The 108,547-nt window shown below is 56.9% G+C and overlaps 5 protein-coding genes and 1 long non-coding RNA gene across 20 annotated transcripts; 2 read left to right on the top strand and 4 right to left on the bottom strand.

Moving 5' to 3' along the window:
• The first annotated feature begins 16,619 nt into the window (after positions 1 to 16,619).
• Positions 16,620 to 42,866, top strand: MAP3K14 (mitogen-activated protein kinase kinase kinase 14). Of its 5 annotated transcripts, XM_075171213.1 has the most exons (19): positions 16,620 to 16,709; positions 17,126 to 17,228; positions 22,179 to 22,362; positions 23,365 to 23,528; positions 24,191 to 24,463; positions 25,030 to 25,099; positions 26,937 to 27,147; positions 27,275 to 27,883; positions 28,940 to 29,077; positions 31,269 to 31,398; positions 32,130 to 32,261; positions 32,699 to 32,803; positions 33,508 to 33,671; positions 34,041 to 34,191; positions 34,821 to 35,171; positions 36,341 to 36,447; positions 37,836 to 37,980; positions 38,553 to 38,653; positions 39,552 to 42,866. In XM_075171213.1, the coding sequence occupies exons 5-19, from the start codon at positions 24,211 to 24,213 to the stop codon at positions 39,714 to 39,716; spliced, it is 2,832 nt and encodes a 943-aa protein (XP_075027314.1). In that variant the 5' UTR covers positions 16,620 to 16,709; positions 17,126 to 17,228; positions 22,179 to 22,362; positions 23,365 to 23,528; positions 24,191 to 24,210; the 3' UTR covers positions 39,717 to 42,866. The 5 variants fall into 5 exon arrangements, with proteins under 5 accessions (XP_075027314.1, XP_075027313.1, XP_075027315.1 ...); XM_075171212.1 differs by lacking the exons at positions 22,179 to 22,362; positions 23,365 to 23,528; XM_075171214.1 differs by lacking the exons at positions 22,179 to 22,362; positions 23,365 to 23,528 and having other exon boundaries at positions 16,697 to 16,713.
• Positions 42,867 to 44,155: 1,289 nt separating this feature from the next.
• Positions 44,156 to 66,695, bottom strand: FMNL1 (formin like 1). The gene is made up of 25 exons (XM_075171142.1): positions 65,793 to 66,695; positions 59,675 to 59,758; positions 59,177 to 59,415; positions 58,495 to 58,578; positions 57,229 to 57,369; positions 55,868 to 55,976; positions 55,532 to 55,608; positions 55,353 to 55,446; positions 54,939 to 55,013; positions 53,432 to 53,542; positions 53,191 to 53,340; positions 52,997 to 53,098; positions 52,651 to 52,882; positions 52,122 to 52,427; positions 51,878 to 51,999; positions 51,226 to 51,428; positions 50,064 to 50,298; positions 49,896 to 49,964; positions 49,660 to 49,740; positions 47,791 to 47,920; positions 47,520 to 47,683; positions 47,156 to 47,257; positions 46,777 to 46,869; positions 46,528 to 46,651; positions 44,156 to 45,746 (listed from the first exon to the last, which is right to left on the bottom strand). The coding sequence occupies exons 1-25, from the start codon at positions 66,195 to 66,197 to the stop codon at positions 45,643 to 45,645; spliced, it is 3,636 nt and encodes a 1,211-aa protein (XP_075027243.1). The 5' UTR covers positions 66,198 to 66,695; the 3' UTR covers positions 44,156 to 45,642.
• A 6,109-nt stretch (positions 66,696 to 72,804) lies between these two features.
• On the bottom strand, positions 72,805 to 77,063 carry LOC142091822 (myosin light chain kinase, smooth muscle-like). Of its 2 annotated transcripts, XM_075171199.1 has the most exons (10): positions 76,866 to 77,063; positions 76,337 to 76,511; positions 75,877 to 75,967; positions 75,542 to 75,745; positions 74,860 to 75,077; positions 74,328 to 74,451; positions 74,097 to 74,249; positions 73,805 to 73,925; positions 73,638 to 73,728; positions 72,805 to 73,232 (listed from the first exon to the last, which is right to left on the bottom strand). In XM_075171199.1, exons 2-10 carry the CDS (start codon positions 76,350 to 76,352, stop codon positions 73,057 to 73,059), a joined length of 1,194 nt encoding a protein of 397 aa, XP_075027300.1. In that variant the 5' UTR covers positions 76,353 to 76,511; positions 76,866 to 77,063; the 3' UTR covers positions 72,805 to 73,056. The 2 variants fall into 2 exon arrangements, with proteins under 2 accessions (XP_075027300.1, XP_075027301.1); XM_075171200.1 differs by lacking the exon at positions 76,866 to 77,063 and having other exon boundaries at positions 73,100 to 73,232; positions 73,638 to 73,696; positions 76,337 to 76,440.
• An 8,803-nt stretch (positions 77,064 to 85,866) lies between these two features.
• On the top strand, positions 85,867 to 90,955 carry LOC142091821 (uncharacterized). 8 transcript variants are annotated; one of them, XR_012676888.1, is made up of 4 exons: positions 85,867 to 86,015; positions 86,471 to 86,566; positions 86,700 to 86,866; positions 87,691 to 90,955. It is a non-coding gene; the product is annotated as an uncharacterized LOC142091821 (long non-coding RNA). The 8 variants fall into 8 exon arrangements; XR_012676884.1 differs by having other exon boundaries at positions 86,468 to 86,566; XR_012676885.1 differs by lacking the exon at positions 85,867 to 86,015 and having other exon boundaries at positions 86,036 to 86,566; positions 87,691 to 88,283; positions 89,507 to 90,955.
• A 287-nt stretch (positions 90,956 to 91,242) lies between these two features.
• HEXIM1 (HEXIM P-TEFb complex subunit 1) lies at positions 91,243 to 92,350 on the bottom strand. Its single transcript, XM_075171197.1, has one exon. It carries the CDS (start codon positions 92,180 to 92,182, stop codon positions 91,271 to 91,273), a length of 912 nt encoding a protein of 303 aa, XP_075027298.1. The 5' UTR covers positions 92,183 to 92,350; the 3' UTR covers positions 91,243 to 91,270.
• Positions 92,351 to 94,139: 1,789 nt separating this feature from the next.
• On the bottom strand, positions 94,140 to 102,909 carry ACBD4 (acyl-CoA binding domain containing 4). Of its 3 annotated transcripts, XM_075171196.1 has the most exons (10): positions 102,731 to 102,909; positions 102,502 to 102,622; positions 102,328 to 102,412; positions 102,140 to 102,260; positions 99,416 to 99,529; positions 98,115 to 98,221; positions 97,195 to 97,345; positions 95,550 to 95,719; positions 95,045 to 95,089; positions 94,140 to 94,722 (listed from the first exon to the last, which is right to left on the bottom strand). In XM_075171196.1, the coding sequence occupies exons 1-10, from the start codon at positions 102,798 to 102,800 to the stop codon at positions 94,612 to 94,614; spliced, it is 1,095 nt and encodes a 364-aa protein (XP_075027297.1). In that variant the 5' UTR covers positions 102,801 to 102,909; the 3' UTR covers positions 94,140 to 94,611. The 3 variants fall into 3 exon arrangements, with proteins under 3 accessions (XP_075027297.1, XP_075027295.1, XP_075027296.1); XM_075171194.1 differs by lacking the exon at positions 99,416 to 99,529 and having other exon boundaries at positions 102,731 to 102,895; XM_075171195.1 differs by lacking the exons at positions 97,195 to 97,345; positions 98,115 to 98,221 and having other exon boundaries at positions 102,731 to 102,892.
• Between the last annotated feature and the right edge of the window lie 5,638 nt (positions 102,910 to 108,547).

Here is a 108,547-nt window from a genome sequence, read left to right as displayed (position 1 = left end):
GCAACCTCCTTGGAGAGCGGATAAAGCCTTTCCTCCTGAATCCCAGCTGGCTCTTGCACAGCTTCTCTCCCTCTCCTGGAGAGAGGTTCCTTTCAGTTTCAGGGCTGGGAAATCACATGCTTGATGGCTTCAACATGACGTAATTGTTTTTGGAAGAGACCTGAGCTTTGGTTGGGTTTGCTTGTTTTCCAGGCACACACCGACGCTGGGAAGGGGCAGGCGGCGTGACCGTGACCAGCCTGGCCTCCCCTCCTGGCACTGCCGGGTGACCCTGCTGCACCGTTGAAAACACGCAAGTGCCCATTTTCAGCATTAATAATTCCTGCAGAGAAGAAACCGCCGAGAGCGGTTGGTGCGTGCAGTGACACTGGAGAACGCCTCGGTGTGGGTCACGGGGACCTTTCAGTCTCCTCCTGTGCGCTTGTCTCCAAAAGTGGGAGCTACCACAGGGGCTGATAAGCACCAGTCCAGAGACAACATCCAGTTCAGAAAGTCCCGAAGCTGCAGATTGCTGGAAACCAGGAGGGTTTGCTGGGAAAGGACCTGTCCTTGGGCTCCTTCCCATGTGCCCTGTTCGCTGCTTAGGGTTTTCCCCCAGCACGGCAGCACCAGAGGTTACACGGCTCTACCAGAGGTAGAGCGGCTGTAGCAAACCCATCCTTCAACTCCAGAAGGCACTGCTGGAGAGTCCTCCAGTTGGTGACAAGGTGCTTTGCCAGATGGATCTTCGAAGTGCCTCATTAATGGAACATTTTCTTTTTAACGGCCAAGAACATGAACTGAGGCGCAATGTCCCATCCATCTCTGCCCGCAGTTCCCCGGGGGTATTGCATGGGTTGCAATGTAAAGTGTCCTGGCCATCATCTGCCATCGTTCACCCCCTCTCTGCCCCAGCCTGGAACCATTGCAGTGTCCAGAAACTCAATATCCAGGCCACAAAATGAACCCTGCGACAGTTGAATTAACCCTGCGTGCTCCAGCAGACCTGTGGTTGAGAGCTGGAGTGAGCACAGCTCAGAAGCTCGTCCGACTTTCCAGCACCATCCTGCCCAAATCTTCCTTATGCTTTCTCTGAAAGGTAAATCCTCTACAGTTCTCCGAGAAAAACTCAAGGCAACCTTGGAACAAAGTCCTTGTGCCATGTGCTTGCAGGCTGGGACAGACACAGGCTACGCAATTCAAGCGTCAGGCTCCCAGACCGGCTCGTGGACTGAATGAACCCAGGTGAGCGATGCTGCATTTGTGATGGGTAAGAGGATACATCCCGCCGGCTGTCGCTCGTTTGCACGTGCGTGGTGGGCTCCGCACTCCTAACTGGATACATACAGAGCAGAAAACAGAGATGCTGTTCCCAAAGCCCAGGAGCAGAGGGAACAGTCCTAAAAAGGGGATCACTGGCAAAAGTGATCTTTGGATTTTTTAAAATAGCCTTTGGTGAAACAGGCAGAGAAACGCTGCTTTCTGCTCGAGGAATGGGGGAGCATATGGGTGGTTCCAGGGGATGCAGCCCAGTCCTGGCTGGCAGCACAGGTTCCTTTACCCAGAAGTCTGAGAATGCACGTGGCAGTGGGGGAGAATGAGTGTCCTGTGGGTAGGAGGGGATGAAAGATGCTTTATATTCTCAGACCTGTTTTTCTTAAGACAGACATTGGTTTCTTTTTTTTTTTTTTAGAAGTGATTTTTTAAAGTTATCTTCACAGGGTAGAAGCTGCTTTCTATCTAATACGAGAGTTGTTGCTCTTATCTATAATAATTCTTTGATCGGTTAAGACATGTCTAAGCCTGCGTATATGGAGAAGAGAATTGGGCTCCCATCTAAACTTGGCAATGCGACAACTTTTCCCCGTGATGTCTGTTGCAAGAGCACCTTGGGATCCTGCCGATGAATAGGGCCCTTTTCGCAGCTGGTATTACATGAGCCAAAACAAAGGGTTTGTCTCTGAGTCAAATCATCGACAGTGTAACGTGACGCAAGACAGGGATGGGGTATAACGATCAGTTTATCTTTTGCTGCAATTCCATGTTGTGGCAAGACCCATTTATTTTAATGCAGGAATTACTGCGGGAGATGGTCAAGCCTGCAGCTTAGAGAGACACGATTTGATTTCAGGACTTCGCTGATGGAGAACTGTTACAGTGGTTCCAACGAGCCTTTCCTGCTCTTCATGCCGGCCTGAATTCGCCTCCTTTCTCCTCCTGGCTGTTGGCACTCGTTATTCTTTCATTTGTTAAAATTAATATCCTCTAACATCAGAATCTTCATTGGAGACGCTGAGCGAGTCGCTCCGTAACCTCTCCAACTCAATATAGCGTTGCTTTAGTCTGTTAGGTGGGTTCGTCCCACCTCCAATCATTCTTGTAAGTCTTTTTGGACCCTTCCCAATGTGTCTGTTGCAGTGGCAGCACGAGACCTGCACCCTCATCCCAAAAACCCTGCGACCAGCTCTGGATAGGTCCCTTCTGACTGTGTCCAAGGGCGAGGCTCAAGCCGTTTTAAGCATCTGGTGGTAACAGAAGTTCATTACCGAATATACCCTGGCCTCTTTCTTGGTCTTGAGTCCACCTGCAAGAACAACCTCCCCTTCTATACCCAAACAGTGTAGGGACAGCAAGACGAGGAGGGAGCTCGGGCCACGTGCATGCCGCTGTCCGGAAAGCCCTTGTTGACTCCATTTCCTTTTCCTCCAAAACTTCCTTCTGATTTGATCAACAGAAAAATATACATCCGGCAGGAAAGGACCAGCTCTACCAGCCAGACCCCAGCAGGAGTTTCTGCTCCCCTCCTTGCCTGCATAGAAGGATTTTGCACCCAGTAAATTCGTTGCACCAAACACTGCAAATGGAAAATTTGAAGTTATGGTGACCTCCAGAGAGGTTCCCTAAAGCTCAGCTTGAATCTTCGTAAGTCCAGCTTATCACAGGAATGAATCAAATACAAATGCTGCTCCCAGACTTTGCCTGGAGAATCGCATGGATAAATCCTGGGCGCTTTCACTGAGATTGAGGGAATTTAATCTAGCAGTACCACTTCACTTCTCCACGCTACGGACCAGCAATGTTTGCTGGGAGGGCTTCACCCTCTTTTCAAATATTGGTCTTGGAAAAAGGACTCCCAAAGAAAACTGTGTGGCAATAACAAGTGACTAGGACTACTCGAAGGCTTCTGATTTGTAACAGTCTGAGCTGACTCATTTCTCAATTTATTAAGTGACCGACAAATTCTGACAGCCTCCAGATGACAGATGGCCCTATGGGGAACCATGTTTATGACAAAAGAACCCCCTGGGGAGGAGAGGTTAGTCTAATCAGAAGCACATGGGTTTAGGACAACAGAAACAGTTGTGGGGATGGGTTGGTTTAGCCCTAGAGCTAATACTATGTCCTCTGAAGAGTGTGAATTTGTTTGTCTGGAGATCCAGCAGACTCACCACAGGGTTTCTTGTTGTGTTTTTCAAACCCGTTACTGTTTTGTTGCTCTTGCTACTGGATTCCTCGAGTGACCAGCGCGCCCTGTGAACACGAGCACCTCGGCTTTGCAAAACCCAGCGACAGACAGTAACCTGCGACTTCATGTGCGCTGTGGGAAGCCAACAACTGCTCCTTTGGTTAAAGTCTAGAGGCCGGGTGTTTGGTGTGGGCTGGAATATGGTAGGTTTAACCCTTGAGGCTGTTCTTTGCAGGCATGACCAGCCCTGAGCTTCCTCTGGAAAAAACAGGTCATGGAACCACCTCTGTGCAATCCTGCAGCCAGCACATTTTGGTCTCACCACCAACTCCAACCTGCACTATTAACATCAACGAAAGAACGGTTAGGCACGTGTTGAGCAGTGCTCCAAAGAGCAAGTGGAGGAACGTAAAAGGGTTGCAAAGGCTGAGACACTGCACCCACCTCGCAGGTATTGATTGTGCTGAAACGTGCCCGGGCAATATCATAGAATCATGGAATCATGGAATAGTTTGGGTTGGAAGGGACCTTTAAAGGTCATTGTATTGGGTTTGCATGGCAAGATTTTGGTAGTGGGGGGGCTACAGGGGTGGCTTCTGTGAGAAGCTGCTGGAGGATTCCCCATGTCCCATAGAGCCAACGCCAGCCGGCTCCAAGACGGACACGCCGCTGGCCAAGGCCAAGCCCATCAGTGATGGTGGTAGCGCCTCTGGGATAACATATTTAAGAAAGGGAGAAGAAAAACCCTGCGGAACAACAGCCAGAGAGAATGTGTGAGAGAAACAACTCTGCAGACACCAAGGTCAGTGGAGAAGGAGGGGGAAGAGGTGCTCCAGGTGCCGGAGCAGAGATTCCGCTGCAGCCCCTGGTGAAGACCATGGTGGGGCAGGCTGTCCCCCTGCAGCCCATGGAGGTCCATGGTGGAGCAGATACCCACCTGCAGCCCGTGGAGGTCCATGGTGGAGCAGATATCCACCTGCAGCCCATGGAGGTCCACGGTGGAACAGATATCCACCTGCAGCCCGTGGAGGTCCACGGTGGAGCAGATATCCACCTGCAGCCCGTGGAGGTCCATGGTGGAGCAGATATCCACCTGCAGCCCGTGGAGGTCCATGGTGGAGCAGATATCCACCTGCAGCCCGTGGAGGTCCATGGTGGAGCAGATATCCACCTGCAGCCCGTGGAGGACCCCATGCCAGAGCAGGGGCATGTACCCGAAGGAGGCTGTGACCCCGTGGGAAGCCCGCGCTGGAGCAGGCTCCTGGCAGGACCCGTAGCCCCGTAGAGAGAGGAGCCCACGCTGGAGAAGGTTTGCTGGAGGGACTTGTGACCCCGTGGGGCACCCACGCTGGAGCAGTCTGTTCCTGAAGGACCACGCCCCATGGAAGGAGCCCACGCTGGAGCAGTTCATGAAAAAGTGTAGCCCATGGGGAGGACTCATGCTGGAGAAGTTCGTGGAGAACTGTCTCCCATGGGAGGGACCCCACGCTGGAGCAGGGAAGAGTGTGAGGAGTCCTCCCCCTGAGGAGGAAGGAGCAGCAGAGACAAGGCGTGATGAACTGACTGCAACCCCCATTCCCCTGCGCCGGTCAGGGGGAAGAGGTAGAGAATTTGGGAGTAAAGTTGAGCCCAGGAAGAAGGGAGGGGTGGGGGGAAGGTGTTTTAAGATTTAGTTTTTTATTTCTCATTATCCTACTCTGATTTGATTGGTAATAAATTAAACTAAATTCCCCAAGTTGAGTCTGTTTTGCCCGTGACGGTAATTGCTGAGTGATCTCCCTGTCCTTATCTCGACCCACGAGCCTTTCGTCGTATTTTCTCTCCCCTGTCCAGCTGAGGAGGGCAGTGATGGAGCAGCTTGGGTGGGCACCCAGCGTCCAGGGTCAACCCACCACAGTCATCCAACCCCTTGCAACGAGCAGGGACATCTCCATCTAGATCAGGTTGCTCAGAGCCCTGTCCGACCTGACCTTGAACGTTTCCCGGGAGATATATGGGATATATGGGAGACAGTCACTCGCGGAGGGAGAAGCTCTGGCTCCTGCCGAAGCTGGGAGCATGCGAGGTGGCAAATTGCCTGGCTCCAGCACAGCAGAGCTACCTCTGCTGCTCTGGGACTCACGGTCCCAGGCGAAAGGGTGCTGGACAGCCTGATCCTCAGTTTTGGGGCCGGTCTCGTTCAATATCTTTATCAACGACCTGGATGAGGGGATCGAGTGCTCCCTCAGTCAGTTTGCAGATGACACCAAGCTGGGCGGGAGTGTTGATCTGCTGGAGGGTAGGAAGGCTCTGCAGAGGGACCTGGGCAGGCTGGATTGATGGGCTGAGGCCAACTGTATGAGGTTCAACAAGGCCAAGTGCTGGGTCCTGCACTTCGGCCACAACAACCCCAGGCAACGCTGCAGGCTTGGGGAAGAGTGGCTGGAAAGTGCCCAGAGGAAAAGGACCTGGGGTGCTGGTTGACAGCCGGCTGAACATGAGCCGGCAGTGTGCCCAGGTGGCCAAGAAGGCCAATGGCATCCTGGCCTGTATCAGGAATGGTGTGGCCAGCAGGAGCAGGGAGGTGATCGTGGATTTAAAGAATCCACAGGCTGCCCAGGGAAGTGGTGGAGTCCCCATCCCTGGAGGTATTTAAAAGACGTGTAGATGAGGCGCTTAGGGACATGGTGTAGTGGGCATGGGGGTGTTGGGTTGACGGTTGGACTCGATGATCTTAGAGGTCTTTTCCAACCTTAATGATTCTATGATCCTACGATTCTATCCGCAGGGGACGAGCGAGCCAGACCACAGCCCGCGGTCTCCCTCCCCGGGCAGAGGCAGCGAGGCTGCGCTGCAGAAGTTTGCGGGACCGGCCTCAGCGCAGGAGCAGGAGGCGTGGGGGTGTCACGGCTCGCTCCGTGCTCTGCTGCTGCCCCACGCGCGGCTGAAAGGCTGCGGGATCGCAGCTGTGGGGCGGGCAGTCCTGGGGGAGGAAGCTCGGGGGAGGTGGCTTGATGTTGCCTTTGCCATTTAGCTGGTATGAATTCTCTTTTTGTCTAGAGGATGGATCATACCTGAAGACAAAATGTCTGTCCTACAGCATGCTTTAAGGGCTTTTGTTATTTTGCAACAGATTAATACATAATTAACTTTAAAGCATTGCATGCATTTTTCTGTAAGATTAATACCAAATGTCTGATTGGATTTTTAACCCATTTCCATTTATAGTTTTTTTTTACAGTCTGATTTAATTTGATTAGAAATTCCAGTCCCTGACGCTTTTGATTTATCATAATTAATTTCACAAAGACTGAGCCAGCTGCTTTTGCTGGAGCACGATTGCTTTAAGGAAGAAAGTGGGGGATCTGTGTAAAGACCTGCTTTGTGTTGTGGCCCCGCTCCATCCTGTGGTCTGTCTAACGAGGATTCTGCCTAGTTATTGCTACCAGAATTCCCAAGGCTGGAGCAACGAGCAGAGGCAAGAGGCAAAACTGCCTGTTTCCTCCTGCGGGTACGTGAAGAAGTCCCATTTAGTGGCACAGAAGCTAAAGGATCCTCACAGAGAGCAAAACCGCGGGCCCTGCATTTATCAGCACAGATAAATGGTGCCTGTATGCTCTCAGTTGATTTTGTAAGGGGCACTTTCTGCGTTAGGAAAGCAAAGATACTCTGGGTGTTGTTTTTTGCATGTTTTGCCAGGTCCTAATATTAGCTGCGGTTTGCCTGCCTACAATAAACCCTGATTGATCTGTCTGTAAATATTTAGCTAGTGACCCCCCCCCTCATCTAGCTGTCAAGCCTGGTGAAAGAAATCTTTCTCCTTTTTAGGTATTTTGTTTCAGGAGGAGGAATGTCGTCTTCTTGTACGGTCTTGTAGATGAGATGACTTTGGCCATGCCTGTACCTTGTTTCATGCCCAGCTCTGGGCCCCCGTTGTTCACCCTGCAGTTGTGCCTGCTCACCTCCGGGGACAAGCCATGCAGAAGGAACCCCGTACCTGTTTCTCTCCAGCTCTCCTCACGCATGACAGTAGGGACGAGGACCATGCCAAGCTCGGCTCCCTCCAGCAAGACCATCCTTCTCCTGGAAAGTTAAAAAAGAGAGGCATCACAAAGAGGGAGGCAAAGCTCTGAGGTTTGTGAGTTTATCTTACCTTACGGGCAGGGTTTTCACTGGGAAATAAAGGGCTGAATGGATGGGGGGATGGATGGAAGTCAGACTTTGAAAGTAGGAGATCAGCAGAGTTGTGAGGGAGAGCACGGATGCCAATGGAGGTGGCACTGGACTGAGGAGCTGGGTGGGAGGCTGGGGACATCAGGAGAGGGAGAGGATACCCGGAGTAAAAACTGAACTAAGCACTGGAGACGAGATGTCTGTAGCTGGGCTCTGGTTGACTGCCTTTGCTTTTCTGTTTTTCTGTTTCTCGGTAGCCCTTCCCACCACGTATGAGAAATAGAAGAAAATATGTGAATATTTCCAACATTTTATCATATTTCCAATGTAAGAAAATTAGTAACTCGCATCAGAATTGCACATAGTCGCTTTGTTAATTTGTGCTAGAGCAGCGCTGGAGCAGCCCGTGGAGTTCCCGGGATGGGTGGCAGAGGTGTTTGGGCAGGACGGCAGCCTGGAGCTGGGCAAGAACCCGGGTGGGGGACCGGGACGTAGCAGCCGAGTAAAGAAATCTGCGTGGCAGCTCCCCGCCGCTGCTGCAGCTCCTGGGAGGAGGTGTGAACGTGGAGCTATGCCGACCTTCTCGCAAGGCAGGGGGACGGCCACTTTGCAGAAACGAGGTGGAAGTGCAACACAGCAGGCAGCAGCTGCTGGTTTTTAATTCAGACCATCTGAATGCCTGTAAGAGGAGAGAACTTATCGACTGCTCGGGATTTCTGAAGGTTCAAGCGGAGGACAGGGGCTGGGATGAAAGGGGACATTCCAGAAAGGAGGCTGCACAAGAGCAGCTGCCGACGGCCAAGTCTCCTCGAGGGCTCCCTGTCCCGACGCTCTCAGGATTTCCTCTCCGCTCTCCTACCACATCGCTGGATCTGTGCCTGTCGCAGGCAGCGTCTCCACGCTACCCACTGTTAGTGGCTGTGATGGCTCTGAACGTTTCAGCCTCGCAGGAAGCTGGAGCACGTCTTCCCGACATGGTAAGAGACTGTGCAGAGGCAGGGGGAATCCTGACTGCCTCGCAGACACAGACCTCAGGATGTTTCGTAACAAGATTCCAAATTATGGCATTCAACAGCGATTGCGGAGTTGAAATGCCTCAAGTTCGGGGTCAGGCCCACGCTATTTGTCCATTTGAGGGTTTGTTCCAAAGCCTACATCTGTGGTGTTGGGAGCAGAAGTGCTTCCAAGCCCCTGGACCCAGAGCGAGCCCTTCGCCTTCACCGAGGCAAGACCTGGGGGTGATGGCTGTGTTCAGCCTGCCAGGGAAATAAATATCGCACACGCACCGCCCTGCCTGCTAGAGACGGCCTGGGTCTGATGCCCGATTCACCTGACCGTGCTGCCCACCTCTGCCTCCCTCAGTCCCCCATTTGCCTTCATCGCCCAGCAGAGATCAGTCCCAGTATGCTGACAAAATCTCGTCCGAGATGTAGGAGTGCAATGCGACGTTGTGCACCCTCCTACCCTCCCCAGGTACTGAGGGGAGAGGGCGATGCACACAAAAATGATCGTTTATAGACTTGCAACGTGGGGAGGAGGAAACTTTGAAGCCCGAGTAAGCCAATCAGTTTTCGTCCACATCCTATGGACTTTCAAAATTGCTAACTAGATTAATTCTTGTAAATGAATGCGCTGTTACCCAGACTGCCCTGCGTCTACACGCGTTCTGCCGTGGAAAGAGCAAGCCAGCAGATATACTGGAATAAAACCAACGCTTTCAAATGTGAGGAGCACTGCGAAGAAGCGCTGCAACGCTGCAGTGAAAGGTAAGCCACAGGGTCGCTTGGCTGAAACGTAAAGCCAAATTCTTTTTGCCAGGCGTCACGCTTGCAACAAGCCGCGTATTATTTTGGAATGACCTGCACACCACAGCTTGGAAACCCAGCAAGTCACCGTGGCTTTTGGACTCTGGCTGCCACTTCTTAGCTTGGGAGCGTATAACATTAACTGCCAGGGATCTAATAATAATTACTAACAATTTATCAGCATTGTGTCATATAGTGAAATGACAGTGGGATGTGACAAGACCGGCTATCTAAGAACAAAGTCCTCTTTATACACAAAGCAAAACCTGCAGAGCGAGTACCAGCTCTGGCTCCTCCTTCTGCTGAAATACTTCACTCCTGATCCGTGTTAGCTGCTGGGGACAGGCGTCTCCACTGACTTCTCGGTTACTGATCTCTTCACATCAGTGAAGACAAAGTCCCTCTAGAAGCTAATCTGAAAATCCAGCACAACTTTTCCCCTAGAAAAGTACTGGATATGTAGATCTAAGTGCTAAGGAATAAAAGTGGTAGCTGGGATGTATTTTTGACAAATGGCTACAATGAGTTGAATTACAGCCAGCTCCCTCGGAGGAAGTTGTTACTCATTTTGGGTTAAGGAGTTACCGATTAAAGCAAGGAGTATTCAATCAAAGCAGTACTGTCAACCTCTCAACTTCTTAGAATTCATGAGCTTGATCTCTCCAACCTATATATAAAGAATTCCTTCTAAAAAAAGCCACATTTGAAATTTTCATTTACTGCTTAACTCTCAGAGCTGGGGCTTAAAAAAAAAACCCTCATGGATATTGTAATATTCTGAAAAAGGTTTTGTGCTTATTTTCTAGTATGTCCTTTAGTATCTGAGATGCTGTAAAGTTTATGTGAGTGGCATCTCTGCTTCCGATGCAATCGGTGACTCTCAGAAAAGTGATTTTTAGGGAGCTGAGTTTGGAAACCCTTTAAGCCTCCTCCCAAAAAGGAGTCATCACTACAAGAGCAGTCCTGTGATCTACAAGAAAAAGAACACTCAAATCTCCTTGAACTGAGCAGCCAAGACCCAAAATCAGAGGCTGCTTTTAATAATCTTGGCTTTATCTGTCCAGTGCTCATTTCCTCTTTCTATACGCTAGCGCCGGTGCCTCTGCAGAAGAATCTGATGTAGATTCAGCTTCACGAAAGCTGGTTGGTGAAGTGCTGAAATCCTCAGATGACCTCCACTCAGAGAGGCAAAATCAATGTTTACTCGATACTCCTAACCATAAATGAGCAAACGATAGCTAGCCCTAGCCCTGCTCCGTACGCACCCAGCTCAGACCTAGAGCTCGTTCCGAACAGGACACACAGCTGTTAAAACGCTGACATGTGTTTCCTGATGATAGACCAGAGCCAAAAGCAGAACTTGCTCAGAAAGACAAGCAATTTGATCATATTTTGGCAAAGATAAGAGGAAGCTGTACAGAAGCGTATTCCCTGCAGGGGCCAAACTCCGATTAATTGGAACTGCTTGGTATTCAAAAGAGCTGATGAAAAACTTTTGCAAGCCATTGAAGCTGTTTCTTATTTTTCACTGGCACAAGCCATGAATATGCCATTCCGTTGAAAGGAATTGCATCAGCGTTGTGTAACCAAGATCAGAATCAGACCCGTTCTACAAAGGCCTAAATTTGTTTGTTTTCATATCTCCCACCCTAGTGAGGTAACAAAACCAGACTATATCCAACGGTAGGATTAATTTCTGTGGACCTCTTCTGCAGAGTCTTTTAACACCAGCGGAACAGCCATGCGCCAACATCATACAAGTAAGGGCTCCTAAAATCTTGGGCTCCCTTCCCCTCAGAGGTACGGCTGCAGCGCTAGACTGCTTTGCTAACCTTGCCCAGTTCCAGTCTGGCTGTGATACACGGCTTGCTTGAAGTTATGTTATGCAAGAGGATGAGATGAGATGACCCATTCATTTTTAAATCTACCAATCTAGGTGTCTTCCTCTCTTTCTCAATAAGAAAGGGATATTACAAACCTACTCCCACTAAGATATATATACATAGAGAAAGGATATTTATATATTTATATAGGATATTTGTAAAACATTAGCACCTGAGCACTTCGGTGCACCCCACAAAGGACAGAGCCTACCATTTAAGTTTCTGGTATATATACACAACGTACACAACTTGTAAGTAACGAGAGAAAAGCAGTATCATCTGTTTTACATGGGACTGGAACTAAGGCGCTAAGAAATTTGTCAAGGATCATAAATCAGTAAGCAGAATAGGAAACTAAAGCGAACTACCTTAAGTACTTCTTTTGCTTTGGGCAGGAAAGTGCTCTGAGATCTGTCGATAAGTGCTTATAAAGCACTGTTATTCCTAAGGCAACGTCTTTAGCTACGTGATATCCAAAGAGCTTGAAGAAGTGAGTTTCTCCATACTAAGTGCAATAATTCGGGGTGCAATTCTACTCCCACTTACTCCGCAGCAACCCGCACCAGCCGCAGGCTGCAACGTGAGGCTATCCCGCAGAAGAGATGGGTTCCCTGCCTTGCGTTTACTCAAAGACAGCTCAAGGGTTAAGGCCCGGAGTACGCGAGTTACAAAGCATGCTGTGTCTCATGTGTGGGAGTAAATGTCATATCCCACTGCACAGGGTATTTATAGAACAGCACTATTTGGGAAGTGAAACTTTTTAATGGTGAAGTTTTCAAGCAGTTGCTTCAGGTTTAAGTTCTGAAGAAAGAAACAGCCGAGAACCCCGTTTTACACTTTCTGGCTCTAGTTGGCTCTGAATGTTACAGCGAAACAAGCGGGGTCTGAGTCCGGTCACCTCGAGTTTAAAAGCTCCGGTCTCCACACTGAAGGAGTGTTTCTGCAGCGGACACGTCAATCCCGTGTCCCCGCCGGAGGACAGAGCGCTGCTTTGTCATCGTGACCCACGCTACCTGGTGGAGGAGCTCTTCCCATGCATGAGGTACACCGCAGTCCCCGTAAGGGTCACCCTCAGACAGGCGGGCAGCTCCTGGGGATGCCGTTCTTCTGGTCGAGCACCCCCAGACCCCCGAGTTCCTCCACACAGGTTCTCCAGTGCAGCTCCCCATGGCCAGACACCAAACTTCAACGCGAACTGAAGCAGGTGACCCTCTTTTCAAGGGGAGACCTTGAGCCAAGAACAGCGACTCTGGGAAAGGCAGCAGTAACAACCAGTGACTCCCACACCTCCGGTGCCGCAAGCTCCGCAGCGCACACGAGGGCTGGACCTCGGCTTCTAGAACAGGGATCAGGATGAGAGAGCACGGGCTGTAGCCGCATAAAGTCAGGGGTAAAACGGTCAGAATTCTCCTTCGTGAAGATGGTGATGAGCCACAGGGGCTGAAGCTGGGTTGGTGGGATGAGGCTGAAGATCAGCCAAGGAGGTACGAGCTGTCCCCATCTCTAGATCCGGACTGAAGTTTACACGGCCAAAGGCCCGCCTGGTTCAAATTCTTATACAACTCCCTATTTGTAAGACGCTGCTCTTGGCTCACACACACGCAGCGAGCACCAAACATGGAATAACAGATTGAAAACTCCAAATTGAAAGCTTTTTTTGATCAGTGGTCCCAGAGTAGATCACCGTAATCACGCCAGGCAGGAACAAAAGGCCTTTTGTGAAACTAACTGTGCTCTCTGAGCTGTAACTATAATCACAGCACATATTCTGAGAAGTCGGTCTTGACATTATTGGGTCACCCAAAGGAAGGGCTATGCATATTTTGCACTAATTATTAATGCAGCTATTTGTGTGAACTCTCCAAATTGAGTAACTGATACACCCTGTGCAATTTACATAAATAGGAACACATTTATATTTGCATTCGCTCCATTTGTACTCGCGTTGATAACTACTTGTGGGTTTTATTGCCGCAATAGAAACCGGAGCTTGGCTGTACGTGCGCCTGTAACTACAACGAAGGGGCAGAGCAGAGGTCGGGCAGCCGGTGCCCGTCCCAGCCCTGCCTTCACCAGCCGGGCGGCTTCTGCCTCGGTGGGTCGGACACGCTGTGTTCGCACCCTCCTCCAAACACGCTTTTTCTGCTGGAGAGGGGTCAGAAGCGCTCTGACAGATCAGTACATGCTCCTGTTATTTCCGAGAAGGCTCTGGGGAGACCTTGGTGTGGCCTTTCAGTACTTAAAGGGGGCTTATAAGAAAGATGGGGACAAACTTTTTAGCAGCGCCTGTTGTGACAGGACAAGGGGGAATGGTTTTAAACTAAAAGAGGGTAGATTTAGACCCTAAAAGAGGGTAGATTTAGATCTAGACTAGGTAGATTTCTCCCTAGACTAGGATGAAATTTTTTACAATGAGGGTGGTGAGACACTGGCACAGGTTGCCCAGAGAGGTGGTAGATGTCCCATCCCTGGGAACATTCCAGGTCAGGTTGGACGGGGCTCTGAGCAACCTGATCTAGTTGAAGATGTCCCTGCCCACGGCAGGGGGTTGGACAGATGACCTTTAAAGGTCCCTTCCAACCCAAACCATTCCATGATAATGGCCTCTTCGCATCTTTGAGCTATAACTGTACACCATGAACACTGCCTGCTTATGGAGCAGTCGTTATTACATTACTTACACTTTGTGATTTCAAGACATTCTTTACAGCTTCAAGAGTGACAAACTTCTCTACCGGTAAGCTGATGGAGACCATCGATTCATTTCACATAACTTAACCACGGAAGAAGAGCAGAGTTTTCTGGACTTCAGTATTGAACCTGGGCTTGTAACAAGTTCCACACATGCTTCTCAAACTCTCAGTCCTGTACACCTCCCGTCCGCCCTCTTCAGACAATTACAGAACGTGGCTTCAATGGAAAGTGTGGCTTGTTCAAAACCCACAAAATGAGTATTAAGGTCCATTGTGTTTTGTCAAAAGCTTTGTTTGATCTTCTTTCCACTGTGATAAAAATGTCAAGGTCATAAATACCTCTAAATGCGATCACCTCAACTACTCTGGCAAAAAATAACCCAACAAAGACTCCCTCAGATTTTTAAAGGCAGAGCTGTTGTCAAATTATTGCAACTTCTGAAAAGCATTGCCTTGTAAAAATTTCTCTAATTGTTCTTTATCTTGACCAGCAGACATCCCACATTCTTTAAGCGAGCATAAGATAGCAAGAAAGGTTGAAAAAGATGTGCCCGGTCATTAGCACAACTCTTTGCAACTCCTTCCTCACTTGAGGTTTTCCTACTCTTGAATCCAAGGATGATTCTTCACTCGGGGGACGTTAGAGATCAGGTGGATCTCAGGTTCTGTGACCGTAACACGTGCTGCCTAAGCGTAGGAGCACGAGGAACATGACCCCATCCTAAAGCTCAGCTCTCTTCACACACCCCGCGCAGAGCTGACCACAGCTCAGTTCCTCCGGGAAGGAGTGAAAACCACCTGTAATTACTGGCTACCTCCTCGTGAGAGCTGTCCTGATGAGAGCAACCCCACGCCCAACATTTTCTATTTCCACTTTAATAATTTCCAAAAGTATTGGAGTAACCTGCAGAATAGCCTGTTGACCGTAACATACCACGTATGATAGTGACCTACTGTGACAGGTTCTTTTAACTCTAGTTTTGTTCTATAACCTGCCAACAGGGGATTATTCTGCAACACGATACAGCTCTATTCTTTTAGGAACAAGCTCTCAGGGCTGAAGAGTTCTCTCCAAACTCTTGGAGAGAGTTCATGAAGAGTCTGCGCAAGAGAGGCACCTGTACGGAACCAGTCTATACTGAAGGTGAGGGATATGGGATGTTGCTACTGCAGATTTCAAGACTGCTCAGAGCACCATCACGGTGATTATCACACACAGAGTCTTGCCGCAACTGTGAGTCATCCTCCTGCATGGGGCAAAGCACACTATGTCACACCAGGAGTCCCGATCCAGAAGGACTAAGCAAGTACATCAGAGCCCTTTCTTGAGAGCTCTGAAATTATTTATTTTCCATGGCCGCCACCTCTCTGAGGCAAGGACCAAGAGTTACACAAACTGTCCCCTTCCTTTAGTGTCAAAGCAAAGAATAATGCTACTTGGGCAAATTAGAATCTGAAGAATAAACTGTCACTTACTGGGGGGGCATCAGAGACTAAATAAGGGGAAAAAAAAAACAACTATCAAAGTTATCAAACTTACACTATTCAAAAATATTATCTCCACAGCAAGACTGAAACCCTTCCAATCACCTCCATAGTGACTGGGGATCATCCTCATCTCTCCCCTGGCCTTGATGCAGCTCTGCCATCAGATGCAGACATCCCTTCTTGCAGCCCTTCTCTTAGCATTTAACTGGTGAAAGGTAACAGGGTCTTAGAACAGGGGAAGAAAAAACAAAAGTTAATAGAAAGTCTCAGCTTCTTGAGCCAAAAGCAGTTTAATTTGTAAGTCAAGGAAGTCTGAAAAGAGGCAGCTTGCAGACATAATGCAGCTCTGGTCTCCTCGTTCAAAGCTATACATTCCTGTAGCACCCGTCCAGGCAAATCCCACTTACTAAGCTTTCTTGGAAAAACCTGTACAGCCGCTACAGCTTTACACCCGCGCCCTTCCTGAAGCACACCACCACGGAGAGTTGGCTACCGAGGCGACGGGCAGTCACGCCACGAACCCAGAGGCCTGGCCAGCGCCGCTTCGGCCCGATTCCCGCCTCCCTTCCTGAGGCGGCAGCGACCCGAGAGCAGAGGCGAGGCCTGGGGCAGGCGGCCAGCAGCGCTGCCGGCCAGGCGGCCCAGCGTGGGCGGCGAAGCGAGGGGCCGAGGCCCCGGCACTCAGCGCGAAGCCGAACGCGGCCAACGGGCGCGACACCCCTGAGGAGACCGGCGGCCGTTTAACGGTCACTCGGCGCACGCGCCCCGCCCCCCCCCGCGCCTGCGCACTGGGCGCCTCCGCGCCACTGCCCTCGCGGCGCCCCTTCGGCCGCAGGCGCATGCGCAGCGCGGCGGCGGCGCCCGGAGGAAGCGGGGGGGGGAGGCGGGGAATGCTCGGCAGGAAGCCCCGCCCACTTCTGGGAAACCCGGGCCGCCCCCGGCCGCTCGCCGCCCGCCCCCGGCCTCCCCCCGCCCGCCGGCCCCGCGCCGCGCCCGGAGAGCCGGCGGGGCGGGGCCGGGCGGTGGTTGGGCGCGCGCAGGCAGCGGGGCGGGGCGCGGCGGGGCGGGGCGGGGCGCGCGCAGCGGGTGTGGGCGGGAGCGGGGCGTCGTCACGCGGCGCGGCGGGACGGCGATTGGCTGCGCGGCGGCGGGAGGGCGGGGCCGGCGCTGGCCGCCGCCTGTCAGTGAGCGGGGCGCCGCTGAGGAGGCCTGAGGGGCCGCGCCGCGCCGCCGGGCCGGAGCGGTAGGTGCGGCCGCCCGGGGGGCGCGGAGCGGGGCTGCGCCCGGCCACCGCCGCGGGGGTGGGATTCGGGGGACGGCGTTCGGTCCGGGAACCCGGGAACGCGTCTGTCCGGTAGGGCCTGACGGAGCGCGCTGCCGGCCGGCGCCGCCGCCGCCGCTTCCGCGGCCGCCTCCGGGAGGAGGGTGTGAGGGAGCCCCCTGCTCGCTGCCCGGCCCCGGCGGGAGAGGAGTGCGGCCCCCAGCCGGTGCCCGCCGCGGGCAGGGCCCTGGCCGCCCGGGAGCACCGGGGAGCCTTGAGCGGTACCTACCGACTAACGGGCTCCTCCGGGGTCCCGCCGCAGCCGCTCCCCCTCCCCGCAGACACCGGCCGCATCTCCACGGGGCGCTCAGACTCTCGCTGTGTTTTTGTTTTTAAAGCCTGGATGTCACTGTTCCGCTCGGAAGCCCCTCTCCGCGGCTCCTGAGCTCCCCGGTTCCCTGCCAGCCGCGCCTGTCCCGGAGCACCCGCCGCGGAGAAGAGGTGAAGCCGCAGACTTTGCCGTGTTCATTGGGTGTTGCTAGGTGCTGCTTTCCAGAGCGGTCCCTGGCCCTGGAGAGGGCAGGAGGAGGCAGGCCTGAGGCCAGCTTAATCAAAATATACAACTGAATAAGACCTGAAGTTCGGTTAAACTGCCTGTCCGCTCGCCTTGAGCCCTAGCGCTTCTCTTTGACGCGACTTTTTTTTTTTTTTTTTCTGGCAAAAGGTTAAAATGCTTCTTTGCTGATTAATAAGTTGCTGCTGTGGTTGATCTCAAGATGCTTCCTGTCTGCTTAAATCGGTTACATTAGAAACGTGTTCAGTGCTTTGCACATGTAAGAAGCTGCAATCTGAAACTAGCATCCATAAACAACGTCTAAATTTCTTTTTCAGCTGGCTTTCTGAACTCTTTTATGAGTAATAACTCGCACCTTCTTTGCTGTGACATTAGTGATAAGAATAATCAAATCAGGCTTTGAAATATGTGTCTGTAGTGTGCTGCTTTATTGCATTTTAACGAAGTTAAAATCTGTTATTGGCACAGCCACTAGATTCCTTTGGAATGAGTCATTTGCTATTAACTATTAAATTTTAACTGCTATAAGAGAGCGAGTCGTTGTATAGCATACTGTGAAGAAGGAGTATAACAAACAAACATGTAACAACCAAAAAACCTAAAGGATTTGTGGGACCTGATCCAATGTCGCTGGAGTTAATGAACTTTGCCACTGTCTGTCCTGAATCTTATTTCAGTGTTAATGTGAGAAGGTAGAGCTGAGCTTTTGTTGTAACAGTGATGTGGTGCCTAATTATTACTCTGGTTGCTAAGAGGATGGAGGCAAATGCGACCATGCTGTCTCTTTAACTTCCCTTCTGCGACTTTTGAAGTTTGCTGGCAAGCGTCAGTCAAATCTGTCAGTGGAGACAGAGGGATAGAGGTCTGGAAGACAGAAAAATCTCCAATTTCCAAGGAGAGCAGCTGGCTCAGAGTAAAAGAGACCTGAGTTGGGAAAGGGTCTGGAGATGCTGGGGAAGGGAGATCGAGAGGATGCATGGGGGGACCAGAAGGAGGCCTGTGAGGGCTAGACATGTGGGACTTTAATCTGTAGGAAACTGGGCTTTGCTGGTCACAGTTTAGTGACCTCGAGGCCCTGGGCTCTGAAGAATATGGACCTCGTCTTGTCTGAAAGGCAGTTCTCTTCTGCAGTTAGTATGGGAGTTTGTTCAGGATGGGCAGTTGGAAACTACTCTGGTCAGTTCATATTTCTACTTTATAGTATAAAATCATCATAAGTGAATTCGCAGGACCAATCATAAATTAACATTACATGGAAATGCTTCTATCTGTACTACATTTAAGTAAACTTTTGGTTTTGTCTAGCATTTCAGCCTTACTGCTTCCTTGTAGACTTGCATGGCATTTTATAAATGTGATTGAAAATTTCAAGCTGCAAAGCAATGTATAGTAATAACCGGTGAAAACTCGGTCCTGCCTGCTTGGACAGAATTGATTTTAATGTGTACTTGTGGTTTTTGTTGGAAGTTGTCCATTTAGGTACTTTATTATACCATCTCGTTATAATTTAGGAAACAGCTTCACCCCACAAGTGGGTCTTAAAATCAGGATGTCGTTAAGCAGTGTCGTGAAAGCCTGCGTGGGAACAGCTAAGCCAGGCTGGAAAGCAAAACCTTGTCAGGTTGAAGTTTGTTCTGATGCTTTCTGTTATACTTGTTGCAAAGCAGTTTGGAAAAATTAGCCACTCCTTTGAATGAATGGGGTTGCGGTGATGTTTATAAACTCTGGGCAAAGGGTGTTATTCATATCTTTGTTCAACAACATGAAAAGAATTGTTAAGGGGGGAGTTGTACTCAAGCTTGTACTTGAGGAAATGAAGATAGGTGTGTTTAGATACATTTAGAAATTCTGCTGATGGTTAAACCCAGTCAAATATTTTCCTACAGACTTTGTAACCAAACTGTTGCAATATACTAATGTCTGGCAACTAAAAAGACAGTTTAAGCTCATTATCCTGATGTTTACAGTAAGCAATACAAATGGCTGAAACAGGATTTTGAAGTATTTACTATCAAACCACTTTAAAGAATATGTTTACATATTTATTATCGTTTGTAACGTAACTTACTCATGAACATCAGGCTGATAGTGAAATCCTTCAAACAGGCAGTTCCGTGGTGGTTTAGGTAGAAGGTTTAGCTTTACCTGGTGATCTTCAGGTAAACCTGCGAGAGCAGTACTTGACAATACGCGAGAGACCGAGAGGAACCAGACAAGATTGTACAGGATCCCCTTCTACAGGGATGGTTAAAGAAGAGGAGGTGAAGGCTGTGAGCATCCTGGAATAGCAACTGGTGATCTGACTCACCAGTATTTTAATCAGTCAGGCATTCTATTTATTTTTACTTTGGAACTCTTAGATACGCAAGGGAAGTCTTTTTTTTCTCTTAAACATGTTAACTTAAAATGGCATTAAGTGTGTTTTAAGGTAGGGGGGTGTGTTGAGTGCTACAACTCTTTTTTTTTTTTTTTTTTTTAAGTCCCTTCTGACACAAATTGAAACTTCTCCTTGCTGACAGCACTGAGCTTGTTTAAATAACCACCCCAGGCCCACGCTACAATAATATGCCTTAAACTGACATGGCCGAAAACGGAACCGTCTTAATTTCAGTTCCATCTGAAACGTGGGCAGGCAAGGAAGCTCATCGATAGCATCCAAGCAGAGAAAGACAACGGCGAGGAGGCAGGGACAAAGGGAAGTGGTGCCTGGGGTTTGAAAGGGTTGTACACATGTATCTACTCCTTGGGCCCCAAACCAGATCTTTAGTGTGATTCTTTTTTTTAACAAGTGTCATCTTTTTTTTTCTTTGATGAAACGTGTGGGTTTTGATAAGGTTTGATGTCTTTATATGATGATTTTGTAGCTAATACTGTGGACGGGTTCTTTTGGCTGCAGACTTGGCACTTTCTCGAATACCTACTGACAGTTGTTAGGACTGGAAGGTCTCCAAAAGGTGTATGTTCTTCTTTTCGTTTGACATTCCCTGATCCCTGATGCATAAATTCCTGGCTCTTCCCAGCTGTTGCTTTGTTGTAGTGGTCAGCAAACCAACATTGCTAAAATGCTAGTTGTGTTGTTTTAATAAACCAGTAGCAGCTGCAAAAGAGAAGGCTAAGTTAATGCATTATTCATAAAACTCTTCTCAATAAGGAAGCGGGAAACCTCACTGAGACAACATTATCTTTTTTTCTTTTTTTTTCCTTCAAACTAAATGTCAATGTGAAACTGCTGCTGAACATTCGCACTCAGACTAGGAGAAGAAATCTGCATGACTTATGGAGTCTTATGTATCTTTTAAAGCTCTTTCCCAAGTCTTTTTTAACCAAACCTATGGGCTATTCCACAAAACGTTAATGGAAATTCTCCAAAAAGCCATTGGCAAGGGAGATTTGACCCAGGCAGACCAAGCAGGACCCCATATCATGGTGTGCTGCAGAGTGGTTTAGTGTTGGAGAAGTATTTGCATTACTTTTTTCCAGCTATGAGTCTCTCTATATACATAGTAACTTCATGAAACACAGAAATGTTCTTTTAAGGTCCCTGCTACAAATAGCTTCCAGTTGAGATGGAAGAGCTGAAGAGGGTGAACAGGGACTTGTTTAGAGAAGGGTGGAGGGAAGAGGTTTTAAAGGAGCAGAAAGCACATGGTTATCTCTTATATTAGTAATGTTTGAGTGTCTCCTTAATTCTGACTCCCTACGAGTCTCAGATGACCTTATCCAGTATATTAGTTTCTCATAGGAGCACAAACATCATTTGAGGGCGGAGTTGCCGCTGCCATCGGACCAGTGCCTCCACAGCACAACTGATACTGTGTTTGGCTTTCATTCTGTAAAAACACACTTTCTGTTTTACAGCAGTGAGAGCTAACATTAGTTAACCAGAGGTGAGTGTAAAACCTTAGTGAAGATAAGGAGCTGCTAGCAAAAGCCCGGTGTGGGTTAGGGGTGTAGTATTCACTTTTATCTACTGCACCATTAACTCGACTTCCCCTTTCTTCCTTGAAAATAATGAGCCCATACACACATCTACAGAAGGAAGAAAGTCAGGGATATTGAAATCAAGAATTACAGTCGAATCTAAGTGACTTGGATGAGGGAGAGGAGGTTTTAAAAACCAGAGGAGCAGTGAAACAACCACCCTCCAGCTCAATAACTTGAAGCTCCTCATGTTGCACGTACATAACTTATGTCTGTACAGGAAGCTGTGCTCATCCTGGAGCAGAGGCAAGTAAATAGGCAGCCGAAACCGCAGCTCCAGCATGTCTCATGTGGGTAAATCCTGTTCTTAGTGGTCTTGCTGTGGAACCTCAGGTACCCATTTACTGCTCCCAAGGCTCCCTTTTATCTAGAGCTTCCCTGAGAAGGGCTGCGCAGGGGCCTGGGCCTGAGAGACCGAGTGCCTACGTCCAAATTACTGGGGCTTACGAATGCTTTGTGCCTCTCTGGATTGCCACCCCCTCCAAGTGCACAGAGATGAGTCTAGCCCGTTCAGTTCTGAATATGTAGCTTCAAGAGGAGTTATGCTTCAAAAATTATTTAAAATTTCTGATTTTTTTTTTTTTTTTAATCACAACTTCTGCCAACTATGCTTTGTTGTACATACCATAAAAACAGTTGGGTTTTGATTCTTATAAGGACCTGAAAATTGTGTGGCAACAGTTAAACTGGGCTGGGCTCACAGCTTCTGTGCCTACACAGCCTTGTAGACCTGAGTCACACATTAAACTGTCTGAGCGCTGGCGGCTGCTGTGTTAGAGGACGTTGCTTACAATAACTACCTCTTATTTTTTTTTTTTTTTTAGTCGGCAAGTGAGGTATGTGCTTTGTTGACTTTAGTCTCAGTAATGTTTCCTTGTTATTCTTTTCCATTTCAGAGGGCGACAAGGACTTGCAATTTTGCTTCTCCCCTCCCTCTGTTGTCTTTTAACTAAGCTGAGGAGTGACTTGCAGAATTACGTATTTTTTGGCGATGGGGATGGGTTTGCGCTGCAGACCTTGAAGGTCCTTGAAGGTGAGGGGATGGCAAGGAGAGACAGAGTTAATGCAAATCAGGAGAGAGTGAGTATAAAAATAGCTCTGAACTTGTCAGTTTGGTCACTGGTGGCTTGGGTTAGTCATCTGGCAGGCTCTCTTTCTGCTGCTCCAAGGGATTATTTTACAGCACTGAGATTTGACATAATTTCTGTAGAGGAGGGAGAGCAGGACGGGCGTAATAAGTGGGATACTGTCATCAGCACTTCTTTTGCACAGCAGCTGTTCTCTGTTTAGCCGCTGAATGTGGTCATTGTTGACTTTCCTTGTATACCTGCCAGGTTGTTAGGTGACTCATTTACACATCACACCGAGGTTCATGCACTTGGCTCCCAAACGGCTCCCTTCCCCTTTCTTTGGTGGTCCTTTAGGCAGGGAGCACCCACGAGTTTTGTCATTTTCCTGATTGATCTCTGTGTTGCCAGGAGCCTGTTAGAGTGAATGTCCTGTTGCCCCAGGCAGCTGTTCAGGGGGTGGAAAGGAAAGAAAAAAGGAAAAGAAAATCCCTGGTGCAGATTTAAACTGATGAGCCTCAGAGATGTGCTCCTGTAATAGTTCTGATATCTTGTTTTTGCTGGCCTCCGTTCAAATGTCCCTCCTCCGCGTGTTATATTGGGTCCGTGGTACTTAACAACTGTACGTGTTTGCTGAGGTTTCTGTATTTTCGTGGGTTGTTTAATGATGGAAATGTCCATTTTAAGATTTTGCACTTGAGCTGTGAGAGGACTGGCATGAAGAAGTGACCTCTATGGTTAAAGGGCAATAGAGCATATTCTGGTTTAAAAGAAAACAACTGTTTTAACTTTTTGGGAATCCAAGGTGAGGGGATCAGGGGCTAAAAGCCATTATTTCCTCTGGGCTTGCGTTCAGTGTGGTTGTAGGGAACCCCGAACTCTCCGTGTTCCTGACTTCCACCCCACGATATACCCCCGTCCCCTCCCGCAGTGCCTTGTTTCCATGCTTCTTTATGCTTCTCCCTTTCCACCCCTGGCTCCCTTCCACCTTCCTCTGCGCTGCCAATTGGCCAAGATTTGGCATGTGCTGGGACTTGTTTGGAGCTACATTTACGCTAACTGGTCAGCTAGCAGCCCGTGCTGATTGACTCGCCAGCTGCTGCCAAGCGGAGCGGATCGTCTTTTCCAGCACCATCACTGTCCTCTATCCAACACCAACTTGCATTAATCCGATACACCGTAAGACCTCTACTTTTGTCGGGCTTGACCAAGTGTTTCAAAAGTTATTGGTGATTCAGGGGAAGGAAGGGGAGCGAGGGAAGAGTTATGGATGGGCAGGCTGGTTGTCTAGCCGTATTTCATTGGAAGGAAAAATGAGAAATGGTTTTGAGGGTGACTGAGTACAAGGAAGAAAGCAATCAACAGGATTTTATGGCCATTTTTTGTGGTGAGAGCACAATGTAATTTCTCCTAGGTGCACTCTAGGAGAAAATCTTTCATGTCTTCTCTTTTTTTCTTTTTTTTTGGGTGAGTATTCTTCCTATTTAGTGATACAAGAGTTCCTTCTTCTGTATGATTTCGCTGTTTGTATTTAAGCCAAGGGAATATACCAAGAAATAAATTTCCCTTTGAAACCTGTGTGGTCTCATATTTTTAGTACTGAGAATAATGTTGATTATTCAGATCTTCAGTGGTACAAGTCCAGGGATGGAGAGCTGGCAGTCTTGGGTTCTTTTTCAGCTCCATGCTCAGAGGTTGGGTAGAACCTTGATTTAGTTTAAATTATTTAGTAATCTGATACCTTCAGCAGCCTCCTGTTTCTAATGAACTTGAAGCTGCTTCTGCCTGTGAAGTTAAGTATTTTGACAAGTGTTTTGCTTTGGTTTTTTATTCTTACTCAGTAACTCTCTGAACCTGTGAAATGGCAGTGATGGGAATTACATGCCAAGGAGCTCCTGATCCAGCCGTCAAGCACAAGAAGGAGCTCACAGCTACCAAGGGGCTGAACGAGACGGTTAGTGAAAAGCAGAGCAGTGTTTGCAAAGTAGAAGATTCAAAGAAGGTCATCTTTCACAGTCAGTGGAAAATCCTGAATGATGTAATCACCAAAGGAACAGCAAAAGAAGAAACAGAAGGAGGCTGTGCATCAATTTCTATTATTGCTCAAGCAGAATGTAAGTAGCAGGGCGGTCTGCTTTTCATTGAGAAAAAGGAATGTGTAACGCGGTATGAGATTTCACTCACTTTGCACTCCTGGAGAGCTGAGCTGAAATCTATTTGTAATCCCAAGTGGGGTGGAGTTGGTGACACATCCCAGTCTCTATTTAGGAAGCTCATGAAATCTCCTAATAATGTGGCAGCACCCACTGAATGAAGCATAAATAACAGAACAGCATGTGGCCATTGCACCTAGCTGCTTTGACTATAAATCTGTGTCCTGCTGGGTCATCTGTTCTTGGCTGAATTCTGAAAGGTGTTTTAAAAGGGGGGGGGGAAGAGAAAAAAAAAACAAAATAAAGCTGTCAGAGCTGGGGGATCGGGAGATCACAGTGCTGGGAAGCTACCTAATGCCGGGGGAGGAAGAACATGGTGTGGGTGATGTGGCACGACTGCGTGATGATTTGTCTGGATCACTGCTTGGTTTAGCAAGTCGGTAGAGTTGTTTCTTAGTCCAGTTGTTGCCAGGAGAGACTTTGCCTGATATTGAAGACATGTGATGATCCTGTTTTCTTTCACACAGGTGAAAACAGTCAGGAGTTCAGCCCCACTTTATCAGAGAGATCCTTTATTGCTCATAGTAAGCGTTACAGGTGAGAGACCCCTTAACATGAATACCCACCTTCACTGTTGTGTGTGCTGACTTGTTCCAAATCACCCTGGCTCTGTGTGCTTACAATAATTTTTCCAAAAGCTTTCCTGTTTGAATTAGCTTTTCTGTCTGAGGTTCGGGAAGAGTGTGTCTTTCCCCAAATATCTTCCTCAAAACCTTTTGGTGTTAGAAGAAAAGAGAAGTGTAAGCACAAACCATTCAAAACACCTTGCATTGTCTTATTGTCAATGCCTGCTGATTGCCTTCTGCCTCTATTTCTGGGTTGTCAAATTTGTTCTGAAATGACTGAGTCATTTTTTGGGGTGCATGGGCTTGAAATAGAAGGATCCAAGGGAAAGTTTTCAGCCGCCTTTAACTGAACTGTCCCGATGCTTTTGAAACCACATTACACTACCCCCTTTGAAAAGTTGTGGGAAACTTAGGCTGCTGCTAGAAGTAGTCCTGAGAAAAAGGAACTACTTTGTTTCTGGGGAGGATAAACAAAAGGGGATGAGAGAAGAACCTTTACTTAATGACAGCATCAGCAACAGAAATAGGGTTGTGAAGAGAAGCTGAAAGTGGTAAAGGGGGAGTAACAGTTGCGATGGAAAAATGGAGGCTGGGACTTGCTTTTCTGAAGTCATCTGGGAGTGAGCCACTTTTTCTTCGTGAAGAATATGTGCCCTATTGGGGCACATACTGGAGCTTTATTAAGCAGCTCCAACGCTCTCTGAAGTGGGTGACTGGGATATAGAATTAGGTGCTGCCTGTTTTCTAGCAGTTTTCAGACACTGAATTTGGCCTTGTGAGGTATATGGTTTGACATTGCCCACTGACTTTATGACGTTGGCCCCTGAACCAACCGAAGAAAGGCAGAGTGAACCATTTCTTAGGGGTTTTATGTGGGATGCACGCCAGCTATATGTTCAGGTTCAAGGCAACGTGGTAATGCCATCACCTAGAACTCTACTTACTGGATCTTTTAGCACTCAGTGGTGCACTGAAAGAGAAGGAAAATATGGAGAGAGCAGTGAACTGCATCGCTGTTCAGTAAAGGCAGATGATATACTGCACGGATCAACAGAAAATTGTGATTTCTTCATTTGAAGATCAATTATCTTGTTTTCTCTTACAACTTGATTAAAAACATCTGACTACTGTGATTCGTATTGAATAACGTCAGGCAAAAGTTCCTCTTGAGAGTTGCATCTATTTGTACAGACCCCCAGTTGGTGTGCTGGCCAGTGCTGTTTTGTATATTTATGCGTTCCTAGAAATCATATTGATTGAGCTTTACATGCCAGAACATTTTGGCTTCTTGAAGCTATTTTATTTGAGTGCACTTATTCATCCCTTTTTTTTGGTGCAAAGCCTATTTTTCTTTCCAACGGAGTAGACGTTTATATTATGAGCACTTTTATTAATTTTAACAATTTTCTAAAATAGATTGCATTTATACATAATCTCTGTGTTCCCTATAAATCATAGACACAAACTGTCTCAAAGCAACCTGGAGACAGTCAGTGCTTTTCCCTCTGCCGTCTAGTCTTGCTGTTCCTTGCAGAATTTGCAAATACTGGGAGACTTAATGCTTTGCTTCCCCCCCACACCCCCCACATTTCTTTCTCACAATGCCAGATCTACTGCTGTGCCTTGATATTGAAGTTACAAATGTTACATATCAGAAGGCAAGAAGTTATGTTACCATTCTCTATTCTTTAAATCTCAGAAGGCAGAATTGCTAATTCTCATTCTTGTTCTGTTGGTCGTAATTGTTAACTGGAGGTGTGCTTTCACCGTCAGATCTAAGAGACTTGATGCATTTTGGTTTCCAATAGCCGGTCAGACAGTCTCGATCAAATCCCCAACAATGTGGCCCATGCAACGGAGGGGAAGATGGCACCTACCTCTTGGAGAGGGAGGCATCGTGGCAAGACGAAAAAGAAACGTCACAAGAAGAGATCCAAGCTGAAAGTACAAACAGTGGCTGCTGGCAGGCGAGGTCCCAGAACTCCAGAACAAGAGAGCTGCACCCCAATTCCTGTCCAGGTGAGAATCCCTAAACCTTCCTTTTGTACTGCTGGGATCCATGCAAACTCCTAACAATTCCTGGTTGAATTTTGGGTGGCTATATTGAGGTTCCTGCTCAGCTGTTTTGTTCTGTTTTATTTTCTAGGAGGATGAATCACACCCAAATACTCTTTACAGAAACAATTTTTGGGTTTCAGAACTTAACAAGGACTTGGTCTATGATCCGCTGCCATTTGAGAAACCCGAGAAAGTTCTGTCCACGGGCAAACTCCATTCACCAAGGAGCCAATACAAAACAGAACTGCACAAGTTGATAAGCCCTATTCAGTGCCTTAATCATGTTTGGAAACTGCACTATCAAAGGGACAGTGTTCCACAGCCTGAAACTCTCCATCCTTTTCCCTACAACATAATACCCCCTCATTTCGCACATCTGGACAGTCCTCTCCATGCCATGAAACGTAATGCTCTGGAGACGTACTTCCATGGTGATCTCAACTATCAAGACAGTCAGCATCGCTTATCTGGCCTAAACTTAGGATATAGTTTCCCCAAATGCGTCAATCAGTCCATGAAAACGAGTTTGGACAAGATTTCTGTGGAAGAATACTTGGTAGACGCCTTGAAGGGGAGCGTGAGTCTTGGTGAACCACAAAATTTAGCCAGCCTAGCCAAGACGTGGAGAGGAGGTGGTCTGGACCCGAAGGAACAATTTCATGAAGCAGATGAAAATGAAGGCGTGCTACTTAATGAGGTGATCTTCTGACCCTACAGACCAGTGTCGTGGAAGGCAGAGTCTCTCCTGGGCTTTGGAAGAGAGATAATCTGCATCCATGTGCTAGCTTCTGTAACAAGACTGCATTTTCTGAATGGTTCTTGATATGGTTGAAGATTGCCAGTTGAAGATGCGGTTTTGTTTTTTGAAGGGTATAAAGCCCTGTCTTAGATTGGTGGCTCTAATTTGTTCGCTCACTCACAAAATATGCATGCTTGTCCACGAGAGGTGCTTCTGTGCTTATTCATGTCTTCTCTGTTTGCCTGTGAAAGAAGCCAGTCCATTCAGGTGAACAGGCTGCAATATTTCATTGGCTATAGATGACCTGGACTGTGACACAGACAGAAACCAGGGACACGTAGATCGTGGAGGTGCAAAAAGCATGTCCGCTGCCTCTGGTAGGAAGCCAGCAACTCGCCCATTATCCCTTGCCAAACGCAGGGCTTGGGCATAGCAAATGCATGTAAATCTTAGCGGCGTGATTCATTTCTTCTGAATTCAGTTCTCTCTTGCCACCTTAAACTCCCCTTAGGGGACTCTTCACTGGAATCAGCGTGACCTTGTCAGTGTTGTCGGTGGGGTTCAGGGTGTCACTTACCTGCCTGAATATATTTACTCTGAGACCTAAGGGACAATCTCAGTCTACTGACTATAAAAAAGATTTAGCTCACGCATAGATGTCTACATTTAGTCACGTGAATCTTATTTTGTTTGTAAGATTTAGCTTTGTAGTTATGTCCTGCATGTGAAGGGAATAGTTTGGCGCTCCAAAGCTATCCAAATACTGGTGGCCTTTCTTTACAAAAATGGGGTGCACTCATTTAAATCAAACAGAGCCCACAGAAATCAAGTAGGTCCTCCCGTATCGTTTCATCTCAAGCCCGTGACAGAAGTAATTTTGTACAGGGATTTTGAGAGAGGTGCGGCGCTATCTATCATTGTGCTTTTTCTGAAAATGTTGGTCTCTGTCTGTGGAGCTCAACAGTTAAGTGTTTCTTTCCTTGCTTCATCTTGTTTTCTGATTTTAACTTCCAGAAACTAAAGCCAGTGGATTATGAGTACCGAGAAGAGGTTCATTGGACCAAGTGTCATGGTTCTTTGGGCATTGGCTCTTTTGGAGAAGTATACAAAATAGAGGACAAACAGACGGGATTTCAGTGTGCTGCCAAAAAGGTAATTATGTGTGAGAAAGGGGGGGGTTCCTGACACAAGAAGGCATACGGGGGAAAAGTCTTCTCCTTCCAGCTACCATGGACTGTAGGTACCTTATTGTACAGTCACAGTGAAATGTTGCTGTGGTTATGTCCAAGGAAAAACTTCAAGGCGATGGTATGGAGAGAAGAAGCAGACAGAGAACCTGTATGTGCACAGGGAGTCAAGCTTAGCAGCCAGAAATAGGTTCATTTGGCCTTCAAAGCGTGCTACAAGGGATCTTGTTTTTTGTGCTGAGACAGGCCGAAAGAGTGGAGATTTCAGAAAGATTTAAGTGTGTTCCTAGTGACTGCGGGGGAGAAGCGTCTGTGTGAGTTGTCTGCTTATCTAACTGTTGTCGTCTTAAAACACGTCTAGTGTAAATGGTGACATGGCAGGTGTTTCTCTGTTGAAAAGGGAATAAAGTAGGAAAAAAATAAGGCGGTAGGTACTCAAAACGGAGGGAGCTTTTGTTTGTTCTTTCTGTGAGTGTCATATGCAATACTGGCACATTGAATGAGGTGATTCTGCTACAGGTGCAGCAAAGGATGTGTATTTTCCCAGAAGTTGGCATAATAATCTGTTGTACACCAAGATATGCCATTGTCATACCATGTATGAAGCGTGTGGAATATAACTTGAATCAGGGTATTGTTTTGTAGGCAGCCGTGGGGGTGCCTCAGAGGTGAAGGCAGAGTGATAATGCAAGTAGATGATGAGAATGTAAACTATTTTGTTTGAACTTAACACTTGAATAGTTTCATCACCTCTGTGAACTGATGTTTCTCATATTACTCCACTAGAAAACTTCAAAAAGTGTGTGGGAAGCATTTGTCTTGAATACAAAAATATTATATGCAAAAAGAATTGGAACATGCGTTTTTCAATTTTAAATGTTTGCTTTTTCTTGTTTACATTGGTCTCAACTTGATGTATTGCCTGTGGAAAGGTGTAAGTGGCAAGGCTAAGCCAGCTTGTCCAGTTTTTTAACCATTTCATTTGTCAGCTGTATAGAAGCAAACGTATTTAAAGCACGTAGAAAACTATTTCCTATTCTGCATCCTCACATTTTAGATGTGGAATTTTGTGGCAACATGACCAGCTTGTTTTCTGACAGTAGGTAACTACTTGAATTTATTATCCACTTTGCAAATATACAGTCTTAGGAGAAACAGCTGTTACTAGCGGGGTGTATTTTCAGGAAGGAGGAGTGGTTGTGCTGAAAAGGAAGACATGAGAGTAGGAGAAGCTGAAGTCTTTCAAAGTGTCGATTTTTTTTTTTTCCTAATTACTGGAGGATTTCAAAGGATACTTCTATAGATCAGAAATACATCTTCTCAGACCCAACTCTTAAACCAGTGAGTTCTAATATGCAATATGAACCCTTAACCGTGATGTATTCATTTTAAATCAGTAACTGTCTTCAATTACTGCTGTCTGCCTGTGTTAGAAGGGGACTACCTGACCTTCTTTCACCATACTTGGTGTTGTAAGCACCTGCTCTCCAAATTCTTGAGATTAAAGAAAACTAACTATAGCTGGATTGCTGACAGTGAAGAAACACGATACATCCTTTTCCCACCAGAATCTTAATGACTCATGTTTTCCTTCTGGTCTTTAGCAAATTCTTGTTTTATTTTGTTTGGCTGAACTTAGTGAATAGAGTTTTTCTTTAACCATTTTTCTGTGCAGGCTTAGTACCACCTAAAAAGGTGATAGTGTCGATCACTGCTTGTGGCCATATTTCATATTCCCTCCTGTTTTGCGGGAGTTTTATTTTTGCCAAGTACTACACCATCCTTAATTTTTTTTCCTCTTTCATGAAAGCAGAATGCTTAAGTTGTCAGTATTCTCTTTTTAACTGAGACAGAAATTACCTTCCTCCTGAAGATCACCAGTACTCAGCCATAAGCTGGAGGTATTGCAACCTGGCATCTTTTTTGACAAATCTTCGTTTTACTCAGACACTGAGGGTTTAGGGACTCTCATCGTCCTTATTCAGAACCTGAGTGTTCCCACTTATTGCTGTACCCACTGATTTCTGTTAACGAAGGTCATCCTTGTGCCTCTGCTGTTAAACAGCGTGGGACGCTCTGACCCAAGCATCAGTGAGGGACAATTCTGTCAGGATTCATCACAAAATTTGTTCAGTGCTTCTTCTTTGTTTCTCTAGGTACAAGTTGAACACTTCCGTGCAGAGGAGTTAACGACATGTGCTGCAATAACAAGTCCTAAAGTTGTCCCCTTGTACGGAGCTGTGAAGGAAGGACCTTGGGTGACCATCTTCATGAAGCTGATGGAGGGTGAGAAAGAAACAACCACAATGGAAGCACCATTGTAACTGTTGAATGCAGTGGGCATTGATCTCCTCTTCCTCCTGCCCCAATTTTAAATCTGTTAATTCTTTGATGTATCCAGAGTGTTCCTACCGTTAATTCCTGAGTGGGTTGGGATAGGTGTGTGTAACCCCTGCCGGTGTGTAGCAATGGTCTTTCTGTGAGGGGAATAATTTCCAGTCCTGCCTCACTCGAGTTCCAGATGTGTATCTCTTGAACAGCAGCTGCAAATTCTCACTAAAACACACACCTGATGCTGGTTTTTGCTTTCATGTTTATTTGCATGGCACCATGTAAAGCACATTGTACTGGAACAGGGAACACTGTATAAGCAAACCTAGATGCTTCCGTTGCCTGACGCTCCTTTTTCCAGCCAGGACCATGGAAAACACAGCCTGTGAAGAATCGGCTGGTGATCAGTAGCACCTAGAAATGTCTGATCTGATCACAGAGTAGTTGCTTTTGATACAAAGCAACACTGTTAAACTGACACGAAGCAAAAGGCTTCATGAAAGAGGCCAGTTTCTGTGGGCAGTAAGAACTCTGGGAATAAACAAAAGGAACAGACCCATGTGTGGAAGATGAGGGCTGTCAGACCTGGCAGTTCTCATTTCTTCCTCAGAAACAATGAGGAACGCTGATGATGCTGGGAAGAATTTAAAGATAAGCTAACATGGACTCTCTGGATTCCTTTCTAGGTGGCTCACTAGGTCAGCTAATTAAACAGAGTGGCTGCCTGCCAGAGGACAGAGCCCTCAGTTATTTGGGCCAGGCATTAGAGGGCTTGGAGTATCTTCACGCTCAAAACATTCTCCATGGAGATGTAAAAGGTAGGATGGCACTTAAGGTACCTTGTTCTTCCCTTTTTCTTAGAAGAGGCAAAGTGCTTGGAGATTAAGTTACTGAGTGGCAAAAGGTTATTTACTAGATTTTCAGCTCTACATTTGAGATTAGAGCTTAACTTGATTCTAAACAACTGGGCATATCATATTGTCACCTCTTTCTTTCTGTCATCCGGTGGTTCTGACAGGCTGTTTGCCCAGGCTGCCCCACCACTGGGGTAGAGGAATCTCCAGGGCAGAAAATTCGTAGCTTATAAGTAGAGGTAATTATAGTTGTGTACTTGCTTAAGCCAGCGATGCTCCATAGGATAATAGATCTTGGTTTGGGCTCAAAAAACTGTAGTTCTGTGGGCTTTTGACATTTTTTCCATCTCGGCGACCATAATACAAAGGAGACTGACTAATTAAAAACTTCTCATTGCCAGCGGAAAATGTGCTCTTGTCTGATGATGGAAGCAGGGCTCTTCTGTGTGACTTTGGTCACTCTGCTCACCTTCATCCAGATGGCCTGGGAAAGTGCTTGGTCACAGGTAAGGACTTTCAGCTGCAGTTCTAAAGAGTTGCCCTACTGACTCATTCTTTCTTTTTGAACATTTACATATGGTAACTTGCAAGCAACTGTATTTTCCAGACTTAACGTTGCTCATAATGTCGCATTTATTGATATTACTGTGATGTATCCCACTGACAGCTAAAATGAACTTAAGGTTGGAAGGTGGTCCTTATCTCCCAGTCTAGAAGGCTGTTGTGTTTTTTGTAAGATTATGTCAGCATATTACATTCAGTGTTTTGTCCCTGCAAGAAACCACATCGAAACGTAAAAATCTACCTCTGACTTGTCATGTAACATCACTAAACAGCTGGGGAAGAATCCTGACCTCCGCCAAAGCAAAATTCCTCACTGACTTTTGGGCAGTTAAACTTTACAGTGCTTCTTAGTGCAGCTGTTGAAAGAGAAGGATGTGTTTTCTGATGCCGAGCTCACCAATGGAGCGTCATGTTTTGCCTCCCAAATTTGCTGGGAAAGGGAGCTTAATACCTATTCTGTGTGTAAGGGATGAGACTGATATGGAGATGTAGCCTTTGAACAGCTTATAAGAGCACACAATGCTGCTTTTTGGGTTAAGGTGACTTGTTTCTCCCTTTAACTGAAAAGACAAGGAGGCTTCCCAGCAGTTGCAGTGAAACAATCGTCTAGTTTACATGCAGTGAGTTTTCATTTGAATGGTTTTAGGGAACTATGTGCCTGGCACGGAGACTCATATGGCTCCGGAGGTGGTCATGGGAAAACGCTGTGACTCCAAAGTGGATGTCTGGAGCAGTTGCTGTATGATGCTGCACATGCTTAATGGGTGCCACCCTTGGACCCAGTATTACAATCACCCGCTCTGTCTAAAGGTAAGCGAACCAACGTATCTCCAATAAAAGGTACGTAAGCCTGCAAAATCTCATTGTACCTAGCTAGAGAGCAGTCATTTCAGGAAGGCTGGCTGAGAGCCAGCTGGGCATTTACAGTGGTGCCAACCTTGCTTTGGAAGCTGATCGTTTCTTACGCCTCTTAGACTGCTGTGCATTACACATGCTAGGGCTGTTTCTTTTGTATCCTGCTCATGACTTGGGTGTGACTTTTTAGCCACAGGTCTGCTCAGGACTCTTCATTTCATGCTGTAATTTCAGTTGGAAACGCTCTCGGGGTGGGAAGAACCTTTCTGAAATCAAATTAAGCCTCTCTGGTCTAACCTCTTTCACTTCCTGTTTGTTATACAGATAGCTAAAGAGCCACCTCCTCTGAGGGAAATTCCACCTTCCTGCAACCCTCTCACTGTTGAGATTATTAAAATGGGTCTGGAGAAAGAGCCTGTTCAGAGAGCATCTGCGTCTGAACTGAAAACTAAGACCAGTGTCGCACTTGAAGAAGGTAGAAATGTCCTGTATCTAAAGCTACTCATCCGCACTGGTAAAGTGGCCAGTTGCTAGTTATATCAGAGTGGTCCTATGGGAAATATCAGTATGTTTTACTGTTAAGTTTATCGTTTGCACAGGCTTCAGCATTGATGTATATTTTTGGCTTGATAGCTTTTGCCCGCAGCCGCGTGTTTCTCACCCAAATAAATTAAAATTTCCTGTGTGCTGTCACATGCTCTTTCTTCCTTCTCTGCTCGAAGTAGACGATATTGTGCTTTATGTGGGTTTATTAAGGTGTGTGCTGTGGCTGGGCTCACATTCAGCTGAAGTATCAACTGCATCTAGTAAGCTGGAGTCTGGTATGCAGCAAAACTGAAAGCAGAGGTTTATTGCATCCTGAACTGTAACTCATACTTGTGGTACAGTCTTGCCTCTAAGACTATCCATAATTTATTTTAACTTAATCCTGCTGAAAGGTAGTGTAATACAGCAAGAATTTGTAGAGGTGATCTGGTTTCGTCTTTTGAAGAAGCTGGGCATTTTACAGCAAGATACAGTTCAGAAACTCTTACTGTGAAGGAAAACTTTTACCTCTGTTTTTTTCTTTATGTGATAATGTTTGTATGCTTTTTGTTTTTATAGTGGGAGGTGTGACAAGCCCCTGGAAAGGCGAATACAGAGAGCCTAGACGTTTCTCTTTGAACAAAGAAAACAATCCACAGACGTCCCTGTCCCCCACAGTGAGCCCAGTTTCTGAGACTGGTTCTGACCCAAAATTGGCAGTCAAAGTTTCCTGTGCAAGCCCCGTCCTACCACCACCATCTCTGGAGCAAACAGAGGAGGTCGAGGGAACCCCTTGGAACGTGTGCAAGGAGGTATCTGAGACCTGGGATCCTCCACCTCTCTCCTCGACTCCTCTCCCCCCGAAGAGCTGCAGCCCTGCGGAGAGAGCAACAACCATTTCAGAACAAGAGCTTCAGCAGCTGGAAATAGGTAAGCGATGTGCTATGTAGGGAACTCAGCCTTTTGCTTGAGAGCATGATAAAAATACAGCTGCTTTCTTTTGGCCTCTTGAGAGTTATTTCTGGGTTTTGAGCTTGGATGTCATTTTGTTCATCGTTCCTCTCTCGTTACACGAATTGCTCAGCCTTCCTTGAAATTATCAAAACCAGTAGTTCTCAACCAATTAAATATGCCACAAAGGTAGCGGTCAGGATTTCCTTCCACTCTCTGAACAGTAGAGCAAACTTCTGTGAGAGGTGCAGGAACCTCTCAGAAAACAGCCAGTTTTCTTATGCTTATGTGCACTGTATAAACAGTGTCTGCAATTCCAACTTCATCTGAAATTTTAGGTTTTCAAACATAATTCTTTTAATAAAGGCATAACCCTATTGGATGGGAGATGTCAAATGAAGCAGTATAGTTAAAATCAGTCTGCAACTGTTTCGTTCTAGGCATTGGAAAACCTATAGCCACCAGCCAACAAATCTGATTACCAGTAGCAATCCAGAATTTGAAAACCAGCAGTCTTCAGTGTGAAAATCAGTGAAGTAATAGTCCAGTTCCGTTGCCTCAGTATAACTCAACCTTTCACTTTTTTTTATCCCATATTTTCTAGTCTTTGTAAATGAATTGAAAACTTCAAGCTAGGAAAAAAGTGTCTTGAAATGTAACTGTTGTCACAGAACTGAGGAATGGCATTTTAGGGGTTGTTGAGGGTCAGCTTTCTTCTCAAATGGCTTTGGATCTTCAGCAGCCTTGTAAGGTCTGGATATTATCACTGCAAGTTACTGCAAGAGTTGAGTACATAAGTTTGACCTTTTCCTGGGTATAACGTGGATGGATCTAGAGTGAAGACTGATAGGTGACATAATAGGCAAGAACTGGGAAATTCTGGGTGCTAGTCCCGTCTCTGGCATTTTGCATGTCATTGCACAATTCATCTGTCCTTTCTGGCGCAGTTTCCCTGTTTTCACAGTGGTGGCCATAGCCTCTGCTTAGCAGAGGAATTGTGTGTCATGTGTTTTGCGGACACTAATATCAATGTTCATTAGATAATGCTGAAGAAGCTTTGGGTATTAATTGCAGTAACTGTGATTAGAGCAGAGAGGCCTGAAAGGAAACACTGGGAATGGCTTCCTTCTCTTTTCTTTTGCTTGCAGAACTGTTTTTGAACAGCCTTTCACAGCCTTACTCGCTGGAAGAGCAAGAACAAATGCTTTCCTGTCTCAGCATCGACAGCCCGTTTGTGTCAGATGCCAGTGAGAAGGTGAGTATAAATGGATGCTGGCGGTGTTATTGTGGGTGTGGGGGGTGGGAAACCCCCCAGATTTCACCTCTGGGAAACTGGAAGTTGTGACCAATGGACATCTGGAGTTTCTCGCATTTGCTGCTTTTTGACACCCAATTTGCTGGAGAATACCTTGGGAAGAAATCTTTGTTCTTGGACAGTGGGGTATTTAGGATTGTAGTTGTTCTTTAGTTTACCGTCCAGCATGGATCCCTTTCCTCCAGTTGCTCTCCTGTGCTGTATACTCACAGTAAGCATCAAGTCTCTGGATATGGAAAATCTGAGCAGCCTTGACCCTCTCTATGCAGAAGAAAGGAACTGAAGAAGCAGCGATGAGCATAGGAGCTATACCAAGCTGGACCAAATGGCTGTGCAGCCCAAGGTCTTCTTCCTGGCAATGGCCACTGAAGGGTTGTTTAGGGAAAGACCAGAAGAATAGGGCAGAAGAACAGGGACCCTGCTCTGGGATATTCATTCGCAGCCTATGGATCTGTTCTCCATGAACTTCTTTTAATCCATTCATGCTAATGACTTACATAGTCTAAGTTACTTAAATACTAAGTTTAATTTTGTTTGCTTTATCTCTGATGTTCATAAGGTAGGGAATATCAGTGAGAAACACTGAATAATACGCCTTGTTGAACCACGGAAGGACGTCAGCCCTTCAGTCGTTGTTTTCAAAGACACGGAGTCCAAAATCGTGTAGCCTGCCATCTACAGGAGTCATTTCTGACTGTGATCATCTTTGTTTCCTATTTCTGTTCCTCTTCTCAGCCTTCTAATGCTTTTTGAGGAGGATTGAGCAGAGTTCTGTACAGTAGTTCAGCTGTTGACACAGCATGGTCTGCAGCATCGGATGTGACTCTGCTTTTTTTTTTCCCCCTCCTATCTAACCCTAACATTTAATTTGACTTTTGACCGGTGCTTACCACTATGCTGCTGTTGTCAGATTGACCTTATGACTCTAAGATAGTACAGACTTCTCCAAGCAGTACAGCAATGTACAGTCCGAAGTTGTTTATGTACAGTTAACTGTTTTTCCCTGGGTGTTACTTGTCACTTATTGACATGAGAATTCTGTCTGATGCTTTATTCTCCTATCACTAAGTATGATAAAACTCTTTTTTTCCTCATCCAGCTCTTCAGCTGATTATTGATTTGACTATTGAGAACAACTTACTGTGTCTGCAAATTGTTGCACTGCTATTCGTCCCCTTTTCTAGATGGCAGGTACATGTTGAATAACTCAAGGCCCAGCCTAGGTCCCTGTGGATTTCTATTTTTCTTCCTGAGGTTATTTTAATGTTTATCTCATGCAAACTCATTTTCTTTAGGAGCCTTTGACAAACTTGTGCTTACTTCTGCAGAACTCCATGAAGGCTTCTCATAGCTTGAGGGACACTATGAGCTCTGGGATTCATTCCTGGAACAGCCAGACAGATGGACAGAGCTTCAGTTGGAACAACCTGCTGAACCGCAGTCGGCACACAGACACTCCCAGCTATTTCAACGGTGAGTCTGAATTTCTAAAGTTTTGGATAAATGATCAGGTATCATTTTCTCAGTATCTAGAGAGTCTGGGATATGGAGTCTTGGAGCTCTTCTTATCCTTCGGTTGCTGCGTCAACGAAGACCCTCCTAAAAGCACATGGGCTGTCAGGAGGCCGAGTCTGCCCCAGTCATGAGTGGGTGGAAGGTACTCAAGTCTGAATAGTCCAGTAAAAGCCAGAGAAGTTCCTGAACGCACAGAGTCTGGTTCAGCTTTGTATGCTTGCCTCGTGCAAATGCCATGTGCAAGAATATATGCTTTATAACCATAAATGTCTACAAAGTAATTTTGAGGGCACGTTGTGCAAATCAATACATCTCTTCAGCTGCTTTCTTGCTAAATCCAGCTCTGCTCTGTGAGTCATTTTTGTCTTCAGCAAGCCTCCATGCTCAGTGAAAGACCTACATAAATGAAATGCTTAATGACAAAAACGAGTTCTTCTGATGTATGTACCTTGCTAGTCAATTTTTTTGTGTTGGACTGTGAAGTCATTATGCCTACAGCAGAAGTTAATGACTTCTCTTGCGCATTTCAGGAGTGAAAATCCAGATCCAGTTGCTAAGTGGAGAAAACTTACACATCAGGGATTTCCACAGGACAAAGGTGGGAGACATTGCCACTGGGATAAGCAGCCAGGTGAGACACAAAGCTGGGAGTGAAGTACAGCATTTTGTCTGAGAAGCAATTTCTTCCATAATGCAGCCTCATAATGCCTTAAAACCAGTGACCCAGAAGTCCATTCAAGGATCCTAATGACACATTTAGTAACGTAACTTCAGTGCTGCTGTTATGAGTGTGATACCAGAAGATGTTTTCTGCATCATAAGCCATTGCTAATTGCCATAGGGACCATAGGGATCTCCATCAAGTACCTGTGCTGCAGCTTAAAAATCCTTCTCCTCGACTATAAAGATAAATTATTCCCTCTCTCCCTAAAGAAGGATCACTATATGACTTTTTCATCGAGAGTAGTAATATCAGCTAAGGGAAACGGGCTGTGTTTGGCTGTGATGCTTCTAACTTGTTAGGTTGGAGGAGATATTTAGCAGACTCCAGTGAACTTCGCTGTGGGCCTCTTTGGCAGTCCCTGAAGGAAACTCCTGAGTGTTTCTGGGACTGTGACTCATCTGAGTGTAAAATGTGGTGATCATCTCTAAACAAAGAGGTTGCAGAAGTCCAGAAAATGTTTTAGTTGGGTCGGTTCTCTTTAGCATAATTCGTTCTTTTGGACATCACAAAGCAAAATATCACTAGCCTGCAGAGGAATTCACAGTGCCCGAACATAGGCACTTCAGGAACCACCAGCAATGGTCAAAAACTTGGGTGAGGCAATTCGGCGGCAGGGTGAATGCTACCTACTTCAGTTTCTGAGATACTTTCTTACGAGAGAAGGTTAGGATGTTCCTGCCAAGTACAAGCCTCTCTCCAGGAGCTTTTCTTGGGTTGGGAAGCTATTTGCTGCGTTTGATAGAGGGGTATTATGTTCTGAAAGAGACTTGAAGCGCCACTCAGATCTGTTTGTTCTGCTTCACAGATACCAGTCCCTGCTTTCAGTCTGGTTACTAAAGAAGGCCAGCCAGTTCACTACGACATGGAGGTCCCCGACTCTGGTATTGAGCTGCAGTGCACCCTTGCCCCTGACTGCAGCGTCAGCTGGACGTGGCGAGTCAAACACGGTCAACTGGAGAACAGGCCATGAAGCCGTTCCTGTTTTGGAGGTTTTTACCTTGTTGAAAGAAGGAATTGCAAAAGCTTCCAACCACCCCTGCCATGGAGCACCAAGTGCAGTTGCTGGTGTTTTGTGCTGAAGTAGGATAGCGGTTCAGCAGCTCACTGCTCTTGGGCCTCACTTCTGTTGTCTGTTCTGATCCAGTTCCAAGACATGTCCTGAGCTTAGATGTTCCCCAGAACAGTGGGAATTACTTGTTTTGGGTGTGAGTGTTAGGTTGAGCTTAAGAATGGTGGGTGGAAATTCCTGCTTTTCAGAGGAATGCGATTGTGCTTTTCAGGAGAATAGGGGGATTGGATGAGAACTCCTGTTGCTCAGCCTCCGAGGTGAAGCCGGTAGTTGCTGTGCTTGCCCAAAGGAGGAGGTTGGGTATCTTCAGTGCAGCTGTGGTTGTTTGTGCCGAGGGGAGCTGGCTAACTTCCTTCTAGCTGGAGGAAAAACTTAACGTTTCTGTAGGCTTTGGGTAGCATCATCTCTACCTCGAGCCTTTTGCACGGGGAAAATCGACAGCAGTAACTAGCTGGGTTCTTGGTTTCACCTCCCACCCTTCCCCGCAGACGCTTCCTTCTTGAATCAGAAAAGAACTTTGTTCCCAGAAAGAGCTTTGCTTGCAGCTCTCATCTTCAGGTCTCCTCCCCGACTTAGGAGCTGGTGCTCTCTCTCTGGTGTTGCCGCCGACGTTGTCTGGCAGGAGGGGGGTATTCCTTGGTGGGCAGGCTGAAGGGGTTGTATTCCTCCATCCTGTTTCCACCGCTGACTTGGGACTTCACGTGAACTGTCCCGTCCAGGCAGCTCCCCCGGGAGGGGGAAGGACCGGCGGCTCAGTCAGCTCAGACAAGGTCTGAATTTTGCTGCAGCGTTTATAAAATCTCGCTCCCAGCTATCAATCCGGCCGGTCCCTCCGCTGGAGATCAGTGCCCCAGTTCTGCCTGGTGTCTTAGCTCGGCCTGTCTTCACCAGCACTTACGGACGGGCACGAGGCTTTGCGCTGCTCCCCTTATGTCAAAATGTGTTAAAGGAGTGGGGTGGGCAGCTGGGCCCGTAATGCCTTAAGCTTTGAACTTTTTTTTTTTAACTGATTCGTGAGTTGTTTGGAGTCTACTGAAACTGTATGGGTCAAATAGAGACGGGCAGGTGTTGCCAGCCCTTCTACAACCCAGAACAAAACCAGAGGGAGGCGTAAGCTGTGAGCGTACTTGTTCAGGACTGCTCGAAGTCCTTGCACGTCTGGAAATCGCTGTCGCTTGACGATGCGCTGTGGCTCTTGCAGTGTGCTGTAACTACAGCGGCACTGAGCAGGGCTGTCTGCATCCAGGCTGAGCAGAGGAACGGCTCCCAAAAAGCCAGGTAGGCCCTGCCGGATCCGTGCTGGTTCTGGGGGACACAACGGGGCAGGAATGTTTGCGGTTTTTCTCAAGTGAAGTTCACTTAGAAAATAGCTGGGAAAAGTTATACTCTGGGCCTCCCTTTTTGAGGACCAATGCTCCTTAAGCAACTGATACTCTTTCCCTTCGGTCTCCCAGAACATCGGCGGGTTTTGATACACTAGGCAGCGACATCCCTAATCAGAAAACTAAAGTTGTGATGCAATAAAAAAGTGGAGCTCTTGAAGAAAAATTAAACCTGTCACCGCTATGGGTATAGTTTTTATAGCACTTTTTGTTCTAAAGCACTTAATATGTTGTCCAAAATAGACACCTAATTATAGCTGAAATGCCACATTAAGAGTCTCTTTAGTAAACAATTAACACATTACGCACATCTCTTCCAGGAAGGAGTGGGGGGAATGGGTAGGTTGGCTCGATTTTGTTTTTTCAGATGCCATAAACTACTAAGAACTGTAGGCTCTGGAGCAGGAGGGATCAAAATGCCTTCCCCGGAGCTCCCAAGCACATATTCGGTGCATGAACATATCTCCCCACGCCTGGCACCCTTCCTAGGCTTCCTCTGAGGGGGGAGGAGAAAAACCTGTTGGTTGTTTCTAAGAAGAGTCTGTTGGTGATGTGTCAATATGACACATCGCTGTTGGTGATGTGTCGGTATGAAAGCATGGTCCGTTCCCTTCCCAAAGGCTGCATCTGGTGGCTTTCACTGTTGTCTGCGAAATGCTTCGATGTACAGGTGTACGGTTTGGTACGTTGGTGTTAGACTCAAGTTCTGCCGAGCAGTAGGGCAGGATGCAGCAGCCCTCTGTTTACAGGACTTCTGAGCTTTACACTTCATCTATAGCATTAACGTTAATCTTGGGCCACCTACACGAATGGGTGAAAGGCAGTAAACCCTTGGGAACCCAGAATGTCTTTGTTGGAAAGATGGAGATGTCTATGTTCTCCTGTACTTTCACACCAGCATTAGCCGGTATCTCCATCCTGTTTGTTTTGTCCAAAACCTTCAGTCCTATTTTGCTGCCACCTCAAGTGAGAAAGTGAGGCTGCAGGTTTCCACCTTACAAATCTTTTACGTGACAGCCAGACAAGCGGGCTGTGGCGTCAGCCCTCCCTGCCAGATGGGAAAGACGCTTCAGCTAATACCACAAACCACTGGTGCTTTCTTACTGTCCTGAAACGTGGTTCTGCTCTCAGGAGGATCTCCAGGGTTTTCATGTTTTTTGCTACCTACCAGCTTGGGATCTTCTCGACTCTCTCCTGCTGCCAGGACAGTTTCCTCTGAATTTGGCTGGTCATTATTGCTGTGACAGGCATAAAAAGTCCAGCTTCCAGATCAAGGCTGGCTGTGCAATACTGACAGAAGAGAAAGTCAGGAAAGCTTTTTGTTATCCACGTTAAAATTTGGCTGAAACCGTGTATAATACCATAACTAGTCTTTAGGACAGAACCCCAGTTCAGGGTAGGGAGGACAAATAGCAGTAGGAGTGATAAACACAGATGGCTCTCTTTGTGTAGCTCCTTCCGAAAGTCTGGAAAAATCACTGTTGGCAAAGCAATATGAAGCTTTGGGATGGGCAGTACTGGCGTGGGTGAAGGCGACGGAATGACTAGCTTTTATTGAATGAATGACACTTTATAAAACTGTGATTTCTTGAAATAAACATTTTGACCTGCATTTTCACAGGGAAAAAAAATAAAGCTGGAAAAAAAGATTCTGCATTCTCATTGCTAGCGGTTTGGTACGTTGTCCTAGAGAACAAGGCGATGGTGGTGAATATGGCGTTTTTCAAGAAGGGGAGCTGGTGTGATTAAACTCTGCTATATATCACCCTCATTTTTGGGGGATGCAGGGAGAAGTCATTTGGGTATGAAGAGGCAGCAATAACTTTGATGATCTGAGCACGGGATTTGCTAAATACACTGGCATCTCTCTCTGTTCCCAAGTAGACAGTCCCTTTTCCTCCTCCTGCCCCATTGCAGCCAGAGGGATTCGCTGTACTGGGAGCTGCTGGGTCTTCCCCTCGACAGTGGAAAAGTAGGTCTGGGATCCAGAGGGACGAGGTTAGGCAGGAGAATCTGGAGATTCGCCCACGCCTTTCAGCACGTGCTTCTGCTCGCTGTTTGTCTCCGCTTAGGTGGTGCGTTTCTGTTAAATCAGCGCAGCAGAGGTGTGCTGGTGGCATCGCCAGTGAGCGAGTCAGGTCAGTTATCTCGAAACGTAACCCCCCAAATTGAAGTTGGGGGGGGTTGCTATCACGTACCTATGTTTGCACTGTGAACGCAGAAGGCAGATCAGTTGACCGCAAAAAAAAAGGTAGGTTTTTTGTCGCTAGACTTCCCTGTAAGGATGCAGATCAGCTTAGGGAAGCGCTAGACCACCTCTTCTCTCTGAGGACAGCCCAGCTGAGCAGCAGTGTAAAATAGCTTGTGGTGGGCCTTTGCCCTGAGCAGTTTGCTGCTCCACGCTGTGGATGGCAGAAGCTGCGGCTTCCTCGCCCCAAGTAGCCCGGCAGAGACGGGTACGTGTGCCTGGGGTCTGGTAGCCTTCTCCTCAGGGACACTTGTGTAATAGGAAAGAAGTGGGAGTGCCCTGTGGAAGAGCCGCAAGTCCTGGCTTTTCCCTTCTGTTGTCTTGTGGCACTCTTATTCCTCATGTTTTTAGATCACGTCTGCCTAGAAGCTGCCAGTCCTGGAAGGAGCTGCAGGGCTGAGTGGAGCCTTGAAGTCACCCCCAGCTGCAGTCATGGGCAAGTCAGAAATACATCTTCCACTTAAAAACGTTCAAAGGAGCACGGTCACCGCTCCTGGCAGCAGTTCCTTACGCAGGAGGTCACACGTTGTTAGCAGAGCAACAAGCAGCAGCTTGTGCATCCCTCCCTCCCTCTCTCCCTCCATCCCTCGCTCCTTCCCTCCCTCCCTCCATCGCCCCCTCCATCCTTCCATCCCTCTCTCTCTCCTTCCACCCATCACAGCATCACCCCCCATGCAAAGCTTCACCCTTTCGCAGAGACAAGTGCTTTATCCTTAGAGTCGTTTTATTACCAGTTCTGCTTTAGATTAAACAGGCCTTCAGTATATAAAAATAATGTATACAAATTAGCAGTTAACGTTTTACATTTCTGGCTTAAAGGCATTTATAAGTTACACATTCATTTCCCTTCCCTCCCCTTTGAGCTTGTGTGTGATACTGAGCCGGCTGGCGCTTAGCGTCTTAATTACAGCAGGAAGCAGTCGCTGCTCTGGCTCACAGCGAGGACTTACCCTGCTCTAAAAGCTGGGGCTAGCGAGAATGTACACGGCAGCCACCCGTCCTCGCAGCAGGGCGAGCAGGGGCCGTTTAACGAAGTCAATGCATTAACAGGTTAATTGCGACAGTGCATGGTTCGGATTTACTCAGCAGCAGCAGGGCAGGGGAGGGAATCAAGTCCAGTGCTTTATTTGGAGGCTGGTGCAGCTCTCTGGCCTCTTTCTCCTGCGTGATCTCAGCAGTGACCCTGCAGCGCTTTGGGATCGTGGTGTTTGCCGCAGGGGCTGGAGGCTGCCTAGCACCCGCTGCATGTCGCATCCCGCTGGCTAACGGGGAGCAGCCTCGTGCTCCCCGAGGGCTGATGGTCACTGTCGTCTCCGAGAGGCTCCAGCCCCGACCGCGGAGGCGGATGCCGGGGAGGGCAGAGCTAGGTACCGCCTTGCAGAGACTGGAGGACAGTAAATCCTTGACCCTGCTGCTGATGGTCGGAGCTACGGAGCCTCCCCTGCAGTGACGAACAGGCTCACCGGAGCCTTAGGATCCTGGTGAGACCCTGTATATGGGTGTTCCGGTCCCTGCTCCCGTAGCACAGAGAAACTTTAAGGAAGACGTATAAAATCACTGTAAAATAGCACCCCTGCCAGCTCCTGGGGTACGGGAAGCGCCCAGGGTGGGATCTTTGCAGCAGGCTCCTCGCTGGAGAGGAGGCGCAGCCCGTGCCCTGCTCGGCTCTGCAGCGGAGGAGACCACGGGTCTCAAAGGGCTGGGGGAGATGAGGGAGATGTGCAGGGACGGCTGCGTCCCTGGCTTACAACCCTCCTCCCCTCCTGCAGCGGGAAATCAAAGGCACCAGCAAGCTGAAGAGTGGGGCACACCAGTGCCCAGGGCCGACCCCGAGACAGGCGTGCAACGGGGCGGCTCTGCGGTAGGGATGGGGCAGCCCCTCTTTTCCTTCCAAGACAAGTTGGGGGCCTTTCCGTGCTCCCCACCTCCCTGCCCATACCCAGGAGGGTCCCCCAACCCTGCCAGCCTGGAGGAGAGGGGCTCAGAGGCATCGCTAAGCAAGCACCAGAGGATCCCCGCGCCGGACCCGAGGGCATGCAGGGTGGGAGCTGGCACGCTAAGCGGCTGGAGCAGCTAGGAACGGGCACTGTCCCTCCGCCCCGCGTCGTCCCGGGCCGGCGGGTTGTCACCCTGCGGTCCCATCTGCGTCGGGAGGATGGTCTTGCCCGGGTCCTGCCAGCTGCAGGGACGGCGTCGGTCACAGCGAGATGTCCGGCGTCGCCTGCAGGCTCTGCCCCGCAGCCCGTTTTTTGGCGCTGCCGCGGCCCTTGTCTGCGCGCCGGTAGGGATTGTTCCGCAGATCTGCACCGGGAGAAAGCGCAGAGGCTGGCTGAGCTCCGCCTGCCCGCCCCGGCGAAGGCTGGGACCCAGTCACCCACCACCGCCCAGGAGCCACCCCGTTTGGGTACGAGGATGCTTGGGAGAAGCCCGACCCGCTGCACGCAGAGACAGGAGCAGCAGCTGCTACGACCACCCAGCCTGCGGGACCCCGTCCCTCGGCTCTTTCGGTGCCCAGCACCGTACCGTGGGGCTGGTGCCGGTGCCGTGGTGCCCCTGGGGTTGGCTTTCAGCATGGGGCAGAGTCCAACCAGTCTGCGGCACGGCCAGGGGTGACGATGGGCCGAGAAACCCAGGAGGGTGGCAAAGTCTGGCAGCCCCCTGCCTGCGCCGTGCCCTCGCCCCCAGCCCGGCTGCCCCCACGTTACCTACAGAGGACTCTCCTCGTTGAAGCTCACGTCGCAGAAGAGCCGGGACGAGCGCTTGCCCGTCCGGGCTGTGAAAGGAACAGTTTTCAGAGCTGAGCAGAGCAATCCAGAGAGACAGCGAGGAGGAGGAGGAGGAGGAGGAGAGAGGAGGAAGAAGCAGAAGAGGAGGAAGAGCTATGAGACAGGGCAGAGAGCGCTCGGCGGTTCTGCCGCGTGGAATGGGAAGGTGCTACAGGTGGGTTTGGTCCCCACGACGGGGCTTGGTGGCCCTCCGGCTCCAGACTGTGACAGCCCCCCGCAGCCCCCCGTCACCGAGGGTCTCCCCGCTGGCACCGAGCGCTGGGTCTGCTGCGGGGGGGGGACACCCGGCCGCTCACCTGAAATGATATCCTCGATGGCCCCATCTTTTCCTTCATAGATGAGCGGCTCCTTCACCATCTGCTTCTTCTTCAGCTCGGCGATCATGTCCATCTGCTGCCGCTTGGCTTTCTGGATGGGCAACTGCGGTTGGGGACAGCGCGGGGTGAACGGCGTGGCCTCCTGCCGCACCCCGAAGGTGCCCCCCATCTTCACCCCCCCACCCAGCTCTCCCCACCGGGACAGAGGGACACGTGGGGCTCCTTCACCTCGGGCTGGTCCTCGCTGCCGGGGGAGCTCGATTCTGCCTCTTTGGCCGCGGCTTCTTGTTTCTTCCACAGCTCAATGTCCTGCTCTGCTTTCTTGGGAGAGGCGCAGGGAGGGTGTGCTGAGCCGGGGGGGGTCCTGCCGCAGGACCGCAGCCCCCCGCTTTGTCCCCTCGGCAGCCCCCAGCTCGCCCCAATCCAGCTCCGGCATCTCCGACCGCCCCGAAGGGCAGCACCGAGCCCCAGGGTCTCTCTGCCCCACCCGCCCCCAGCCTCGCGTGCGGCTTTTGCTGGTTACCCCAAAGTGGGGTCAGACCCCCCCCCAACGCCAAATCCCCTCCCAACCCCCCCAGAAACAGGGCACCCCCCCGTCCCCTCCTACCTTGTAGGCTCTGATGAAGCGCATGAACATGGGGAAGAAGGTGGTGGGGGGACTGGTTTTGGGGTTCTCCCCGAAGTACTCCACGGCCGACTCGTACGCCTCCTGCGGGCAGAGACACCCCGATCCGGGGGGGCTGGGGCCGGGCAGCGGCTCCCCATCACCCACCACCTCCTTCCAGCCTCTCCCACCTCATCGTCCCCCTCCGTATCCCCCCGGCTCCTGGTTCTCCTGCTGGAGCCACGTCCCAGCCGGGAGCCTCTCCCGTGGGGCAGAGGCGAGAGCCGAGGGCACCCCGAGGTGTCCCCACGTAGGAATGGAGGGGCCCGATCCTGCCCCATGACCCTACGCTACCCCCAGCACCCACCTTGGCGGTTTTGCTGTCAGCCTGCAGCTTCTCCATCACCTCCGAGTTGACCTTGAGGAAGTCCTTGAGCACGGGGCTGTCGTCCTGCCGCATGAACTCCTTGCGGGTCAGCTCCATCCCCTGCTGCAGGCTCCGCACGTCCTGCAACACGCTGTCCAGGGAGACTGCGGGGAGGGCGAGCAGCGCCGGGGTCAGGGTGGGCTCGGAGAGCCCCCGCACCAGCCTGCAGCCTGCCGTGACCCCCCCCCAGCCCGGTTCCCGCGGGTGCTACCTGTGCCCGCCTTGTCGAGGAAGTGCAGCTCGGTGTGGAAGCCGGTCAGCTCGGGGTACTTCTCCGTGATCACCCGCACCAGGTAATGCAGCAGCGTTTGCTTGCGGTCCGTTGACTTCATCTCCAGCAGCTGGGAGAGAGCAGCGTCAGCCCCGACCCGCATCCCACCGCCCCACCTCACCCCTGCTCAGGGCAGGCTCTGGTGGCCTCCATCCCCTCGGCTGGTCCCGCATCCCTCCATCCCCTCGGCTGGTCCCGCATCCCTCCATCCCCTCGGCTGATCCCGCATCCCTCCATCCCCTCGGCTGGTCCCTGCATCCCTCCATCCCCTCGGCTGGTCCCGCATCCCTCCATCCCCTCGGCTGGTCCCGCATCCCTCCATCCCCTCGGCTGGTCCCTGCATCCCTCCATCCCCTCGGCTGGTCCCGCATCCCTCCATCCCCTCAGCGGGTCCCGCATCCCTCCATCCCCTCGTCCGGTCCCGCATCCCTCCATCCCCTCGGCTGATCCCTGCATCCCTCCATCCCCTCGGCTGATCCCTGCATCCCTCCATCCCCTCGGCTGGTCCCGCATCCCTCCATCCCCTCGGCTGGTCCCGCATCCCTCCATCCCCTCGGCTGGTCCCACATCCCTCCATCCCCTCGGCTGGTCCCACATCCCTCCATCTCTCCGTATCTGGTCCCTGCAACCCTACAGATGGTCCCTGCATCCCTCCATTCCCACAGCTGATTCCTGTGTCCCTCCATCCCCTTGGCTGGTCATCCTATAGCTGCTCCCCATGCCTCTCCACACCCTATAGACGGTCCCTGCATCCCTATAGCGGCTCCCCATGCCTCTCCACACCCTATAGACGGTCCCTGCGTCCCTATAGCGGCTCCCGATGCCTCTCCACACTCTATAGACGGTCCCTGCATCCCTATAGCGGCTCCCCATGCCTCTCCACACCCTATAGATGGTCCCTGCGTCCCTATAGCTGCTCCCCATGCCTCTCCACACCCTATAGACGGTCCCTGCGTCCCTATAGCGGCTCCCCATGCCTCTCCACACCCTATAGACGGTCCCTGCGTCCCTATAGCGGCTCCCGATGCCTCTCCACACTCTATAGACGGTCCCTGCATCCCTATAGCGGCTCCCCATGCCTCTCCACACCCTATAGATGGTCCCTGCGTCCCTATAGCTGCTCCCCATGCCTCTCCACACCCTATAGACGGTCCCTGCATCCCTATAGCGGCTCCCCATGCCTCTCCACACCCTATAGACGGTCCCTGCGTCCCTATAGCGGCTCCCGATGCCTCTCCACACTCTATAGACGGTCCCTGCATCCCTATAGCGGCTCCCCATGCCTCTCCACACCCTATAGACGGTCCCTGCGTCCCTATAGCGGCTCCCCATGCCTCTCCACACCCTATAGACGGTCCCTGCGTCCCTATAGCGGCTCCCGATGCCTCTCCACACTCTATAGACGGTCCCTGCATCCCTATAGCGGCTCCCCATGCCTCTCCACACCCTATAGATGGTCCCTGCGTCCCTATAGCTGCTCCCCATGCCTCTCCACACCCTATAGACGGTCCCTGCGTCCCTATAGCTGCTCCCCATGCCTCTCCACACCCTATAGACGGCCCCTGCATCCCTATAGCTGCTCCCCATGCCTCTCCACACCCTATAGATGGCCCCTGCATCCCTCCATCCCCACAGCTGAACCCCATGGCCCTCCCTCCCTATAGCTGCTCCTTGCATCCTTCCACCCCCACAGCAGCTTCCCACGTCCTTCCATCCCTACAGCCGGTCCCCACGTCCCCGAGGCCGGTCCCTGGGTGGTGACAGCGGCCCCGCGCCCCAGCACCCGGGGCAGCCCCGCGCCGACCCTACCGCGTCGAGGCTCTGCAGCCGAAAGCCGTAGGCTGCCCCGCGCTTGCTGCTGTTCATGTAGTTCCCGAAGGCCAGGACGATCTGCGGAGACACAACGGCTCGGGGACACAACCCGGCAGGGATGGGGCACCCCGGGGTGGGGGCACAGTGCCTACACGCACCCTGGCAGCACCCTACCTGCACCCATCCCAACCCGACGTCCCCCCACCGGGGCCACCACACCCCGAACTCCTCACCTCGAGGATGTTGCGCAGTTTGCTGGAGGATTTGAGGGACATGGAGGCGGCGATGACGGCGTTGAGTTGCTGCGGGTGGGAGGTGTGAGGCTCGCTGCGGGGTGCCACCCCCTCGCAGCCCCCCACCCACCCACCCACCGCCACCCCGTGCCCCCCCCCAGCACCCACCGGCATGAGCAGCTGGGCCGTGTCACTGAAGTTGCCCAGGAAGATCATGACGTTCATGCGCTCGGCCAGGCGCGGGATCTTGCTGAAGCGGATCATGAACTGATCCTCGTCCGAGAGCTCCTCCGGCGGCTGCTGCTCCCGCTCGAACTTCCCGATGAGCGTCCGCTCGTACTCGGTGGGCAGGAAGCGCCGCAGCAGCTCCAGAAAGTCGAGGCTCAGGGCTTGCTGGTCATAGCTGCGGGTGGTGGGAAACCCCCAGCGCAGTCAGACCCTGCAGTGGGTCCCTCAACCCCCCCATCACCCACGACTGGTTCCATCTTCCCTCCATCCCCACAGCTGGTCCCCGCACCCCTCCATCTCTCCATATCTGGTCCCCACATCCCTCCATCTCTCCATATCTGGTCCCCACATCCCTCCATCTCTCTATATCTGATCCCCACATCCCTCCATCTCTCCATATCTGGTCCCTACATTCCTCCATCTCTCCGTATCTGATCCCCGCACCCCTCCATCTCTCCATATCTGGTCCCTACATTCCTCCATCTCTCCGTATCCGATCCCCACATCCCTCCATCTCTCCATATCTGACCCCCGCACCCCTCCATCTCTCCGTATCCGATCCCCACATCCCTCCATCTCTCCATATCTGGTCCCCACATCCCTCCATCTCTCCGTATCCGATCCCCACATCCCTCCATCTCTCCATATCTGGTCCCCACATCCCTCCATCTCTCCATATCTGGTCCCTACATTCCTCCATCTCTCCGTATCCGATCCCCACATCCCTCCATCTCTCCATATGTGACCCCTGCACCCCTCCATCTCTCCGTATCCGATCCCCGCACCCCTCCATCTCTCCATATCTGGTCCCCACATCCCTCCATCTCTCCGTATCTGCTCCCCGCACCCCTCCATCTCTCCATATCTGGTCCCTACATTCCTCCATCTCTCCATATCTGACCCCTGCACCCCTCCATCTCTCCGTATCTGCTCCCCGCACCCCTCCATCTCTCCGTATCTGATCCCCGCATCCCTCCATCCCCACAGCTGGTGCCGTCATCCTCCGACCCCAGCACACCCCACACCATCCCCACCCCTCGATGTAGCTGGGCTTGCACCCGACCTTCTCCCCACCTTCTCCCATCGAGGAGGGGACACTCACGTCTCGATGGCTGTGCAGATGTCCTGGATGCTGCGGCCGCCCTTGCGGAGGGTGATGGCCAGGTTCTTGGCTCGGTTGGACTCCATGAGGGTGACCTTGCTGGGAGCCTTCTGCGTGGCCTTCACCTTGAGGGCACTGATGTCCAAGCCAGGGCCCTGCGCCTTGGTCTTGAACTGCTCCTCAAAGTCACTCATGTCCAGCTCCTGCGGGGACACAGGGCTGAGGGTACGGCGCGGAGGTGACGCAGGACATCTGGGATGAGGACGGGGCCAGAGGACCGGGACAAGGGGGAGAGGAGTGAGAGGATGAAGATGGAGGGGATGAGGTCAAGTTGAAGGGGTAAGGATGGAGCAAGGGGACAAGGGGACAGGAAGGGAGTAAGGAGGGGACGAGGGGACCAGAGGATGAAGATGAGGAAGAAGACAGAGACAGGATGTGAGGATGAGGATGGAGCAAGGGGACGGGCTGACAGGAGAAGGATGGCAGATCCCATGTTGTCCCTCTCCATGGCACCAAGGAGCTGCTCCAACCTCCAGCTCCTCCAGCAGCCACGGGACACCATGGATGGGTGCAAGGTGGGCACGGGGACAACCTCAGCACGGGTGCGGCGTGGACCTGCGCCTGGACCCCCCCGACCCCCCCGTGTCCTCACCTGCAGCACCTTCTCGTCGTTGAGCTCGGTGAAGACGGTGCCATCGATCTGGCTCGGCTTCAGTGCCACCCAGTTGAAGACGGGCATGCGAAACTTGGTCTGGATCGGCTTCTTCACCTTCACTGCGGGGTGACAGGGAGGGGGGGACACGTCACGGGGTGGGGAGGGGGTCCCAAAGCCACCCCAGGGTGCCCCTAGCCCTCGCCCTGGGGGGACATCCCCACCATCCCTGGGCCACACTCACCTGAACCACCGGCAGCGTGGGGGGCACCCGGCCCGGCTGGGAGCTCCCCACCGAGGGGTGGGGGTGGGGGAGGCGGGGGGACGGGACCCTCCAGCCCCCCCGGGGGCAGTGGGGGTGGGGGTGGCACTTGGGCACCCGGGAGCGGAGGGGCTGGGGGGGGACCGGTGCCTGCGGGCAGCGGGGGGGCGGGGGGCAGCAGGGGGCCGGGCTCAGCCCCCGGCAGCGGTGGGGGGGGTGGGGGTGGGGGTGGTGGGGGGGCAGTGGGTGCTGGTGGGGGAGACGGGGTCGGAGCTGGAGCCGGAGCATCTGCAACGGAAAGAAGAGGCGGGTGAGATGGCGGCACAGCAGGGCACGGTGCCACCGCCACGTCCCCTCTGCCACCGAGTGACTCTGCGTCCCTGGGCGCGTCCCCCCCGCCCTGCCTCAGTTTCTCTGCCCAGAGACACGCTGCCACCCCACCTCTGTGCCGGGTGTCCCCACCGGCAAGGGGACATCATGGGCTGCCACCATCCCCCCGCACCCGTGGTACCTGTGGCGGTGCCGGTGCCGGTGGCGGTGGCCTCTCCGGTAACCACGGGGGCTGCTGGGGTTTCTATGACAACGGGGACAATTTCGATGGCGACGTCCCCGTCGGGCCCACGCAGGATCTGCACCAACCCCTTCTCCTCCAGCTCTGCCAGCCGCCGCTCCAGCGCCAGCCGGTAGCTCTCCCGGGGCTGCGGGGCCGGCGGGCTGGGTGGCCGCGGTGGGCTCAGCTGCTCCTGCAGTGGTGACAAACCCCGGCACATCACTGGTGTCCCACTAGCACCCCTTAAACCCCGGTCGCCCAGGCACCCATGCCTTCCTCCAGCATCGTAGCACCCATGGGTGCTCACCCGCAGCGCCTCCAGCTCCCGCCGCGCCTGGCTCAGCTGCTTCTCCAGCTCCGCTATCTTGGCCATGGAGTCGTTCTCCGCATCCTGCAGCTTCTCCGTCAACTGCGGGAGAAGAGGAGACGTCGCTCGGTCCCATCCCCGTCCCTCCCTCGGGGTTTGCGTCAGCAGCTCCTGCCCACGCGCCCACGTCCCACCTGGTTGACGTGCTCCTGCAGCTCCTCCATGTGCTCCAACACGGCCGTCTTGGTCTCCGAGTCCTCCAGCATGGCCCCAACGTCAAAGACGTTGTCCAGGTAGGCTTGGATCTGCACCTGCAGCTTGTCGCTCTCGGTGAGACGTAGACTCTGCCATGGGACAGCCGGTGGCACCGTCACGGTCGGTGGTACCCCCTCCAGCACCCACCCACCTCCGGCGTCAGGGCTCAGGATCACCCACCTCCAGGTAGTGGTCCAGCCCCAGGTGGGTGAACTCGTACTGCAGGAAGACGCGGAAGTTCATGTTCTCCACCGAGTGCACCACGATGTTGATGAACTGCATGCAGGCCACCTGCGGGACGGGCACAGGCTCAGCGCGGCCACCGGCATGGCACTGTGGCCCGGTAGTCCTTGGGGACACGGTGCCCCGGGGATTGCGCGGTGGATCGGTGGCCCTCGGGGACACGGTGCCTCCGGGGAATGCATGGTGGTTTCACAGCCCTGGGGACATGGGGACCTGGGGAAGGACCAGCAGCTCAGCAGCCCTTGGGGACAGGATGCACTGGGGACAGCAGGGTGGCTCGGCAGCCCTTGGGGACACAATGGCCTGGGGACAGCACGGTGGCTCAGCAGCCCTTGGGGACACGATGCCCTGGGACAGCACGGTGGCTCGGCAGCCCTTGGGAACACGATGCCCTGGGACAGCATGGTGGCTTGGCAGCCCTTGGGGACACGATGGCCTGGGGACAGCACGGTGGCTCGGCAGCCCTTGGGGACACGGTGCCCTGGGACAGCACGGTGGCTCGGCAGCCCTTGGGGACACGATGGCCTGGGGACAGCACGGTGGCTCGGCAGCCCTTGGGGACACAATGCCCTTGGGGACACAATGCCCTGGGACAGCACGGTGGCTCGGCAGCCCTTGGGGACACGATGGCCTGGGGACAGCACGGTGGCTCGGCAGCCCTTGGGGACACGGTGCCCTGGGACAGCACGGTGGCTCGGCAGCCCTTGGGGACACGATGGCCTGGGACAGCACGGTGGCTCGGCAGCCCTTGGGGACAGGATGCACTGGGGACAGCACGGTGGCTCGGCAGCCCTTGGGGACACGATGGCCTGGGGACAGCACGGTGGCTCGGCAGCCCTTGGGGACACAATGCCCTTGGGGACACAATGCCCTGGGACAGCACGGTGGCTCGGCAGCCCTTGGGGACACGGTGCCCTGGGACAGCACGGTGGCTCGGCAGCCCTTGGGGACACGATGGCCTGGGGACAGCACGGTGGCTCGGCAGCCCTTGGGGACACGGTGCCCTGGGGACAGCACGGTGGCTCGGCAGCCCTTGGGGACACGATGGCCTGGGGACAGCACGGTGGCTCGGCAGCCCTTGGGGACACGATGGCCTGGGACAGCACGGTGGCTCAACAGCCCTTGGGGACACGATGCCCTGGGACAGCACGGTGGCTCGGCAGCCCTTGGGGACACGGTGCCCTGGGGACAGCACGGTGGCTCGGCAGCCCTTGGGGACACGATGGCCTGGGGACAGCACGGTGGCTCGGCAGCCCTTGGGGACACGATGGCCTGGGGACAGCACGGTGGCTCAACAGCCCTTGGGGACACAATGGCCTGGGGACAGCACGGTGGCTCGGCAGCCCTTGGGGACACGATGGCCTGGGACAGCACGGTGGCTCGGCAGCCCTTGGGGACACGGTGCCCTGGGGACAGCGGAGCACCAGCCCCACCAGCCGCTCACCATGAAGTCAATGTTGGTGTCCTCGTTTCGGAAATACTCCATCAGCTTCTCGAAGCGGTTCTTCTCCCCGCAGACCTGGGGTGGGAGCAGGGGCCTGAGGGCCAGGAGGGACACGGCCAGGGTGGGCACCCAGGGGGGTAGCGGGGCAGGAGGCACCCGCTGGTGACACCGTCCCAGCCCTGCCAGGTGCTGCCTAGCACCTGGTCCAGCTGGGACATGGCCCTGGGGACACGCGCTGGCATGGGGACATCAAACCCAATGGCCGGAGCATCCCCAAGGCAGGGGATGGGCATTTTTAGGATGGAGGATGCCCTGATGACGCAGGGCTCTGCCACACATAGGGAAACTGAGGCACGAACCCAGCTGGAGCACGGGTGTCAGCGTGGGGACCGCATATCCCTGCTGGGGACTCACCTCCTTGAAGTTGTCGAAGGCGGCCAGGATGATGTCGTGGCCACCTCGGACCAGGCAGACGGCGGCCAGCAGCTCCAGCACCAGCGCCTTGGTCCTGCGGAGAAACGGGGCGCGAGGGGGTCGGGGCCGTGGGGCGGGCACGGGGACGGAGGGACAGGAGGACGGGGGACGGGTCCTACCTGGCGTTCTTGTTGTTGAGGCTCAGGGTGATCTCGTTGACGCAGGCTGGGTGGTTCATCACCAGGCTGAAGCCAGACTTGGGGGGCGGAAAAAGAACATTAATGGGGTCGTGCATCCTCCCGTCCCCACCCCAGGGATGCTCCAGGACCTTGGGACATCCCCATGCCACGTCCCCACCAACCATGAGGTTTGATTGAGGACATCTCAGAGCAAGGCCATGAAGAACAGGTCCCACCCCAAACCCTGACCTCCCCCCCCCCAAGACGAGCCCGCAGGGGCTGAAGACTTTTGGGGAGCCCCAGGTGGGAGCCCCCGAGGACGCTGCCCTCTCCCACCTGGTAGTTCATGATGGCGCGGAGACACATGATGCAGACGTGGACGTCGTCCTTCTGGCTGACGAGGCGGGAGTTCCTCAGCGCCTTCCTGCTGTGCGAGGGGTTCAGCCTGGGCGGGCGAGAGGGCGGCTGAGCGGGGGCCGGGGGGGCGGCCGGGGGGTGCAGCGCAAGCGGGGAGGGGACAGCGCGTGGGTGGGTGGCAGCGGGGAGCTGGGGGGACACCAGGGGACCCGGGCGGTTGCGTCCCCGCAGGAGAGATCCCCATGTCCATCCCCGTCTACAAGCCCTCGGGCTGGTGGGGTGGTGGTGGGGGGGGGGGTGGGATGGATGTCGGGTGCCCCTGGTGCGCATGGGTGGTCTCGGAGGCTCACCGGGGCGGGTAGGAGCTGGCGGGTGACCTGGGGCTACTGTCCCCATCGCTGCCCGGGGCGCTGCAGGGGACGCTGGGGTGGACGTGGCGGAGGAGGGTGTGGATGTGCTGGTTCGAGAGGCAGCAGCTGGAGGCGCGTTAGAGCCTGCAGGACAGGAGGGAGAAACGGGGCTCCCGCGCGGCCCCTGGGACACCCGGGCTTGGGGACATGGGTGGGGGACAAGGGCTGGGAACCCCCCCCCGCGGGTGCCACGTCACTCCTGACCTGTCCCTGGGGCTGCGGGGACACCCCGGTTCCTCCGGAGCTGCTGGCAGGCGGCGAGGGACCCCCGCGGTCCCCGAGGTGCCACGTTACGGCTCCCGGAGTGACCACGGCGGGGTGTCCCCTACGATCCCCCCTGCCCGCCGGGGACACCCCGCAGGCACCGTCCCCAATGCCGGTGACGGGCAACAGGGTCCCGTCGGGGCGTCCCCATCCCGCCAGCGCCCCGGCCCCGTCACCTACCGTCAGCGCGTCCCCCGGCAGCGTGCAAGAGAAGAGCGGGGTTAGAAGGGGGCTGCGGGGGCGAGCGGCGCCAAGCGAGAGCCACCGGCCGCCGGGACCGGCTCGGGGGGGGGGGGGGCGCAGGCCCGTTCCTCCGCCCCCGGTTTTAAACCAGGGGGGTGCGATTTGTTCCCCCAAAATCTCAAGCACCTCCAATTTTTTGCTTATTCGTGGGTTGTGAGAGCATCCCACAACGGTCGCAGCACGGGGCTGGGGGGGCCGATCCAGCCCAGCTCCCGGCGGGTTTATCCCTTGCGCAACACACGCGAGGACGTGGCTTTGTCCCCCCCCCCCCAAACCAGCTCTAGGGACCCATTTTTTTTAGGACCAGGCCTGCGTCTCCCTGCCGAGCCCCTCTCCGAGCACGGCGCAGCCGGGGGTGCAGCGAGGCAGAGAGCGAGGGGACACGGCGCGGGGACGGGGGGGGGACACGGGACCACGCGTTACCTGACGGTGAGGTGCCGCACTTTGGAGGAGCCCTGGGTGGGGGACGAGGAGTTGCTTTTGCTCAGGTCCTCCAGCGACCGCTCCAGGACCTTGCCCTTGTCGGAGCCCGGGCTGCCGTTCTCGGCGCTCTCCATGTCGTACCTGGAGGCCCATGGGGACACAGGGACGGGTGAGATGTGGCACCCCGATACGGGCCGGCACCCCCCGCTGGGGTCCCCGGGGCTGGGGAGGTGGGCACGGAGGTGTTGGGGATGTTCTGCTCAACCATGGAGCATCTTCATCTCCATCACCCCGATGATGGGGGAGAGCACCCCGGGACCTCCCAGCCATGGAGCACCTTCATCTCCATCACTCTGATGATGGGGGAGAGCACCCCGGGACCCCCCCAGCCATGGAGCATCTTCATCTCCATCACTCTGATGATGAGGGAGAGCACCCCGGGACCTCCCAGCCATGGAGCACCTTCATCTCCATCACTCCAATGATGGAGGAGAGCACCCCGGGACCTCCCAGCCATGGAGCATCTTCATCTCCATCACTCTGATGATGGGGGAGAGCACCCCGGGACCCCCCAGCCATGGAGCATCTTCATCTCCATCACCCCGATGATGGGGGAGAGCACCCCGGGACCCCCCCAGCCATGGAGCATCTTCATCTCCATCACCCCGATGATGGGGGAGAGCACCCCAGGACCCCCCCAGCCATGGAGCATCTTCATCTCCATCACCCCGATGATGGGGGAGAGCACCCCAGGACCCCCCCAGCCATGGAGCATCTTCATCTCCATCACTCCGATGATGGGGGAGAGCACCCCGGGACCTCCCAGCCATGGAGCATCTTCATCTCCATCACTCTGATGATGGGGGAGAGCACCCCGGGACCCCCCCAGCCATGGAGCACCTTCATCTCCATCACCCCGATGATGGGGGAGAGCACCCCGGGACCCCCCCAGCCATGGAGCACCTTCATCTCCATCACTCCAATGATGGAGGAGAGCACCCCGGGACCTCCCAGCCATGGAGCATCTTCATCTCCATCACTCTGATGATGGGGGAGAGCACCCTGGGACCCCCCAGCCATGGAGCACCTTCATCTCCATCACTCCGATGATGGAGGAGAGCACCCCGGGACCCCCCCAGCCATGGAGCATCTTCATCTCCATCACCCCGATGATGGGGGAGAGCACCCCGGGACCCCCCCAGCCCCTCTGAGTCCCAGGGGAGGCTGATCCCGGCCTTGGGGAGGGGGCACCCGCTGGGGACGTACGTGACGGAGCACTGGGCGAAGGCGAGATACTCCAGCAGCACGTCCAGCCCCTTGTTCTCCTCGTTGAGGAACTCCTGGACCCAGCTGGGGGGTGCAGGGGGTTAGTGGGCTCCACCAGCCCTCCTCATCCTCCCTTCTGCCCCCCCCCAGCAGAGCCCCCCCCTCTGGTCAGAGGTCCCCAGCAAGGGTGGGACGTGCTGGGGACACGAGGTGGCACCGTGAGCTGGCACCTCTGCGAGGCAGGTGGGTGCCACGGTGACCCCCGCTCCTGATGCCCGGGGGACACAGCCCGAGGGCTTCGCTGCCACCGCTGCCACCACAACAGGACAGCCCGGCCCTAGGTGGCAGGACCACGGGCACCCACGGCTCAGCACCCACCACACCGCAAGGGGACAGGGCACCCAGGGTGGGGACCAGGGTCCATCCTGGCACCCAGGGTGGGGACCAGAGCCAAAATGGGGTTCAGGTCCTACAGTACCCATGGCACAGCCGGCTGCTTCAGCACCCCCGTCCTCCCATCAGAGCCACCCCAGAGGGGCAGGATGAGGCCACCAGCCTCCACATCCCACTGTCACCCCCACAGCCAGAAGCCACCAGCACGCCAGTCCCTGTCCCAGCAATACTGGGGACAGCAGCCGCGACCGGGTGACAACGAGGACACCCCCAGGTCCCCCTTCCTTACCCGATGTAGTTGGTCCTCAAGGAAATCTCCAGCTCCCGGAGCACCTGCGTCGACTCCTGCACTCGCCTCTTGAACTGGGGGACGGGGAGAACCGTTGGCACCGTCCCCGCGCCCGACCCGGGATGGGGACAAGGGGTGGAAGGGGAAGCCCTCACCTTCCTGCTTACACCACCCGTGTCCACGTAGCTCTTCAGCTTCTGGATGTAGGCGGACGGTGGGTTTTTCACCTGGAAACGCTCCTACGAGCCCCGAAGAGAGGCTGAAACCGGGCCACCCGCCCGCGGCACGGGGACGTGCCACCGTCCCCGCGGCAGCCACCGCGTCCCCGCCCCCGCCCCGCGCTGCAGCAGATGGTCGCGCATCAACGTTTAATCAGGTTAATAAGGCGCTGTCTCGCTAACGGAGATGGGTGTTGGCGCTCAACGTTCCGGGTTGATGCCCGTGCTGGCACTTGGGGACAGGGACAGCACCGGGGACGCCGCGACGCCCGGACCTCACCTGGTCACAGATGAGCTCCCACTTCTTCTCGTTGTCGTACTGGTTGAGCAGCTTCATCTTGTCCGGGGGCAGATTCATGGAGTTCTGTGGAGTGATGGGTGTCAGGGTTGGGGGTCACCCCCAAAAATACCTCCCCGGGGCTGTGGCACCCGCTGCTCGCCCAGTGCTGGGTGTCCTTGCTCAGCGGTGGGATGATGGGGACATCAGTGGGAGGATGGGGACATTGGTGGGACGATGGGGACAGCACCAGCCCCAGGATGTTAGCATCCCACCCGCCACGGATCCATCAGCAACGTCCCCACCTGGGGGTCCCCAGGGCGGAGGACATGGGGTGTTAGTGGGCGACAGGAGGAAAAACTGGACCCCTCCATCCATGTCACGAGTGTGTGATGCTCCCGGCCTCAGCCAGCCCAGTGCCTGTCCCCAGCAGAGCCGTTCGGGGTGAGGGTGAGGGACGGGGACATGGGCCCCGCTCGAGGGTGACGGTCACCTCCGAGTCCCCCCGCTGCGGGCGCGTGACGAGCCCGGCTGGTGAAATCAGTGTTTCTTTAGAGACATGATGTCAAGGCACGTCCCTCCCTGCCACCGTTGCACAACCCTGGCCCCCGCCGCCCCCCCCGGGGCCGCCCCGGCAGGACGTGACGTGGTTTCCGCTCTCCGAACGGCACGAGGCGGCTGCCGAAACCGCTCCGCGCCACGGCTGGGGGCTCCGGGAGGCCCCGGGTGCAGCTCCTGCCTCTGGGGTGCTTGGGGACACTTGGGACCCCCAAGAGACACCATAGGGTGACCGGCAGAGCCTTTAATGGGGCACCCACTGTGGCCTGGGTCACGCTGGGAGCTCAGCGAGGGTCACGGCCGATTTAATTGCCCAAAAGACCCATTTCTTGGTGATCCGGTCCCTGGGGGAAAAGCGGGAGCTGAAGCAGCTGCTCGCCTGCAGAGCCCAAGCAAGTGGCCCGATGGCAGGTGGAGGCGATGCACAGCCCCAAGTCACCCTTAACCTCCAGTTTTGGGGTCCCCTAACCTTGAGGATGGGAATGTGGGGCGCGTGCACCCCTGGGACATCCCCGTCCTTAGGGAGAAGGCATCTCACAGGGGTTTGGTTGCCCACAGAGGAGCAGGTCCGAGAGGAGAGGTGCCACGGTGGCAGGCAGGAGCGGAAACCTCGCTGCCCGCCTCCACCGAGGACCTGTCGAGCTGCTTTCGCAAGAAGCCAAAGCCAGGAGCCGTGGGCGGAGAGGAGCCAGCGCTCGGCTGGATTTGGCCAGGGGACGGCTCGCACGGAGAGCTGGGCGGGGAGGATAAAATTAGGCTGCGGGGTCAGAAATAGCCTCGTTGCAAAGCCACCGGGGCTGCACCGGAGCTGCTGGGTGGGTCCTGGGATGGGTAAAGTGGCAGCAGCACCTGGATGTCCCCTTTGCTGGGGAGCCTTGTCCCTATGGTCCCCAAGCTGCCATCCTTGGGATGGATGAGCCCCTCCAGGAGGGTCCAGACCAAGGGACAGGGCTGTGCCGAGAGGGACCACGCACCCAAACACCCCACCCAGGGCTCCGGCAGCACCCGTGGCACCCTCTGTGGGACACTGTTGGGTGCCCTCAGCGGAGAGGGGAAGGTGGCACCCACCACGTGGACCAGCTCTTCCAGTGACCACGCATGGGACCTGGAAAAACCAGGACCAACCGTCACCGGTGGGCCAGGACCTCCCGTGGGCTCCCTGCCACGAGGACGCAGGGGATGTCCCTATGGAGGTGGCTCTGCCACCGAGCCCTGCGGTCCCTTCCTCGCCAGCAGGGCTGGGCCGGGTGGCAGGATGTGGCACCGCTGGGGTACAAACTGGGTGGTGGCTGCGCCCCGCCGCGGCCCCGGGCGGGCACGTGGTGCCGGGGGGGAGGAAGTGGCTCCGCTGTGGTCCCCAGCATCAGCCGGCAGTACGAAGAAACCAGTTCTCGTTTCCTGCTGGGGAGGGGGGGGACCGGTGCTGCGGGAGGTGTGGGGCAGGGCGGGAGGTGTGGGTCCGGGTGGGAGACGTGGGGCAGGGCAGCTGCCGAGCACCCCAGAAGAGGCAGACGAAGGACTTAATTCTCCTCCTCTTCCTCCTTGGGGGACAAGGATGGAGGGGTCACGGGGACTTGCCCCCAGCAGCCACATCCCACCTCCCACCATCCAGCACCCAGAACCCTCCGGCCGGCACCCAGCACCCTCGTCCCACCCCGGTGTGGGGCTTCTCCATCCTCCCCCCCCAGCCTGCCAACAGCCCACCACGTCACTGAACGGATGCCACCAAATGTCCCCTGCCAACCCTCCTGGGACACAAGGTGCCACGGAGCCCACGGTGCCATCCCACCCATGCCCAGCGCCAGGATACGGCCGGCTGGGACCCCCCACCCCAGCCGACACCGGCCGCGGGGCTGAGCCGGGCTTCACCCTACACCTAAACCCAAGACTGGGGGGAGGTAAAGCAGCACCTACATCATTTTCCGGTACGAAAAGACCTTTTCATATCGCAGCACCCGCAGCGCCGGGGCTGTCGATGGCGGGGGGGGGGGGGACGGACGACGGAGCTATTTTGGGTGTCAGACACCTTCTTTTTTATTCCGCATGCGAACGGGCAGAGCCGAGCGGAGCCGGGCTCTGCACCAAATGCCAGCGCAAAAAATTCAAAGCCTCCTTTACGGAAGTGTTTGCTCTGCAAACCACCGACGGGCTCGCGTGAAAATCAGGCTGAACCCAGGGAGCACCGTTTCTGGGGCGCGGGGGGGATGCGCAGCCACGGGGCGGGGATGGAAAACCTCGATGGCACGTGGCAGGGGTGAGCATCCCCGGTCCGGACATCGGGTACCAACCCTGCCCGCCCCAGGGAAGGGGCCGGAGCAGCCCCAGGATGGTGGTTTAGGGGCTTCCACCGGCCGGTTGGCCACGGGAAGGACAAACGTCACCGGTGCCTGGGCTGGCGGCCGATGGACCACGCCGCTCCCGGGATGCTCCATCCCTCGTGGCCATGGAGCGCGATGCTCCCACCCAAGGGGGTTTGGGGCATGCCCAGCCCCGCAGCGCCAGCCGTCCCGTGGTGTCCCCTCCAGTGACCCCGACTGCCACCGGATCCGTCCTCCTGCCTCTTCCTGAGGCTCAGCACCAGGCACCCAGCAGGATCAGGCCCACCCAGGGCTCTCCCAACCCCCAGCATGCAGCAAACCAGGCTGGGCGATGCTCCCAGGACCAGCTCATCCCACCAGGGAATCCCTGGATCTGGCCAGGTCCCAAACCCACCATGTGCCAGGCAGGGATAAACCGGTGGAGGAGCAGACGGGTCCCCACCGATGGCCAGATCCTGCCACGAGGGTGGCGAGGAGCGGGCTAAGGGATGGGCGACGGCTACCGCCTGCTGCTCCCGGCTCTGTTTTAAGAACAAGCAGAAGCTGCTCTCGGCACAGGCTGGGGAGACGAGCCCGGTCCAGCCACCGCGCCCGCGTCCCCGCCGGGCACCCGCCTGCCCGCCCCGCGCCGGGACGCCCTCCCGAGCCAGCCGGGGCCTGAGCCGGCCACGTCCGGCAGCTCTCAGCCCCTTCCCTTCCTACCCAGGGCACACGTCCCCGGTGGGGACACCCCACCGCAGCCCCCGCGGCTCCCAGCCGGACCTGGCCACCACACCGGGACCGGGCTGGGGACGGATCCAGCAGTTTTCTTTCCCGGTGGAGCTGAGGCCGAGACGGGGGCTGGGGCTCGCTGGTGAGCGGTCCCACCAACAGCCAGGGCCAACAGCACATCTGCAAACATCTGCAAACATCTGCAGCGGTGACGTTTGCCGCGTTCTCCTCCAGTTCCCAGAAGAAGCATCAGCAAAGTCCCCGCCAGCAAAACCTCCCGGCCGGAGCAGCCCCCGTCCCCATCAGCCACCGTCCCCAAGGCTCCGGCCGAACCCCCCCCCCAGCCGTTTTCGGCTTCACCTCCACCACAGCCTCGACTCACAACTTCATTTAGATATTCCCGATTGCTACCTCTTGGTGTGCAAAGAGGGGAAAAAAATCCCGACTGCTCCGAGCGGGAGCATCCGAGCATCCCCATCCCGACAGCAAAGATGCTCCCCTTCCTCCGCTCCATCCCAAAAAGCCACCTGGGCACATCCCAAACCACTTGGCACGGGGACGATCCTCCCGTCGCTCTGCCAAAGCGGCATCTGCCACGGTGCCCTAGCTGGGAAGAAGCCAACTTTTGGGGAATAAAACTAAATTCCCCATTTCTTGGCAGGCGATGGGTTTATCCATCCCCTTCCTGGTGGAAGTTTGGATCCCCTGGGTTCTCCCGTTGGCTTTTCTGCCAGGCTTTGCCCTACCAGCTCTCCCAGTTTGAGATGTCCAGCCCAAAACTGGTTTGCGCCAACATGCTCTCACAGCATCACCGTAGCCGTGGCAACGTGCCGGATCCCGATCATGCCCCACCGGGAGATTCCCAACCCATCACCTCCTGCTCCATCATCGATCTCACAAAGCTCAGGAGGTGGAAAAACGCAATCCCGAGTCAAGGAACGTGGTTGGGGTGGGCGAGGGCGGAGGGACCCCCTGTCCCCATCCCCCCCCGGGGGTCCTGCTGCCCCCCCCCGGCCACAAGAAGGGGGAAGGGAACCTGCGAAAGGAGGAAGCGAGATTGGGACAGCCGATTTCACAAGACGCCCTGTTCCCATCTGGCCAAAACCCAGCCCCCTGGGTCCCCCCCGGCTCCCGGGAAAGGGCTTTCCCTTGGGATGGAGGAGGTCCGGGTGGCGGCGAGGGCCTGGAGCAGCGCTTTCCCCTTTTCCCATCGTTTTTGGGCTTAGGATTTCCAACCTGCTGCCACCCAGCCAGGCGGAAAGCGCCATTTCCTGAGGCCTCGCAGCAACGGCGGAAGCACCCCGAGGTCCCCGGCCACCCGTCCCCTCCTGCCACCGCTGCGGCACCCGGGAGCCATCACAGGCGGCCGCCACCCAGCTCAGCCACCCGCCGCCCTCCGCTCCCCCGGCCATGGGCGTCCCACGGCGGGACGGCAAAGCCCGGTCCTTGGGGATTTCGGGGGTCCCATGCGGATCCCCACCTTGCAAAGTCCTTCGCCATCATCCCCTCCGCGGCCACGCCGAGCCGGAGCCGATGCTGCCGGCGGCGGAGAGGCGGCAGCGGCTCCAACTGCAACGCCTGTCCCCAAATAATCCTCCTATAAACGCCACGAGATAAAAAAGCTTCCAAATAATTTGCGCTCGGGGCTGGGATAGCGGATCCCACCGAGCAGATCCCGGCGTACCAGCATCCGTGGGAGCTTTTGCCCGCGGCCGCTCCCGGCACAGGGTCGGCAAACGGGCTCCAGCTCCCGCCGGGGGATCAAGGGATTAAAGCAGCAATTTTTTTTCCTCGCTCCCAGCCTGACCCTCCACCACGGAACATTTTTGGGGAGGGCAGGGATACGGGATGGAGCGTGCCCCGGCTCCCGTGGTGGGACCGCGGCCGGCACGGCACGAAGGTCACGGCCGGCCGGCCCCGCTCAAGGACGGAGGGGAGCGAGCGGGAGCTGATCTCCCGCAGCTCCGGGTGTCTCAAGGAGCTGCCATCCCATGGGAAGGCGGCTTCGGCATCGCCCGCTGCTCACCCCACGGCCGGAGCTGGGGAGGCCGGGAGCGATGCCGGTGGTTTTCCCCGGGGAGAACGGCATCGGGGAGGAGGAGGAGGAGGAGGAGGAGGAGGAGGTGAGCCGAAGGCTTTGACATCCGCAGCACCGGCTGCCTGCAGCACGCTGCCGGCTCCGGGCCCTGCCGCCGCCGGCTCCCCGCCATGGCGGAGCGTCCCCGGGAACCGGGGTCACCCCAACAGTTTAGGGCTGGGTCCCCCCCTCCGTGAGAGCACCGGGGAGGCAGCAGAGGGTGTGGGGCATCCCTCGGGCAGGGTGGGGCATCCCGGGGAGTAAGAGGGTGGGAGAGGAAAAATTAACGATAAAAACCAATTAAATAATAATCATATAATAACCGAAGAGTGAAATATCCTAACAACTAAAAATACACTAACGATGACAGCGATGATGACGATGCTGATGCTGGGCACAGCAAGCCCGGGCAGGGTTTGGGGCTCCCCCCCCCGCCCCCCCAGCCCCCCCCACTCACCAGGACGCGCCCGAAGCGCTCCTCCAGCTCGGCGGCGGCGGGCATGGGCTGCCGGGCGGGCGGCGGGGCGGCGGCGGCGGCGGCGCTGGGGGGGGGCACGGGCGGCCGGTTATCGCGGCTCTCCCGCCCCGCGGCCCCCCCCTCCAAGCCCCCGGCCGCGTTGCCCATGGCGGGGGGTGCGGGAGCGCCGGAGCGGCTGGGTCGGGGCCGGCCGGGGGGGTGTCTCCGTCCCCCCCCCCCTCCTCCGCTGCTGCTCTTCGGCGGTTGCAACTTCTCCGGGGCGTTATCGCGGTGGAGACGCCTCCCCCCGCCCCCCCGCCCGGCGGGCAGGGCTCCGGGCCCGGCACCTGCCCCCCCGCCGCTCGGGTTGGGTGAGCCGGGGCGGCTCATTTTCCCCCGTTTCATCTTGTCCGATTGCGTTCTGTCTTATCTTCTCTCTTTTTTTTTTAAATTACTTTTATTTTTTAATTTACTTTCATTTTATTGATTTCATTTTTTATTTCTTTTTTAATTTTCTTTACTCTTTATTTTATGCATTTATTATTTTAACTTATTACTTCAATTTTCAGTTTATTATATTATTTAATTTTTATGCCATGCGGTTATTTATTTTTTAATTTCAATTTTTATTTTATTATTTTATTTTATTATTTTATTTGACTTTAATTTTTATCTGGTTTATTTTATTTTATTATTTATTTTATTTACTTTTTAAAATTTTTAATTATTTATTTTATTTTTTAAAAATCTATTTACTTTTTAAATTTTTCAATTATTCATTTTATTATTTTATGTTATTTTATTATTTTATTTTGGGTTATTGTTTTATTTTACTTTATTTTTTAATCTTATTTATTTATTTTATTTTTTATTTTATTTTATTTGCTTTTAAATTTAATTTAATTTTATTTATTTTATTCTATTTTATTTTATTTTATTTTATTTTTTTAAGGGGCAGATGGGACCAAGGAGGGCAGCCAGGAGGTCTTGGGCTCCCTCCTCTCCTTCCCCTCTCTCCCCGCCTCGGCCACCACAGGAGGGAGAGCTGAGGCTGAGCAAACTCATTGCACCCCTGGGCAGCCCGCCCCAGGCAGGGGACCTCTGCAGTGTGTGACACCGGGTCTGGGGGCTCCCTGGGTGGGAGGTTTGGCACGGGGATGGCCCTGTCAGGAGGGACAGACCCTGGCGGCCTGGGATGCTCCCGCTTTGCCGCCGGGCCGGGATAAAGCCGGACGAGCAAAACCACCTCGCCTAAGGGTGCCGTGGGCAGGGGACACGCGGGGACGGAGCCGGCATTGCCATCCATGTTCCCCGCTGGCTCTCCCTGGGGAGCCGCAGCACCCACCACCTTCGGCAGAGCATCCCCCCTCGGCCAGGGATGCGGCAGCCGGTTTCACCCCATCAACACGCAACTCCTGCCCGCTCCCTGCCCGCGCAGGGCAAGGCATCTCCCCACGGCTCCTGCTGCCGCCATCGGTAACCGTACCTCCAACCCGCTGCCAGGCCGTGGAGAACATTATTCTGCTGAGATTTGGCGAGATTTACTGAGATTTGGTGAGATTTAATGAGATTTGGTGAGATGTAGTGAGATTTGGCGAGATTTACTGAGATTTGGTGAGATGTGGTGAGATTTACTGAGATTTGGCGAGATTTAATGAGACTTGGCGAGATTTACTGAGCTTTGGTGAGATGTAGTGAGATTTACTGAGATTTGGCGAGATTTACTGTGATTTGGCGAGATTTAATGAGATTTGGTGAGGTTTACTGAGATTTGGTGCGATTTAGTGAAATTTGGCGAGATTTAGCGAGATTTACTGAGATTTGGTGAGATTTGCTGAGATTTGCTGAGATTTAAGATTTGAGGAGAGCTCTGCTGAGGGATGGGCGGAGGATGGATCCAGGTGGGATCCTGGGACCCCCAGGATCCGCCGTGGTCCGGAATCCTTCCGCGCAGCCCCGGGGCCAGACGCCAGCGTTACCGCGTCCATCCGGCTCTCGTGGCATCTCCTGTTCTGCAAGACCTGCCGAGGTGTCGGGGCAAGGCGCTCGGCACCGCAGAGACCGGGGGAACGCGCCGGACCTGTTCCGCCAACCTCTCCCGCCCTCCGCAAACCCCAAATCCCAGCCGGGAGACGCGCGACGGGAGCAGGCGGCTGCCACCGATTCCCGAGCTGCCCTTGGCGCGATGCTGCGTCCTCCCCAACATCTCGGGAGGGTTTGGGAAGTCGGAGAGGAGCCGCGGGCTGCTCAGCGGCACCGAAATTGGGGTCACCCACATTTGGGTTCGTTCTGATTTTCCAAAGCTCGATTTTGCAGTTGGAAGCTCTTCGTTTCATTAAATATTTCAGCTTCTCATTAAATATTTTGCATTTAATTCCCTGATCCTGGTTTTTAAGGGAAGGCGTTGAGACCTTCTGTGGGGACGGGGACGGCCACCCCGACGCAATCCCAGAGGTGTGCCCAGGAGAGCAGATGTCACCAGGACCATGTGTGAGGACCAGGGCTTTCACCCAGAGCTGTCCCACACCAGGAACGGGCTCTGCTGTGGGGCAGGGGGTCTGTGGGGACCCCAAGGTCCAGATCCCCCCGTGAGCATCCTGCCTGCATGTCGGGGTGAAACCTGAGCACCCACGGGGTGCTGGCAACACCTTCCTGACGGCAGCTGGAAAAGGGTGCAAGGACCTTTCCTGATGGGAAGCACCAGGGTTGGGATCCCAGCTGGGGATGCAGGGTAGGAGTGGAGACCCCCACGCAGGAGATCCGGCATGGACCAAGCCCGGTGGGAGATGGGTGCTAGGACAGGTCCCAGGCTGCCTGCTGGAACCAGGCAGGGCCAGGCTTTGCTCTCAAAGGTCCCACCAGGTCCCTTCTGACTTGGGGTGGGATGCCCCATGTCAAAGGCAGGTGCCATCAGAGCAGCAGACAGGGCTGGGCAGGGTGGGGTTGACATGAAGGACAGCTATGGCTCTCCATCCCCAGGAGAAGCAGGGACGAGGCCAACAGTACCATCTCCTGGCCATGGGGAGGGCTGCGATGGTGGGACGAAGGCCATGAAAGCAGGGCGTGAAATGGGGGCTGTGCGTTGGGAAGGACAGGGCTTGTGGCCCCCTTTGCACGGGGAGGTGTTTCACGAGGGGTTTGGGGTTGCGCTGATCCCCATGAGCATGGTACCGAGCTACAAAGAGGGAGCCCAGTCCTGGTTTTTGGGCTGCTGGAGGTCCTTGGTGCAGGTTGGACATCGTAGTGCTTGCACCAGTGATACCAGGAGGATGAGGGCGGGGAGCATCCTGCTCACCCCTCATCTCAACCCCAGAGATTGAGATGCCTCCAGAGATGGTAGAACAGCCAGAGCGCCTGTGATCCCTTGGTTCGGGGACTTCTTATCTGCTCTTCTCTTGGGCCAACCCTGCCCGACCCATCCTGGGCGCTGCACCTTGATGGTTGTTGAGTTCCTGTGACCACAAAGAGCCTCCTGACCATGGCTGGGACCTGGCCATGCCCTTTGGGAAGCGAGGACACCCCGCTTCGCTCGGGGGAGCTTTTCTGAGAGACGAGTGCATCACAACTGGGGTGTCACTGATGTTCCTTCATCGCTTACAGCTTCCCTCTTCATCTAACTGCCTCTGCGTCTGTTGCTACCAAGTCCTCGTACTCTCGTGTCTCCTTTCACCACGTTGCTGGTGTTTGACTCGCGACACGTGAAGGCTTTTACCTGACAATTCAAATTACGGGGTGGCTGTTCGCTCCCTGCTAGTAGTCCTTAAAAAAACATTCTAGAAATGATGTGTCCAAATAATCGTCTTCAATGCGTGCCCAGGGCTAATTTATTTTTTTACATTAAGGTCGACTTCGGACTTCGGTTTGTTTTCTTAATTAAATTCAATTCACTGGAAAACACTCAAGCAGGACATCGTATTCTTCTGGTTTTCTCCCCTGAATTTGCAGGTCCACAAAAAATACTGTTTCTTGATGTTAGAGCCACCCAGGCAATATTTCCTCACCCAAATAAACATTCCTAGACCTAGATTGTGCCGCCCAGAATAAACCCAAGATTATCATGAGAACTTGGCACTGAAGGATTAAGCTCCAGAAGCTTGAGGGTATTTGGACAGCTGACCCCACCTCACATACCTCCAAGGAGCTGGACCTTGGGGTACCCCAGATAGGGAGGGAGCCGTTTTCTCAAGGTTCCCCAAGGGCATGGCTCTTCCTTTCTGCCTTGCTGGAGGATTGATGATGATTTGAGGACCTCCTCTGAAGTTGCGTGGCTGAAGTGAAGGTCAAGCCAAAAGTCCTTCTTGATGGAAGGATCAAGATCTTAATTCCTTTGCCTCTGAGATGCTGAGATTGGATTTCTATTTTCAGTGCTGCTGAATTTCTCAGTGGCTATAATGACTTCCGTGTATAACTCCACTCTTCGTTCAGTCCATTGCTTTCTCAAGTGCACATTTTAACGTATTAAGCCATGGGAAGCAGTGGAAGGAGAAGGAACGTGTGCCTTCCGTCAGTAAATCAGCTTCTTCTGTAGGTAAATCAGTTTTTACAGTATAAAATACAGGACTAGAGAGAGAAAGTTCATGTGGAGTCCTGGGATATGGATTTTCAGGGCTGTGAGGAGTTTGGAAAACAGATGAAGATAAACATAGTTCCCAACCAGAAATATTTTGATAATGTCACATGGTAAATAGCTCATCAAGGGATTGATTATACGTAACTTGGTGTTTGCTTATCATCTGCAGCTTGAAGGCAATCGGCTTGGTTCCCAAGGGATGCGTGCGAGCTCAGAGTCTGTGTAACGAGGAAAACACGGAATAGATAACGGGTAAAAATTGGGATATGATGTGTGTGAACATCAAGAGAAGAGCAGTGGAGGAAAAAGGGGTTCCTCAGCCTCCCCCTGTTCCTCTGGGAAGGGAAAAAAAAAAAAAGCCATGGATAGAATATGAAACATTTTTGTTTATTTGTTTCTAAGGAGCTTCTACTCCAACTCAGAGCAGTGAATCCACTTCTCCCACCGAAAACATGGGAGGAACGGAAAGCAGGTGAGCTCTGTCAGGAGATGTCTCATCCAGCCGTTAAAGAGCCATGGTCGAACCCTGTGAGGAATGACCTACGGCATGCCAAGCAATGAAAACATTAAGGTGACCTCACCGCTGTTGGGGGGTCCCCAAAAGGGCTCCCCGTGCTCCGGCTGGAGGTCCGTGGACCACCTTCCAAATTAAATTCCTTCTTAAGTTGCATCTACTGTTTCCAAGAAGGGAAGAGACCACCAAGTCCTGGGCAGAGCACGTTACAACTCTGCCACACCGCGGCGGTCTCCTGCTTCCCGGGGTCGGATGTACCCAGAAGCAGCCACCAGCCACGGACGTTATTAACAGGAAAAGGCTTTTGCCACAAAAATTCAAGTCAGGCCTGGGTGCTGATAAAGCCTTGGCAGCTGGAGAGTCGATGCCACAATAACGGGACAGGAAGGTGACAGCATCCCTCCCTGTCAGCCCAAGAGAAGAGCAGATAAGAGCCATGAAGTCACCCAACCAAGGGACCACAGGCGCTCCGGCAAGTCTACCATCTCCGGTATGGTAGACTTCCAAATCCTGATATGGAAACCTCCTGTCGTGGTGGCCATCAGCTTCCTAGAGGGTTCTGCAAACTCTCCGAAAGCGGGTTTGTCATCGCCGGTCCAGCAGCAGCTCTGGTGGTTGGTGACCCTGTCATTTGTGTCCCGCGAGTGCTCCTGGCCAGAGCTCTCAGACGTGGTTGTGAGAGTGGGTGGATTCAATTCTGTTTAATAAAAATAACATTTTCCTCCTACCCCCTGGTGGGGTGGAGGAAGAGGAGGAGGAAGGGTTGAAGTTGTGCCTCAGCTGTGCGGTTTTTGGCACAGCTGCACCCTGGCAGCGGGCACAGGGCTGGACCACTCCAACCAGGGCACCTTCACCAGTCCTCCAGTGTCGGCATGTGCTGGAGGAGAGCAGCCCCCAGCCCAGCTTCAACAGGAGGTGGGTTTTCACAGAATGGTTGAGGTTGGAAGGAACCTCTGGAGGTCATCTGGTCCATCCCCCTGCTCCAGCAGGACCACCTAGAACAGGTTGCTCAGGACCACACCTAGGCAGCTTTTTTTAGTATCTCCAAGGATGGAGATCACACAACCTCCCTGGGCAACCCGTGCCAGTGCTCCATCACCAGTAAAAAAGTGTTTCCTGAGGTTCAGATGGAACCCTCCGTCTTTCAGTTGGTGCCCATGGCCTCTGGCTCCATCCTTTCTGCACCCCCCCTTCAGGTATTTATGTATATTGATGAGGTCCCCCCTGAGCCTTCTCTTCTCTTGGCTAAACAGTCCCAGCTCTCTCCACCTTTCCCCATAGGTGAGGTGCTCCAGTCCCTCCATCATCTTTCATTGAAGTCTCTCCAGTGTGTCCATGTCTCTCTTGGACTGGGGACCCCAGAACATGACAGAGTCCTCCAGGTGTGGCCTCACCACTGCTGAATAAAGGGAAGCATCACCTCCCTCCACCCACCGGCAATACGGTGTCTAATGCAGCCCAGGACACCGTTCACCTTCTTTGCAGCAAGGGCACATTGTTCATGGTCAACCTGGTGTCCACCAGGACCCCCAGGCCAAGCTCCTTCCCAGTTGGAGGAGGTTGGAGGTCACACAGCAGTTTCTGGCCTCCTTCCAGCCCTGCTGGTACCAGACTTGACCCAGAAATGGAGAGACCAGAGTCCTCAGGGCTCATCCGGGCTCCTCCTGCCTGTAGGCTCAGGACATGATGCCACCCCACCTTGACGATGAGGGAAGACTCTTCTGAACAAGGGACACCAAGGGCTACTGCTGGAGCCGTCCCCACTCAGTCCCCAGGGCCAGCATCTCTCCTGGAGAAGACAACGGTGGTGGCCCAGGTAGGGGGGAGAGCCTGGTGCCAGCTCCCAAAGGGTGGGCACACCTTGGGCAGCTCTTTCCCACCCCTCCCAGTGATTTTTTTGGGGAAAAAGGAGCAACACAGGGAGTGCTCAGAGATCCTCAGCGCTTTATTGGTGACAGCTCAAGCCCAGGTGGCCATGCAGACAGGAGCACTGGTTCCTTGCTGGGGACAGCAGCCATGGCTGTCCCCACACCAGCACAGGGACACCATGGGACCCCAGAGCTCACCCACGGGAGAGGAACCCGGGGGTTGGGGTCTACCCCAGGCTGGCCAGGTCATCGTGTAAGCTGCTGGAGGAGGTTTCATCCCCATCACTCCCTGCTCCTCTCTCACCAGCTGCTCTAGGTGGTCCAGGGCTGGGGTGGCACGGCCACGCTGACGCTGCTCTCTGCTTCCCCTGTGGCCACAGTGCTCCCACCTTCCTCCTCCTCTTGGTCCGTCAGCAGCTCTGAGAAGCTGGGACCTCGTCGGGGTGGAGACCCGGAGGCTTGGTCCTCCTCCGGGCTGGAGCCCAGGTCTGCAGACAGATGGACAGAGGGAACGGTGAGGAGCTGGCCGAGTTCAACCTCCCTCCTCTGCTGGAGGAACACGTGTGGCACCCGTGGGCCAGGTCCCATGGGGATCAGCTCTGGATCCCAGAGATCTGGATCCCAGACAGATCCCAGCCCTGCAGAGCGGGATGCGCCTGTTCTAAGGTTGCATCAGAAATGGCCCCTTGGGGATGAGGATGGAGAGGACTTTAGGGCACTGAAGCTGGCCCAGAGCAGAAATGCCACAGTGGGGACATGCCCGGGTGTTTGGTGGCACCAGGACATTGGAGCAAAGGTGGGGGAAGCTGCCCAGGAGCAGGATTTGGGGGTGACAAAGCAGAGAGAGGTGGGTTGGTGGGGTGCGTTGGGGATGATGCTTCAGAGACCATCACCTTCCTCATCCTGAGCCTCTGACGCTTTCCTCTCCGGGCTCTGGGACAGCAGGGTCAACCTGTTGAGGGCCAGCAGAGCTTTGCCCGTTTTCTGGAGAGAAGAGAAGAAGCACTGAGCCCCACCAGAGCCATCCCCATCCCCACGTCCTCATCATCCCCCCAGGTACCTGCCACTTCCGACGAGTCAGGAACTGTTTGATCCTCTCCTTGGACAGCGCCTTGGTGCTGCTGGGCTGGGGCTGCTGCAGCCAGGGGTGCAGCAGAGCCCCCGCGCTGGACAACCGGCGGCTGGGGGCAGATGGGGGGTCATGGGGAGGCTACTCCACCATCAGACCCTCAGCTGCTGGCACGGTCCCATGGAGCACCCCCTCCACCAACTACATTGAGTGCTTTCCCCTTGGCACCCCAAAATGCAGCCCAGCTCCAACTCAGCACCCCACAGCCACCTCCAGGTCCTACCGTGGGTCCTTCTGCAGCAGTTGGCTGATGAAGTCCTTGGCTTGCTGGGAGATCTCTGAGAAGGTCTCCTCCTCGAAATCCCACCGGGCAGCTGTGATGTTGCTCAGCGTCTCCATGTCGTTGTCCCCCTGGAAGGGGGACTCCCCGCTCAGCCTGGAGAGGTGACACAAGGACATCAGTGACAGCTCAGCCCACTGCAGCCTGACCTGCTGTCCCCAGGAGGCCACTCACAGGATGTAGCAGATGACACCAACGCTCCACATGTCTGTGGAGAAGTCCACGGGCTCAAAGGCGACCACTTCTGGAGCCATGAACTCAGGGGTGCCGTGCAACACCTTCACAGGGGTGTCTGGAGCTGCAGAGAAGATGGAGACCATGGGGCAGGTGTCCAGCTGGGATCTCCCCGGGCCAGCCCAGCTGCACCCCAACGTGTGCCGGGTGGATGAACCCCTGCGTCCAGGTGGAGCTGCCTCCCTCCAGGATCCATCGCAGGTCTTGGTGATCTCCTAGAGCATCTCTGGGTGCCGGGCATCAGCAGGCCCAGGGCTCCCCACCTCAGAGGCAGGGCTGAGGACATGCAGGTTTCCCCAGAGCATCTTACGGTCACCAGGAAGGGCCCTGATCTGGTGCCACAGGGCTGCCCATCCCAAAGGCATGGGCAGGAGGATGCCAAGCTCCTTGGTGACATGCCCAGCCGGATCGTGTCCCTGTGACGGTGACAGTCCTTGCCCTGGTCCTCCAGGAACCCCTCATCCTCGCTCACCCAGCTTCCGCGCCAAGCCGAAGTCGATGATCTTGAGCCAGTGGCTGCCGGGACTGACGCAGACGATGTTCTCGGGTTTGAGGTCAAGGTGGACGATGGCCTGGCCATGCATGAACTGCAGCCCCTCCAGGATCTGCCGCATGTACTGGGCGCTGCTGGGCTCCGTGTGCTCAAAGTCATCGTCCACAATGCGCTCAAAGAGCTCCCCGCCTGCCACGCTGGGGGAGGACAAGGTGCTGGAGACCCCATTGAGGTCTACCAGCCCCGAGGAGGAGAAGCCTCCCCAGGGAACCCAGGCCCAGCGCTCTGGGAGGACCTCACCACCCTTATCTCCAGGGTCTACAGGTTCCCCATCCATCCTACGCCCCATGCCAGCACCCCACGGTGCAGGACCCCTCCCCACCTGCCACGCTGGGGGAGGACAAGGTGCTGGAGACCCCATTGAGGTCTACCAGCCCCGAGGAGGAGAAGCCGCCCCCAGGGAACCCAGGCTCAGCGCTCTGGGAGCATCTCACCACCCTTATCCCCAGGGTCTGCAGGTTCCCCATCCATCCTACACCCCGTGCCAGCACCCCACGGTGCAGGGACCCCTCCCCACCTTCAATGCTCTTCCTTACAGGGTCCAGCACATTCCCCACCACCCCCAAACTTGACTCTGCCCCCCCTCCCCCCCCCCACTCACTACTCCATCACCATCACCAGCTCGGCGGGGCCCTGGAAGGCGGCGAGGCACTGCACGAGGCGCGGGTGACGCAGCAGGTTCATGAGCTCCACCTCGGCCCGAGCCGCCTGCTTCTCTTTAGCCGTCCGCGTCCGGAAATATTTCCCAGCCCGGATTTTGCCAGTGGTTTTTTCCTGCAGCCGGTACACCATCCCAAATTTTCCCCTGGGAGAGAGCGAGGATGAGGAATGGAGGAACCATCACCACCACTCTGCATCCCACCCATGGCTACGTATGGACAGCCACGGACCACCCCCCAGCAGCAGGGATGTGGGACCACCCCCCCCCCCACTTACTCTCCCAGCTTCTCCAGCTGCGTGTACACATCCGAAACCTTCTCCTGGCTGTTGATGACCACATCGCAATATTCAAAGGTCTCCTCGCCTCCTGGGAGGGATGGAGCGGGGTGGTCCATGCATGGATCCCTCATGCCCGTGCTTCCCTCCAGTGCCTATTTCTGTGCCCCCCCCCCCAGCTCCATCCAGGTCCCACCGCCCTCCCCATGCGGTGCAGATGGGACGCGGGGGGGGACATGGGGAAGGGGTTACTGCTACAGGAGCTCCTGGAGCAGCCCAGCACCCTGTAACTCAGAGTTTGGGGCAAAAGGTGCTTTTAGGATCAAAAATCCAAGCCAAATGGGGCCATTAAACAGGATGGGGTGGAGATTGGTGCTGATGTGGGGGGGTCACACCAGCGCTGGGATCCCTGTGCAAATCCCGCGCCTCCCCCAGGACAGACCGAGGGCTCAGCCGTTACCTTCTGCCTGGGACATGATGGTGCCACCAGCTCCTCGCTGGGTGCCAGCGCAGTCAGGACGGGTGCTGGATGCGGCCCCGAGGCTCCCAGCAGTCCTGCGCCGGGGCGGGGGTGCTGAGGCAGGCGATGCCCGCGTGTCCCCTCCAGCTGCTCCCCGGAGCCCTGCACCTTCTCCCTGCCATGGGAGACCACCAGCATCTCTCCACCTCCACCCAACCTCCTCATCCTACCCAAGAGCTGACATCTTGATGGTCCCAAAGAGACCCAAGGGGCCAAACTCAGTTTTAAAGCAAGGTCCCTTCTCCTCAGATGGGGACAGCAGCAACTTCGGCTCAAAGCCACCATTTTTCTCACGTCTTGCATCAGCCAGGAAATCCCCAGGAAAAGCCGCATTTCTAGGGCAAAGGACCTGTTTCCTTACGTCCCCTCCCCGCTCCATCCACACCAAAGTTGGGAGGACAGGGCGTTTGACACCCAAGGGTGCTGGGCAGTAGCACCCATACCCCAAGCCAAAAGCCACAGCACCAACCTGTCACCGTCCGGTCCCGTCCTGTCCCAGGCCACCAGCAGGTCCCTGGTCCCTCCCGGTCACTGCGGAGTCACCAGGGAGCTGGAGGGGGGACGAAGGGGCGATGCTGGGGGTCGAGGACCGCTGGGATCACACATACGGGGATGTCTCGGGGCTGTCTCTGGGCACAGCCGGGAGCATCCCTCCCGCTCCGGTGCTGGGAACAGCCCCGGTTCTCCCCTCCCTTTCCTTCCCAGCGGAACGTTTCCGGACTTGGGGGATAAACAACCACCGGCATCATCGCTGAGCCCTCCCCAAACCATGTCCAGCCAGGTCCCCAACCCCCCCTTTAGCATCTTGCAGGGTCACAGCTCTGCAACATGGGGGTCTCGGCTGGAGAAATCCCAAGGAGGGGGGGGCCTGCAGAGACCTGACACACCTCATTACATAGCAGAGAGCTCAGTCCTCCAGGCAGGTACCCAGAGTCTGGAGCCTCTCAGGAGCTAAATCCACCGCCCGGCCCCCGGGCACGCCTCCGCCTCCTTCCCCACCCATGGGTGGGTTCCCGCAGACGGGCTGAGCACCCACACCTGCTCCCCTATTCCCAGCTCCACCTGCAGCCAATATCCCGCCGGAGCCATCGCTTTCCCCGAAACCCATCCTGGGCTTTGGGCTTCCCCGGGTGAGCTCGGCTCCGGGTTCAGGGAAGCCGGGATGAAGGGGAACGGGGCATTGCAAAACTCCTCCGGGCCTCTGAGCCCAGTGGTTTGGAGGAAAAATGGGGTTTTCCAACCTTTCTCCCCCAAAAGCGGGACTGCGCGGTCGCTCTGGCACCCGGCGCGCTGCCGTGCCTCAGTTTCCCCTGTTTTAAAATAGGAATAACACCGTGATTTCCTCCCGGAGCTGATTCCAGACCCAGGGATGGGGCAGCAGCACCGCGGGGGGGACCCGTCCTCCCCACGAACCCCACGTCACAGCGTCCCCCCGAGCAGAGGGGGTGTCACCCTGGTGTTACCTGCTGTCCGAAGCCAGGTCTCGTGGGCGATTTGGGGCTCTGCCAGCGCTGGCAGACACGTCACGCCGCCGCTCCCGCGCTCGGCACGAAGTCCACGGCCGCCGGCAGGGTGTCGGGGACAAGCGTCCCCAGCGCCGGAGCGGTGGCAGGGCCACCGTGACCTCGCTGCTCGCCCGTCACCGTGACCTTGCCCCCGGCGGGGCAGAGCCACGGGATGGGGGTGCCCGTGGCTGGGTGTGTGGGGGGGGGGGGGATCCCCACCAGCACCCCGTGGGTGAGGGATGCGGTGGATGCTCCCGGCTCGGCGATGCCGTCAGAGCGCTCGGCTGGGATATCGACTGCCGTGGCTGGGCACGCCGGGGACAGGAGTAGGACACGGTGGGGACAGGGTGATGATGGAGCAGGGCTGGCCGCATCCTGCCTGCCCCTGCCTGCCGGGCGAGGGGTGATGGAGACCCGGCCCGGCTGATATCTGGCACCGCCGGCCGTAGCTCCTGACCCTGCTTGGCTCCGGACCCCTCTCTGGGGCAGGATGAGGCCGTGCGGGTGATGCTGGGCTGCTCCCAGCACAGGGAGAGGCAGGATACGGCCCAGGCGTGCGAGGGATCCCAGCAGCCACTTGATGTCAGTGTTGGCCTGGTGCTCGTCCCGGTGACGAGCAGCCAAAATGAGCAGAAAAAGGCCAGGAAGGGGAAAAAAGCTTTGGGGTCTGGGGGAACCTGGGGGGGGGCCGGTGGCAGCATCCGCTGTCCCCGCGAGGACACGCCGGGATCCAGCGCTTGGCTGGAGGGTGAATCCCTCGGGAGCTGCTTCCCATCCCCATCCCACCCCTCCAGGAGCAGCCGGGATGGAGAGTCGCATCCTTGGGACAACCCCATGACACCAGCCCGGGAGCCCCTGGGGATGCCACGGGCACCCGGGTGACCCCGCACGGTGACGGGCCACCACCCTGGGCACCATCCGGACTTGACTTCTTGCCGCTAAGGAACACGGATATATTTTTTTCCAGGCATTCAATGAGGATAACGAAGGGCTCGAGGCCAAGCGCAGGTCTGGGACGGCGCGGCCATCCCCAGCTCCATCCCTCATCCCGCAGCACTGGTGGTTATCCCGCTCCCAGCCCTTAATTCCCATGGGATCGGAGCCCGGCTCCCGAGCCCGCGTAAGGAGAGCATTTAATTTTCAAGCTCTAAACTAAATTCCCCGCAATCCCATTTACTGGAGCATCCCCAGTTTAGGATCAAAACCAGAAGGATTTTAAGGAGCGAGGGTAAAGGAGGATGGACGAGCAGATCCATCCATCCTTCCGTGTTTTCCAGCCTTCAAAACGAACCTCGTTACCGACAGCGCTTCGTTTAACGGCCACCGATCTCTGGGCCTTTCTCGCACCTTTGCTTTCGGGTTTGGGAAGGTGGCCCATCCGAAATGTGCATCACCCATCGTGGACATCCTTTTCTCGTGCTTTATAAAATTAATTCATTAATAAAATGAATTAATTAATCATTAGCACTCGCACCCGGGCATCCATGGGTTCCCGCTTGGGTGATCAAGTTGTCCCCATCTGCCCGGAGGAGCCCCCGGCAAAGCCGGGATGGGATTTCCAGGTGCCCCCCCCCCCATCCTGAACCCCCTCATGCTCCCCATGGGGTGCCCCACCAGACCCCCCGGTTCACCCCGACCCCCCGGGCAGCCCCCCCAGCCTTTGGGCTGTGTCAGGCCCCCCTTGTGTGGGGCGCTGGGCAGATTTAGCCACCTCTGCTTTTTTGTAGGCCCTACAATAAACTGTGTCGCCGCAGGGTTCAGCCAGTGGACCTTAACGGGGGTGACAGTGTGGCTTGCGGGGACGGGGGGGACGGGGTCACCTCGCTGGGTCCTGGAGTGTGTGGGGACATGGGTGACGTGGCAATACGGAGGACATGGGGGACATGGGTGCATGTAGGACATGGGGACAGGGAGGACACAGAGGACTTGGACACAGGGGACCTGGGGGCACATGGAGGACGTGGGGGGAACAAGGGACATGAGGACATGGGGACATGGGGGACATGGGGTGCACAGGGGACATGGGGTGCACGGGGGACATGGGGACACATGGAGGACATGGAGACATGGGGGACATGGGGTGCACGGGGGACATGGGGACACATGGAGGGAACAAGGGACATGAAGACACATGGAGGACATGGGGACATGGGGGACATGGGGTGCACGGGGGACATGGGGACACATGGAGGGAACAAGGGACATGAGGACACATGGAGGACATGGGCGACATGGGGTGCACACAGGACATGGGGACACACGGAGGACATGGAGACATGGGGGACATGGGGTGCACAGGGGACATGGGGTGCACAGGGGACATGGGGACACACGGAGGACATGGAGACATGGGGGACATGGGGTGCACAGGGGACATGGGGGCATGTGGAGGACGTGGGGGGAACAAGGGACATGGGGGACACCATGGACGTGGGGACACAGGGGGGTTCTCAGAGGACATGGGGGGGACCAGGGGAAACGTGGGGTGACACTGGGGATGGGGGGGACATGGGAGCCACAAGGGCACAGATGGGGGGCAGATGGGGGGACACAGAAGGCACGGGGGATACAGGGGACACGGGGGACTCAGGGGACCTGGGGGGAACCCAGGGACACGTGGGGGCACCCAGGGAACACGGGGACACCTGGGGGTCCCAGGGGACGCGGGGACACGCGGGGACTTGGGGGCACGGGGGGGCCGGGGGACACGGGGGCCCCCAGGAGACGTGGGGACACGCGGGGACGCGGGGACACGCGGGACACGACCGGGCACCGGCTGTGCGGCTTGTGGGCGGGGCCGGCTGCGCGCGCGGTGTGGGCGGGGCTAAGAGTGGGGGCGGGCACTTGCGAGGGGGGTGTCGGGGATTGGGGCGGGGCCAGGCCGTTGCGCAACACAGTGGGCGGGGACAGAACCGCGTACGACGTGATGGGCGTGGCCATGCCCGGCAGTGGGCGGGGCCAGGCGGTGTCACACGTGGCCGTCTCTGGCGCCCCGCTGCGCTCGGGGCGGGTGGGAGCAGCGTTGGACTGGGAGCGCTGGGAGATGGGGAGACGGGTGCTGGGGAGCTGGGAGGTGGGGAGGTGGGTGCTGGGGAGCTGGGACATGGGTACTGGGAGCACTGGGACGTGGGTGCTGGGGAGCTGGGAGATGGGTACTGGGAGCACTGGGACGTGGGTGCTGGGGAGCTGGGAGATGGGTACTGGGAGCACTGGGAGATGGGTGCTGGGGAGCTGGGAGATGGGTGTGGGGTGCTGGCAGTGCTGGGAGATGGGGAGACGGGTGCTGGGAGCACTGGGAGATGGGTGCTGGGGAGCTGGGGAGCTGGGGAGATGGTTGCTGGGAGCACTGGGAGATGGGTGCTGGGGAGCTGGGAGATGGGGAGATGGGTGCTGGGAGCGCTGGGAGATGGGTACTGGGGGCACTGGGAGATGGGTGCGAGGTGCTGGGAGATGGGAAGATGGGTGCAGGGTGCTGGGGAGCTGGGAGCTGGGGAGATGGGTGCTGGGAGCACTGGGAGATGGGTGCTGGGGAGCTGGGAAATGGGTGCAGGGTGCTGGGAGTGCTGGGAGCACTGGGAGATGAGTGCTGGGAGCACTGAGAGATGGGTGCTGGGGAGCTGGGAGATGGGTGCAGAGTGCTGGGAGATGGGTGCTGAGGAGCGCTGGGAAATGAGTGCGGGGCACTGGGGAGCTGGCAGATGGGTGCGGCATGCTGGGGAGCTGGGAGCTGGGTGCTGGCAGTGCTGGGAGATGGGTACTGGGAGCACTGGGAGATGGGTGTGGGGTGCTGGGAGCTGGGGAGATGGGTGCTGGGAGCGCTGGGAGATGGGTGCGGAGTGCTGGGGAGCGGAGGGATGGGGAGATGGGTGCTGGGAGCGCTGGGAGATGGGTACTGCGACATGGGGAGATGGGGCATGGGTGCAGGGTGCTGGGACAGCTGGGGGATGGGGAGGTGGGTGCTGGGAGCTGAGTGCTGGGAGAGGGTGCTGGGCAGATGGGTGCTGCGAGATGGGTGCTGGGAGCTGGGGTGCTGGGTGCTCAGGTGCTGGGCACTGGGATGAGAGCTGGGATGCTGGGTGCTGGAGAGCTGGGTGTTGGGCACTGGGGTGCTGGGAGCTGGGACCTGGGGTTCTAGGACCTGGGGAGCTGGGTGCTGGGTGCTGGCAGCTGGGCGTTGGGTGCCAGGCACCGGCTGGCCATGACTGTGGGAAGCGGGTGAGAAAGTGGGTGCTGGGGGATGGGTCACATCAGCTTCGGCCTGAGGAGAGAAATGGAGCAAAGCAAAGCGGACGAGGTGACAGCGGGGTTACAGCTGGGCCTTCGGGTGCCCTGGGGACAGCACCGGGGGATGTGAGGGCACCCAAGGGCACCCTTGGCACCCACCGGCAGCGGGCAGGCAGGGTGCGCAGGCTGTCCCCAGCGCAGGGCTCTCCGTCCCACCCACGCCACCGGCTCCCCAGCCACGGGCGCTGCCCACGGCACCCGTTCGCCTGCGCCGGTGCCGGGAGAGGCACGTGTGGGAGCTGGGTCCGGGCTTGCGAGCGCTGTTCACAGAGCTCGGTCGCCAGCGTCGGGCTCCCATCACCTCTGCCCCAGCCGCGAAAGGTTTCGCTCAAGCTCAGGCCGGTCCCAACAAGCAGCTCCCTGCCCCATCCATCCCTACGGCACGATAACCCCCCCCCTCTGACCGCAAATCCAGACCCAAAACTGCTCTGGAAGGAGACCCTCCGCCGTGTCACCAGTTTAAATCCAGCCTGAGGCACTTCTTCCCCCTGCAAAACCTGCCCAGAGGCTGGGGGCAAAGCCAGCCAAGCCGCGGGAGGCCGGTTCTGCAAGATCAGGGTTGTAAAACGACATCTGATGTCCCCAAAATATTCCTGAGAGGTGCGGAAAGGGTCACGGCACCCAGGCTTTCGGGTGCCACGAAGGGCAGGAGGACCCATGGGTGGCAGACGGGACGGTGGCTGTGCCCAGACTTGGCTGGTCGTGCTCAGCCGGACACGCCGGGGTGTGGAGAAGGCTAAAACACGGCTGGAAAACACTGAAAATGGAAAAAAAAAAAAAAAATCAATCTGGGGCTATAAAACATAAAAACCTCCGGCAGCAGCAGCTCGGGGATCAGCCTGTCCCCGCGCCGGGTTGGATGCCAAATCCTCCGGCTCCTCCGTGCAGCCTTGAGCCCCCGGCATCGCCGGGACCTTGAGCCCAGCCTGTTCCTCCGGCCCGGGGAAAGCGAAGCGGCTCGGGACGGGACTGCCGGCGCTTTCACGGAGCACCCGGGGGAGCGGGATTGCCTCCGGACCCCTACACCAACCCCGTGGGCTACTAGGGCCAAAAAAATAATCGCATGTGGCAACCTCGCCGTCGGTCCCGCCGGTATAAAGTGACCGAGGGGCCGGAGCTGGGCGCTGGCTGACTCGGCGCACGTGTGTGTGTGCGGCTCAGCTGTGCCGGGATGGCTACGGGCCGAAAGATAAGTTCAGCGCCCCGGGAGGTGCGGGTTATCAGCACGCCAGGCGGTTCCCCTGCTCCTGCGAACCCCCCCCGCTGCGCCTCCGCCCTGCTTCAGGCAGCGGCAGGCAAGGGGAGGGCAGGAGTAGGCGGGGGGGGGTCCCATGCCACAGGCGGCCGTGACCGAGGGGGCTGTTGTCAGGCTCCGACCCTCTGAAGGCACAAAAACCCGGGAAATGGGACGCGCAGGGAGTCAAACCCCGTCTGCGCTCGTTGGGGACTGGCGTGTCCTTGAGTAGCTACCAAAGCCATGTTTCCCCACACAGAAAACACCCCAAAAAAGAGGGGGTCCTCCGGTTTGCAGGGGTGGGCTGGCTCCGGGAGCACACCCGACCGCTCCCCCGTGAGATCAGGGGGTGCGAGGAGCAACAACCGTGGCCGGGGAGCATCCCGGGGAGCGTGGCTCTGCCTCCCTCCTGTCCCCCCCGTGAAGATCCCAACATCTCCCAGACAGGGAGGGGACAGGGACAAACCCCTCCGGAGGAGGCGAGGGGCTGCGCCAGGGCCCCCTGGCACCGTGTCAGCCATTGCCATTGCCGCCGCGGAGCGGGGCAAGCCCGGGCTTCTCACTGGCTGCCGGCCCTGCCCGCACCTCCCGGTGCTGCCGCCCCGGCACGGTGCCCGTCGGGGACGGGGAGAGTCCCAAGAGGGGCTGGGGGCACCCAGTCCCACGCCAGGGGTGACACCGGGGAGCTCCCTCCCCGGGACGTGGCACCAACGTCACCAGCCTCGTTCACAGCCCCCCTGGGTCTCTGCAAAGGGGGTTTCTGCCCCCCCCCCCCCACTGTCCCCCGAATCTACAGCAGAGTCGTACTGGGACAGACAGAGGGGGAGAGGTGGATATGTCCCCCTCCTCCCTGCCCAAATCCCAACATTTGGCCCATTTTACACCTCCCCGTCCCCTTTTCCGTTCAGGAACAGCCAGGCCATTTCTAACACCAACCCTCCAGATGGAAAACGTTCAGCACAATTAACCCCCACTCACTAAAATCATAAATAACATGGGGGGGGGGCTGATTTTGGGGTTTGCCGGCCCAGAAAAAAACCTCTTTGTCTTTTTGTAAGAGCGGAACTTGATTCAAAAAGCTTCAGGCGGCTGCGCAGGCCGATTCCCTGCATCATTCTTCCCAAAATGGGGGGACACGGCCTGGGCCCAGCCTGCCCCACGCTTCCCTGCAAGAAAGGAAAGTCCAGGACGTCTGCCTTCCTACGGAAAGCCTTTTTTTTTTTGCCTTTATGCAAAATTTATTGCTTCTTTTTGCCTTTTATGTGTCCTGATCCCCAAAATACACATTATTGCCTTACATACTTGCAGACGGAAAACCCCATCCGTAACACCCACAGCTCAGCCAGCGAGGCCGCTTGCAAGGAGCGTTTCCAGTGCCAGAGGCAAGCTTTGGGAAAAATCCGAGGGAAACACTTGGAAAAGCTCCGCATCGACTTTGCTCTTTGGGTCGCTCCTCTCCTTGAGATCCAAGATGGAGCCTGGGAGGAGGAGGCCGAGCTGGAATTGGGCAGAGAGACAATTTGGGACAAGAACCCCCACCTCCGTCAGCTCTCACCGTGCCGGCCGAAGGGGCCATGTTCCCCACGGGGAGTCGTGTCTGCTAATTATGATCCGTGTCTGCTAATTGTGATCCGTGTCTGCTAATTGCGATCCGTGTCTGCTAATTGCGATCCGGGAACGGTTCTGAAGGAGGAGAGAGGCATTAAAGAGTTAAGCACCAGACTGTTGAAGCAGAACGCCGGGCCTAGAGCCGGGCACCCTCCCTTGGAGCTGGGGTCCCCCCTGCGGGCCGGGCACCCCCCGCTTCGAGCCAGGGACCTTCCTGGAGCCGCCCCCCCCCCCCCCCCCGCACAGGCCGCTTGAGCGAGGCCTCGGCCCCCTGTGCCACCGCCAGGCCGGACCGGGCGGCACCCGGGGCCGGATTTCAGTGTCTCTATCCCGGCCAAAAACCTCCTCCCCGGAGCCCGACGGGCCCTGACCGCCCAACCGAGGCGCTGCCCCCGCCGAGGGGAGCCCGGGGAGGCCCCGCAGCGCCCGGCCCCTGCCGCCCTGCAAGGCCCCCGGTGGCATCAGGGCCTACGGGAGGCGGGAGCGCGCCCCGCCGCGGCGGAGGCCTCGGCCCCGGGTCCCCTCGCCCCGCGGCGGCAGCGGGGCGGGGAGCGCTCGGCAGCGCAGGCCGGGGCGGGGGCCCGGGCCCGGCCCCCCTCAGCCCCCGGGCGGCTCCGCCCCGCCCGTCGCCATGGCAACGCGCCGCGCCCGGATGCGGCCCTCCCCGCTCGGCATCACGGGACAGCGAGTCTGCAGCCGCCCTGTCCCGCCGCCCTGCAGCGGCGGAGGACTACAGCCCCCATAAGCCCCCGCGGCGGAGGCACCGCCCTCCTCTTCCTCTACGCCGCTCGTTGTCATTGGCTCCGCCAAGCCGTCGAGTAGCCGCACGGAGGCGCCTGATTGGCGGAAGGGCGGCAGGGCCGAGGCACCGGCTATGGCGGCCGAGCGGGCGGTGGGGGAGCGGCGGCCGCCATTTTGTGTGTGCGGAGGCCGGCTCCGGGCCTTGCTGCCCGCCGCGGAGGCGGGGGTGCGCGGCGCGGTGAGGCCGGTGAGCGGCCGGGGACTGGCGGGGGGGCTCCTCCGCGGCGCCGAGCCGGGAGTACGGGGCGGCCCGGCCGGGCCTCCCTTCCCCGGGAGCGGAGCGCGGGTCTCCCCGCCGGCCCTGAGGTGGGCGGCGGCGCCGCGCCCGCCACCGGCCGCTCCCCCTGTCAGGGCTCCGGGGACGGGGGGAGCCCTGTCCCTGCCGGGAGCGCCCCGTCTGGAGCCGGGGGAGGCCCGGAGCGCCGCCGCGGCCTCCTCCCGGGGTCCGAGTGCGCGGTGGGGCGGGGGGAGGCCCGGCCCGGCCCTCCCCGCCTCAGACTCCGGGGTTTTTTATGTCGTGGCTCCGTTCGCAAGCGGCGCCTCGGCTCCGGCCTCACCTGTAATGCTGGGGGCGGGTGGGGGGGGTAACATTTTTCTAGCAAAATCGGCGTTAAGCAGTATTTGAACGTTGCTCGACAGCAGCAGCCCGAGCTCCCTGCAGGGCTGGCTTCTGACTGACCCCCGGTAGGAGCAAAGTGGGGAGGAACAGCCCAGGTTTATATTGAAAGTGAAATTTGGGTAAGGAAACACGTTTCCTGGAAGGGTGAAAGCTGCTCGTTGTTCTCCGTGCCATCGCACAACACCCTTTTAATACACTGTGTCGGGGAAAAAATAATCCCTCGAATTTAATCCTTTGTTTCACACATTTCAGCCAAACCACGGCCGGATTCCTGGAGGGGGTTCTCCCTGGCCGGATCCAGTGGATCGCAGTTAATATGGCCTCCCCTCGCCTGCTGCCGTCTACCGAGGCAGCAATTACCGCTGTGGCGCTTGGAGAGACAAAAACAAAAGCGTGTGCCTGTTGCCGAGGCCGAAGGGGTAACTTTTCAAGCTGATAATAAACTGGAACGAACCTTGTCTTTGAGTTATAAACGCCACTCCTCTGGCTGGTGGAAATGAGGGCTGTGGAAATAACCGAGTGGGGTTTTATCCCTGTGCAAAGTTGGGGGGGGGGGGGGAGCTTGTTTTTTAGGAAAAGAAACTTCTCTTTTTTTTAAAAAAAAAAAACTGGGTGCTGGGGAGGTTTTTTGAGCTGATGGCCTCTGCGCTCGGTTCCCCGATGAGCGGTGAGGCTTGGGGCAGGCGGTGAGCCTGGGTTGAGTTCCCGGCTGCGTTACAGGCCGAGTTTCTTTAAGTGAGTGACTCGGCCACGTTTTCTTCCCTCTGCGAAAGGCAGATAATGCCGGCTCATCCCCTGGTATTAACGGGACTTGGTTTAGATGTAAAACAGTGAGATTTTTGGAGGCTTCTGGTTTGAGTGCAGCTGGCGCTGTCAAATGTGGCCTCTTCCAGTTAAAAACCGGATTGTTTTACGTTTATGCACTTGGTGTTCTTCTTTTGAAGAAAATGCTTTTTTGTTATGACTCTGCTGACAATTTTTGACTCCCACGTTGCTTTATTAGGTCCTGAACTCCGAAGCTTCGTATTTTTATAAATTGCTGCATTATAAAAGCTGGGAGGTTTATCGGCGTGTGTGTCTTCGCACGACAGCTGAAGATCTAATTTCAAGTTGATTTTGCCAAACTAATCAGGGTTACGCTTAGTTCAAGCTGTGGTGTTAGAGGGTTTTTTGTAGGGTGGGAGCAGGAAGGGAGCGAACACGAAGGGCCTGATCCTAACAGCCAGGGTTTGATTTGTTACAGATGGACCGAAAGCCGCCAGCTTTTCGGCGACGGCCTCATCGGCGAGCGCTGTAAAACCTCTTCTGGGTGCGGAGCTCTCCGTGCCGCAGATTCTCCTCTTTTTTTTTTTTTTTTAACAAAACGCCACTCACCTTGTGACAAAGAGAATCGCCAGGATATCCTGAACAGCTCTGTAAGTATATCCTCAGAATGTAAAGCTAACGAAATTAAATGCAATTAGTGCAAGTTAAGTCGTAGGCAGGACAACAGCGTTACTGTCAGCACCGTGTCCCTGCTTTATAAAACCTGGAACATCAAACAGCCGGGTTTAACGGATTTTGGGACCCAACTGCCGTGCCGGTGAGCACCGGCAACCGGCTCCTTGGAACACCTTCAGCCGGTGAGGCAAGGCAAGCTGCGCGTTCCCTTCAGCCGGTGTTAAGGGGCAGGATTCGGGTTTCACTTCACACCAACTTGCGGCATTAAGGGGCTGTTAAGATGGACTACTTCCTTTTTTTTTTTTTAATTTTCTTGCAGCCAGCAGCGTTTTCAGGGAACTGCTCTGTCCTTACGCCGCTTCGCCCTGCAACGAAGAAGAATGGCTGTAACCACAGGTGGGATATTTTAGTCCCCTATTCTTTTGCGTTAGTGCAATAATTTCTACCTCTCCCCGGGACAGAAACGCAATCCTTTCCTCAGCAAGCGGGAGACCCTTGCGAGGGGAGGAACTGTGAAAGCCCTTTAGCCAAGAGGGTCCCTCCACGCCCCGTCTTTCCGAGGCTGCTTGCCGCAAAGCCGGTGTCGGCGTTGTCTTCCCGCAGCCGGCGGAGCAGCGGCGAGCCTCTTCCACCGCTGGGCCCCGCGGTCGGGACGGGCAGGAGCTCCGACAGGCAGATTCCTGCCGCCGCGGGCTCCGCGCCGAGGCGCAGTCCGTTCGGGGAGATCGGAGGGGTGCTGCCGTGCCAGCGGCGTTCCTGGGCTCACCGGAGGAGCCGGAATAAAGGCCAGTTGGCTCAAACAACCCCGGGAAAGACCAAAGTGGTGGTAGGGAGGGAAGGGATGTGCTTCAAAGGTTTGGCAGGCGCGGCTGCCTTGCCCTCCAGGGAGGTACTTGCCCTCCACTAGTTAAGACAGCGCGCTGCCTTCTCGTCAGGAGGGACTAATTGCTGCCTTTTGATACCACATCACAGCCAGCGCTGCGGCACCTTTATCTCTGGCGATCTCTAAGGTTTTATTTGTTCCTCTCAAACAGTTGAGCTGCAGTCGAGCTCATCTCTTCTGGACCGGCCCCGAGCCCGGCTCCAGGCGAAGCTCGCAGGGAGGCTCAGGCGGGCGAGCTCTCCCCTCGGCCGGGGAGGCGAAGCGCGGACGCGCTCCCCGTCCGTTACTGATCCACGCGGAGGTTTCAAAGGTCCCCGAGTGCCGTCAGTCCCTGTCTGCCAGGAGGTTTGCAAGCAATGAGCCTTTGCAAGGAGACGTGCCGTTCTTAAACACCTCCTGAAGCGGGGATCGGGGGTAACCGGGCTCGTATGAAGACTCGTCTTCATTAAAACAGAGAACAGAATAAAGTAGGAAGAGTTGGTGGGGTCAAAGCAGGTTGGGGAGTTGATCATTATGGTACTTTTAGGGTTTGGGTTTTTTTTAAGTTCTATTTGTTGAAGCATTTGCAGATAAGTTATTTATCCCTAGGAGTTAAATGTAACAAGTTTGGGGTAAGTAGATGGAGGGCAAACCCCGCGGCTGCGCTAAACCTGGTGCCGGCCATCCCTCTGTAACAACCGTTGTGCTACATTTGACTAATAATATTTCCTGATACCAAGTTTTCCACACCAAGCAGGTGCTGAGCGCTACGTTTCGTGGTACTCGCGAAGTGCAGCAGCCACCGCCGGAGTTAGTGCCATCGGACACGCGCCTGCGGTCGTCCTGCCCCAGGAGAAAACGAAAATCGCAGGCAGCACGGATACGGAGAGGGAATCGCTCGTCTGGGCACAGAAATCGCTGGAAAGAAGCGCCCGGCATGAACGAGGAGGACTCGGGGTTCGGCGCCGCTCTTCCCAGCCAGCGAGAGCCTGATTAACTCGTTACCTCTCGCTGTGCCTTGCCGCCGGTCTGGCTCGGGGCGGCGCGGCGGTGCCTCCCTCCGCTGCCGCACCGGGCGCTGGCTCTGCCGAATGATGTCATGGCAGAGGGGAAGGGAGCGCGGGCGGCTACCGGGCTCTTGAGCAAGTAGCCCTCGAATAGTTTCCTTTTTCCCTCCCCATCGATGCCAGCGTACGCCCCAGAGCAGGTCGTTTGTGGCCAGGCTCGTGTTAAAAATCAGGCGTGATCCTTAAAGCCGAGTCCCTCGGCAGCAGCCGCTTTAAACCCCCCAGCGCTGCCCACCCTGAGCAGAGCGGCGCTGGGGACACCTTTGTCTCCTCCTCCCCTAGAGCTCAACCCTTTTTTTTTTTTTTTTAACAAAAAACTGTTTTTCTGCGCTGTAGCGGGGGGGGAGGTTACCCCAGCTGCTCCCCGGGCTCCCCAGGTACAAGTTCCATTAACACACGCTCCCGATGTTGAGCCCGATGTCCCTCGATTCCGCCACAGCACGAACCAGAGCAGACTCAGGCCCCTCCAACACTTTAATTTACCTGTTTTCCCCCCAAAAATCCCACAGACCACGCAGCTGCCTGGAGCTTCTCCTGTTTTTTTTTTTTCTTCTCCTTCCCCTCTCAGGTACGGCACCAGGGAAATGGAAGGTTCAGCCTTCGCCTTCCGCCGATCCCTCCTCGTCAGCCATTTCGGAGGCCAAGTGCTGACTACCAAAACTTTTCCCTGGGCTGCTCCAAAACTTTAAGGTTTTCCCTCACTTGTAGCTTAAATTACATTTTTTTTAGGCAGTTTTTGCCCCAATTTCAGCAAACTGACCTGGGTCCCTACAGACCTGGCAGGAAACGAGTTAAGTTTAACTGAGCCTTTAGGCAAACAAATGTACTTTAGCTTATTAAAGCATCAGGGAGGTGCAAGCGGTGTCCAGCGTACACACGATATTAAGAGCTGTTATCCCTCTCCCAGGCATTTTTAACTATTTCGACTCATCGAGCAGGATTAACGTTGAAAATAAGCGGGGGGGGGGGAATAACAAAAAGGGCTAAGTCAGAAATTACAGCTAATTTTAATCAGACACCACCACAGAGCATGAAAATAATTCGGAACGTATTCCGCTCTGGAATGCCGCTGTGAATATTTTCTAGAAATCACACCGAAACCGTTACAGTTACAAGTAATTAAATTTATTAGACCTCTATACTTTTTTTATAGTCAGTTTTGGCCAATTTACAGCTTTCCTGGGGATCTTTTTGTTTTTTTTTTCTTCTTTTGGTTTAGACACAAAAAAAAAAAAACCCACCCACAATCGTAACCCAAACACCACCGATACATCGACCCCCCCCCCCCTTCCCCGCCCCCCCGCAGCCACCCGAAGCGGCGCCGGGCCCCGCTCCCCGGCTGCGCTCCCCTCCCTCCCTCCCCCCCCCGTTAAAAAGGGTCCGCCGCGTCTGTACAGATGTGGAACTGCCGCCCCCCCCGCCGCTGTAAAAAGCCCCCCCGCGCCCCCCCAGTGTCACTCCCCCGGCTTGCAGGGGCCTTTCTCCTGCCCGGGCGGGTCCTTCTCCCGCAGCAGCTGCAGGTTCTCGGCTCGCAACCTGTCCACCTCCAGCTCCAGCTGCCGCACCCGCGCCGTCTCCGCCGTCTCCCCCCCGTGTTTTTTGCTCTCCATCCTCAGGCGGTTGTTCTCCTCCTCCATGCGGGAGAGGCACTTCTCCAGCTCCAGGTACTCCTTCACCAGCTCCTGCTTGCTCATGTTCTGCAGGCTCTCCACATGGTACCGCTCGTAGGTCTCCGAGAAGTCCCTCTGCAGAAACTCGCTGCCGTCCCCCCCCATCCCGTCGCTGCCCCCGTCCTCCTCCGCCGCCTCCTCCAGGAAATCCTCCTCGCTCGTGTCGTCCGACTTGGCGGCCGCTCGCCGCGGGTACAGCCCGGTTTTCAGGTCGGGCTCCTCCTGGTCGTGGTCCTCCATCAGGAACTGCGTGGTGTTGTAGGGAGCCACCGGCTGCCCCTTGGCGAACATCTCGGCGCGCAGCCGGGAGGCGCGGAGGCTCTGCCGCTCGTCGAACTGCTGCTTCTCCTCCCAGCTCAGCTTCGAGTAGGGCTTCCAGCGCCGCTTCTTCTTCGACGGCCGCCGGCGGTGCTTCTTCTTCACCGGCCACTGCTCGGCGCGGCCCACCGACGACCGGTACCGCGGGCCCAGGCCGGGACGCGCCGCTCCGCCCGCCGACGGCCGCCCCTCGGCGCCGCCCGCGCCCTCCGCCGCCGCCTCCTCCGCCCCGGGGGGTGGCAGCCGCCCGGCCTCGCCGTCCGCCGCGTCGCCGCGCTCGGGCTCCGGCTCGGACTCCGGCCGCGGCTCGGGCTCGCCGCGGGGCTCCGGTTCGCACTGGGGCTCCGGCCCCGGCTCGGCGGCCGCCGCGTCGGCCATAGCGTTCGGCTCCGCTCCCTCGGGGACGGGCGCTACCCGCGCCGCATGGGGCCGCCCCCCGCTCGCTCAGGCCGCCCGGGCCATGGCGCGGGGCCGAGGCCCCGGGGGTCACCGCCGCCGGTCGCCGAGGGGTTAACGCCGCCGGGCCCGCCCCCCCGCGCGCATGGCACGCGCCGCCGCCGTCGCCGCCTCCCCCCTCCGCGCCCCGCCCCGCCCCGCGCTGCCACCCGCCGCCGCCGCCGCCTGCTCCCGACTGCCGCTCCCCGCCCGCTCCCCCGCCTTATGTAGCTGCGCGCGCCCCGCCCCGCCCCGCGCAGGCGCGCTGCCCGCCCCGCCCCGCGGCACGCCGGGACCCGCAGTGCCCCTCCCCCGCCGCTGCCCCGCCGCGCGCCCGCCGCCGCCACTACGGCTCCCCGCACGCGGGCGGTGCCGCCCCGCGGCCAATCGGCGGGCGCGAAGGGCGGGCCCGCCCTCTGGGCCCCGCCCCCTGGCCGCGGCGGGAGGGGGCCTGCGATTGGCGCCGCCGGACGTCACTCGCGCGGGGCACCGCCAATCCGGAGGGGAGGGGGCGGGGCCGGGCCGTACCACGCGCGGAGGGGCGCCCCCGTGCGCGGTGGCGCGCGCGCTCGGCGACCTTCAGGGCCGCGCCGAGGGCAGCGCCCCCGCCCCCCCCCGCGGCGAGCCCGTGGGGCAGCCCGAAAGAAGTCCCCGCCGCGCGGAGGAGTCGCCGGGCTGTGCTGCGTCCCCTCCGCCCCGGCCGCGGCCCGGCCCCGGAGCGGAGGGGCTGTAACGGGCCGGGCGGCGGGGAGGCCCCCGGGGGGGCGGGGGGGGCTGAGGGGGGAGACGGTAGGCGGAGGAATCCCGGAGCTGCGCTGGGTGCGGCGAATGCTGCAGCCGCGCGGAGGAAGATGTAAACAAACCTGCGCAGAAAGAAGTCCCTCCTTAAAGGGACCGCGTCCCTTTTTTCCAGGGGCGGTGCGGAGCTGCGATCCCGGCCGGCGGGGTCCGCCCGCGACGCCGGGGGCGGGGGGCAGAAGGGGGGGCAGGGCGACCCGGGGCCTGGTCCCGCCACCCCCGCGGTGGCGGCGTCATTCCCGTCACGGTCCCGGGACCCCACGGTGGGGGCGGGGCTGGGCTGTGGGGGCGCCATGGCGGGGAGGGGGGGCAGCCCCGGGGCCCCACGGCCTGGGGGAGCTATGGGGGAACATGGCGGGGAGGGCCACCCAGTGGGACACACGGCCTGGGGACCCACGGGCGGGGGGGAGGGGGGCAGCCCACGAGGGATCCGTGGTCCACGGAGGGCGAGGGGAGGGCTGTGTCACCCGCTGCGGCAGCAGGACCGGGGGGCCCTGCCCTGCCCAGTCCCCCCGCATCGGCTGCGCCCCGACGGCAGCGGGGCCGCGGCGGGAAGGCCGGGGGAAAGAGGCCGCCGGGACCCTCGGGGTGGCACCGCCGGGGCGAGGGGGGCTCCCGGGGGTCCCCACCACCCCCCCGCCCCGGGCCGCCCCCGCGGGCAGGAAGCCGCCGTCTGCCCGTGCGGAAGCGCCGCCGGGCGGGGTGGGCCGGGCGGGGGGTGCCCCGGTGCCGGCCACCGCCGCCGGGTCACCCGAAGCGGGGCGGGAGGTGGTGCTGGCAGCGGCCTGGCAGCACCTGAGGCCTCGGCCCGCCGGATCCTGCCTGCGCTGGGTGCCGGCAGCCGCCCACGCCCGCGGTGGCACCGCCACCCGTGTCGCGTGGAGGTGGGGACCCTAAGGATGGGGACGGGACCCGGCGTGGGAGGAGGGGTTGGGGGTCCCCGCAGCAGGGACCTGGCAGCCGCGGCCGGAGCAGGGACAGGCAGCTGCCGCCGTGCCCCTCTGCCCACTGCGGGGACAGCGGGGCGGCCAGGCCGGAGTGGGGCGACCGCGGTGCCAGCCGGCTGTCCCCTCCCCGCGGCAGGGCAGCAGGCGGCCGGGGCTGGACTGAAAAGGCAACTTTAATTCAGGCAGGTTCAGATGTTCGAGCACTTCATGGAACCGGGCTCTGGGGACGGGGACGGTGGCTGTCCCCCGCCGCCTGCCCGACACCAGGGCCACGGCGGGCAGCCGGTCCATCTGTGTGCGGTAGTGAGGGGATCCCCCGGGATCCTGTTTGGGGCACAGGGACGATCCCGCACCCCGCTCCCCGTGGATGGTCGGTCCTTTTTGCCATCCCGGCGGTGCTGGCGAGACCCTGAGAGTGACGGTGGCAATCGGCGGTGCGTGGTGGCTCCCCCTCCCTCGGGGCTGGGGTCCCGGCCCGCAGGAGACCCCGTGGCTGGGTGAGGCGATTCCCTCGTCGATCCCGTGGCGCTTCCCCAGCTCGTGCTAAGCAGGATGGGGAAGGAGGGGTGGCAGCAGCCCGGCGGGGCCGTCCTGCGCCCCGTCTCGGGGCCGGCGGGGCCGTGGCGGTCACCTCTTCCTGCCCTGCCAGCGGCGCAGCAGCCACTGGGTGACGAAGGGCCAGGTGACGAGGAAGAGCAGGGTGCGTGGGGAGATGGTCAGCGGCCACGGGGACACTGCCTGGTGAGGGGACAGAGAGAAGCGGTGTGGAGAGGGGGACAGAAGTGTCACCGGTGTGACCAAACATCCCCCCCCAGCCCTCCACTGAAAGACAGGCCACCGTCACAGCCCAACAGTCCTTGTCACGTCTGTCATCCTATGGAGATCTCACACCAAAACTGTTGTCCGTGGTGCCCGGACATGCGTCCCCAGGGATGTCTCCTGCTGAGGGATCCTTCCCCGACCTGCCCCCCCTCCCCCGTTCCCAGGCCCCTGTGGGCCATTGGGCAGCCGGGCTCCTCGGGGTGGGCAGCGTGGGGTGGCAGGGCCACCACCAACTCACCTGCGGAGCAAGTGGCTGGTCAGGGTTGGTCCCCGCTGCGTCCTCCTGCAAGACAGGGGAGAGGGTTTGGGGTGCAGGTGGGGCTGGGCCCCCCCCTTCCAGCCCCCGCGTCGCTGGGAGAGGGAGGGAATGGGGAGAAGCGAGCCCGCTCAGGGCTCCTGCCAGGGATCCGGATGGTGCAGCCGGGCCGGGACCCCAGGGGCGATGGGGATGACGGGGGCAGCAGCTCCCTGCCTGCACTTCGGCTCCCTGCCTGCCCCCCAGCTCCCTGCCTGCACCTCGGCCCCCTGCCTGCACCCCGGGGCGGATCAGAGCAGCACCAGCCTCCACCCTGCCGGGATGTGTCACCAAACCCCGAGGTCTCTCCTCACCTGGGCCACCCCGCGCTGCCTGTCTGCAGGGACTGGAGCCAAGCCCAGCCCGCCTGGCCTACACCGGCGCGGGCATCGCGGCCCTGCCAGCCAGCGTCGGTGTGCAGCGGCTCCCCGCGCGGCACAGCGCATACCTGCGCGGAGGCGAGCGCCTCCAGCTCGCTCAGGCGCTCCAGCACTCGCCGCATGTCGTCCTGCAAGGCTCGGACGGTGCTGGCCACGCGAGCGTCCAGCTCCACCAGCAGCCCCTGGGTGAGGTCAGGGGCGCTCCCGGCGTCCTCCTCTTCCCCAGCGAGCCGGAGATCTGTGGGGCACAAAGACGGGTGCTGCTCAGAGGCAGCGGGGCAGGCACACAGCGTGTGTGGCAGTGCTGCCCATCCGGATCAGGCAGGGCAGGCTGAGCACCGCCTCACGCTCCCCGAGGACCCCCAGGGCTGGCAGGGCCCACTCTCTGCGCTGTGGCCCCACAGCGAGTGATGGATCTCGCTGGGTGCCTGCACCGCACCGTGGGCTGCCCGCACGCTGCCGGCTCTGCCTGCACCGCAGCTGCTCCAGGCAGAGCCAGGAGCCCCCAGCCCAGCCCAGCAGCCCATATCCCCCTCCACCAGCCGGCACCAGGCCTGTCCCCGGGGACATGGGCCACCACGTCCCCCCAGCGCAGTGGTGGTGGCAGTGGGTGACCTCTAGCCCACCGATGTGGTGGGTGCAGCGGTGCATGCGGGTCACCTCACTTCACCAGGCAAAGGCATGATGCCGAACGCCAAGCAGGATGCCCTGCCTGCGCGGCTGCCTCCCTGCCAGGCCCTCGGGCTTGGCGAAGGCCCCAGACCAGCCTGGCCGCGGCCTGGCAAGCACCCGGATAATCCGCGCTGCGAGCGGGAGACAAGCAGGGGCTCGCTGCCAGCCCCCGCGCGCGCCGGCACCCCGGGGGACAGCCCAGCCCGGCTTTATCGGCCTCGTTACAAGTTAACTCCCAAGGTCAAGCAGCCCGGGAGGGTTTGCGGAAACAATAACGGGGGGAAGATAAGCACAAGACGGGTGGGCTGTGCCCAGGTGAGGCGGTGGCACCACCCCTGCCATCCCACAGGTGAGGGGGACGGTGCCACCCTGGAGCAGAAAGCCCCCCGGGACGTGTCTTGGGAGAGTCGCAGAGGGTGGCAGGAGGCTCCTCGTCCCCTCTCCGCAGTGGCAGAGCTCGGGGCCTGGTTGTCCCCAAACGCTGGCAGCAGCGGCAGGTGGCGTTAGGCAAGTGGTACTGCAGAAACGGGGTGTCCCCGGGACCCACGCCTCTGGGGACACAGGGCCCAGCGTCACCCGCTCCCCTCCTGGGGAGAGCTCACCCCCCCAGCACCACCCACACCTAAAGGCGCTGGGCAAAGGCGCTGGCAGCGGGGACCATGGGCAGGAGCTGGGCACAGGCAGCCGGGGATCCGCACTCCCTGCCAGGCTGCTGAAGAGGAGCCAGCAGAACATCCCCCAAATTTAGGCAATTTAGCGAGAAACGGGCCACACAGGGGACATGTCCTAGAGGGGTAAAGACACTGAACTTCTTGAGGGCCAAGGGATGAAGAGAGGGGACGCTCAGGACTTCTCACGGCTACTGAACGACACACCCCTGGGTGCTAGAGCCAAACTCTGTTCCCTGTTGATGGGCGCAGCCCTCACCTCTCCGCTCAGCCCCCGCAAAGACACCCCACGCCCCCCGACATCCGGCCCTGCTTGCCGGGAGGTGGGGAGGGAGCAGCGGGAAGGCGCGCAGGAGCCAAACGCTGCACCCACCTCTCTCAGAGCCAAGGGCTGCAAGGCCAGCGCTGCTCCTCCCCTCTAGTCTTCTGCCTTCACCCCGCTCTCCCTGCCCAGCGCCGTGGGGCGTTGGGGGCTCAGGCCCAGCCTGGACGCCGTTCGGGGAGAGACCCAGCGGCTGCCCAGCCTGCGCGAGGGGAGAGAAGAAGGGCCCTGAGACCCCCGCTCCCCTCCCCGGGGGCTGCAGGAGCATGGCAGGTGAGAGGCAGGCAGCGCCAGGGCGGTGGTGGTGTCTCTCCCCCTGCCCCACGGTGGCATTTTTGGTGGTGGAGGGTGCGTGGGGCTGGGCGAAGCCAAATCCCACCAGCAACACCAGTTAGCGCATGGTTTGGGAGGTGAACAGAGCAGAACCCCAGAGAGAAGTGAGGTGCCCAGGCTCGAGGTGGCCAAAGAGCTCCAGGGAGAACCAGGCAGTCGGGCGGCTTCCTCCCTCCTGCCCACTGGCTCCGCCGAGCCTTGCCGTAGCACCTCAAGTGCCGAGCGCTGCCGGTGGCAGCCAAGCTGCCCGGTAGCAGGGAGCAGAGAGCGAAGGGCAGGGGTGCAAGCAAGGCGCCCGCACCAGCCCTGCTCGGGCACTACCGGCCTCGCTCAGCCCCGGCAGCCCACCAGTGCCTCACTGGAGCTGTGCCGCAGGAAGGATGAGGCCGTGGGTGGTGCCAGGGTGCACCAAGGGCTCCTCAGCCTCCCCTCGGTGACGGGGACCAGGCTGCAAGAGGGACACAAAGCACAGAGGGGTGCAGCCGGGTGGCCCCACAGGTTTTGGGAGTCTCACTGGGCTCCAGGATGGTGGTGCCAAGCGGCGGCGTGGCAGTGCCGCGGTGGCGTGCAGAGCTGGCAGCAGGCAAAGCCTCCGCCGTGGTGCGGCAGGACCCCAGCACTTCCCAGCCCTCCGTTACCTGCTCAAGCTCCATCTGCTCCAGGGTATCGCAGTACACGTCCCCCTCGGAGTCACTGGTCACCTGGCTACTCTCAAGTGCCTCGGTGGCAGGAGCCAGCCCACCTCCTGGAAGGGAAGCACACGGCTCAGCCGCGGGCAGCACCGGCGGGGCAGAGAGGCGTTTCGGCCGTGTCCGGAGGGCAGCAGAAGCTCAGCGCAGCCGCAAGGCAACAGCTCTGCAAGCGGGCAGGAAGACAGCGTCTACGTGCACGAGGCGAGGCAAGAGGAGAAGGAAACTGAGGCACAGAGGGGGAAGAAACCAGCTCTGTTACTACCCCCCAGATCGTGGCCGTGAATCCAAGGACTGAATTCCCCCTTCTCCTGCCCACAGTGTCACAGAGCCCCGCCCACGAGCAGGCACGCCCCAACACAGTGCCATTTTAGGGTGGGTTTCTCTGTCCGTGTGCAGCTCCCACCTGGGGAGAGGGCTGCCACGGCGGCCAGCCGAAACCCCGGCACGGTGGGGAGCCCCTCCAGCGAGATCCACAGCCCTGGCTGCTCTGGCAGGGACCATTCGCACAACGCCAACTGCCGCTGCGCAGGCACGGACGCTGCCCAGCTCCCCGCACGCTGCCAGCCCAGGCGCACTCGAGGATGGGCACGGCCTGGATGCAGGCGCTCGCTCGGTGACCATATATGCTCCTCGGGGGAGGGCCGGGCCGGGAGGGAGGAACGCCTCCCCGGAGCACCCTGCCCAACCCCGGGCACAGCGAGAGGCCCCTCCGGGCCGGGAGAGCCACGCGTGCCCTCGAGGGAGGCACAAGGAAGTGGGTGGGTGAGTGTACAAGGGGCTGCACAAGAAAAGCCGGGACCAAGGCGTTAGCCATGGCACAGGCAGGGAGGGCTGGGGCTCGGCACTGCGGCTCCCGGAGCTGCGGAAGGGGCAAACTTGGCTTGAGCCGAGGGAGAACATCCCCTCCCGGAACATGGACCTTCCAGGGTGACACTTTCCCAGTCCACAGGGAAACACCCTCGCCTTCTCACTGCGGTTTAGCAGAATCAGGCCCCTTTGCACAGGCAAGAGCAACGCAGAGTCAAACCAACACACCCAGGATTACCCCGGCGTCGAGAACGGCGCCGAGAGCTGGACCCACGAAAAGCTCCAGCTCGCCGTGACTCAGGCAGCGCCTGAAACACCGGCAGGGTCATCCCAGAGATGCCGGAAGCCAACAGCTCTGCGGGTAGATAGAGGCGAGCCCCGTCGCCGGTGCCTCCTCCGCGGGGTCTCTACTGGGTGCTGGCCACACCAGGGAGACCAACCTGGCACGTGCTGCCTGTTCTGCTGCTCCCCGGGCAGGGCATCTTCAGGGCGCTCTGGAGCGGGGCTGCTCGCTGGGTCGTCCTGGCTGGGGTCGGCCGTCCGCTCCCGACTGCCTGCAGGGAGGGGAAGGGGCAGAGGAGAATTAAAGCGTTGCAGGCGCAGGCTCTCTGCGGGCTGGGCTCAGCACTGCTTCCCTGCCGGCATGGCTGGGGGACATGCGGACGCAGGGCCACCCTCCTGCCAGGCAGGCAGGCCGGCTCCGCGCAGGCAGACAGTCGGAGAGGGGCTGGCTCCGTTTGCCGACGGCCCGGGAATCAACACAAACTCAACCGGTCAGCAGGGTCTACCCCGTGCAGACCGTCTCGCTCACCCAGGGGTGGCAGGGAGTCCCTGTCCCCCGAGCCTCTGCGGCAGCAGGCAGAGGGATCAGCACTGGCTAACAGCTGGGTAAACACTGATGGGTAATGGCCACTGTCCTCGTTCCCTGGCAGGGCACATGGCACACCCACGGTAACGAACAGACGCAAGAAGAGAGAGCCTTGTCTAGGCAGCGCACGCCACCATCGCCTGCAAGGGCTTTCAGCAGGCAGCAGCACCCCAGAGAGGGCCCGGGGCAGCTGCCTGCCCAAGGATCCAGCTCTCCCCACCGCCCCGCGGAGCCCACGGGGTTAAGCCCAGACACGCAGCATTTCCAGCGGCCCCCAGGACTTTGCTCCCTGCTCCAGGCCAGGCAGGTATGTGGCAACGCTGCCCTGCCTGCGCCTTGCCTACACACCTCCACCATTCCCAACCTGCCTTCGCCATCACAGGAGGCCCAGGCTGCGGGACCCCCCAGAGCCCAGCCCAGGTGACTGAATCCCCCGAGGGGGACAAGGGCAGCCCTTGGAGTTAGGGCTGCTCTGCTCAGGGACCGTCACTGTCCCCAGATCCCTCCTCAGCGTGTGTGCTGTGACCCCTGAGCCTGCCCCACGAGGTGGGTGGGCGCAGGCGGGGTCCCATCACCTTGCACATCACCGCCTGGCTCCAACACCGGCCCCGGGGCTGGCAGCGCGGCATCAGGCCTGTGCATGAAGGGCTTAATCGTTGGTTCCCAGTTGCTTCAGAGTCTTGGCCTACGCGTACAAGACGCTGGTGAGAGCTCCGCTGACTGGAGACCCATTGGGACTTTGAATCATTCAAGATTTGGGTTCCAAGTGCCACTTTACGGTGTGTTGACTTTGTAAATAAACCAAACCTGCCCGGACTCCCACTGCGCAGCACCTCTGCCCCTAAAAGCTCTGCAGCTGCCGAGGGCCCCGCGCCTGCCACACTCTGCTCTCACCTGCCGCAGCGTCTAAAATCAGCTTTCTCCTCTGGATTATTGGTAACAAAAACTGCAATCGCACAAGATCCGAAGGTGGGTTTGAGAACTTTTAACACAAATGATTCAACAGCTTAAGAAGTTCAGCAGTTTAAACCACCATTTCAGGTACCTCGGGCTCATTCGCTCCACAGATGCTACCAGGTTTAGATTTAAGTGACAGTGTCATTTATAAGTGACACTAGTGCAGGATCACACTCCCAAGCAGGTAATGACCAGGAGTTTAGACCCAGCTTTTATGTTCCAAAGAAAAATTAAGTCTATTTGCCTTTTAAAGAGATTCAGCATCAAAATGGAGAACAAAAGCACCTGGGTACCACAGGAAGGAGGAGCCATCCTGAGGCCAAGCCTTACAGGCAACATGTTTTCGGCATCCTCGTTGGAAGCTGGGGGTGACAGTAGCTGTCAGACACAGGACAGATGCCTGGGGACAGGCAGGGAGCAAGTCTCTTTGTCAGCGCTCTTTCCAACATTAGTAAAGCACTGACAGTGTACACACCCGCTGCGAATATATCCCAAAAGCTCACATGCTGCTGAACTAATCTGCTGGAAATGCGGCACAGCCAAACCTCCAGACATGCAGCCGGCAGGTTCGTCCCGCGGTAGCCGACACCTTTCTGAACGGCCACATCCAGCCCCTCACGCACTCGGATACTTCTCACAAGTCAGATAGACCAAGGACTGCCCTGCTCCAGGGGTGCAACAGGTCCCCCAGCCACCTCTCAGCACAACGTGGCAGCCACAGGCATGGAAAGGGCTGGGAAAGACTCTTCTCTAGCACAAAGCAGTCCCAGTAATCCCGTTTCTCAACCCCAGTTTCTCCACATCCACTCTACTGCAAAAACTGGCTGGCCTATCCAGATGTTTACATCAGATGACCTGCACTCCCTGTACACAGCCCGCCCTGCCCAGAGGTGGGCCAACGCCAAGAGAAAGCACAGCCTCCCTGCCGCAACGCTCCACGGGAGCTGATCCCCTGCTCTACCGTGTACAGGGATTTGGGCCAAGAGGCATTTGGAAGCCAAATCTCAAGTTCTCTCCTGAAAGTTTTGCAGAGAGAAAGCCCAGACTGAAGACACCTGCGTCACTTGACGAGACACTTGTCTGGTGGTGCCCGAACAAGCACCTCGGCAGCAGCTGTGCCATGGCAGGGGAGTCAGAAGGGACATGGTGCGTCCGTCCTGTCCCCCCTCAGGGAGCAGCAGAAGGGTGTGCCCTGGGGAAGAGCAGAGACCAGAGGTGATGGCCATACCGGTGCAAAAGCAAGCGGGGAACAGCAGGAGTGATGTGCTGGGAGAGAAGAGTGTGGCACAGAGGTGAGGGATGCGCTGGGCACAAGCAGAGTGCAGAGGCTCCCACTCACCCTCTTTCCTCTTGAAGAAGGCCTCAGGGGGCCGGGGCATGTCGTGGATCACCTCATAGAGCGGCATGAAGTACCCAAACATCTCCTCCGTCGTCTCGTCCATGGGCACCGTGTCAATGATCTGGGAAGGGATGCAGCTTGCGACGGGCACCACCGAGCACCCCACCCACTCTCCCCCTCCCTGTTACCTTTTGGGCCACCTTCTTCATCTCGGCCACATAAGCTGCCATCGCCTCCTCCTTGGACATCCCCCCCAGGCTGTACCAGGCATCCCTGCGGGTGACAGCGGCTGTGAGGCGGGGAGGAGGGGGGTAATTCGGACCAGAAGTGGGCCACCCCTCCACCTCCCCCGGGGGCCTTACCACTTGTACCGGCCGATGGGGTCCCAGAAGCCGGGCCTTGGGCCTTGGCAGCGCCCCGCCGTCGCCTGCTTGTAGTAGCTGTAGAAACGCAGCATCTCCTCATAGGAGGGCCGGTAGGAACCTACGACGCGACACGGCCTCAGCGGAGCCGGGAACGGGGCCGGGGCGCTGCGGCCGCGGCCGCCGCCGCGGCCGCAGCTCCCCGGCCCCGTTCCCGGCCCCTACTCACCGCTCCGGGGCAGCCCTTGGATAACCTGAACGGCAGCGCGGAACTGAGCCCCGCAACCCGCCTCCTCCATGGCGCCGGCACCGGCCCCGATACCGACACCGGCCCCGGCCCCGGTGCGTGCCTCTCTCCGTGAGGGGAGAGCGCGGGGACCAATCAGCGCCCGCCTTCCATCGGCCCCTCTGCTCCGCGCCCAATTAGCGCGCCGCTTCCGAAACGGGCCGCGCTGCCCCTTTCCCGCCCCTTCGCTCCCTGGGCGCCGCAGCCAATGGTGAGGCGCGGCGCGCGCGCCCCCTGCTGGATGGATAGGGAGCGTGCAGCAACCCAGGAGCGCGAGGGCCCGTCACACCGCGGCGCCCCCTTGCGGGCTGCGGGCGGGGCTGCAGCGCGGCCGGGACCCGGCACTGGGACAGTGCCCCGGGACAGCGAGCCTGTGCCCCGGGACAGGGCACCGGGACAGCGAGCCTGTGCCCCGGGACAGGGCACCGGGACAGGGCACCGGGACAGTGCCCCGGGACAGTGAGCCTGTGCCCCGGGACAGGGCACCGGGACAGCGAGCCTGTGCCCCGGGACAGTGCCCCGGGACAGTGCCCCGGGACAGTGCCCCGGGACAGCGAGCCTGTGCCCCGGGACAGGGCACCGGGACAGTGCCCCGGGACAGCGAGCCTGTGCCCCGGGACAGGGCACTGGGACAGTGCCCCGGGACAGGGATCCTGTGCCCCGGGACAGGGCACCGGGACAGTGCCCCGGGACAGCGAGCCTGTGCCCCGGGACAGTGCCCCGGGACAGGGCACCGGCACAGCGAGCCTGTGCCCCGGGACAGGGCACCGGGACAGTGCCCCGGGACAGCGATCCTGTGCCCCGGGACAGCGAGCCTGTGCCCCAGGACAGGGCACCGGGACAGGGCACCGGGACAGGGATCCGGAACAGCGAGCCTGTGCCCCGGGACAGTGCCCCGGGACAGCGAGCCTGTGCCCTGGGACAGGGCACCGGGACAGCGAGCCTGTGCCCCAGGACAGTGCCCCGGGACAGCGATCCTGTGCCCCGGGACAGGGCACCGGGACAGGGCACCGGGACAGCGAGCCTGTGCCCCGGGACAGGGCACCGGGACAGTGCCCCGGGACAGTGAGCCTGTGCCCCGGGACAGTGCCCCGGGACAGCGAGCCTGTGCCCCGGGACAGGGCATCGGGACAGCGAGCCTGTGCCCCAGGACAGTGCCCCGGGATAGCGAACCTGTGCCCCGGGACAGGGCACCGGGACAGTGCCCCGGGACAGCGAGCCTGTGCCCCAGGACAGTGCCCCGGGACAGCGAACCTGTGCCCCGGGACAGGGCACCGGGACAGGGCACCGGGACAGCGAGCCTGTGCCCCGGGACAGGGCACCGGGACAGTGCCCCGGGACAGTGCCCCGGGACAGCGAGCCTGTGCCCCGGGACAGGGCACCGGGACAGTGCCCCGGGACAGCGAACCTGTGCCCCGGGACAGGGCACCGGGACAGTGCCCCGGGACAGCGAACCTGTGCCCCGGGACAGGGCACCGGGACAGTGCCCCGGGACAGTGAGCCTGTGCCCCGGGACAGTGCCCCGGGACAGTGAGCCTGTGCCCCGGGACAGCGAGCTTGTGCCCTGGGACAGTGCCCCGGGACAGGGCTCCGGGACAGCGAGCCTGTGCCCCAGGACAGGGCACCGGGACAGGGCACCGGCACAGTGCCCTGGGACAGCGAGCCTGTGCCGCGGGACAGGGCACCGGGACAGCGAGCCTGTGCCCCAGGACAGCGGGACAGTGCCCTGGGACAGCAAGCCTGTGCCCCGGGACAGGGCACCGGGACAGCGAGCCTGTGCCCAGGGACAGGGCACCGGGACAGGGCACCGGGACAGTGCCCCGGGACAGCGAGCCTGTGCCCCGGGACAGGGCACCGGGACAGCGAACCTGTGCCCTGGGACAGTGCCCCGGGACAGTGCCCCGGGACAGGGCACCGGCACAGCGAGCCTGTGCCCCGGGACAGGGCACCGGGACAGGGCACCGGGACAGGGCATCGGGACAGTGAGCCTGTGCCCCGGGACAGGGCACCGGGACAGGACATCGGGACAGCAAGCCTGTGCCCCGGGACAGTGCCCCGGGACAGCGAGCCTGTGCCCCGGGACAGGGCACCAGGACAGTGCCCTGGGACAGCAAGCCTGTGCCCTCGGACAGTGCCGGTACCGTGCTGCAATGCACCTGGACAGTGCACCGGCGCAGTGCTCCAGGGACAGTGCACAGGGACAGTGCACAGGGACAGTGCTCCAGTGTGCTGGGATAATGAACCCGTGCACCAGGCAGTGCTCGGGGACAGTGCACCAGTACAGGGACAGTGAACTGGGACAGTGCAATGGAACAGTGCTCTGGTGCAATGCAGTGCTCCAGGATATCGCACCAGGGCACGGGACGATACACAGGGACAGTGCACTGGGAGAACACACGGGGATGTTGCAGTGGCCCACCTGGGCTGTGCAGCAGGACAACGCAGCCAGGCAGCGCCCTATGCAGTGCAGCAATGCTGTGGGGTGATGCAGTGGTGCAGCAGGGCTGTGCCCTGGGGCAGGGCAATGCTCTGGGGCAGTGGGACGATCATCCAGGATACTGGGGCCACACATGGGGACACTGGGGCCATATGCTGTGACATGAGAACAATGCACTAGGGCGATGCACCAGGCATGGGGACAATGCACTGGGGTAACGTACTGAGCACCCCAGGGGAATGCACTGGGGGACTGGGATATTGCACTGGGACAATATACCGGGGCACTGGGACATTGCACTGGGTTGTTGTGCTGGGGATCTGGGATATTGCACTGGGACAATGTACCGCGGCACTGGGCAGGGGCACAGCCCCATTGCACGGGGCAGGGGACAACTGGGTCTAGCAGAGCAGTTCATTACTGTAATTATTATTCAAACTTCATTAATTATGGTCGTAAGGAAGAAGCAGAATTTGGGGTCCCCGAGCCCCTGAGATGAAGCTCCTTCACCCTCTCTTCCGAAGGCTTTCCTTGAAGGCCGGGTGCTGTGGGGACACTCGTGACGTGGGGACATGGGTGACCTGGAGGTACCAGGTGCCCTGGGGACCTAGTATGTTATGGGGTTACCTGGGGACCGCCTGGATCTGGCCCTCGCCCAGGGCTGGGTGCTGGGAGGAGGATGCAAAGCAGTTTGCAGCAGCCCCCTGCCATGCTTCACCATCGCCCCACGCTGCGGTTTTCCTACATTTTGGGGAATTTCCCTTAATCCAACCTCCAAATCCCAAATCCAATCCTCCAATCCCCCTTGTCCCCATCCCACATCCCCTGGGGAAACATTTCTTCTATAAATTCAAGATCCAGCAGAAAAAAAAAGCAGGGAAGCTTTTTCAACCTGCTGCCATTTCCAAGCTCTGACTCAGGATTTCTGCTCGGGGACGGCGCGTCGGGGCCTCGCTGGCTCTGATTCACTGCGAAAACCAACCCCGAATCCCGAGCGGTGATTCACGGGGACACGTGCTGTGCTATAAGCGGCCGGGAATGCGAGTTGCTGCTTTCCGTGGGGCTCCTTCCAAATCGCTCGCAGGCGGTAGAAAATAGCAACGCTGCGGGAGAGGGGGAATTGCAACCGGGATTTATTTTTGCTGTGGATTTTGTAGTGAGAGGTGTTTATCCCGGTCGTTTCACCGGGTCAATGCATCCGTTGCTAAATTCCTGGCAATGTAATTCCCATGGGAGGAAGAGGACTCAGAGCAGAGCCCGGTTATGGAGTTGCAAGTGCATTTTTGGGGTGGCTGCGGCTGCTTTCCCTCAGGGTTTTCGGCAAAGCAAGATACATTTTGCCTCTATAAATTCAATATATTTTGCAGCTCCTGGGATGGTCAAAGCCTTGATCCAAACAGGAGGGGGCATTGCCCTGGGCTGGGCTGTCCCTGTGAAAAGTCCCCGTGTCCCCATGTCCCCAAAGGATTCAGGGATGGCTGTACCCACCCCCCCCAAACACAGCCAAGGGGCTGCCCAGATGTGGCTCCAGCTGTCCAGATGTTGTGTGGGTCGCCCAGGTCTTCAACTGCAGTGCCTAGATGTTGCCCGGGGTGCCCAGATGTTGCCCCAGGATACTCAGTTGTTGCCCCAGGGTGTCCAGATGTTGCCCCAGGATACTCAGGCATGCCCAGATGTTGCCCCTGGGTGTCCAGATGTTGCTCCTGGGTACTCAGATATCACCCAGGGTGCCCAGATGTTGCCCCAGGGTGTCCAGATGTTGCCCCAGGATGCTCAGAGGGTGCCCAGATGTTGCCCAGGGTGTCCAGATGTTGCTCCTGGATATTCAGATATCACCCAGGGTGCCCAGATGTTGTCCCAGGGTGCCCAGATGTTGCCCCAGGATACTCAAATATCACCCAGGATGCCCAGATGTTGCCCCAGGATGTCCAGATGTTGCCCCAGGATATTCAGGTATCACCCAGGATGCTTGGGTATCACCCAGGGTGCCCAGATGTTGGCCCCAGCTGCCCTGCCATCACCCCTGGGTGCTCCACCATCCCAGGCTGGGTCTCACAACCGTTGGCAGCACCGCTGCTGCCCCGGCCCCGGGGGAAGTCACCGCCTGCGGTCGCAGTTTCCTCTCCCTGTTCTGCAGCTCCTGGTCCCCACGGCCCAGCCAGGCCTGGAGTGGCCTTTGTGTCCCCCCCAGCACCACGGGTTTTTGCAAGAAGCCGTATTGGGGAGTCAAAAATAACCCCTTGTCGCAAGGACACGGCCCCGTGCCCAGCTACGGGCTTGAAATCAAAACCTGGCTCTGCCTCTGCTCTGTCACTCATCACCCTGGCCGGGTCGCAGGGACGGGGACCTCGTGGTGGGGACAGGGGGTCTTCTCCTGCAGCGAGGCATCTGTCCCCTCCCCACCAGCCCTCACCCTGTAAAATGGCAGGGATTTGGGGTAAATTCATGCACGGGCACGGGCATGCGCGCAGGTATGGCTGCACAGATGTGTGTGCATGCAGCTGTGTGTGCACACATGCCTGCACATGCGTGCATGCACACAGGCGTACATAGCTGCGCACACACATGCACACACTCGTGGGTCTGCACACACATAAATGCATGCATACACGTGTACATGGCTGCATACACACAGCCATATGCTGCATTCATGCATGCATATGTGTGTACGTGGCTGCACACACATGTGCACACATGCATGTGTGCCTGCATACACGCATATCCATGTGTGTACATGGTTACGCACACATGCACACATCCATGTGTGCCTGCACACACACACGCATGCACATGCATGCATGTGACTGCATGCACATGTGCACACATGCATGTGCGCCTGTGCACACAGAGACGTATGCATGCACAGGTACACGGCTGTGCACACACATGCACACATCTGCATGCACACACATGGCTGCACACACACACACGCCTGTACACACACACACACATGGATGTACACACACACACGCGTGTACAGGCCCGCACACACGTGTGGGGCTCTGGGACTGGGCACTAACTGGGGACGTTGCCCTCCTCTCAGCCCGGTTCATGCTGCTGCCAGTCCCTGGATCCTGCTGCTGTCCCACCAGTGGGGACGGTCACCTGGGGGTCCCACCAGCTGCCTACGGTGCCACCCTGCCCATGGGGTGGGGACAGAGTGGGCCCAGGTGTGATGGCAGAGGGGGTCCCGTGGGTCCCTGCTGTCCCCAGGTGTGATGGCAGAGGGGGTCCCGTGGGTCCCCCTGTCCCCAGACTGGTGGAGGGGGTCCCCTGGGTCCCCACCGGTGGTACCGGAGTGGCCCTGGCAGCAGGCAGCCGTG

This window comes from Calonectris borealis, chromosome 22 (assembly GCF_964195595.1).
Source record: "Calonectris borealis chromosome 22, bCalBor7.hap1.2, whole genome shotgun sequence".
Classification (NCBI taxonomy): Eukaryota; Metazoa; Chordata; class Aves; order Procellariiformes; family Procellariidae; genus Calonectris; species Calonectris borealis.
This window is presented reverse-complemented; position numbering and strand designations above follow the sequence as displayed.

What these genes read in the sequence shown, in the direction of transcription:
- ACBD4 (XM_075171196.1), bottom strand. Translation starts at nt 102,800, where the DNA reads ATGGAGGAGGCGGGTTGCGGGGCTCAGTTCCGCGCTGCCGTTCAGGTT. An exon ending in CCCATCGGCCGGTACAAGTG is followed by an intron (nt 102,413 to 102,501) that starts GTAAGGCCCCCG and finishes TGTCACCCGCAG; the next exon opens with GGATGCCTGGTACAGCCTGG. An exon ending in AGCAGATGGAGCTTGAGCAG is followed by an intron (nt 97,346 to 98,114) that starts GTAACGGAGGGC and finishes CCCCTCGCGCAG; the next exon opens with GCTGGGCAGCCGCTGGGTCT.
- HEXIM1 (XM_075171197.1), bottom strand. Translation starts at nt 92,182, where the DNA reads ATGGCCGACGCGGCGGCCGCCGAGCCGGGGCCGGAGCCCCAGTGCGAA.
- MAP3K14 (XM_075171212.1), top strand. Translation starts at nt 24,211, where the DNA reads ATGGCAGTGATGGGAATTACATGCCAAGGAGCTCCTGATCCAGCCGTC. An exon ending in AAGGCGTGCTACTTAATGAG is followed by an intron (nt 27,884 to 28,939) that starts GTGATCTTCTGA and finishes TTTAACTTCCAG; the next exon opens with AAACTAAAGCCAGTGGATTA. An exon ending in CACTCCCAGCTATTTCAACG is followed by an intron (nt 37,981 to 38,552) that starts GTGAGTCTGAAT and finishes TGCGCATTTCAG; the next exon opens with GAGTGAAAATCCAGATCCAG.
- FMNL1 (XM_075171142.1), bottom strand. Translation starts at nt 66,197, where the DNA reads ATGAAACGGGGGAAAATGAGCCGCCCCGGCTCACCCAACCCGAGCGGC. An exon ending in ACACCAACATTGACTTCATG is followed by an intron (nt 53,543 to 54,938) that starts GTGAGCGGCTGG and finishes CCCGTCCCGCAG; the next exon opens with GTGGCCTGCATGCAGTTCAT. An exon ending in ACGACGAGAAGGTGCTGCAG is followed by an intron (nt 51,429 to 51,877) that starts GTGAGGACACGG and finishes GTGTCCCCGCAG; the next exon opens with GAGCTGGACATGAGTGACTT.
- LOC142091822 (XM_075171199.1), bottom strand. An exon ending in GGTGTCATCTGCTACATCCT is followed by an intron (nt 74,250 to 74,327) that starts GTGAGTGGCCTC and finishes TCACCTCTCCAG; the next exon opens with GCTGAGCGGGGAGTCCCCCT. An exon ending in CTGCTGCAGAAGGACCCACG is followed by an intron (nt 73,926 to 74,096) that starts GTAGGACCTGGA and finishes ATCTGCCCCCAG; the next exon opens with CCGCCGGTTGTCCAGCGCGG.